Source organism: Zosterops lateralis, assembly GCF_965231275.1.
Source record: "Zosterops lateralis genome assembly, chromosome: 1".
Classification (NCBI taxonomy): Eukaryota; Metazoa; Chordata; class Aves; order Passeriformes; family Zosteropidae; genus Zosterops; species Zosterops lateralis.
The window spans coordinates 13,513,501-13,657,679 of NC_139762.1; the positions used below are offsets into that span (position 1 = coordinate 13,513,501).

General features: G+C 36.1%; 1 long non-coding RNA gene across 1 annotated transcript; it reads right to left on the bottom strand.

The window, feature by feature from the left end:
* Window positions 1–2,367: 2,367 nt before the first annotated feature.
* Window positions 2,368–4,438, bottom strand: LOC310917600. The gene is made up of 3 exons (XR_014591463.1): window positions 4,332–4,438; window positions 2,566–2,666; window positions 2,368–2,462 (listed from the first exon to the last, which is right to left on the bottom strand). It is a non-coding gene; the product is annotated as an uncharacterized lncRNA (long non-coding RNA).
* Between the last annotated feature and the right edge of the window lie 139,741 nt (window positions 4,439–144,179).

A 144,179-nucleotide genomic window follows, 5' to 3' on the forward strand; every position in this document is an offset into this window, starting at 1 on the left:
GTCTGCTTAGTCCAGCAGTCCAAACAAGGTTCTCCCCTACATTTGTCTACGTAGCTGTTTGCTGTTCTAGGAGGTCAAAAAGGTGACTAATTCTCAAAAAGTAATGAAAATATAAACCAATGCAGACCCTAGCAGTGTCAACCATATCAAAAACAGAAACACTGAGGTACAGACAATGGTTTATTCTCTTTGATTTTGAGCGCATGAAAGGTCTGATGTCACCATTAGCACATGCTCATCCAAACTGAAATAAGCTAGGCATGGACAGAGGCTAAACAGAAGACGGAAAAAATATTAAAAATACAAAAAGAAAATAATAAAAATAAGTAAGGAAAGAAGGGCACAGATTTGGAAATGACAGAGATTATGAATTTCGACATTTTTTCCGCAATTTCTAAACAGGCTGTAACTTCCTAATATGTGATTTGTAGAAGCCTTTTGGGGAAGAATTTTGCATGGGAAAAATACATGTACAGCTGTACTGAAGTGTTTCATAAATTCATATTTTTGCTAATTTTTCTTGTAAAAAAACAGAAGAAAGAGAAAATATTTAATTTTAAAAAATTTTTGAACTGAAATGTTTTGGTTTTAATCAATACTAAATGTCCTTTGATGCCTGTATATTCATTGATTGCGTCTGTTTTTAGAGCTGCCAGCAAACAGAAAAAAACTGTTATTCTTGCAGGTCTAATTATAGAAAACGCATGTGCAATTGAGAAAACCAGGCAGAGTTAAGACAATTATTTGTGCTTGGACTTCTTCAAGCACTTTTCTGAGGACTATCTTTTAAGATGTGTATAATTTCGTTCCAGCTTTTTTTTTTTGTTTTTTTTTTTTTTTGCTCTTGTTTGAGTACTGTTCTAATATTATCATACATTTATGAGCAGAGAAGAAAGCAAATTTAGTGTAAAACTGTGAATTTGCTGTTGCAATAAACCTTAGCCTTAGTTAAAGTTGCTTGCACAACTATTCTGTGATTTTTCTGTTCTTATGTTCCATCTTACAGGATCAAGTGGACGTAAATAGAATTATGTAAATTCCTCCCAGTTGTGAGGAGGGAATATAACACCATCTCAAGCTTGTGGGCTTGTGGGCACTGAAGCTTGTGCAGATGCTCACTCATATTTAGGCCTGTGTGTTATTTTTGCTCTATATATTTATTGACATCAATACTTTCTTTCTTTAGCAGAATTCAAATTAGGAATAAGGGGCAAGTTGAAGCCATAAGGAATTGTTTTCCTAAGCCAAACCACCTTTTGAGTGGTCTTCCTGCCTAAGAGCCCATTATTACAAATTTATTGTTATAAATTTTGCTTTAATACCTATTCCTCTTCTTCCACATCTACCACATAAACACTTAGTCCTCTCATTTTTGGGGTGTGCCAAATTTCCAAATTTCAGGTTTCTTTGGTTTTAAGTCCTGTAAGAGGCCTTGGGCTATCAGCTGCCTTCGTCAGGTTGTAAAAAAGTGAGAGGAAGAACTCTGAAGCAGAAAGTTTTCACTCATATCCTGGCCCCTCATGCATTTGGATTATTTGGTGAGTTTGCAACTGTTCAGTGGTTCCAGTGAGTGCTCTGAGCCCTCACTACAACCGGGGCTTGATGGTGGTGAGGATGGATGTGAGGCAGGGCTGGGCTCTGATAAACAGCTCCCAGAAGGCTGCTAAGTAGCATTCTGCCTGCAGGCTCATTTATTTTGCATCTCACTCTGTGAAGCTGCATTACAGCACCTCTTTCAAAGTATGGTCTGTGAAGGACAGCAAGTCCATCATCTAGAAAAATGCAGGAGCTAAAAGCTTGCAGTTCACATCAACCTGAGGGCAAAGGACTTTCACGGGGCATCCAGAGTGAGGCAACACATCACTTGACAGCAGCAGCCTTTCCTCTAGATCTTCACAGGCATCAAGTGGGAAGTTTTGCTATTACAAATATTTCTGATGTACATTTCAAAGTCTCCATCACAGGTGATTATCTAAAGATATGCTCATTTACTCTTCACAGAAACTCTTTCCAGCAGGCAACTTCCCAGATCTGCCTCTGCAAACATGGCTGCAGCACATCTCAGGTAACACTTTTCCTTCTGACAAAAGAAGTGTGAGCACAAGTGAAAATTTTCATAGGCTACTTTCTTAAAGATTTATAACACAATCTCAATGCAAACATCAGAATACCTATTAAAGTGTAACTGTGAGAGGGAGGAGTCAAGGGACAAAAGGAGTATGATTAAATTGCAAACATAGAATGGTGAAGAAAAGGTTTTAATTCTGAAATAAGGATTTACTGAACTTTTTCACGGTGAAATAAAATTAATTAGTTAACCTCTGAGCAGTCAGTATTTTCCCTGCAAAGAATCCAGGACTCTGGTGTCTGTGAGGATGAAGATGCCGGTCCATGTACCTCTGTGTGCCACATCTCACTGGTCTCCTGTGAGGAATTTCAAACTTGCTTGGTTGCAATGAATGCTGCCAGGGAACAAGATGGCAGAGTATAAAGTCAATCACACTATTCTTATTTTCAAAATTTTATTTTTAAAGTGCTGTTTAATTTACCTTATTGATTACAAACCTTATTCAGATTTTCCAAGGTGAATCCCTGCCTTTCCCTTTGTTGTTTCTCAGATGAACATGAACACAGGGGTGTGTCAGGAACGGGCTGTGACATGCCTTCTATATATTCTATTAGTTGAATCAGGATTTCTAAAATGATTTTTGTCTTCTAATTCCCACTCTTCTCTGAAGAGTATAGCCCTCTTTTACAACCTGCCAAGGTGTAAACATGGAAGACCTGACATGTTTTTATGTTAACTGTAATTGGTAATCAATTTATTGAATGATACCTGCAGGACTTTATTCTTCCAACCTAAAGCCTGAGTTATCTAAAGGTACTACTGAATATATCTCATGAGCACAAGCCACCTGCATTTGTTGGGAATTAGTTGATGAGCAGAGTGCCTAAAACATGACTGAACTGATGCCATGATGCAGCTGTGTGGCCATTAGAGTATCTCAGATGTGTGGGGATAGCAACTTCCAGGAGAAAAGCACAGCTGAGCAGCACTGGAGAAAATTTCGTAATCCACATGGGAGCATTCCTGCCCATGCCATTTATCAGAGATCAAACTGTAAATGCGAAACAATTATTTAACAAACAGAAAGATCTCCATGAATTATGCTTTTTGTATTTCTTCAATTTACAGTAAATAATGTTCAATCAGATTAAATCAGAGTGGAAAGTCGTAATACTGGGATAAAATTAAGTTCTTATAGGTAGATGAATAAATTTGCTATGGTTTGTTGTGTGCTTATTACAGGGCAGTGGTTGAAATGTCAATGTTAATTTCTTCTAGATTTTATTGTTGTTTTTGTTGCTATTCAACCCTTCTGTTTCTAAGACTTTCTCTGAAATCCTGGATCTATCAAACACAAATATTTTTAAGGAAAAAATTCAGCATATAATTATTTTCCTTTCAAAAATAATTCAGTCTGCTCTGTAGGAAGCCGAGAATGTTCAAGCACACATCTATGCCATGAATTGGAACACACATTGTCCAATATAAGATTTGAAAAGCAATTTTCTAAATTCCAGCAGACTCTTTTCTCTGACAATGATGAGTCACTTTAGGATTTGGAAGTAAAAAAAAAAATAAATTATAAAATCTTAATTCCTGTATCCCTATGGAAAGCAGCAGACATCAGGCTTGCAAGATACTTTGGGAAAATTTTGCTTTAACAGTTTCCTTTAGCTGTCCAAATTCGAGAACATGAACTCATAATAGCCATCTTCCAGGCAAAGCATTCAGAAACTGTAACATAGCATTTGGCTGACTCAAGCTTGTCTCTTTCTGTAACAGAAATTGGCTTCCCTGCTACCCCATGACTTACCATCACAGTGGTAAACACTCTCCAGAACCCTTTTGAAAGGGATGATTCATCCCTGGGGTATTTTTAGGAATTTGTTAACTTGCATTTAGCTTAGTGTGCTGGTAGCCAATAAACTGAGTGAAGACAAGCCTTGAGTAGTCACACATAAACCATTTTGAATGCTATAATTGTACAGCATTATCTTGGTCTGTAGACTGAGTCATGTGCTGGTTAAGCAGAATGGAAAAAACAGAATAAGACCATTGCTACAACAGGGATTTTGATAAAATGCTAAAGGAATCAGTGCTAGCAACTGGATTAAATTTATCTTTCCAGGATTACACCTGCTTGTTCCAGGCACAACTAGCAATTTGTGTGGATTTCCCCAAATTTACTGGTCTTATGTGTGAATATCACACGAATCTAAGTGCCAATATCACAGAAATAACACAGTCTAATATACTGACATACCTTTTTGAGCAAGTTTGACTCCAAACAGAATCCTTTCTGTGTCTTGTATTTCAATCCATCTGAAACAAAACTGAGACACAGCAGGCACAGCCTATTGAATGTGGCTGGGGACCCAGTTTTGCTGACACTTGGAAGCTTGCCCAAACTGGGCTGGGGAAAGGGCTGGGGGGATGAGGGGGGATGGGAGGGGGTGGGTGTGGAATAAGAGAGAAGGAGAATGAGAAAGAGAGTTTATTAGTGGCTGACCACCACTTTAAACCAAGTGCAAATCAGAAACAGGTTTTGCAGTACTTAGCCTAACAGGAAAGTAATAAGTAAGTGAGATTTTACACCGTCCTTGGGACTGTGAAACAGAAACCGGCTTTTGGCAGACAGATTAGGGGAATGCCACTTCATGGAGAATGGAAAGTGATGAGTTACAGGAACTTGGCACACTGATCAGATCATCTTATCCTCCCACTCCAAGCAATAAGATCCTGGCATCCTACTTTACGCAAATATCAGAAACACGATCTTCATGAGAGCTCACATGTATTAGAAGCCAGTGACACAGTCTGTCATGTTCCTCTATAGAGAGCTCTCCTTCATCCTGTGTCATGGGCTGTCTGGCTACATTACGTGTAATGAATTAAGCCTGAAAAGTAAACACTTAGCTGCTTGGAAAATATGAACAATTCTGCTTTTTTCTTCTGAAAAATGTTTGAATGAGTGAAGGAAAAATATTTTTCAAAGATTACAATAAAATTACACTAGAAGACAAATAGGATTTTTATGAATTTCATTCCAAAAATGTTGCAAAAAACCCTTTCATCACATGCCAAGGTACCTGCTGAGTTCTTTAGCGCCCAATTAATGAATAAATGAACAGGTGAGAGGACAAAGAACCTTGGAATCTGTCTCCTTTACAACTTGCCTGAAGGCTTCCAGGATTTTCAAATTCATAGGTCAACAGATGGGCTCATGTGGATTTAGGAGCCTGGAAACTGAAAGCTTCACAATTGCTGCCCTGGCTCTTCAGGCTGATAATTCTCAGTTTCTCAGAGAATGCTGCTCTCCATCTCCTCACTTTGGACATAATGAAATATTCATTGAGCCAAAATAGTCTGTCTCTATGGTTTAGTAGTTTAGGACACCACCTGATTTAAAACAGGGGTTTGAATCCAAGCTGATGGATGCCTTTATACTGAAATACTAGCTGGCACAGGAAATAGGATTCAGATTACTGTCCTAATTATCAGACTATATAGCAACTTTAATGCGCTGATCAATATTTTATTATGAAATGCAAAATGGAATAGAATAACAGAAGTGGAAGAAGACACCTATCTCAATATAACACTTATTACGTCTCTCATGAGTCCGAAGCGTTTGAGTCCTTCTTTGCAAAAGGAATAGAAGCCAAGTCCCCTAATCCTGTATTGATATTTGGCAGCCACATGCTCCTAGTTATGGCTGGAACTTTATTATGAGTGTTTTAGTACAAATTTGTGAATAGTTTTGCTTTCCATTACAGTACATTTTTCAGATCATTAGCTCTTAGGAAAAGAAATATGATACAGTGTAAAGTTCCCAGATTTAGTAGATTTTCATCAGCAATCAGAAGTTGTTAACAATCTTGTTATGCAATGTTATGTTAAAAAAAAAATTGTGCAATTTACTCACATAATTTAAACAGTAAAAAAATAAAATGTTGAGTGCAATGATAATTATCAACATTATTCAACAATTTATTATAGATTTTTTAATTTATTTCATATACATATAAATGTATCTGTTACATAAATACTTGAAAATTCTTCCATCAAAAATTAGTGTAAGGATTTAAGTTTGTATTATATCTTCTTGGAAAGTCGTTTTTTTATGCCAAATTTTCTGCAATTTCCAACCTGAATTTTAAGATTTGAAGCTTTTTATTAGAGAAAACCATCAGCAGATACACTTATAGCTGGTGTTCCTTTAGATTCTGTAGGTCTACGTCAACCTTACAGAGGTTATATACGATTATCATCGTATTTGGCTTTGCTGCTACTTCTCCGTATGTTGTGAATAAGATGACATTAAGAGAATGTTTCTCCAAAGACTTCCTGGTGCTAATGGTGCCTAGTAGCATAAAGAAGAAAGAGTATTACAACAAGCATGAAAGGTTTGCTGCTCTTCTGTTCCTTCATCTGCAGAGATAGTTCTCTCATTAATTTCCATAAGACAAACATCTTCCCATGGTACCAGCCAAGAAGGTACTGACAAAAATGAGACCAGATGCCTTTCAGTAATTCTATTTGAAACACTTCCTCTGTCAAAATTAGCAAAACAGAGTTGGGGTTGTCTGTTGAAAGAGCAATGAGATGAAAGTGATGCTGCAACCTGATATTCCTGTTGGGATTTCTTCAGTGTAAATTCAACTTAAACACTTTTTCTAGAACATGGCACTAAGAAGAAAGGGCAGCAAAACAGAAGGAAAAGACAGGGGTGAAATGTTACAGATGAAGAAGAAATGAAGCCCCAGGAATTCAGGAAGTGTTCTGTAGTATGAAATGAAAGCCTGACACCCAAAGGCTAAAACGGAACCACTGCAAAGCTGGGACAGTAACCACACTGTTGAATTTTTCCTATTTCAGTAGGTTTTTACTATTATTACTATTTCAGAGGTTTTCTTCTCCATTCTCTTTTCTTAGGGAAAATTATTGCCTTGTTCTCTAGGAGCATTCTCAAAGAACAGGAAGTGAAAACACAACCAGGGTATAATTGAACATAACCTATATTTCAGTGAAAGTACCTCCTAAATATCAACATTTATATCTAGCATATGCACACAAGATATGCATATACCCCTGGAAGAGGGGACCAGTAGTGATAAAGGTCCTGTGTCTTGTTCTCTGACATCTGAATTGTGATCTTCGAAAGTGTTGTAACACCTACAAAAAATTCAGGTTATAATTTCACATTAGGAAGGTGGTAAAAAAAAAGATGCTGCATTTCCCCATCACATGTTAACACATTCCTGATAGGTTTTGCTGCATCTGATTAACTTGCAGCTGTTCTCGGTAAGGTTTCTTGTCTAGCTGGCATGGACACAGTGAGAAATTGCTTTAAATAAGATAAATCTCAGATAGTTTCCTTAGGTTAGCTCTTGTTATACCTTCTTTATAGTTAATAGTAAGTATCACCACATAGCAGTTCACAAAGATTGTGTAAGACTGTTTAAGATTATACTGAGACAAAACATCAGACCAAAAATACAACACAAATTACACACCAGTTCCCCCCAGCTGTCACAAACACAATGAGAGTCAGTTTGGGCCTTGTTGAAATTATCACTCTTGATCAGAAACATACAATCAGGTAATTCAAATTGACATCAAATGCTAACACAATCAATGCATCCTCCTTTCTGGAGAAGCCTGAGTTGCTACTAAGGCAAAAAGAGATCATTATTCTAATTACATTCTTTCTGATTTTCATCATTTATGTACATAACTTTATATGTACTTGTGAGCTCCATTTTATATTTTGCCCAATATGTCTGACTTTAACAGGAACTTCAAATCACCAATAAACTGTGTTTGACACTCCCTTGTTTAACTCAAGTCTCCTCAGCTCCCCTATGTGTCTGTAACATAACCAGTCTGGCCAAAGTCTTCCATTTCCACCCACAGTAATTTCCAAAATGAGATCATGATTCATTCACTGGTGCTTTTATTCTGAACACAAACTTATGTTTAAATATCTTTATGACTGGCATCTACTCTTACAAAGTCTGAAGAACAATTTACAAAGGGATTTCCTTTTAGATCCCTGTTATTTATGAGCTGCATGACATAAGCATGTAAAGCTCTTTTAAAGACATAATGGAGCTTTTAGTGAATTTCCCCATTAATTGGTCTTAAAGAATTTCTGGTGCTAATGCGTTTGCAGTTATTTTGTAGTGTCTTGGTTTCAACAGCCCCAGTTGCTTCATCTCCTACTGTGTTGCATCCAGGAATGAAAATGTAGGGGAGGGGAAAATTAAAAACCCACACACATTAAAAAGAACCCCACAAAAACAGAACAAAACCCAAAGGGTTTAGGAGACAAAAATGAATATCCATTGATGTATAATTGTGGACCAAATTGAGAGTTTACTATTAGTTGCAAAACTAATTTTCTAGAGACTAAAAACAAATGTTTATTTTAATTAGCAAGGATTATCAACACCTATTATGGCACCTCAACAATTGATGATTTTCAGGCAGCCTTAATATAAGAAGCTGACTTAAAAGAAGTATTGCTGTTATTATTATTAATGCCCTACAAGAAAATGTTGAATTACTTCTTTTTTCACACTGATCTTGCAAATATACAGCAAATATTAGATTATACTATCAAGATGCAGTTTTTGGGTTGCTCTCTATAATTTCCCAACTGCTTAGCATTTTCTTTGCTTTTTGACAGCACTAAACTCTGAGAAAATTATTTCCACAGAATTTGGTGCTAAAATTCACTCTACATTAGTACTGGTAAACCAAGATTGCATACCTAAGTTAAGCGTCATTCCTCATAATTATATTACTTTGTGTTTATCTACACCAAGGTTCACATTCCATGCTATTTTTGCCACGTAGTCAGTACAGCCAGGATTTGGCTAAATTCCTATGAAATGCTGCTGCACAGTCACCATGCATTTTTTGCAGCTTTGAACAACTCCAGTTTCAAAGGTTTCCCATCAGATTTTGTCACTTCAGCTAATTCCCTTTCTAGATAGTTTATGGGTAACTTTCTAGATAATTTATTGATAAGTGAACAGCACAGATTGCTGAGGTATGCTATTGATCACTTCACTCTGCTGGCAATACTGACAATGTATCCAGGCAACCCTGGAAGTACGGACAGACTGGGCAAGGAAAGGCTGGAAAGCAGCACCGTGGAAAGAGACCTGGGGGTCCTGGTCCATGGCAAGTTGAACATGAGCCAGCAGTGCCCTGACAGCCAGGAGGACCAATCCTGTCCTAGGGGACATCAGGGACAGCAGAGCAAGGGATTGTCCTGCTCTGCTCTGGGCTGGAGTGGCCTCATCTCGAGTGCTGAGGGTAGTTCTGGGTGCCACAATCTAAGACATTAACCTATTAGTGAGTGCCCCAAGGAGGGCAACAAAGATGGTTAAGGTCCCTAAGGGGAAGCTGTATGAAGAGCAGCTGAGGTCACTTGGCCTGTTCAGCCTGGAGAAGAGGAGATTGAGAGGAGAAGTCACTGCAGTTACAGATTCTTCCTAAGGGGAAGAGGAGAGACGGACACTGATCTCTTCTCTGCGGTGACCAATAAATGACCTGAAGTTGTGTCAGGAGAGGTTTAGGTTGGATATTAGGAAAAGTTTCTTTCCCTAGAGGGTGATTGGGCCCTCAATCAGGCTCCCCAGGGAAGTGATCACAGCACCAGCCTGGCAGAGCTCTAGAAGTGTTTCGACAATGCTCTCAGGACCATGGTATGACTCTTGGGGATGGTGCTGTGCAGGCCCAGGAGTTGGACCTGATTATCCTTGTGAGTCCCCTCCACTTCAGCATATTCTGTGATTCTGTGTTTTCCATTTTCTGACCAAGTGTTTGTCTTTTTTATCTTCAGTCTTCCTTTTGCATATGGATGATAGTGCATAAATATGGAAAGTTCAAAAAATACTAAAAATGGTACATTGAGGAGGCAACCCAGATGGAGATGTAAGTACCGTCTTCATGTCCATCTACTATTCACTCAGAAAAACCTTCAGCAAGTTAAATTTCAAATGTATTTTGGAGATTCAAGTAGACTTTTTAACCAACTCTCCATTATCCACATCACTGCTAACCAAAGAGTTGTGATAGGTTTGTTTTGACAAAATTAACATACAGAAAATCCAGTTTGCTATTCCCTAATACATCACGCCTATCCCATTAATTTGAGTCTTTACTGCAGATTGTCTCATCTGTGTGGCATGGCTGTAAAAACAACGGATTAACATTTCTCCAAATTTTCTAGAAATACTTTTTAAAATTTGGCAAAATATTAACCAGTTTTGAGCCTTTTGAGACATAAGCTTTTTTCAGTGGAGGATTGAATACCACGGTTATGGCTCACCTGTTGCAGACTTGACTTCTGTTTGGGACTTTTGGGCAACTCATGGTTCTGCTAATGTGTTCTGCATTTTTTTTTCTCTTCCTTCAGTGTGAATCACTTTCTCTTTTCTCATATGAAAGTAAAGAAGATTAGGTTTAAGAACCTCATCACACTTTTTCAAACTGAACCAACACACAGAGAGAGGCTGTCTCCTCAAGGCACCATTTTTAGTCCTTCTTGCACATCTATGCACTATCATCCATATGCAGAAGGAAGAATGAAGAGGAATAAATTCAAGCTTCTTTGAAAAAAATTGGTCAGAAAATTTCAGAGGTCAATGCTTTGCTGAGTAACTCTGGTTGTTGATAAAAAGGAGAAGGTGGGGAATCTATTTAAAACAACTTGGAACACTCTTTGGGAGTCTCTTGTTCTTTTGGGCAGAGTCATATGAAATGGTCACCTGATGTGTGTAGAGCTTGACATAAATCTGCAAGAATCTCATGCAATGCAACTGCATCAAAACAACAGTGTCATTTTACAAAATAAGCAGGATGAAAGCAGCAGTATTAATTTAGGATATGAGTAGGGTTCAGGAATCCATGTGTTTAACCATGTAGTGTAATTTGTCAAAGTAGTTTTTAGTAATAGGAGACAAGACATGAGGAATGCAAATCTGACTCTTAAGAATACACTGGTGTTATCACTGGAGTTTTCATTTCTTTCAATGTACTAAATCAAATGAATGTGCAGTGATTTAAAATCATCAATCTGCTCTCATAAAGCAAAGATTTAGCAGTTATGACTTTTTCAATATGAAAGGAAAGATGACCCAAGTCACTTCTCAACATTCTTACTTAGCTTTGTAATACTGTACAGCTATCCCAGAAATTATGTTCTATAACATCCTCTCCTGAAAATCTGGGTTTATACAAAAGGTTGACGTATTCATTCCACTTCTTATCCATAGCCTGTATGTTGTCCCTTTCTATCTCTTCAAGGTAGGCAGGAGGATACAGACAGCAATATATTAAGGACCTGCCCAAAAGAAACTACCTTTGCATGTCTGCCCTTGCAGCTCAGTTTGAGTTGCTTACATTAACACCCGAGCAGGAAACTGAGAGCTTTAAGCTGCTGTTGGGGTTGTCTGCAAGGACAAAAAAAAATGTGTAGGTGCTTTGGTGTCTATGGCTGATCATCTCTGTCCCCCAGCCAGTTTCTGGATGACCAATAGACTTAATATTATCTTTATGCTGGTGTGTTGGGGCGCTGTGGGAGGCATCACAAACCTTTTCCCTTCTGGAATGGCAGTGAGTTTGGAGAGGATCTGTAGCCAGTACAGTGTCTATATGCACAGGAGAGGTAAGGCTGAGCTGCAAAATACGTCAACAGAAAGAAGGTTGTTATCGTTTCCATGGTGGTGAGTGCAGGCAGGAATGCTGAATTGTTTACATTCTTTTCATATGCAGCCTGCTTACATTTCTGGTGTACTCCTTTTACCAATCACCTGCTGAATTCCTGCAGCGAATCATGTACAGACAAGCTCAAGCTGATGGTTATTTTATACTCAGGTGCTGATAAGAGTATTTTCCTGTTTGTGTCAGCTTTTGCTCCATAAACAACCTCAGTGACCCATTTCTCCAGTACTCTGGGTAATCAGTGAAAGCTTTTCCAGGATTATACTGTTAAACTGAAATTAACCTTCAAAGAGCTTTAGCAGTGGTATTAATATATCAACATATTACACAAAATGGCTTGAACTGCATACTAATTCCCATGATGAGAGACTTTTGGAAACTATAACTGCTTATTTTGGGGTTTAAAGTAGTCTCCAAGATTAAATTTTATTTCATAAAACTTTGGTAGTCTATTGTGTGAATATCTACCTATAAACTCATCTTGTCTATTGCTCACAGGGAGAATGAGATACTTCAAAATAGGTGTGATTTCTTGTTCTCTAGAAATGCCTTGTTGCCTCCTCTGGCTAGAAAAAAATCTGGATGATGAAATCAGATACAGGTGTTGACTGCTCATATCAAAATGAAACTGACCATGTCTGTCTGTGATTAAGATAACTTCATCGGGGTCAGGTTTTTTTAAAATCTGTGCAATACACAGCCTCTGGTGCTTTCTTCTGGTGTACTTTGGTGGTGGTTACCAGGAAGGAGAGGAAACATATTGCTTCCATGGATGATATGTGTGCTGCAGTATAGTAGTTCCCTCATGGCTATAACAAAACATTTCATCCACTGATGGAATATGTTCTCCAACAAAATAATTACAAATAAATGATGACAATTTTGAATAACAGAATGCCCTTAGGACAGTACTGGTCTTCATCTGTCTTTACTTTAGACCTCAAGAACTGGACTTCTCAATTGCATTGTCTGTCATGCCTTGTTTGTATTGCACAATCTTGAACTGGGAGACAAGGTTGAGAGAGAAAAAATTCTTATTTTAGATTTGAGCTGATATTGTTGCTATCACAGTCATTTGAGCTGTGAATGTTTCACATTCAAAATCTCTAGGAAGAAAAATTGAATTCATAGTCACTCAACCATTCTGGCCTTTGGTGCAAGAAATAGGAGGAATTTTGAAAAAGAGAATTTAAATCACATACAGATGCATTATGCATACACATGTATACATTGAGATATACAAGATAAGCCCTGTCATGAGAATTATGTTGAGACTTGTTTTGTTTTCAAAACATCTGCGTTTAAAACAGCATTGTAAAATAGACCTTATTTTAGCAATGTATTTGCAGATGTTTAAGACAGATACCAACATTAAAGGTTGAATATTATTGCTTATCTACAAATCCTTTCTTAAGTTAAGAAGTTTTTAGTTGTCCTGAGTAAAAACAAAACCAAAATAGCATAAATACATTAATATCCTTCTAGAAAACTGACTGAACAGTGGGTAGGGTGCCTAAACTATTCATATTGTTAGCAACAAAAAACAGTCATATTTGAATAATAATATAACATTGTTTTCTAGAATAAATTGTAGAGTGGACAGAATCTGTTCAAATTATAATGCATCAAAGTCAATTAAATATCAAGTTGTTTTTCAGAAGTATTAACATAAAACTGTTTTATTTTTCAGAATTTAAGAAGTCTAAATTTAAAAAAAGCTAAGGGAAATTTATGGGAGTACTCACATTAATTGAGACACTATGTTGATGTCAATATGAATCTTTGTCAATAGATAGAGACCCCAGGATTCATGCAACCCCCTTTTTCGTTGATAATATGGCTGTGTAGCTGGTAATATAACCAATAACGGTGCATGCTGAAAATCCAGACCAAGCACTACTTTTGTCCACAACTTCCATTAAGTGCCAATTGGTCTATTGATGTATTATATTTAAAATAATAATAATAAAACAAATTTAAAAAGAAGGCAATTTCACTGGGTTAATAGAAATAATGTATTTGGAAACATATATGTATGCATTTGGCATTTGTATAGGGACCAGTTCATTCATTCAGAGTTTTGAAACAGTAATTCTATGAAGAGGTTTCATGGTAGTGATTAAGTTTTATGATTCATTGTAGGTACACAGGCAATAGGCACAATATAAATTTGATTTTGCAATTTTTTACACGTCATTTTTGGCTGCAAAAACTGAAGCCAGCTTCATAAAGAAACTATAGCTCTGTAAGTGGAACAATGTGTGCAATAGTACCAGTGGCAGGAAGAATAAATGCCTTTTGGACTAAATCAGAGTAACTCAGCTGAGTAAGACATTGTGGACTGAAGAGCTGTATGTAAGGAGTTATATAGTCTCTCCTTGTATGGAAAAATTTTTCTAAGTTTGACAATGTACTACAAAGCATAATTCCAAATCTCAAGAGCAGACTGAATAATAAAGAAAAAAACCCTGAAAACCAAGGTAATAAAACCCCCCAAAGTAGCACAAATTGCTTGACTTTCCTCCATTTATTGGCTAAAGAAGTGGGATGAGATAGTGGCTTATATGGTTACTGGCACACACAGACAGCTAAGTAGCTGCAACACAGCCCAGAAGAAGGTAAAAGACAGGAGGCAGTTGGGGTAATAAACTCCATGGATCATTTCAGAAGTCAATTTAAACTGAAATATATAGATATACATATATAGTTACACACACACATGCACACACACAAGAATTTTATTACTTGATCATTCTTGGTGGTTTTGTATCCTCAGCAGGAGTAAGGAGACTTCCTGGAGAACAGCAGAGGGACTGTAATTTCTCTCCTTAGCAGCACATGCAGTGGCAATTGTTCAGCCTTTTAAGTGAAAAGTATGTGTTGCTCTGCAACTTTCCTTCTTTGTCACCAGAATAGCTCTGTCCTGGCTTAAGCCCAAGAATAGCAACAGAAGAAACAGAATTAAACCCTCTCCCAACACCTATAGCTCTACAAAGCATTTCCCTAGTAACATAAGCCATGTCATTTAGGAGCAGTCACAGATGTGCCACAAAACAATACGGTGAGACACTGCCATAGATTGTCCAGAGAAACTGTGGATGCCCAGTTCCTGGAAGTGTTCAAGGCAAGCTTCAACAGGACTTGGAACAACCTAATCTTGTGGAAGGTGTCCTTGCTGATGGCAGGGGGTTGGAGTGATGATCTTTAATGTCCCTTCCAACTCAAACCACTCTATGATCGTATGATTTGCAAAGCTTTAGTTTTTGTCACTATGTTCTGGGGTTTTCTGTTATTTGGAAAGAGGGAGTTCATATAATAATTTACTTTTAGGTAATTGTCCTTTTTTTCCCCTCTTGTTTTGCTTTCTATCTCAGCCTTTCCATGATTCTCTAAGGCTATTTCATTTTGTTTATTTTACAAGAATTTACCTGAGAGGAAGAGACACTGATATTATCTCTAACATACTTATTGCAAAACAAGTTTCGGTTCTTGTAGTTCACTTTCAAGCAGTGTGAACATCAACTATTGACTGCTTAACCACAATTTTCCTGGGATATCTGACTGAAAAACTGTTTAATAAAATTTATAATAGTGTGAAGTTTACCTGCAGTGAAATTTTCTACCCTGAAATTTGCTGGTACTAGAGGAAAACACAATGTGTAATACTGCTGTGCTCCAGCATTTGCATTTGCTCGTTATAGCATTCATGCAGAATTTAAGTTGTCTTCAACAGAATAAGCCTAACTTATTCAGTATGACTAGAAGGGGAGCTGCTAGAATAAGACAAGAGCAGTACAAGCATGTAGAATTCTATTTATCTATGACAGAGCCCAAGGGGCTGTGAACTGCCTAATAGGAATCCATTCTCTTCCAGTCTTCACTATGAAGAGCTAGAGTCCCCTGAAGAAATGTTTATCAATGGTAATTGGACTGCCATGGCTTAGTAGTGTACCATTAATTATATAATTGCATTTGATTAAAAATCCTTACAATAGCAGTTTGCACTTGATCTGGTCTTTTTGATGGAACTATAAAGAAAATAATAGAAAAAAACTTACTGTGCATTAGTAATTGTTAAATTACATTAAGGATCAGTATTGCAACTTGCAGCTACCAGTTTCTTAATCTGTTACAATACTAGAAAATATTACAGCTGCAAACAGTTTTAAGTTTTGCATTTTGACTTCAGCCCTTTTTGCTAATATTAAACCCTGAATTGTACTAATAACATCTTGTTGGTTTTAATAGAGTTACTTCCAGTCTGACTTCCAAATTTTCTCTGAAGAATTACAAGCATTTATGGGAGAAAGAAAAAAGAATTTTTAAAAAAGGGTGGAGTTGGCCTACTCCTGACTGATTTGAAATTTTTCCCCATAATTTTTGGTGTCTCATATAGGTCTCAGATTGAGAGCAAAGGCAGCTTCTGAGTATCTGTGTCCAAGAAGTGTTTGGACAACACTCTCAGGCACATGACTGGTTCTTGAGGTGTCCTGTGCAGAGCCAGAAGTTGGACTTGATGACCCCGATGGGTCTCTTCCAGTTCGCCTTACTCTATGTTTCTGTGATATCCACAGAATTTCAGTGCACTCGGCCTGCATACAAATTGCTGTGAGTAAGGTTCTGTCTGTGATGAATCTCAAAGCCTTTGGGCAGGCAGATGAGCTGTAGCAGCCTGAGGTCTGTTTTTACCTGCCATGAGATCAGGGCAACAATGCCCTGAAAGGCTGCAGGTCTAATTGAAGAGTCATGAATGCTAGCACATGATAACACCCTCTAAACATGTCTCTGATTTCTGACCCTGTCTTCAGTGACAGAATAGTTCAAGGAGCCAGGAATGTTTCCAGCATGGACAAAGCACACCCAGGCACAGAGTCACTTCTAGCTCATTTCTGTGCCCTGACACATAGGTCTGAAAGCTGTGCTATGGATTGGGACAGGTCTAGGCTCCTGTCTCATTGCCAGAATTATTTCTTCAGCAGGAAATCTTCAGGTGAGGGGGTGTGGGATGAGTGCAAAGAAGATTCTTTCAGTTTTTTAAGGGTTGCTTTAGCAAGATGCAAGAGCCAAAGCAAAGCCAATAACCATAGTAAGTTAACTGGTAAGATTGTTCTGGTTGTTTGGGTCTCTGTTCCTAAAAAGCAGGAGGGCCATACCAGGCCAGCCCTGAAAGAACTCTTCCCTGATGGAAGCAGACTTTGACTGCTTTGTTACTACCAAAAATAGAGATAAAGCACCTTCTCTAGATCTGAGGGCATGTGGCAAAGCTCACATGTTCAAAGTTAACCCAAATTTTACAGTGATCAGAGGTGAGCATACTCAGACTGCTGCAAGGGAATGGCTCTCTAGCCCCAAGGCTTTAGCATAAATCTTGCCTTGGCCCTTGCCCATGGTTTGGGACAGCAGATGAACCACAGTAGGATCCATTCTGATTGTATGGTTATGTAGATGATTGTGCCATCAAGACCCTGGTCACATGTAGTCAATAGTATAGATATGGCCTTGAAAAACTTGGCTTCTGTTCACATAACTTTAGAGATGGGAGTCAAGCCATGAGAAGAAGTTGATTACTACTAACAATGCTTTTATTAGGAAAATGTGTTTGAGATCATCCCTGTGCACTGAAAGCTTCAGGGAAGTACTCTGCTTTGAGAAAATGTAATGTCTTTTAGTGGTTGTAAGCTAATCACATACTTTTTAAAATAAAGCTTGTTAGCAGTAGTGTATTAGAGACATAATTTTCAAAAAATAATTATATGGCTCACACGCGTCAGTAAAACAATCAGCTTTCAGAGTGTTTCACCCCAAGGTTGTGTTTTGAGGCATATACAAGGAAAGATAAATAAATCAGGGAGAGTTGATTCTCTATGAGATTACTGTTCTTCTCACAGTTAACAATTCAAGAAAACACTCCAAAATGTGCTCTCTGTGTTTGCAGTCCATCAGCCTCCCTTCATTTGGCCAGAACCAAATACAAAGAAGAAAATCAGCGCTGCTGTTGAATTCCATTTCATGCCTTATGTTAGAGATTTGTAAAACTGTCCCTTGCTGACTTGGAGATAAGTGGAACAGCGACGAATTCAGCTTCAGGCAAGCTGCTTTTCAAGCAAACCTGTCAGGAGACAGAAAGACAGTTCATAATAATTCATTCTTGTGCTGTGTCTCAAGTGATTAGTGAAGGTATAGGGCAGACCTGAAAAACAAATAACATTAACATACCCTAAAAAAAAGTCCTCAAAACCCAAATGCCTGCAAAACCGTCCAAAAAAAAAAAAAAAAAAAACCAAACCCAAATGATACATCACATTTCTCATTTGTAGAGGAGCAGAAACTTTGGGGTAAGGACAGGAAGCAGAATTAAGGGATTAATTGTCAGGAAAAAAAGACTCCTTGTCTATAAAGTGCTTTCATGAGAATACACAAACCAGAGCACAGCAGAGAACTGGATTTAATTCACTGTATTTTTACAAAATGCCTGCTCAAGAAAACAATCTCTGGGGCATCAAGTGTAAATGAACTGTGAACACAGAGATCGCCAGTTGGAAAATAATGTCAATATGAACAACCAGAAATATGCAGAATCAGCTTGCAGCAGTGTACTACAACTGAGCAATTCAGCCACCAAATTATTTTTCCCCTGAGAGCAAAAAGCTTTTCATCAGTATCCAAACTGAATTTAGATCTTCCAATGGAGCAAAGACTTCCACTTAATTGAAGCAGAAGGACCAATGCCATGGACAAATCATAGACATAGTTATAACACCACAGCCTTTTTCTGCTTCAGAGAAATGCAGTGGGATATTCTTTCTATTTTTGGAAGAAATGCTAAAGATTTAAGGGGGCAAAATGTATAACAAAAAAGGAGAGGATAAAGTTAACTTTTTCTAGATTTATGACAGTATTATGGATTTTGAGCTATTATTATGAGTGTCTGTGAAATGCTAATAAATAACAATACATGAAAAACACCAAATTACCTCATTGGATGCAGTTCACAAAGGTATTTTCTCTCTAAAGATTCCTGTGAGATGAATGAGCTACAAAGTTACAGTACTTGGAGCAATTTTTGATGTGAGTTTTATTTAACAGTAGGGGAGAAAAAATGAATCCAAAGAGTTTTAAGGCATAATTTGCTACTTCTACTTACTCTTAGTAGAAAAGCAAACAACAGGGTAGGGAAAAATGTGCCCTTCTGCCTGATGAATCATTATCTCTCCTTGTCACAGTTTACAAATACTAGCTTGCCTTCTTAAATTGAACTGATATTTAAAGCTTTTTCTGTTAGTAGCACATTAACAACTCTCTGTTTGCAATTCAGTGCTGGCTACAGCTGAATGACCTGAGCATATGCAGGAGCAAGGTGCTGCTGGCCAGAGGAAAAGTCCTTTGGTAAAATATTAATGATACACCATAGAGCATCCTGGCTGAGTCTCAATGGAACTGCGCTCCTGGCTACTATGATTCTTTTTCCTCTAGAATATAGGCAGCAAATAACGTGAAGTGGTAAACAAACAAGAAAAAAAATTTCAAGACTCAAGCTGTAGTCAAGAGAAGCTGAAGTGAGCAGAAGGGGGTGTGATATACATAAAACTGGCTACTAACAGAGGCAAGCTTTTGCTGTGTCTCTGATGTGAAGGTAGAACTGATGAGGAACTGGGACAGGGGACAGAGTGGGATTGATCATGGAGTCAGTGTTTCCAGGAGGGCAACGTGGATCTGATCTGGCCTGAGTTTTTCTCAGCTTTAATGTAACAGAGGCAAGTAATTGATCTCTTTATGCTTCATTTAACCCATCTCCTCAAACCACTTTCTGTCCAACTGCAAACATCGGGAAGGAGAACATCCATGGAAAATGACTGTCAGTCTTGTCTGCAAAGATAAAAAAAAAGATATGTTTGCTCTGCATTTTGAGCCCAATGCCCCCATCTCAGCAATCAGGTGCAGTAAGATGGAGACTAAAGGCTCCAGACTTGGCTGTAAATGGTAAATGTCCTAGATAGGAAAAAAAGAAGAAAATATTATAGTAATGTCTAGAATATGAAAAATTTGGAAGGAAATGGCCTAGTAGAGTGCCAACATCCAACAGAGAAAAATAAATACAACCAGTGGATTAGAACAGTTACAAGGACTCAGAACTCAGTCTTCATTATGTCATCAAATTTCTTCTCTTGATGGTATATATGGCTGTGTTGAGGTGTCTTTCTCTGCCTCGGCCAGCCCTGACACCTCAACAGTAAAGGGGGCGGCTCGGTAACAGGGTGAACCTCACCGGCCCTGTGAGTTCTTGTCTTGCTTGAAGGAGTGAAGCAACAACGGCAGGAAAAAAGAGGAGGCTGTTCTGGGTTAACTGCTGGCTTTATTCATCAGGGTATCTGCCCCAGCAGACACCCCTCAGCAGAAGCAGAGGGGGAAAAACGAGGGAAAAGAATCTCCTTGAACCCCCCCAATGCAGCACCTTTTATTGGGGGGAGGAACTCAGGGATGGGTCTAACTGGGGACAAATCAGGGGCCAACGGGGCATGGCTCTCTGGATAAATGACATACATAGTAACAAATTAATAACTCAGGTGGGGAGACAGCTGAAGTCTTGTCCAATCACTTGGGTTTTTTTCTGGAACTTTCCAGACTTTTGGGAGAGACCCCAAAGTGACAGACAAGGCCCAGGGGCTGGATAACTTCTGACTGACTTAGAACTGGGGCTGGGATGAAACCAATGAGGGTGGAACATGAGTGCATGGGGCAAACCATTATAACTTATAAAAATGAACTTAATACAAGGAACAAATACATACATAAAACTGATAAAACCAAAACCACACCACTACATGGCTGCTTTCTAAATAAGGAAGTTCTCTCAAATTGCATTGATTTTCAGAATTTATAAAGTATAAAATTAAAAATAGCAAAGAGATATTTAGGGGGAAAATTATATTTTTGCAAACACAAAAAAAATCCCATAAGAAATAATTTACTTCCAATCCATATTCATTTTACTTCTAATATGCAAGAGCAACACCGGACTCGATATTTTGCTGGAAAAGTACTTTTGTTCCCATTTCTGCTCATTTTATCTTAAAGAATTAGGGCAACTAGAGGAAAAACAGCAAGAAATGACAGCAGCAGCCGTGAAGCAACCTGTGGCTGCCCTGTAGTGCAGACTGCAGTCAAGAACAGGTGTTGGCTGACCAATCAGCAGGAGGGGAGCAATAAAGGACATGGAATCCACAGTAGTTTCCTGAAAAAAAACCCTATTAAAACTCATCTTATGAAGTTAAAAATTGTTCTGTTCTGGACTTCTCTAGTGTTCCACTAAAGCTAAGCAGGTGAAGATTGGAGGTTACCTCAATGTCAGAAAGAGGACTGGTATCACAAAAACCTGTACGTGAGCCTTCCTGTTGAAAAATCCTTTCATGATGAGAGCAAATGGACTGAAGAAGATTTTAATAATTTTACAAGAACTAAGTACCTGCAGATATTTGTTTTACACAAATTAGATACATTTTTCTAACGTTTTCTAATTTTTTTTTTTTTAATTTTTTTTTTTTTTTTTTTAATATTTGTTAGAATTCCCTGTCAGGAGAGGAAAACACACCTATCTCCCCAAAGGGTCATAGGGTCATAATGTTAGACAAATTTAAAAATATTAAGACTTAATTAAACTTAGAATGGTAGAATTCTAAGAAAGAGTCTTTAATGCTTGAAGCAGTATTTCATGTTGTTATTGATAGATTTATGCTGGATATTTTTCCGTTTCCCTGATTAATATGTTCCTAATTTCTTATGGTGCCTAATATTTTCTTACTTGTTATTTTAAACAGTGGCTTCTAAAACATTCAACAAATTTGTTGCTTGCTACTGGAAGCTGTGATTACTTATTATAGTAGTTATTTTTGTACAAAATGCATACTATTTTTTTTTTATAATTGTTATCAACAGCATTTAGGGAAATGCAAGTTAAGTATGAAAAAAAGTCAGATTAATGAGCAAACAAATGAAATATATTTGACAGTCACTCTATCAGGGCAAATGAAGGAATGGAAAACATAAAAAGAGGTATTCACTCACACATTTTTCCTATGTCTGGAAAAAAAGAGGGACAGACATCCTGAAAGTCTCATGATGATGAGGTTCACTTTATTTTTTTTTTTTTTTTTTTTTTTTTTTTTTTTTTTTTTTTTTTTGAGTGCCAGTCAAAGCATAGGAGAATATGGAGCTATGATTATTGAGGAATTTGGAGAAGTAGGAAAACTGACTAAGCAATATGCTCTGGAGTTCTTCAGTGACTCTTTTTGCCGCTTTTTTATTCAGAACATAAGGAAAGACTACAGGGAGAGAAGTTGCAGGGTCTTCCCCTCACTCAGGAAATCACAGCACCACAGAGTCACCAGGGTGACACGAACTCCAGGAGCTGCTCAGAACTGGGTCACCAAAAGTTCAGATGGGGCTGCTTGGGGATTGATACAAATGGGTCTTGAAAAGCTCCATGGATGTAGATCACCAAGCCCAGAGATCATTATATTCAAGGATAATATTAAAGAGTGAATATCACACTCTGCTTGCTGACAGAAAGCAGACTTAGAGGGATATTTTGGATTGCTCATAATAACATTCTTACATCCTTCTAAATTTGATTAAAAGAAAAATTGAGAACTTGTAGAAAATGTTAAAGCAGAATGTAACATTGACCATATTGGTAATTTATCAAAAACATTATAGAAACATACATAAACAAGAGTAGAAGAGCAACACAGTCAACTCTTGAGCTTTTAAGCCACTTAAAACACTCAAAGGAAGCCCATCCTTAGTGAAAACCAGCACAGTTTACTTAGGAAAAGTAAAAGCATAAAAGAACAAGACACTATTATAATAGTCTCTCAAATCTCAAGAGAGTTTTAATTAGCCAAGGAAACAAAAATTTGTTCTTGAATGGTTATATTTGAGAGGAAGAGAGAGTTTTCTCAAGGAAGTAAAGATACCTAGACATGATAGTCACAAGTCTGAAAGGTTTTTCTCTTTGAGTATTCACAAAAATGCATTTACATTTCTTCTATCTCTCAGTTGATAGTAAATGTTTGTGCCACTTCTGATTTTTAATAGTAATTAGATACATTCATCCAATAGCTGAACTATTCTCTTTTTTTACAGTTTTTATGTCATGAAGTAAAAAGGAAGAAAATAAGGTAAGTTTTTCTCATGTGTTTGCTGGGGAATCCAGAGATCTTATGGAATACCTATCTTTTTTCTCACTCTCCTAGCCAGATAAGCTTCTTAATGTCCTACAAGGTAGCCAAAAACCTGTCTATACCTAAAAGTTTTTCAGAGAGTAACATTCAGTTTATGAATTCCACAGCATTCAATGTCACTCCTCACTACTGTTGTTAAAGGCCCAGTGTTGGGTGCAGGTGAGATCAGGGACTGTCTTCTCAGAAATGCAAATTTACATTAAAAAGGTTTTTTCTAAAGACATCAGAAGTGGTGGTGTATTTGATGCAATCTGATTTTCAGCAGATATAACTGTTGATTTCCTTCTGATATATGCTGCCTATAAAAAGAGGAAGACATTTTTTAGTAGCAATCCCTTTTCTAGAACTGACTCGCACCAACACAGCAGTCAATTCATGTGTTGGGTTATTTTACTCTCACACACCTGAGCAAATTACTTCCTTATCTCATAGGGTGTAATGTTCTAGTCTGTAGTCTTTCTTACATTGTTAACTATATTTTAAACAGAAAAACAGATTGAGTTTTGTACAAAAGAGTAACTCTGGAGTAAATGCAATGCAATTCACTATATTTCAGGGATCCTGCAGTCATGACCTAACACTTCAAGTGGTGTATTTCTAATTGTAATTAATGTTATTTTTTACAAATAACTGATTTTATAAGTAATATAAAACAGAGAATAAAATTTATTCTCATGAACAGATCATTAAATGAAAAGGAATATTTTAATTATTTTCTAAAATAATATTTACATGTGCTAAATGTTTGTTTTCTTTGATTTTTCCTTTAAATGATAAATCATTGTAAAACAAACCCCAAAAGCCAATGGGTTAATTTAATGTACGAAAGCATTACTCTCCTCTGCAAGGGAAGGACAGCAGCAGCTAAATTTAATTCTGATGTATCCAGTACTTACCCTTTTGACCGTTAGTTCCAAATCCATTTCTCTGTATGAATTAGAAGGGGAAGGAAGGGGTAGGTAGAAGAGGGTGGGAGAGGGAGATGAATGGAAAAGTGAATATGACATGCTGTTTTTTCCTCTCAAAAGAAATTTCAGACTGAAAAATGAAAAAACTTCCAAAATTATCTGATGGCTAGAATTAAGTCCTCAAAAAAAAAACCCAAACAAAAAAAAAAACCCAAAACTTTTTCTAAACTCCACTAGACACAGCCCTGCTGCTTTTATTGTGGTTTTTTTTTTTTGTGTGTGTGTGTTTTTTTTTTTTTTTTTTTTTTTTTTTTTTTTTGTTTTTGTTTTTGTTTTTGTTTTTGTTGTTTTGTTTTTTTGGGGGTTTTTTTTGGGGGTTTTTTTTGTTTGGTTTTTTTTTTTTTGTTTTTTTTTTTTTTTTTTGTTTTTTTTTTTTTTTTTGTTTTTTAGGGGCAGATTCTCTGGCAGGACAGTTCAGTGAAGAAAGTTTTGCCAGAGCTGATGGGCCAGGCCAAACCACAACTTGAGACATCTGAGGAAGACACAGAGATGGTGTCTGTGACTCTGTGTCCATCTTTGTAGAGCTCTGGGGAGGACAAGGAGGAGTGGCTGGGACAGGGAGTGCCTTGCCCAACCCTACTGCCTGTGGAATGTTGGAGACTAGCAAAATCTTTTAGGATGAGCTCTGCTCCTTCCCATAAAAGTGATAAACAGTGTAAACTGATCCAAAAACCTGATCTCCTTTTAACTCAAAAAAAATGGCCAAAAAATCCCCAACCCCACACAGATGATTTTCCTAGTGGGTGTGGTTTGAGTTAACAACATATATATGGAATTGTAAATGCAGAAGTATACCACTTCTTAAAATGGAAAATTATTAAAAAGAAGTTGTTTAAACAAGAAAAGAAAATATTCCTAGGTGTGTTCATTGTCCTATGTATGTAGGGTAGTGATATTGGATAGTAAATTGCAAACCACTAAACTTTACATCTTAAAAATATTTGTATATGAAATAACCTCAAGGTAATGTTATTCTGAAAAGAAGAGTAAATTATTTCCCACCCTTTAAATGCTTTGCATTCCACCTCTTGATTTTGCAATCACATCAGTTTTGTTTGTATTTTCTTTGCTTTAAATTTCTTGGCGTTTTTAAGGGAGTTGGAGGCCTGAAAGTTGAAATAGCTGTAACAGATTTTATAGAAGAAACATGCCAGTTATTTTTCTGTGAATGACACTTGTCCTTGGTACATTACAGCAGAAGATGATTCACAGTTCTGTTCTGTGGACATCTAAGGGTAAATCCAGAGTACACCCAAATGTATAGTAGAACTAAACCTTGGAGATTATTGTTTAAAAAAAAATGCTATAAAGAAATAAAATAAGCACGGTTAATTTTCAGTTCTTAACAAAAGTATACCAAACATTGCATTAGGCAAGTTCTTTGCTTCATTAAATCTCAGTGTCTTAGAAAAGGAATCTTGTCTTTGTTCATGTGTAGGGTTTGAAATACTTGTAAGTTAGATAAGCGCTAAACTGATTTTCTTTTCATAAAACAAGATTGTTTTGCGTCTCAGTTGAGATTTATAGGCCAAAAAATAAAGTGCAATCCTGAAATTTATAGATTTCATTAAGTCCAAACATTTTATCACTGAAGTCTGAAACCACCATAAATATCTTGGAAGGTTTCAAGAAAAGGAAATAATGCCATATGGACACTACCATTGGAATTTTTTATTCAAAACTGGTTAGGTAACTTACAAAAACTGATATCAAAGAGAAAAATGGAAGTAAAACCACAGGAATGGCCACTAGAGCAGTGTGAAGTCTCCCAAATTTCAAGTAAATTATAATAAAGGGAGGAGGCTGCAAATTTTCAATATTTTTGGGTGACCTTCCAATCCTGCACAGCAGCAATTTCTTGCAGTATTGGAAAATTCAAAGAGTGATCATGAGGCTTGAATTATATATATTTTTATTACTGTAAGTTTTGCACAGTCATATCATTGGCAAGTGATAAAGTAAATAAAAGTTATGTACAGGTTTTTCAGCATATGGGAGTACACTTTTTTGGCCTTTCTGATTTGCTTCAGTAGCATTTGTAGGAAGCTATTTTAGGAATTTACTGAATTTAAATGATAACTACTGTGCTAATTTGCTTTGTGTCTGAATGCATTATAGACACATTTTCCATGCTGGTTGCAAATAGTGAGTTAATGAAAGCAGATAGCCAAACAGGGTAAAGAAATTTTATAAAGAAAAGGGATTTTTTGCCAATGGAATAGTTATTCAGTAGTCAAAATCTTACTTGAAATTTATAGGATACTATACTTCACTTTTACTTTTACTGATACTTCTTTCATTGAAATACTTTGATGAATTAATATATGGGTTTAGATTTTTAAAAACTGTAAAAGGTGTAATACATGCAACTCTTTAATGAATGTATTACATCTTCAATAGATCTTTAAAAGATGTGTATTTCTCCCCTGAAATTTTCATGTTCAACCTCTCATTAACTGTCAGAACAACCTGTGATAGCATAAAAATTTTAGTTTTTCTGAATCAAGTGAAATGGGAATTACTTCTATACTAAGACACATTGCTCAAGACAATATGGGAATTCCTTAGAGAAAATCTAATTTGTCGTGATATAAATAGATGTACTGGAACCACCAGAATCTAATGTGACACAGGCTGGAAGCTGCATACAAGACACCTCTTATCACCTGAATTTTTATGGTAGAAATCCCATTTTTTTAATGACTAGATCAGCTAAAGCTTTCAGAAAGTTTGCAGTATCATCAATAGCCATGGCAATAATAAATCAGGGACATTGTCAGAATGTTGACAATGAACTGCTCAATATCTGTACATGGTTGTACAGCTTATTAGGAGTCGTTAAAAAGTCTTTACTGTGTTTTGTAATTGTAGTATAGTATAATGTACCTAAATTAATATGAAAGACTAGAAGATATTTTGAAATTCTTTGACATCTAGCAATATAAATATACTTTCAGCTTCTGAAAAATTGAAAAAAACCTCTCACCCTAAAACCAAAAATCCAAATCACTCCTTACACAATCACCCATACTTTCCTCATAAAACTGTTTCCTAGGTAACAAAAAGATCATGATAGAACTAAATTACAATGTAGAAGGGAACAACAACCTGCAGCATCTCCGTGTCAAAATTTCTGACAAAGATTTGTGCACCAAGGGTAGTACATTGCAACATGCTTAGACCAGTGACACTTAAAATTACTGTCTTAAACCTTAATATTTCTTTTTGTTGTCTTTATTCATTTTGGTTTAGATTATTTTCTCCCTGAAATATTTCTCTTTTTTTCCTAATTTTGGTGCAGTATGAAAAACACATATTGAAGTTGTTTCCTTTTACACTGAGTCCCACAGAGTTTCAAATTCAAGTAAGGACTGTGCCTTACTTGTTGATGGAAATTCTGGAGCGACAATAGAAAGGAAAAGTGGAGAAATGGTTTCATGAATGGAAAAGGGTGCAATCATGGGACTCACCTCACCTATCTTTGACCCAATAAAAATCATATGCCTGGGAGTTACTTTCTTGTGAGATTAAAAAAAAAAAAAAAAAAAAAAAAAAAAAGCAAACAAAAAACAAACAAATAAATGGAAACTGGGGTGATCCCCATGAAATGCTTTACTATAGAGGACTGAAAAGCAGCAAACTTCTACTGTATGCACACTCCCAGGTACACATCTCCATGCAAGTAAAGAAGCCTAGGTACTAAAGTCTCCTAGAGAGCTATCAGTTCTGTAATCCAAAATACAAATTCATTATAACTCATTCCTGAAAGAAATCAAACATTTCCAAAGTTTTTGAAAGAAAGATAGGTAATTCTCACAGATTGTTTGACGTCTTCATGCCTAAGCTCTTCATCCTAAAGTTCAGGATTCTTATTTCAGTGAATCATCTGAAATTTATAAAAAAATTAAAATAAAAAAAATAACAAAACAACAAAAACCCCACCACCACACAACAAAACAAATAAACCACCCCCTCAGCAACATCAAAAACAACAATCCAGCAAAAAGTCTCCCTGCACTGCAGGGGTCATTCATTTCAATAATATGAAGTGAAAACTGTTGTTGCTGGTCAATATTTTTCTGATTGCAGGGCTAGGAAATAGGGCTACCTAACTGTGCAACATAAATGATAGGTAAATCTGGTTCAATTTGAGACTAAGGAAATTTGGAGCAATTCTACTCTCAGTTGTTTGGGTTCAGCTTCTTCTGATTCCATTACAAATGGCACCTTAAAGCTGGATGAATAGAGTAGTTGCAATCTAGTAGAAATGAATGTTTATAGCCTCACATATTAAGAAGCAGCAGGAATAAGTATTATTTGTTCTTCTGAGGATTTGTGAGTAATAGTTTTATCAAGATTTAGTACTTATAGTCCGTCCTTAAACATACTGAGCACACAGATTACAAACTAGAAGATCACAACTAAATTTTAAAGTTCTGAGCCAAAAATGAGAGCTGAATACAGGTGATCAGCTAAAATACTCAGCATTAACAAGTTGGCCTAACTGCACTTGTCAAAGTTGGGGCAGATGCATATTTTGCAGGAGAAGAGATGTGGTAAGAAACACCTGTGAAATCCCAGTGAAAAAGAATTTGGCTTTGTTTTTAAAACCCATGTACATGCAAAAGAGTAGTTTCTGCTTTCTAGCTTTTGCTTGGGAAAATGGACAAAATCATGGCATTTGTGTAATTGGGTGATCTCTTTGCTCCCACAGTATGGCTTTATCTTTTACAAAGTTTTGATGAGGGCTCTGTGATAATATTTGTGTTCAGGGCAAAGCTGCCAGATTTTTTGGCTTTCTTCCAGTTCCACTCAGGCACAACTAATTCTGGCAGATTGCCAGACGTATTTTTGTTTTCACTCTCTGTCACTGAAAGCAGTTCTTGCACTCTCTTTTTTTTCCTAATGTCTTTTGTCCCATTAAAGGTGACTGCCATTTGTTCAGGTTGAATCATGCAATGCACAAGCATTTCAGAAATAAATGCAGATGGAAATGGTGACCCCCAAGGCTTGTAAATGGCATCTACACTTGCATGTCTCCCCAGCTTTTCTGTCTGAACTGATGTTTTAACAAAAATCCAAAGGTCACTTTTCTGTATTTTATTTTGCCAGTGATTGGCAGTGTGGCAACATTTACCAATTTACTTGCTTTGGATAACCTGCCCTAAAAATTCTGCCCAAAGTCAGAGGATGGGATGTCTTTGATTATAGCGAGGTGAGCCTGTAGCTCATCCCACGGGGTCAGCTTCTCACCATGCCCACACTGTGCATGAGTCCTTTGAGGCACAGTGGGCAAGCTTGGCAAGACTCCAACCTGGCTTTTTCTGGGCCTAAACAGGGTGGGTAGAAGGTGGGAAAAAAAAATCTTTTCCTGATTCTACCTTATATGGATCAGGCAGCTGATTTCAGTGACCTTCAGCTGTGGGTTGATGGGTTCTCCTTTTCACTGTCCCCTGACAAAAAGCCTTTTGAGAACTGTTTTCAGGATACTTGGAGACCTGCCATAGATACAGCTTCTTTTTGGTTTGTTTTCCTCTTTTGTTTAATCAGCTGATTGCCTCCTCCATCTGTATAGGTGTAAGAGGTGTTGGTCCCTCCCTGAAAGAACATGCTTCAAGTGCAGGTGACACTATGAGAAACCCCTGAATTTACAATACCAGTAGTGAAGAGCTTAGCAACTATTAAAAATGTTTAAGGAGTTTCTATCTGCATTTTCAAGAAGATTATAATGAATAGACCTTGCCTGAATAATTAAAGGTAATCTATTTTCATAATTTATATCTGTCATATGATAGACCTAGTAATTAAATAATTGGAGCTAGAAATCTAGAGCTTTACTGCGCCTAAAAAAGATTTTTAAAAAGCAGAATTCAATAATAAAAGTGAAGTGAATTTCAAGAACTCTCTTTCAGACTCAAAGGTTTCAACTTAACAAAGTGAGATGATTATGTAAAAATGTAATTCTGGACTGCTAAGATTTCTTCCACACTTGTCTGCTGTTTGACATGTTACCACTCACAATATTCTCTGGCAGACAGTACTGTTTGTGTTTTTACTATTGTTAAAATGACCAAAGCTCACAAAAAAATTGCAGTCAGAATTAATAACAAAAGCCCCTTTTTTTGTGTGTGTGTTTTTTTTGGCCAATAAATGCAGATAAGTATAATGGCAGTCTATGCATATTTAAAACTTTAGGTGAGAAGGTGATTATTTGGGGCTCTAAAATATTTAGCAAGGAATAGTATAAAAAACTTATGCAACCATCTGTGAGCTGAAGGTTAGATTAACAACTTGGTGATAAAACTTCATGCAATCCTTTTTTCTCCCTAAGAAATGTACTATATTAGCAAGAGTGGAAGGATTATGTGTGGACACTTGAACTTGTACTTGTCATAGAATATGACATAGATGGACTAACCTTAATGCCTTCCCATTGCTAAGGCTTAAATAACTCTTTACTATATAAGTAAGGCAGGATATTTTTCCCTTCATTTTATGTTTTTTTCTCTTTAATCCAAGACACACAAAGTACTAGAAATAGTTTTATTTTCAAATTATGTTAATACAATATCTGATTCTAATACCTTTTCATCTCTAGTATTTCTTTTTTTCTACATGCATAACGCAGCTCAAACACCATTTTATGAAAATACTTATGTACAGAAGACCAAAATTTAAAAAATAACACTAATGTTTAGTTTGAAATAGGCCTTTAGTCATATTTTTATGTGTATATTGAACATCTCATCTAATTCCATGGTTAACACACAGACAATGAACAAATTTAATCAGATTAAATTGCACTTTCATTGTCATGACTAAGTATTGCTAGAAATGTGTTCTGACCTGAACTGACTTCAAGAATATTTTTGCTGATACTGTACTAGAAAAAAGCAGTTTAAAATAGGAATTCAGGTTTAGGAAATTGCCAGAAAATTGGAATTTTGAAAATAAATTTGTGCAAAATTTTTAATTAAAAAATGTTTTATTTGTTGAGTTTTTCCAAATAAAGTCCCCACAGAAAATTATCTCTAATTAAATTCCAAATTTGGGTTCCCTTTGGAGAACATTGAACTAGACTTTCTGCAGATTGACAAAAGGGTCCAGGCAGTTTCCACAAGTTGAAGCTGAGTGCAGTGGCATTGATCAAATTGAATCACAAAGGTGCTTAGAGGATTTTGCCATTTTTCAAGTCTTTTCTCTACCTTTTTTTCCCATAAGGGCTTTCTAGCAGAAAATGTAATTGATTGATAATTTTCTTTGTTGATTATCAAGTTGAAAATGTGCCCTTAAGAATTTTGCCCTTACTTCATACTTTCCCTCCCCTCCAATCAAGTGCAGTAAACTGCATGCTTTGCAAGACAAAAAGAAATGGGTCAGTTATCCTCTCATTAATTTTCAAATAATTTTCAACTTTAGATATACTGAAAAGATAGAAAAAAAAGTGCTATATATCAAATTAGTCAGTAGATAACAAACGATGCCCCCTCAACCCCAGCCCATATGCTACTTGCTGTGCAGATTGTGACTGAATAAAGAACAGAGTCCTATTGCAGGGAGGGAAATCTGTGAATTTAGTTTTGTTGAATCATCACATCTTTTGTGCTCCTTCTGACTTTTCATAGATACCTTCTTCCTTCCTCTCTGTTAAATGATGAATTTCCCAAAGGCCAACTCCTTGTGAGGTTGAGTGGCCAAGTTACTGTGGGCTGTTGCAACAGCAGAAGTTTGAGGGGAGAGGGATTTCTCTCACCCCCTTCACAGTTATGTATGGAAATTGGTCACAGAATTAGCCAATTATCTCACATGTTCTCGCTTTCCTCTTCTTTTGAAGAGTTTCTTGATACCAAGTTTAGCAGTTTTGTCCTTAGCTGATGCGTGTGCAGCACACATTTTCTGTTCAGGTATTAAAATTTTAAGAGCTCATTAGAGACCTTTTCTTAACACAGTGAATTTATATCTTGCCATTCACTTATGTGAAGCACATGTGGCTGCTGATGATCCTGTGGTAGAATAATTATCCCATATTTAACAACTTATATAACCTTGCATTCAGTAATTCAAGGTAAGGCTATTTTTACACAATTCAGTATTTTGCTAGAGTTAGCACATTATGCAAAGTTATTCTAGTTAAAGAAGTGATAAAGCACCACAGGCCAGCTAAAATATACTAGAGAAAAAAAAAGATGTTAAATGGGATCAGTGAAATGGTCTATCCACTCTTGCATTCTATTGCAGCAGATATTCAGATCTACTCTTAGAAAACCTGAAAAGAAACTTCACCCTCTGTTCCTCTCCCAAGAAGGCTTAGCTGGCTGCATAAGTAGTTAATTAATATTATTTTCCATTGGCTTATTATATGAGTAATTTTTAAGCAGTTTTCACCATCAAAATTGGCAGAAATTTCTCCTTGCAAACTGACAACGTGATCTGATTCTGTTACAGAGATATACTAGAGATTTTAGCAAGACTTCCACATAATCGTATTGACAAAATGTCCACAACAAACTGGAATAATTGCATTTGAAATTGTAAGAAAAAACCCCAAACTTCAGTGGTAATCCTGTTTAATATGTTTGAGAGTACAATTCGTGGAAAATCTGAACATGGAAGACATGACTGATCACTGCTTGGAGAAAATCATTCTGTCATAAGAGAAAAAACTTCATTAGGATGCAAAACCTTTTGGCATGTTCATAGAGAATCAAGGACAGGACTCTGGATCATCAGTGTACTGTGAAATCTCCCACACAGAATGTTTCATGTGCAGTCTTTTATTGTCCCCACTCCAACTGATGCATTTTCAAGGACTAAAACGATCTCTCAGTTTACTTAATTTTCATCTATTTGATAGCAAAACCCAAGAGACAAGCTTGGCTTTCCCCAAGAGGATGTGACCTTAGAATGTTCTCTGTGTTTACTATACATGTTCATTCTCAGTTATTCTGCCAAATTTAGAAGACAAATATATCTTTACAAAAGAGATTTTTTAATGATGACTTGAGAGAAGGAATAGGACTTGCTGAATGCAGAAAAGGGTTTGAAAAAATGACAGAAATATGAGCGTGGCAGTATAGAGAAGAACAGTGAGTAAAATGGCATCATAAAAATATTTAAATTAATAGAAATCTTCGATGCTGGTTTCCAGTATATCCATGACAAGGAAAGAAGGAGCCCATTCTTGTGAAATACAGAATGAGGATTTAAACAGCTCCTCAGTATCAGCAAGCCTGAAAATGCCAAGTAAAAAATAGCATCAGGAACTATTTTTCTTCCTCAGAGCTGCTCCAGGGTTCTCTGTGCCCCAAGGACTGCATCTGCAGGCAGCTGGACACCACCTTCCCATGCCCAGCTCCAATGATTTCTGTACAACTTCCTCACACCACCTCCCCTGGCACTGAGAACCTCCCCCAGCATGAAGTCACAGCACAGAATTTCTCTTCTCCCTCAGACAAGGCCCATGGGGAGGCTGCCTGCAGAGATATAAACGTGGTGATGAATTTGTCACACAATGAAAGCACTAATGAAGCTTGTGGTATTATATTATCCTTCCTCTAGGTCAAATATGGATTTGTTCTAATCAAACATTAGAAAGGAAAAATAGGAAGGTGGGAGGATATGGGATTTGAAGACTATAGCGATAATTTCAAAAACTGCATGAAGGTTGGGCTATTTTTAAATTACTTAATGTTTTAGTTCTCTTTCAGTTTCATCTGTTTCAGTTTACTAATAATTCAAATAAACTCAGCTCTGGACTAATTTAAAAGAAAGACTATCTGAACTTCATTCCATGGTGTCTCTAAAATAAGGAGGTGGAATGGAAAGCATAAGAAGTCAGGTTCTGAAGTCCATTTACTTTATGGAGCTGAAAGAAACACTTGACTTCAAGTATTCTTTCCCTTACAGTCATGAGTGACCAAATTAAATTTTACCGATTTATCCTTTCAAGATATTTTCATACATAATAAATGCCTACACAAAGAAACTGAAATAAGAAAAATCTTTAACTGCTGTTCTCTACAGCTGCAAATGCACAAAATATGAAAGTGAATAGTTTTTATTAGAGTTTCAACTTTGAAAGTCCAGTGATGCTGTGAACTTGGTGATATAAATTAAGTCAGTGAATAAATAAAATATAAAGTCAGTGAAGTTGAAAAGTCAATTTTTCTTCTTGTATAAAGCAGCAGAGTTCTACAGAAAATTATCCAAGCTCTGTCAAATTGCACAATTCATATAGCAAGGTAACTCAGCAGAGCTGTGTGTGGCATCATTTTTCCCAGTCTACTTGCAACTCATATTTTAACCTAGAGGTATGTGAGTGTCTATACATGCAGCTCGTTGCTGAATTTTTTGTGAGCTTGTTTTATTGATGTTTTCATTTAAACCTGAAGTTAAGTAGTTAAGACTTTCACTTGCTAAGGTTATTATAAAAATGATCAGAAATCACAATAATGATTTTATTATTACTGATTCCTATCTGTAAAGGGCTATTGGCAAAAAAAAAAAAAAAATTGAATACCCTGACTTTCAAGCAAGTCAGTTCAGTTTTTTGATGCAGGCATTCTGAGAGGCTACATGGATCTTTGGGCCTCGGTTCCCACATCTGCCAAGCAATATTCTACCCAAATATGTGAGATTCCTGCACTCAAAATCTTGTTGTATTCAGATACTTCGCTGCTGGAAGATATATGCATACCCTCTTTGTATTTTATAAACCATGATTTTTTCTGCTTTAAAGAATGTTCTTATTTTATTTTTGATATATTTTATTTAATTGTTGTGGAAGGTAATCTCAGTGATCTCAGTGTATCTACCAATGCAATCTGTCAAGCTTTAGAGATTACACTGCAGAGGCTGTTTTCAGAATTGCACTGGATCAATAGCACAAGATTGTTTAAGCACACTTGCCTTCTTCCCACCTGAAGCAAATGGTTTGATTATCTCTTCACAGAGATTATGACACAAGGTGCTGACTATGGTTTTAATTTTATTTGATTGATGGATTTAGATTTCAGCTGCACACTATCTAACTATGCTTATCCACCCACAGTTCAGTTGCCACATTGATATGTCTTTTTTTTTGTGTCTGTATGTCTCATCTGAAGAGTGAAGATGATATAGTGGAATAATAACTCTCCAGTTTAACATTCTGTTGAGCATCCCCAACTGCAGTTCAGCAAATGCAAAGCTGAGAAGTTTGCTCATTACATTTCTGAAAGCTGTTATCTTATTGGCCCTGGAATATGCTGAAAGAAAATAGAAGTCTCAGAAACCAAATGAAAGGCATTAAAAGTAAAAGCCCAGAAGCTCAGTTATTGAGCTGAAAGAAGTTACTTACATATGAAAGAAGCAAGAAAAATAAGCCATTTGCCCCAGGCCGCCTGATTTGTGAGGGCCTCATTACATTACAACAGATGTAGTCTGGAGCTGCTGGTATTTTTTTTCTTTTATCATAAGTTTGCAAAAATCATTCTGAGATTGTACATATTATGTCTCATAGTCAGGCTCCCTACAAATGAAATCAACTTTCTCGCGGAAAAAAAATAAAGAAAAAAAGAGACAAAAAAATCCTTGTACAATATCACAGTACCTCACACTGCGGTACGGTATTTATTTATCCATTATGCTTTTATTGTACAACACAATCAACAGAGTTGCAAAGGCAGTCTTCACTCTGCTAAGGAAGATTCTTTTCCTGGAAACAGGGATAAAGATACAGGCAATCCAAAAAGGCCTTGGAGATTTGTGATATCCACCAGTTTGGCTTCCATTATAATTCACCTTGCTGGGCTTTGGATGTTAGGATACAGGCAGCTGGATTGAAGGTGTCCAGTCTCACAGTTTTGGCAGACCAATGACACCTTGCCATCCAGCTTTACATTAATTACAAAGTATAACTAAGTAATCATTTCTATTTCCACACTCAGTGGTATCCAAAGAAGCTTAAATACACAATAAAACTTTTATTGGGAAGCTATTTTATAGCCAAAAACCAGCAAGGAAGGGCCATCAGTTTGCTGAAATGCCAGTGTTCCCCATCCATCTGCATATTCCCACAATGTCCATATCTGGTGGTGGTGTGAACGTGTTAAAGACTTAGTTTTGTCCTGTTTGCCATCATAAAGTAATACACAACTGTACCAAATATATTGAATTTCTGCATTTTAAACTTCTTTTTGTTCTTTAATTAATCATCATAAAAGGTCAAAAAGTATCTTAGTTCTCTATTACATGCAGAAAAAGTATTGCTATTTTCTCCCTGTTCATTTGAGATCTAATAGCCTGTCTGCCCAAGCTGTGAAATGAAACCCTAGGTCTCCAATTAAGAGTCAATCACATAAATCTTGAGATAGAGAAGAAGCACAAACACTTTTTCAGAGTTTCAGTGTAACATTATGCCTTTAATTGTGATGACCTTTCTCCATGCACTGCTTTAATATTGAAATCATGGACTGGAATGAATGCTTTTTATCTTTAGATTAGGTTGGTGTAAGGCTGCTATTTGACTTGCTCTTTATGACAAATACCAAAAGCCAAATTCTGATCTCATGTACAGTGGTGTAAATTTAAGGTCTCTCTCTAGATTTTCATTTGGTATTAAACCACTAATTACTTCTATATGAATCACTGGGCTCCTCTTTAAAACATGTGTGCAGTGTGAGTAACAGAAAGAAGAGGAGGTTTTAATAAAATGCAAGCTTTGTATAGGCAGTAGTCCTTTCAAACATAATTACCTGTTAACCAGTTAAAAAAAAAGACGTAATTAAAGGGTATTATTGAAAAAATACAATGTAGTTTCAAAAATTATGGAAGATAGATGCTTTAACAGGATTATGTTGATGATATAAACATGGACTTGCTGGGTTAAATAAACATGGATGAAGTAAACATTGAAATAAACATTGAAATAAACATTGGATGAAATAAGAATGACCATGTAGCAAACATGGACCATTGACCCTGGAGAGGAAAGGAGGTCAAGAAAGCTAATTTGTATTCAAAAGTCTTGTCCTCCAAGCTCAAGAGCTGTCCATCCCAGTGAACGGGAGACTGAAATATCAGGAGGCTAGTGTGGGTGAATGTGGAGCTCCTGCCAAAACTGAAACACAAAAAGTATATAGAAATACAGAGTTCTGAGATTCCCAGGGCCAGAGGGATATGGAGCTAGTGGAGAGAGGCCAGCAAAGAGTCACTAAGATGATTAAGGGATTGGAGTCTGTCTCATATGAGGACAGACTGAAGGGAGTGGGCTGCTCAGTGTAAAAAGGCTCAGGGGGAAACCCAAAATGTGTATAAATATCTGAAGGGAGGCAGTGAAGAACACAGAAACAAATTCTGGACAAGCTGCCTCAAGGATGAGAGGCAGTGAGCACAAATTTCAAAACAGGGATTTACATCTGAACATAATAAAAGACCTTTGGAATGTGAAGGTGACAAAGCAGTGGTACAATTGCCCAAAGAAGTTCTGGAATCTTCATTCTTGGAAATATTCCAAAATGTCTGGACATCACCCTGGACAACCCGCCGTAGGTGCCTCTTGCCTTGAGCAGATGGGTTGGATCAGATGACCTCCAGAGTCAACCTCAACAACCCTGTAATTCTATGATATCAATAGGAGGAATCTAACCCATTAAATGTAAAATGTTCAGCAAAAAATACATTATCAAATGTGAATATCAAGATATTCATCTAATATAATGACTGAAAACTGTTGAGCAAGTTGTTCAGTTAAGATCTTGCCCAGACTCACTCCAACTTCTAATATCACACTTCTCTTTGAAAACTTGTGTGACAGTCGAGGGGTTTGGGATCTGGTTGGTTGGTTTGCTCGCTTTTTTCTGTCAGTACATCTGAACCAAAGAACCCTCACTAAGCAAAGCTTAAACTAGGGAGCCCAGGCTGCAGGATTAAGAAGTACAGCCCATGTACACCTTGTGCAGAGCTTAACTCATAACACATAAATCTGCGTTATCATTGCAGCAAATGGAATGTGGAATTCTGCTGCTGGTCTTAAAGATTTTGTGTTGTGTTTTTGTAAGATTTGTTTGGGTTAAAATTTCAGGTACTGCAAAAATTTTAGAGTTAGTGTGAAAAGAATTCTTGGTATTTCAAAACAGAACAGCTTTTCTCCACACAGTACCACACAAACTGTCATGTGGCATGGAAGACCACAGTAATGAGCTGTGGTAATCATGAAAATGAAAAGCTTTTCAAGGGGAAAAAATATGTGATTCTTAGAATGTGAGATGCAAGGTGTAAAGCAGAATAAATATACCTTGTAATGCAGACTAGCAGATCTGTGCCCAAAGGTATGCAGAACAAATAATAAAGAAAAACAAAATAAACCATAATAATTCTAAAAAAAAATTAATTTAACAACTGAAGGAGGATAGATCTTCAGAAGTCATTAGCCTAAATGAATCTTGTAAGGAACAGTATATTTGATAGTTAAGGTGTTATTTTCAGTAACTTTCTTGGCACAAAATAAAACAATAAAACTGCTTATATAATTGAGTTGGCAGAAAAAAGATGTGTTCAAAGAAATTAAAGCATGACTTGATCTGAGAGTTTATGAATTAAGCAATGTAAAACTAAAAAAATACAAAGCTCATGTGAATTCTACACATTCAAAAATGAAAAAAAAAATCTAAAAGAGAGAGATCAGAAATAGCTTTTATATTTGACATTTATTGATTCTTATGTCTAATATCATTAGGTCAGATTAGAGGTCCCCGCCAATGTGTCAAACACTTGCCATGGAACATTTTCATGGAGTGACATGTCCTTTGAAATATCTTCTCTTCCAACAGATATGTGTTTAGGGGATTCTGGAATGAAAGTTCAATCTCAACCATTGTTTTTTCTCATACTTATGTAATGATGCAATTTGTCCTCGAACACTATATTTACTTATTTTCTTTGCAATATTTGGTTTCTATGGATGTGTTCTAAATAACAAAAAGCTCAGAAAGTTACACTTGAAGCCAAATATGGTTTGTTTGACATCCTCTCTTAGCCTCATGAGTAGCTTGACCACATCCTTAACATGTAACACAAGTTGTAGCTTGTAGACAAGTGGTCCCCCATGACACTAAGACAGTTATTCCTATACTTAAACTTGATTCAAAATGTGTAAGGTAATTCCACCGTCAGGACTGCAGAATGCAAAAGAAGCTCAGTACTGTGGTGCTCTACAACAACAGACGGAGGGTATTCCCTGCTTTCCCCCAAGTGTGATATGACAAGAAGGACAGGCAAAAGCTTTGAAATAAAGCCCCTGCTGGGATCGGCTACAGGGTGGGATACAGCCAGTATAACAAAGGTGATTCCCTAAACAGTGCAAGAATTGTCTGTGTGGAGCCTGGGACAAGCTAAAGCTGGAGAAGACCATAAAATACATTGTGCAAACAGCTTCCTAACTGTAACTGAGTTCATGATCTTATTCTCGTTTCATAGGCTGAGTCTATGCATTCAGTCAGTGGTGGTTGTATTTTAGATTTAAAAAGTTACAAATATAAAGAATTCATCTTCTCTGAAACCTTCAAAAACTCTTCAAAACCGTATTTCCCACTCAGTATCTTCCGAGCCAAAAACCTTTAACTATTTAATATTTCGTCTGGTAATCTTATGCTTTTTTCCCCACCTTCACAATTTTTTCCTAGGGCTTTTTTTTGAGATAGGGTGACCTTGTAGAAATCGAGTTTAAAAGGTTTTTCTTGTATGAGATGACACTGCTTGCTGCAAGTTTTGATTTTTGAAAAGATCAAAGATTTATGGCCTAGAGCCAATAAAGCATTTAAATATATCTTTAAGCATCTCATTATTCTTTTCAGATAATCTAGGCAAACTTCTAATGAAGATAATCATGTATCTAAGGGTAAACAAGTATTTCAACTTTTTTTTGGCTCATCAAGCCCACAATAGCAACAGTACTGGAAGGAATAAAGAAAAAATATTTCCTCTTCTATTTTTTCTATTATTTTTTATATCTAGAAAAATATTTATTTTTTTGCTCTTTTTTGTTTTTTAATGTCAGTTTTATAATCCCCATTAGTATACTTTTTGTTTTTGATATTTCATTGCCATATTCACTGTTTTCTCTTCTGTTGGGTCAAGGATATAATAATAGTAAAAATTGGGGAAATGCCAACTGACTACAAAGCAAGGTGATATGGCTTTTAATATTTTAAGTGTCTGAAGGATACTTATTATAAGTATATTGAATATTCTTTAAGTTGATGAAGGACTTTTTTTTTTCATTGCTTTCTAAATAAACTGTATGACTAGAATCAAAGCAAATTCTTATTCATAATTTTCATACCCCAGGTTAAGGGGGTTGGAGGTTTTCACAAATGGAATGGGACTTCCAGGAGACATTTGCATGAGCTTTATTTATTACAGTAGCCACAGATCTCTTTGTTACAGAGCATTTAAAAAGTTTTCCAGCTAATAACATTTTGCTAAAGCTTACAAACAATTGTTCTAGCCAATGAGTAAAAGCACACACACACCTGCTTCAAATAATGCTTGCTTGTATGATTTCTTTTAACAATACACAATACTCCATTATTGAGCTTTAAACTTTCTACTGTCTTGCTAAGCATATTTTTCTGCAGTCTTGAGGTCCATCCTAGCCAAACCTAAAAACTCAAACTATTGTTTCGTGTCCTTGCTGACTATATCATTGTATCTTCCTCAGCTTTCAGGCTTTGCAACTGCAGCTAAGTTCTCTGCTCTTGCTGTTTCTGAGGCCTGCTTTCACAACTTTCTGAAAATCTTCTTACTTATACCTTTACTATTTCCCACAGTCTGGTATCTCACAGAAGTCACTGGCTACAGCAGAATCATTCCTCACCCCCAAATAAGACCATCCTTTGCATCTGAGCCAACACTTGTTAGCAGGTCCACAGATGTGTTTATCTACAGTCACCTCTGCAGCTCCAGCCCTATACCCATCTTACAGCTGTGCTAATAGAGCTGTTCCGAGCACGGTTACACTTCCTAAGGTCAAAGCACAGGCTGTGCCCAAGGGAGACACTGAAGAAAAGGAAATCTGCTTGCAGACACATTAAGCACATGGATTTTTCTACTGTATTTTGCAGCTGTAGGTTGTTTGGAAAGTAGTCTGAGGCAATCTTGAGCCGTTGTTAAAGGATCATAGAGGAGTTTAGCAGTTACCTTAGTTTGTTTGGTCTGAGAATAGTAATACTAGTAGAACAGAGGGAAGAATTAAAAGGGAGCCTAGACCTGGAGCTATGAACAATTGAATAGGAATATGAAGACCACCTAGGGAGGCAGAGGGACTTTAGTTAGGCTGTATGAGGAAAGCTGGAAACAGCTAACATAATCTGTGGTGGTACTAGAGTATTCAATGTGTTTTTAATACTTAGGAAGAAATAAATATTCTGCTTATTTTAAATTTCCCTTAAAGAGATCATATAGACTTTGTCTTTAAATGTCACATGGAGATAAAGAAGAGAATAGGATGGATAATCTCAGAAAAAATTAGCTAAAAACTCCCTGGATTCAAGTGCTATAAATTTCACTTAAAATACAATGGAAAAAAATACAAAGCAATGCAAGCTATTATTTGCTGTAGAATACCAGATATCTCTTGCTGTGTCCCTACAAAGTTATCAAGCATGCATGCAACTGTCAAACTACCTTCATCTGGATATAATAGATATCATTACAGTTATCTGTGTAGATTAAGCCCTGCCAAAAATAAAATGCAATGCTTGCAACCAAGGCCTTCCCAAACTGGAAGAGATGATCAAAAGGGATGACGAGCCTTTATGTTTTTATCCAGCTCTAAAATGTGATTTTTAGAAGGTGCTATATTAAGAGCTGTCATGTACCACCACAGCTGGATGCCCAATGATGACATAAGCAGCTTTCATACTGGAGAGAAATATGTCACATTGTTCATTGCTTGATCAGCATAGAAACTGGGAAGGGGAATATTAACTTCCATTTATGTTTGTCCTGAAGTTCATTTTCTCATATGCTTGGGAAACAGTCTGTATGTGCATGTAGTGGTATTGACTGTCTTTAGCTGGGACAGCATTAACAAGGAGTGAGAAGGAAATAAGGCAAGTTAATGAGAAGGCAAGTTTTCATCAGTATTCCCAGAAATTCATGGAATTTTGGTCTTCCTGAGCAAAGCCCTCCCAGCATATTACAGGCCAGTCCAGTCCTAAATTGAAGTAGAAAAGATTTGATAGCTGGTGAAAAATACATTTTTAGTTTCCAATACAAACTGCTCAAGAAAGCCCAAGCTCATAGCAAAGTTCCTGTGGAAGACTTTACTTAGTACTTAAAAAAAATCCCATTCAGTTAAATACAGGGATATAATACCTTTTAACAGAAAGATTAAAAAGGTCCTGTTACATTTATATTCCTTTACAGAACTCTCGGCATTTCTGCATGATCAGCCCTTTTTTCCCATCCTTGTTCCACATCTGTAGCATTAATCTTCTTGGAGTAACTGCTCACTGCTAAATATATCCATCACTGAAAGATAATTGTAATATATGACAAATACACCTTGAGAAGAATTCATTACAGGCACCAATCTGACACCACAGGGTAGTGATGTGTTAACAGTATTTCTTCTTCCCAAGCAGGCTGTGAAATCAGACATCAAGATAATTGTATGTCTTAACTAAAATTCTCCCACCTAAATTGATACTTTATAGATGACTAGTGAACTGTTCCTCGAAGCCACAAAGCTAAATTAACCTCAAGTACAAGGGAGGTTCAGTGTCTCTGCATAAGAAGTTGACATAAACAGAGAAGTTTAAAATCTCTTTTAGCTCTGAATTTTTTCATCTTAACTATTTTTTCTTATCAAAGTAAGCATAAAGTTCAGAAAAAATACACCACAGACTCAGAAGGTGTGTCATCCTGCCATCTCCACTTCCCTCATTGTCATTTTGCATGAGAGAAATCAGAAGAAGTGCATTTTTCTAGGTCCCACAGTTCACAGGGTTATTATAACCCCCTCATTAAACATTCTCTGTCACAGCTATCATGGGGAAACTAAAGTCCATTTATGCTGACTTTCAGTGATAGCAAATTCGCATCTTTCTGGAGCTAACTGTGCTATCCTCAAACTAGGGCAATTTTATGTGAATACTGAATCCCACTAACCCTGTAAAATTTTTAAAAGAATTATTAGATATTATTTAAAATTTTTTGGTTTTTGCCTTTTTTTTTTTAATTTAAGATCTGATTCTTGTCTCAGTTAGATCTTCAAATGGAGATGTTCTCAGTTAAAATATAAAATAATTCTTATGTAGGAATTTATCTAACTGTTGAAGTAGTTTTTATGGGCATTCCATACTATAGGAATGGAGATTTCTTAATATAAACCATGTCTTTTATTTTAAATTATCATTTGACAATATTAAGGAGATTCATTAATTTAAAATGATTCTTTATAGTCCAACTTAATGTGCATCTGATGTGAGCATCAGTTGTGTTAGCATGCTATGGAGTATTTTTTTTTTTTTTTTTTTTTTTTTTTTTTTTTTTTTTTTTGCTGGAAAAGGCATGGGCTGTAACATTAATTCAATAGCAGGTTATGACAAGGAACTTCTGCTGCCTCTATTTTTTTGCCTCTGTCATCATCTCTTTACAGGACTCAGATGTGTGTTGCTAAAATCACACAAAATGTATCTTATTTCAAAGCTCTCAAACTTTTTATCACATCGTGTACTGACATTTTGAGCAGTGACAAATTTTGGCTGTGCAGATGTTACTATTTTCAAAGTACAAGGTACTTGTAATCAATGCTACTTTCAGCCCAAATGTTGAAAGGTAAAAATCAATTGACACTTTTGTATATTTAGCCCACCACAAGTACAGTTTTGTTCAGTTTAGTTTACAGTTCTGAAAGAAAATCTATTCCACAGTCCCACACCACAGATGAGTTCAGAAAGCGTGACTTGTACCCCAGTCTTACACACTGACTCCCAAAATGTCTCCTTACCACATTTCCCATTCCCCTCTCTATGAAATTAAATCACTGCTCATGGAAAGGTAGTTCAGAGAACTTGGAAATATTGCCTTCACTGCTCCTCAAAGGCCTTTGAGGCACCTTCATATTTCTCTGCAAGCATTTCTATATTGCTACTCAAAGCATGCTTGTGGAGAACAGATTTAAAGAAGCTCTTATTCCCACTCCTGGTGGGAGATGACTGAAGAGGGATCAGCACCCTTGGTTGTGCTGAATATCAGTATATGTGAAGGAATTTGTCACATATGGGCCTTGAAGCTCAATGTTGTTTTAATCCTTACTCTGGTTTCGAGGTAAAGTCACTGTCTGTTCTTCTGCCTTGAGCATAGAAACTAACAATGTTGAGGGAGGATTTTAGCACCTCATTCCAAAATGAACCCTGTCCAAGAGCTGTTCAACAGATGTTATTTTCCTTGTAGTCTTTTCTCCAAAGCCTTGTTAACACAAGAGATTGAATTTGTACCTCAGGGACTCAAAGTTTATTATGGAGCTGCAGGTAAACTTTTTACTTTGATCAAATAAAAAAATGACAAAACTGTGCCCTAACTTATAGCTGTAAAGGGTAACATCAGAGCAGGCTGAAATTTTGGCTCAACTTAATCAAGTTATACCCATATGTGTTTTAGAGAGAGGTCCTACTCCCCGTTTACTGCAGTTATATTGCTGTTGACAGATGCATATCACATTGTTCAAGAAAGACTAAAAGAAAAAATTAGACATTAAATGAGTTTTTCTCAGAATAGCACAACTGTAAGAGCTGACCATCTATCTTTACCCTCAAGCCTCAAAAGAAGATGAGTTCCATCGATTGCAATGTAAGATTCAAGCATATTTAACCGTAGAGTTGCAAGGAAGCTTAATCCCAGGCACAGAATATTTGGTTTAGAACTGCAGGAAAGAATTTATTTACTCAGTGCTGTTCTTTATTATCTGTGAGTTATATTGTTCTCAATAGAAGCCCAGCTGATCCAGGTAATATATTGATAAGGGAGTCAAAAATCCATCTATGGCTTTTAAAGTAATAAAACTTTGTGTCTGAATTTGTGGTGTCTCCACTAGTAGTTTTCACACTGTATGTGATTTACTTTGAACACTTGCTTTACTTTCAATCCAAGGATGGACTGAAGAATAATTTTGGTCTCAGGGCTAAACAAAACATGGGAAGTAGAAATCAAAGAGTATAATTTGGTTCAGAGACCATACAGCACTCTCAGGAACTGACAAAGGGAGTACCTATTCTCTTTAAAGAATCTTATTGAAGAATCTAAAATTTCTGAAGAAGGTAGAAACCAGATGTAAAATACTATCATTGTTATGACTCAAGGAAAGAGAAAAATACATTAATTCACTATATGGAGAACAATATGCAAATGGAAATATTTGTATATTGTACAAAAATATCTATCATTTTCTATATAAAATAAATCATTACAAATGTGGCCAACATAAACAGATAATGACTGTTTGCAGATACTCACCACATGTGCATTTCTGAGATTATGGAATGAACCCTTCACATCTGCTTTCCACACCATCATCAATAAAATATTCTTGGAAATATTTCTTCTAAGAGGGATCAAAAGCAGAGGATAATACATGCAACAATCAAGAAAGCTCACTAAGAATATCAGCCATTGCTAAAATGGAAAATGTGAAAATATTTTATCCAAAAAGCAGTACCTGATCTTTTCTTTCAAAACTGGACACTGTTTCCAAACTGCTTTCTAGCCAGGAAAACGGAAATCCATAGTGGCAATTGTCTTCTTCAATAGGACTATATATGTTATGTGAAGATTTAAAATATATCTAATTATGTTAAAAGATAATTAAAAGATATGCCACACAGGTACTTCCTAAATCATCCAAGTTCAACCCTATCTGTCATAACAAAGTTGAAATCCTCCCTTAAATGTACCCAAGTTTTCAACCTTGGTAAAGACAATATCAGTCTGATTAATATTCCTATAGCTTCACTTGTTAACTACTTCATGGTTTACATAGAATACATAATGGAAAATTATTTTGCCATTTGACGTGACTCAGACTATGTTAAACATGACATGTTCTCTATAGCCAGCTTCCAGACACAAGAATTCCTGCAGCATCTCTTTGTGAAGGGTCTTAAACACCTGACTAAATCACAAGGTTAATCAAGTTCCACTGAATTTGCTGCCAGTTGCATCCTTGGTGGCCACTCAGTCGTTTTAATCTGGTACCAGTTGCCACTTGCTTGTTTTTGCAACAACACATATCTTCTGAGTCTTGAAAAATAATTTCTCCAGATCCTGGCTGCACCCGAGCCGTCTTGAATTCCTAAAGAGTAATTTACACTAGAGGACAAACGGGACACTTCCTTTATAACACAGAATCAAAGTGTCATTTCCCAGCTGAAAAGCAAATCTTATTTTAATGGTTCACTCTTGAATGCAGTGAGGAAACAGCTGAATAAATTCCCCCTGCAGACACACACATTCAGCCCATCGCACACGCACACTGGTGGTGTTCCCTGTCAGAACAAGCACATTCTTATCACTTAGCATCTGTTTCCTTTTTTCTCAGACTTGTTTACCAGCATTTTCATTGAGAAGCTTCCTTACAGAGGATTTTTTAATTTATTTTGTCATTCATTCACGATGGAGTTACACCTCCCAGCTGCAGCTATTTTAATAATGCTAAGAATTAGGTATATAATTTTTCTGTGTGACTCAGATCCTATCAGAGAGCTAAAATGCAGTACAAAACTTAATCAAAGCTGTTCATAGTGACAGTCAATTTAAACAATTTTTTTAAAAATCACGTTGCTTCATATTCTTTGGCAGTAAAAGGACAATGATAGCATTATTTTTTATTTGAGCAAAAAAATAAAGAGAATATCCTAATAAAAATAATCCACAACAATATTATTTGTTCTAACTAGTTAGAATTTAAGAGTTTATTAAAACAAAAAAGAAAAAAAGTTGAAATGAAAAAGCTCAGAGTGGGTTTGTAAAGGTTGGAATGAAATTGCTATTTCTAGGAGTTTCCATGGAAACTACAGTACTAAGCAAACCTATGTACAAAAAGAAGCGAATTTTTTGTTGTTGTTGCTAAGTGTTCTTGAGAAAATCCACACAGGCATCATTATCATATGTAGGCAAACCAAGAGGCATGCTAGCTGAATAATGTATAGCATACAACTGTAGTGTTTACTTGCTGAATACTTCAGAAATGAAAGTTCAGGCATCTGTGTGACCTTAAGATTTGGAACTGTACAATTCTTAGATTTAGCATTGCATTGATTAAAGTGGATCAACACGGTTAACAAACAAAATCACTCAAGCAAACCCAACATGTTGCCAAATTTTTACATTCAATGCATACTTGATAATCATAGTAAAGTTTCTTAATTGGTTTTGATATGATCAGTTTGCATTCAGTGTTATTGAAAATACCCTTCCATCTTTTAAGGATGGAATATAGGACTGAATATAGGAATTAACAACTTCTATGGAAGTTTATTTTATTACCTGAGAAGAGACAAAATTCTTTCCATAATGTTGATGATGAAAAGAAATAGTGAAAAGTAGGGCAGGTTTTAAAATGAAACCAGAATGCCTTTTGAATAAAGAAATAGATGCTGAGATTGCAAATTCTTTATGGTCAAAAATCAGTTCTGAACCTGTTTCGATTCTGCATCACCAAATCAGCCTACATAGTTTCTGAAAATTCCGATTATTCCACAATCAAACCCTAAATAAAAGTTTAACATTGACGAGGAGTATGTGAGCCTACAAGAGGATTTATGTAAACAAGATCCAAAACAGAACAAAAGACCAGAGAAAACTGAACAATATCAGTTTATGCTAATTTAAGAATTCAACAGCTAGGCTTTTAGGAAAAGAAAATATTAAAAACTTTACATTTAATTCTCTTACGAAATAAGAAACTGAAATTCATGTCCATCTATTTTCCAGCATCTTCAATGTTAAGTGCTATTTAGAAATTACTTCATTTCATTGGAATAATGACAGAAATGTCTGTGAGTATGAAATAGCACCACAGTGTGTTGTGATTATTGATACGATAGTCAAAACATATTGATTCCAAATTATTTTTTCCTAAAGAAGTTATATACGGTAGTGAAGCTTTAAATATTTAATTAAAAGTCATGTATTAATAAAAAATGATTCAATAAGTCACCAAATGCAAAATTCTGCAATGATGTCTCTATAAATTATTTAACAACTCCAAGAGTGTTGGCTTTAATAAATTAAATTCAAGGACATCTGGTCAACATACTTACAAAAAGTAAAAATGCAATTTTCTTTATCACTGCAGCAGCCTGGACTCTTATATTTCACCATGAGAAACTTCAAATTTGCTTGATAACTTCTTACTCAGACATTGTTTCTTTTCTACGAGATGAAATAAATTGTATGAAGAGGAAATTATGAAAGAGAAAAACAATTTAAATATATAGGCTAATATCTATTCTTTTAAATAGTAAAAAACCCCCCAACATATTAAAAACCCACAGGAAAAGACATATTAAAAAAACCTGGTTACTTAAGCAATAACTACCAATATTATTTCTGTCTTTCTGAAGTTATCTAGACACCTCCTTCTTTTTTTTTTTTTTTTTTTTTTTTTTTTTTTTTTTTTTTTTTTGCTGTCAACAGTCTTAATTAAGTAGTGCTTAACTCTTCAAGACCTTGGGATTTGTACTTCTGAATCTTGCCAAGAGATTCCATTTCCATATAGTGCACATTGGACTTTTGACATACAAATTCCTTTTAAATTAATTTCTATGATCTGTCTATTTTCACAATGTCCATAATCATATTCAGCACAGTAGCCTAAGTGGCTGTATGTCTTAGTTATTTCTATTTTACCAGTGACTAGTTAAGCCAATGAATAAATGTTTACACATGTTTCAGAAAAGGAGAATTGGTTTGTTTAAAAACCCACAGACTGAGTATCCACAGCAAGTTGTTAAATGGAGATTTTGAATCTTCCTCTTCAGTCAATTGTGTTTAACTCTCAGAATGGGGAGCTCTGGTAATCTACACATTTAAAAGCTGCTTTCTGAAGTATTGTTCATAAGTAGTAAGCAGGGAGAATAGCTATTTAGGTTATTCATGTAAGGACAAAGATATTTTTCAGTAACAGTATTACATCTGAAACTAAAAAACTTCCTGTTGTGTTTGGTATTCAAAAGCCCCTTCAGAGTTTAACCACTCCCCTTCAATCACTACTTCAATGGCATTGATTCAATAGCCTTTGTATTCCAAATTTTCCTCTACATACCTAGAGAGCTAAGAATGTCACCATATCAGGATGATTCTGTGATGTAATCTCATCCTGACATGATTAAATACACATGTTCAATGGAGGACAAAAACATTTTCCACTCAAAACCCGTGATAAAACTACTTCACCAGCAGGAGAATTTTCTATACATTCTCTGTCTGTGCAAATCAAAGAGGGCTTATGGTCTTAAGTCCTTCAGATTTTAAAGCACCCATCAGCATTTTCACCTTATCCAGTATCTCATAAGATATGACAGGATAAAAAAAAAAAAAATCTGGGACTTATTTCAATAATTTATTCCAGATTCTTGTGGTTATAATTGACTTCAGTGTAGATTTTTGAGTTAATATTTTGCCTATAATGTCATGCATCTGTGGACTAAGACCCTGGGTCCATCTATTTGATTCACAGTGCATCTAAGAGCAGTCACTGGTGCTTGCTACAGAGTAGGAAGGAATTTGGCTATTTTATCCTCAGGCAACCCATACTTTAGAACTAAAGGAATGGAAAAAGACACATGTCTGTGGTCACTTTAATTTTCTCACTGGAGCAATGCAAGAACAGCCTTTGCACTCCTTTATCTCAGGAAGGTCCTTAGACCTCTGATCTTCTATATCAGGGTGAAAAACCTGAGAAATGGATTTTAACAAGTCTCTGTAAACAGTTTGTCTTTTTACTTCCTCCCCTTTCCTTTTAGGGAGAAGAAAAAGGAATATAGGGGTAAATTATTGCTTTAAGTTCAGTTGCTACTTCTAAAAACAGTTTTTCTAATGGGATCTGGTCATTGCTTAATAATTCTGACTGATTTACCCATTACCTTCATTAGAAGCATTAGCTTTGTTTTCCTAACAATAAAAATTGAAAAATATACTTTATCTAAATCACTGATCAATAAAGTTAGGTTTTCTTTTTGACCAGCTAGGTTTCCATAATTTTCATTACATTTGACTGAAAGCAACATTTATTTTAAAGGAGAATGCAATACCATTTGTAAGCCAAACTTTTATATTAATTTACAGGGAAATTTCAAAACACAATTGACCACTACTTAGCTGTAGTCTGGAATGTATAAACAGTTTTGCATTTCTCTTTGGATCCATAAGCAGTCTCATAAAATATTGGCAGAGGTAGTTTCATTCATAGAATACTCTTAATTACTAGAGAAAGAGGAATTATGTGTCCCTAACTCTTGTTAGGAACTGGCAATATTGCAAGCCATAGTGATGATAGGGGCAATCAAAGATAAAGTAGTTGGCTAATTGAAAGAAAATTTTGTGCTGTCTCCAAAATCAGTTAGCTAGTGATTCTGACCTGAATTTTTTCATCTTGGCTCTCCAAGAAACATTCTGTTCTAGGTGAAAAGTAGATTGGTCAATCTCTCCTGGCAAGAAAATTGGAAATGACTGAGCTGTGGAAAGAAATATCCTAGTCCCATTGAGATATACTCAGTTAACATTTAAATCAGCTTGAATGAAATTACCATCCTTTGTAGCCTTTATGGACTACTTGAGTTCTGTTTAACACTGTATAGCACTATACAGTCACCTGATCAACATCAATGAGATTCAAACTTGTTCCAGTGGCATATTTGCATACCAGGTAATTTTGACAGATCCAAAAGCAAAAAAAAAAAAAAAAGCTCTATGTCTGACCTATTGCCTAAATTCTATTGTTCTAGGCATGAGACTCCAATTCAATAAACAACTTTGTATATTTAGAACAATTTCAACACATGCACAGAGTCCAACACTATTGGGACAGGCTCGTTTTGTGTGAACAATAGGATTTGTCTGCAGACACAGCAGTCATTCATCCAGAGAATCACTTAATCACGAGATAGAACAGTGGTGTAGCCCATTTTTGTAAAAGGTGGTGGCTTCCTACCAAAATCAGAAAGGCAGCGAATCTGGATTTGTAGCTGTGGTTTTCAAAATAATTTAGTGGGCTCTTCCTAATGGAGCAAGTTTGCCAGTGGAAAACAAGTCAGTAACAAAGAAAGCAATGGAACAGTCCATTGTGTAATCCGGCTTTTTTCTCAGATACGTTATGGTAATTTCCTACAGTGCACTTAGGATATTGAATGGCAAAACTGAGCTGTAATATCCATGCACAGGGTTTAATAAGGAATGTAGTGCAGGCTGACAAGGCAGATTATGACAACCATTACAAGAAGACAATGACGTCCAAGTCAAGAGCAGGTTTGCCAACACTACTCCAAATTTATGTTGTTAAGGTGAGAATATTCAATAACATTATTGCAATTCAAGGCAGTTCTGTAGCAAACACTTTTCATTTGCAGACTGGCAGTGGGTAAAGTCTCTTTAAGGCAGGGTATGGATAAAAAGGAAGCAGCTGTTACACTAATCTGAGGGCTCCACTTTAAGGAAACCAAGAAAATGAAAACAGAAATGAAGGTCTGAATCTCTTACGTGTTGTTACCCACTATGACACAGATTAACACTCTAAAACACATTAGATGAGAATCTGAGAAGTGCAAAGCTGTTAAAAGCCTTCATTTACAGCTACTAATTTTCAGCAGTTACAATGGCTCATAACATTATACATTACTATACTATATACATACATTATAAACATTTTTTTTAACTTAGTATATTATCTGGGACCTCATACAAAAATATTTAAGCTTTAAAAAGCAACAATAAAAATAAAATATTGTTTCATAAATTAAAAAAAAGAACATATATTAATAAAAATATGTTAAGGAAACAGTGGCCCATTGCACTCTGCAAGGAAATGTATCTAATTCTGAGGTCTAAGGATCAAAGAGAGAATTATGAAGTGAGAATCTAATTCAGGAAGAAGTTCGGATTTGCAGAAACATTTGTATATTCAAAGAGCTATTAAAGCTTCTTTGTAGAAGTAACAGATAATTATTCAAATACATCATAAGGCTGATTTAACTCAGTTTAACCAGAAAACAGTAAGTGAAAAAAGTCAGGGAGAGCTCTGAACTTTTTGATTTGTGTAGTGCCTTCCTCTGAACTTATGGTCACTGAAAATATCAGAACTGATGAATGATTTGCAGTTTGATTGGTGATTATTTGTTAATAAATTTGGGGTAAATCAAAAATTTTGTGGAAATCACACTTGAAAGGAGCAAAGTAAGGTAATTGATTGTTTCTAGGTGAATTTCATAAATAATGTAAATCACAGATGAGTCATAATTCAAATGATAAAACAATATTGGATCTCATGTTTTTATAAAATAGCAATTTTACTATTTTATAAAAAGAGGAAAGTTTTCTCTGTTCAGCATGGTTCCTTGAACATAAACCATAATTTTCCTTTAACTATAAAAAAAAGAACTTCCTAAGTGAGAAACTACAGCCATCAGTTTACTTTTACTTGCACATTAAAAGATAAAAACTTTTGCTGTATCTATTCTATTTTGGAGACCTCCTTTAAACAGTTTTTCTCTGGTTTTATTCTCATCTAACTCTAGTCATGTAGGTGCACTTAAAAACTTGACCTTAACTCTTGGTAACTGGACACGGTTGTTTAGTTTATTTGAGAGAAAGAAGTGGAGGGCAAAGATCATTTAGAGTATACGACAATTATATCTCTATTTAGAAGGTACTTATTATGCATTTTGACAGTGATTGGATAATTTAATACCTCAGTTCTCAAGTTAAATAGTAAACTATCTCAGAAAAGATCCCTTTTTTTTAGAAATATAATTGGTATATTCTGGCAAAAAAATATAACAGATGATCATTCGCAAAAAAACCCAAAACAGAATGAAATGTTCTCTACTAGTTAAGAGAAGCTCTCTTTTTCTAATTTTATCCTGAATTTCTATTAATTTGATTTTAAAAAATCCCCTGCTGTTACTACTCTTTTAGAACTGTATAGCTTTTTTTTTCCTCACAATGTTCAGGTAACTTAAAATCTACTTCCACTTTTAGTAGAAGTACAGTAGCTTCCGTCCTCATTCCTGAAGTGTCTGTTGTTGCACTTCCAGGAGGAGAACTAAACTAACTTCTTAAATCAAATTTAAAGTGCATATCATAACATACTCAGAACAGAATGTGACAGCTTGAACCAAACATATTAGTGTCTTATGTAAAATAGTGGGTATTTAACTTAGAGTCTGCAAAAGTTTTATACTATATTTCATTACTCTACAGAGCAAGCATTACTGAAATCTTTGGTTTGGGTCACAAAAAAATGAGAAAAAAATTACCAAAAACTACTAGACAAGTCTTTACAGAAAGTCATCAGTTCTGAACATATTCTTATTACTGTAGATAATTAAAGAATAAGTTAGATTTTTTTAAAAAAATATAGTCTCTTCATTACACCAATTGTAATAAATTAGTTATAACAGTTAGCTACTGTAAATTAAGAACTCCAGTGACACATCTGAAGCCCATTAAGTTTCTAATTTTTTTCATTCTACCTTGGGCAGTTTTGCAAGATGCCACCATTATTAGGCAGTTCAGAAGCAAGATAATGAATAGTTACGTGAGAAGCTAATGAGAAGGTGGTAAGGCTTCTTATAATTAATGAAATAAAAGGAGCAAGGAAATGTAATGTTGCCAAAAATTCCATACTCTACGCTTCTTAAACAACACATAGTTGTGCTGTAAACTCTTGTTTATAGTATTTTATTTATAGTCAATCATCAGCTGGTTTTGGAGGCAAAAGTAAACAGTTCAGCTGGCTTCAGTGCAAATCATGTAGAAAAAGGCAATTTCCCTAGATTAAGCAGCAGAGCATGAAATGTGTAGGAGTGAGGAAAGATCTAATCTCTACTCAGATTTGTCACAAGTTTGATCCCAGATGTATCACCAAAGATTCCCAAAGCTCTTGATGGGCATCTTTCTTTCTTTCTAAAAGAACTGATGTAAAGACATTTCATCTGTACTATATAAGACTGGAGGTTTGCATTTCAATGATATTTTGATCTGAATTTCATTAGGGTCCAAAAAAAAAGGCACGACGGTGTTGGTTTATGGCAAAGATAGCCCTTAGATTTTACAACGTGGTTCTGCCCTGTCAGCGTCAGACTGGATTATTGTCTTTCTGCATGGTGCATTTGGAGTGTGAATTCCAGTGTTACTGGAAAATAACAAAGGAGTCCTATTATTGTTCCTTTTATTTAGGAACAATGCTGTTGTTGATTGGATTAATGCTATTACTTATATTATTATCATATCCTTGCAAACATTACCTTGTCCTTATTGCTTTGGTTTTCCTGTAATTTTCCCACAGATTTGATAGCAATAACAAGGGTGGGGTTGGGGAGAAGGATGTTAAGATAGAATTAATTAGTCGAGTTCTTTTGTATAGCCCAGGTTGTGACTGGACTTTCACAGAGATCTGACTGTTCACATTGATGAGAACTGCCTGGACTTTCAGAGATTTCAGGCACTTTAGCTCAATCCACCACCTGAGTTTGCATCCTGGGTTAATGATGCTTGTTTCAGTTTTATCTTAAATATTCCCTCAAAAAGTCTATTAACCAAATGAAACAGTGAAGGAGATAAGAAAATTTGTGATATGTGCATATATGTAGTCTGTGAAGATAATTTTATGTCATTACCATTTCACTTATACCCAAAGGAAAGAATCATACTACAGGACAGAATCATAGTAATACTTGTAATTTACTTTTATTGCTTCACAGCTCAGAGAGTAAGATTCCCTCTATTTTGTGAAGCTTCTGCAAATATTCTCCTTCACTTGATAAAAATAGATTAAGAAAACCTTGATCTGTCTCCTGGCTTGTTTTCAAGTTTTCAGCCTCCTTTTCCAGGTGAAAGTCTAGATCTCAATAGGGAACCTCTAAAATATTAACTGGGAAACTTGTAATTAAATGTTCTGATAGAACAATTATTTTTTCTTAGACATCTAATTTTCAAGGTAGTGCAATTCTTTTTCTTGCTCTTTAGATTATCCTTTGGGATTATAAATCCAATTTAAAACCCCCACTCTTTAGGAAAAGTTTGCTATTAAAGAAAGACAAATGCAGAAATAATTTCCTTGGTTTTATAATTTTCTCAGGCTTCAGAAGTTTTTTTTTTTTTCAATCCAAGCTAGTCACCAAAGTTATGGCTACAGAAAATAGAAGAATAAATAGAAGTTTCAAAGAGCAGATTGCCGCAAATGTATAAAAATAGGATGAGTGCTTTACTCAAGGTGCTGTTCTCTACTAACTGCAAACAAAGAAACTGTGTTAAAACCTAATCCTGACGTGTGAAATGTTCTGTTTCCACTTATATTTTATTTGGAGAAAAACAGCAGCAATAACAATGGTTTGACTTTCTAATGTTATATTTCATAATTTTTAAAGCAAAAATTCTGTTTTTCTAGTTTTGTTCTCAAGGAAAAAAAAAACAAAAACAAAAAACAAAAAAGAAAACCAAAACAAACAAAAATCCCTCCCTGGATTTATAAAAGGTTTGGTTTCTATTACAAGAAGGAAACATTTTTTGAAGTCTCAGAAATCCTCAAAGGAAGGGGAAAGAATCTCTTGCCAGAAGTGCCAGTTAGGGTATGGGTGGGTTGGGGAGTGAAGGGTGGAATGCTGTCTGCATTGAGAAGATTTTAACAGGTATTAGGCAGCCCTGCAAGGGAAAAAGCATCAGCTGTTTTGCCAGCAGCAAGTCTGGTTTGTGTTCTGACCTTCTCAGACTGCAGCCAGCACAATTCCCTCCTCCTGCCAGCAGGAGCAGTGCAGACTCCCAAGAACTCCAGGATGGGGACACAGGAATTTTGCTGCTCATCCTCTCCCATATCCCTCCACATCCCTCTCCCCCAGAACATGCTTACTGGCTTGCCCTCTTGCAAGGTAGATCTGCACACAGACAACACATTTTGATAAAAATGTGGATAAACACGATTGCAAAACATCACCACTGCAGTGTGGGGCATCCTTGATTTACAGAGAATTTTAGTGAGGTGGATAGGAAGTGGCAAGTAAATTTTTAGAATAATCTATTACCTGCTAACCATTTTACTGGAGTTTTTTCCTTTTTATAAAGATAGATAAAATCTTTAGAGTGTATCTAATGGATAGCTGTACCAATGTTCCCAGGGGATTGTTTGCCTTAAGACAGCACAAAGCACCACCACTGCTTAATTGGAACAGTATTAGCAAACACTGAATTTAATTGGGAAGCATTGGCCTGGAGCAAAGAGGTTATCTAGTGTTTTCCCAGGTGTTTGAATCAGGGTTCTGGCATTGTGTTACAGAAATAAAAGATTCAAAGGGAAATATAAGTTGCTGTATAAATATTTTATTCCTGATTCAAACTGTTGTATTCAGGTGGGTTTTTTTGGTTGGTGTTTTTGTTTTTCTTTTTGGTTTTTTTTTTTTTTTTGCTTTGTTTTTTTTGTTTTGTTTTGGTTTGGTTTGGTTTTTGGTTTTTGGTGGGTTTTTTTTGTTTTTTTGTTTTGTTTTGTTTTTTGGTTTTTTGCATCTTTGGGTATGGAGGGGCTGAGATGTAACTTTGGATGTTGTTGACTGGATGCATATGTATACTTAATTCTGTTATTCAGAATAGTCATTGAAAGCAATTAGGGACCACCTTTCTAACTTTACCCTTGTGTATTCTTTTTTACTTCATGGGTAAATTGGAATTTCAGGCTTTAATGAAATACAGCTAATTCGTAGATAAGATAAATATTATCTACAAACTGTGGCTCTAGTAATATATTGCTGGTTGGCTTTTTAGTGGCAAAACTGAATTTCAATGGTGGAATGGGGAATTCCTGCAGCACAATTGCTAAAGTGAACCAATCTTGGCAGAACTAAATGGGAGTTCACAGTATAAAAGCTCAATTCATTGGTCTTGTAGTATCACTACGAGGGATGGGAGAATTTCCTCCTGGAAGTCATGGACAGTCTTCAACAAGTTGCTAAGATTATGTCTGTGTGTTGCACATTTAAGTGCTTTAGTCCTTTTACTTAAAATATTTTAATATCTAAGATTGCTTAGTCCCTAGATCAAACAGAACAGTCTGCCCCTCTTTGCAAGAAGCATATTTGGAGCTTAAAAACTTCTCCTTCTGAGAAGTTCCATGATGACATGGTGCCTCTACCTGAGAAAGCCCAGTGCTTTTGTCTAGTAGATAAATATGATGAATATTGGGAGGTTCTGAAGTACTGTTGGAGGAAGAAAGGGGAACAATGGTACATTAGATATTGCCATGTAGCATCCCTCTCATTTTGTTCTGTTTATAGAACTAATTTTCTATCAGTGTTTTAGCAAGTGGACTAAAGTATTCAGATGCATGTTCCCCTCAGGTTATTTGCAAGTAGCTGATCTGTGCTATTGCAACTGAGTTCAAGAGCTGAGTTTTGGAGCTTGCTTTTCATTTCTCTCCCAATAATGTTCATGGAGTTTCACAAAATTGTTCCTGATTTGCATGACTATAACATAAATGAGAATTTCAAGTGCTCTGTGCTGTCTTAGCTGTATTTGCTGAGAACATGATTTCTTCTTTGCCAAAAAAAAAAAAAAAAAAAAAAAAAAACCACAAACAAACCCAGAAGAAACAATGGAATAGATTTTCAATTCATAATGTTTTTGCTGATTTTTCTCTCCTTACTTCTCTCTAATTTGTATCCTCTGTCTGTCTCAGGGTGCTTACATAACTCACAGGATATATTGGAAAGATTTACAGTTTACTTAAAGATTACCATTTAAGTTGATGCTTTCAAGTTTTATTAATAATGTATTATGTTTTCCATTTATGCTCTACATTTCTTTTGTGGATCTTGCTGAAAGTACATTTGGAGGGGAGAAAAAAAGCATGTTAAAATAAAATGGAAAAAAATTGTTTGCAAGTGATGGTGTATAAGTTTATTACCAAAAAATGTTATCAATCTGCAAGTTCTCATCTTATGTAAATCTAGTTATCTGTACCAGAGGAAGGTTTAAGCTGAACATATCAATGACTGTAAAGTAAACACAGCTTGTCCAAAGTTAAAATACAGGAATTTTTCTTGTTCTATGTTGCTCTTAACCATAAAGCAGAGGTAAGAAAATAAACACATATTCCTCATATAATCATATTTTTGGGTGAAAGACAAAGAATTTACAACATTTCTCCTTCAGTTCTAGTAAATAACCAACATACTTCAGCTTCTCAGTGCTCTACGGTATGTTCACTCTTTGTGAGCACACAGTAAATGACTTCATTTTTATTTGTCCTTGGTGCTAAATCACAGAGAGGATTGCAAAGGTGCAGTGGGGGTGGGGGGCCAGGATCATCTTGTTAATGGAAACTGCAAAGAGCTGGAGGCCAGTAAAGCCTCTGCTCTGCATGACTGGGGTCAAGTCACCTGCTGCCTTTTTCATCATCCTTTGACACAGCTCAGGAGAAGTCGACTAACAGCTGATTCTCACTGAAAATGCAAACCCCTTTCTTGAACAAAGGTTTAATAACAGGCAAATAAAATTAGCCAGTCTTTTAGGAAATTTCATTCCAGCTGTGTTGCATTTACACAGGGTAGGAGAATACCAGATGATAAGACCGTCTGTCAGAATTAAAAAAAGAAAAAGTGAATTTGATGCATTTCTTCAGTTCAGCCGTCCTTTTAAAAGTCCAAATTCCATTTACCTGAATTTCTAGTGGCCAATTTGGCTTAGTAAAAACAACAATTAAGTGTCTTTTAGGCTCCTATTTAGGTTAAAACATGTGTTATGCTTTCCTGACATTGCCAAAGTACCATAATTATAACTGTGAAATTATTTTGACACTTTTAAACATGAGACATCTAGATAGAAGTGAATTTATTAGCTGTGCTATATGGAGTGGGCTAAAAGGAAAAATATAGCTGATATTATAGATTCGTCAGGAGGGAAGAGTTAGGTGAAATGGAGATGATACAGCTACTGTTGGTCAACAGAGGGGAGAACTTAAATACCAAGCATAATGGTTTGTTTACATATTTGTATTTGGCTGATTAATTGATTGATTCCCTGAATGCAGTGTACACCCAAGGGCTGTGGGAATTGTGTCAGTTGTGTCAGACAGGGCCGGTGGGACTTGCAGCCTGTGGCAGAGCTGTGCTCTGTGGGCAAGTGCAGTTTGGTTTTCTCGCAGCTGATTCAGACAGCCAGGGCACCCCCCGTGCTGCACTGCTACATGAGAGGACTTCTGTGATAAAACTGACAGGCACTTCCAGTCCTTCTGCATGATGCTCCCCAGCCTCCTCCTCTCTTGTAAAACCCTTACAGATATGTGGATGAAGCAAAAAGGGTTCATTTTGTGCTCTTCATTCTAATCCTGCCACTGTGCTAATCAATGTTTGATAGCATTTTTATTATTATTTAATTATCGAATATTTTTTGTTCTGCTCATTGTTATTGCCATCATCCCCTGTCTACAAATATTTTAATTTACATCAGTTAATTTCAGGTTCACTTTTCACACAGCATAGAAAAATAGATGTCAAACACTGCTTACAGTCTAGAGAAAGAGAAAATAAAAAAAGACAGTTATTTGTTGAGGGTTTTTTTTTTAGTTTTTGGTGTTTTTTTTAGTGAGTATGTGCAGTGGTTCGGCTTTTTCCAATGGGTGCAGTTCCGGCCAGCCCTGCCGCCACTACATCCAGGGGCTCACTTTGCCAGAGGCGTGGGCAAACTCGACCAAGGTGCGGATGGTGCGCAGAATAGAAAGGCGGGACTCTCAAGAGGTGCAACAAGGGGATGCGTGTCCCCGAGGCAGCGCTCCGAAGAGAGACGCTGGCCTCAAGATGGCACGGCTTTTTATTAGGTGGGTTCAGGGGTGGGATTGCGTGGGACCAATTAAAACTCTTTGCCAACGTATAATGAGGGGATGCACAACTTTTGAACCAGTAACAGGTAACTTGGGGAGGAGGAATACATGATGAGGGGGTGGGGAAGTTATATAACTTAAAGATTGACAGGTAACCGAAAAGTGGTAAACAACTATTATGGGATGGGGTTACCAGGACAACCAAGATTTTGGCGGGAAGGTTTGAGGGGGGGGGAAGGAAAGTCTGAGGGAAGGAGAGAAGGAGAGGGAAGGAGAGGCCATCTTAAACAATAGTAATAAATACAAAATTATAAAACACAAATTATAAAACCAAACTGGAGCAGTGAAAACCCAATTGGAATTGAATTTAAGCACCACCACAAGTATGTAGCAGGAACCAGAAGAGACTAGATATGCAGAGAGAATCAGTTTGTACTGAGGAACACTAAAAAGACAGTTGACATTTCAGGGTTGTTAAGTTTGGATTAATTCTCATCTGGTCTTCTGGATTGAATAATCTTTTTTTGTCTAGAGTCCATTAGGTGCACTCCTGGAGCACAGCTTCCCGTTCCTTTCAACTTCCTGTTCACGCAATCGAGAACTGTTTCACAATGTGAATCAAAGCAACAGAGAAAAACATGGGGGAGAGCATAGAAGGGAGGTTAAAGTCAAAATTATAATGATCTGTACATTTAGAAAATAGGACAAAGAATTTAACTCTTTGTCTTAGTTCTTCTAGAACTTTTTGACCAGGATTAATTTTGAGTCTAAAATTATTTAATACTAGTAAAAACATTAACACAAAAATGTATACCTACTTAGCAGTCCAGCAAATATGCTGAAAGATACCCCAGCATATCAATTTAAGCCAGGGGAAAAGTGTTTTGCATAATTTCCAGGGAAGAGTATATGCCCAATCAATCCTGGTTTCCACTGCTGCTAAACAAAATCGTCAACTGTTTAAAAAGTGAAAGAAATTTCTCGAAAGATGTTGACTCCAGTTTGCATGCTCTGTGGTTTAATAAAGGACTTGAATTTTTATAAAAAATCATTATTTGTTATATCATTTTGGTTTTTTTCTTTGCTGATGCTCATGCCCATACAAATACATACCATAGTTCTGTTTCACTCCTACACTCTGAAAAAACCTGGACAGCAATTGTTTTTGGTATTTTCTTTGGATATCTGAAGTTTAGGTATTTTGCTGTGGACTAACACTGCCTCACAAAATTCAATCACTGCACCTGGTAAGAATTTTTGCCTCAGTGTAAGTCTTTAATTTTAGCTAAAATTTTCTCCCAATAATGGCTTATAAAGCTTTATTCTGTAAGAATACGCTCAAAATTTCAAGCAACTAAGATTAAGGAAACTGTTGGGAATCTGGTGAAAGAGAAGAACAAGAACTGAGAAAAATGCAAATTTCACTGACATTAGGGAGTGTCTCCAGATTCTGCCAAAATTAGCAATAGCACATCTAAAATATTTTATGGAACTTTATCCAAAGCAGAAAAAAATCCCTCCTAATTCCAGTGGTCTTGAATCTTTAAGTTTTTTTAAAATGCAAGCTACCAAAAGAATATCATTGTCAGGAACATAGATTTATTTCAGTAATGTAACAAACTATGGGTATATTATGGCTGTACCATAAGATTTTGGTCAACTTCTAGGGAAGAAATTTATTACTGTGAATTTTTATCATCAGGCAGAATCCACTGCTTGGGCTGAGGACAGTAGGAGTAAAAAGATTTAGATGAAGCAAGGAATTAAAATCAGGAGCAGGAGCACAGTTTAACTGATGGAACCTGTTAGAAAACCTATTTCTCAAATAATTTGAGTTCTACGGTTCTGAAATGCATGTCAAAATAGACATTTACATAAACACTCATTGTCAGTTAAAGGAATGTTCCCTAAAATAACTGACCCAATATTACTGTCATTCTGTTGAAAAAAGAAAAGGGAAGCAGTTGAGGTGCTGTTTCCTTTCAACTTTGAGCTATAGCAAAAGGTGGATTTAGTTTTCCTAATCTAAACTAATATTGTGATGCCTTTATTCTACTTCAATCAAACTTCTTGTAAAACCCATGACTACAGAAAGTCTGAGGTAGGTAACAAAAGCAGTACAATCTGTAGTAAATCCTCTCCTTCTTAGCAATACTCTAAGCTCTGTCTATTGTAAAAATAAAAGTGGGAAACAGAATCCATACACCATCTACAATACATCAAAAGTAAAGAAACGAACCCTTATCTACATTTCTGAGCAGGACTATCAGATAATAATCCTTGCTTCAAAAAGGAAAAGAAAACAAGAATGTGGCCCTTAAATCTTAGGCAAACTGAAGGGGATTGCATTGTAACAAAACCTACAAAGAAAATGTCTACCGGCAAATCCTGTACCCAGAGCCATTCCCTTCCTGCACTCTCAGGATGGCACAGTGACCTCCCACAGCAAGTCTGTTTCTGTATTTAGACAGACAAAGACCTGGGCCCAGCCTTTGTAAAAGATTGCAATATTTGTTCTGTGCTGTCCTCAAAGGGCTCTTGGTTACTGCAGTTGTGAGCATTTATGCTATATTAAACCATTTAGTACAAAATTATCTCAGATATAGCTCTACTGAAGTTCATGAAAGGCAGAGAAGGAGCTATCCTTAGTGAAGAATACTGAGTGAATTTGCAGGCAAAATCTATGCCTAGAGAGAGCAAGGGCTGAGAGTATGTATCACCAGTATCCAGTAAAATGCACACTGAACATTCAGATCCCAAGAAAGACCTCAGATGAGATCCAAATATATTAGGCATGAAAATATCTAATTTGTTGCTTTACCTTGCCTACATATCATACAAGTTCAGAGTGGGTTCCCTTTCTAGGATAAAAAAGAAAATCAAACATTTTAGTTGGTAAGTTAGAAATGAGTAATTGCATAAGCAAAATAAATGGAGTTTGAAAACTCTCAACTGATTTTACTCTTGGAGTGTCATTTTGGGGTTTGGTTTCCCCTCTTACCAAAACATGTATATTCATTGTTTCCAGTGGTGTTAGCCTTGATTTACAGCAGTGTAACTGGGAGGAGATCTATCTCCTGATGGAGCACTATCTCACATTTCTTCTATACACATGCATCATCAGCCTGGGACAGCTAATGACTACTGGGGATGATGATCAGTAAATTAAAAATTCTCTAATGAGGCTTTGATATTGTACAGTGTAATGGCTCCAAAGGAGACCATACGGTCTACTGGGTCATTGATTTGTTAGCTACAAATTCTCTTTGTGTGCCATAACATTAATCAGCTTTAATGGCTCCGATGGAGGCATATTAATTAATTGCAGCTCCATTAATAACTCCCTGATTATGTATTTACCTGACCTAGACTGTAGTGTGCATTTTAGAAAATCTTTAATTATGTTTTACACAACAGTGGCTCCAAGGGAGACTATAAATAGTGCATTGCAGGTACTCTTATTTCCAAACATTATTCCAAAGGCCATTTGATGAACATTTGGCTAATTTTAAGACAGATACACTGCAATATTTCTAAAGTGCATTTCATTAGTATAAATCAAATCCATATGGACAGACAAGAAGGAACTGAGGGTAAAATATGTGGATTATCTGTAGCTTCAGCTCCTGGAAGTCCCATTTTTTTGCACAGAAGAAGCTGCATCCTTGCTATACAGATGGCCCAGGTAAGGCACCATGTGAGCCCTTTATCTGATCAAAGGGCAGCATCCTCCCTCTGCCCCCATGAGCACTGAGGGCTCTGTTAACTCCAACACCTTCCAGAAAAGACTGCACTGCGCTGCCCAGCTCCTCACTGGGAAGGCTGAGGTCAGAGTTGGTAGATTCAAGCACTGGGCACAGAGCTACCATACAGTATAGAAAAGCCTTACTGTCAGTAATTGCTGCTGAAAGGACTCACAGAGGACACTGTTTCATTTCATTTGTCTCTCTTCATGATCTCTCTTTAACAGAAGGAAATTCAAAGAACAACGAGCATTTTGAAACAAATTATTTCAAAGTTTAAAACATTATTGATCATTAAATAAATCTATTTATTATATTTACTATCATAATTTCGTAAGTTGTTTACATTTATGCTTGCAAAATTCCATGAAGGTTCAGAATTTATTCCCTCAAGTTTAGATCTAAGATCTTCCATTTTGTTTTTGCAAATTTCACTTCCCATGATTTGTCTTGAATTTTTTATCACTGGTAAAATTGCCTGCCTTTTTCCTTCATCTCTATCCAAATCTCACATATAAATCAATAAATAACATAAAGGTATTCGACCAGTAAAGAAAAATGGAGATTGGATTTTTTTCAATATAATTTAGTATTGATTTTAATCTTGGAACTCCAAAAGTTTAATTCTTATTCTTGGACTCTGTCTCTTCCTCAAAGTATCCTTAGGACACTAAGGGAGTATTCTTTTTTTTTTTTTTCTTTTCTTTAACAGAGACATTGTCCACTCAATGCCACAATGGGAACAGAATATATATTTCAGCATTATGCAAGAGAATATGAATAAAACTGAACCTGTTTATCCAAGAATGACCTTCAAAGACTAATTTTTTAACTCTCATCATTAAGGTAGTTTATAAACAAAACCATATATACAAACATTCACATTTCATCCACCTGGACTGTAATATAACATTTTGTGTGATGGCGTATGGGAAATAAAATAGAGAAAAACAAAAAAAGATGACGTGCATGAATATTGTGGAGTGACTGTAACATAGGAAAGGTAACGGGCAAGACTGATGGGAAAGATACTTGAAAGTTCCAAGGGAGATTACATGTGAAATTCCAGAATATCACTCAAAACTCACCTCATTTAATATTTTAAATGGAAAAAAAAAAAAAAAGGCAAAAAAAAAAAAAAAGAGGAAGCTATAGGTGGCTAAGTTTTAAATAACACAAAACTGAGACATCATTGCATTAACAGCAAAATAATAGTAAAAAAAAGCATTCAGAACAAAATGGATGAAGAGTGGCAACTGGAATAATAACAAGAGTTTAATGTTCAAGTATATAAAATATAAGGAGGGGAAGAAAAAAAAGTCCTTTGAAGCTAATACAATATAAGCACCATTATAAAGTATAAAGTAACACATACATGCCTAAGAAATACATAAGAGAAAAACCCCACTATGTGAGCAAAGTGACCTAAAAAAATTCCACAAATACATTTTAAAATTCAAATTAGGAGTTTCTAAATCTCACTGCAACTAAATCCAAACAAAATCTTTCACTTCGAGGCAAATAAATCCTATTGGATTTATCACAACCCTTTTGAGAGGGAAAACAAAATGCAGTGCACAGATTGTGGCTTTCCTTGATAGCACAGAAGGGCCATGTTCCTGTTGTCTCCCACTTCATGAGTTTTTATGTGAAACAGCTACTTGAAAGCTAAATTCCCACATCCGTCAGGCTTTAGAATCACTGACTGTTTTACCTGTTCTTCATGAGAGGGAAAAAAAGCTTGGTGTCTTCAGCATCTTGCATTCCATATGGCACTAATATCTCCCTTTGTAACATCATGACTAATTGGACAGTTAGAGAAGACATAAGTCAACATCATCATGATGTCTTCAGGATCTTGTCTTTTTTGTTAAACAAACATGAAAAATGACTGTAGATATGAACAGATAAACATTTGTTGCTGTACATCTTTCAGGAACCGTGGGGTTTTTTGTTTCTCTGCAACACAGGATTTGTGAGAAATAATAGCTGCATTTGACAAACAGTGCCATGCACTTCAGTAATCAGCACAAAGCATGACTCCTGGCAGGAGTGTCAAAAATTTTATTACAAGCATTTCATTTGCCTTACAGTTCCAGAAAAGCATATGTTGTGTTCAGGCAACAGGTTATAGCTTTTGTTGTGGTGGGGGTTTTTGTTGGGTTTTTGCTTGTTTATTTGTTTTGGATTTTTGTTTTCTAAAACCTCTTGTAAGGTTATTTCTTCTATTAAAAAAGGAAGAAAAAGGATGAACCGATACTGAATGATTTGGTTTATACTAGATTTTTATCAATGTTATTAAGATCAGTGGATGAACCTTGTTAGAACAATCTCCTTTAATACAGATTGCTTATATATAAATCTAAACCAAGAATTTTACTATTCCAACCTGATAACTGAGAATGTTCTATGGAAAAGGTCACCAAATACATCAAATTAATGAGTGGAAGGTGAAAAGTGACCTACAGATGGGAAAAATATGAGCTTGCTCTTGATCTTGTAAAAATATTTATTTATGATAATTTATGTGGACAGAAGATCTTTGCTATATTTTTAATTTCAACTGAAATGAGTGATGTATCTCTCGATATATATCAGAGTGCTGCAATAACAGCCATATCTGATGCTTAGTTTCCTGAAAATGAGTTTTCTGAGCAGTGCAATGTAGTCACTAATTTTCTTTTGCCTGAATTTTATAAGAGGGCAACATGTAAAAGCAAATTTAAGATAGCTGTTTATCAAACCAAAGACCATTATATATTATGTGTTTCTGCATCTACTTCTGCACACTTAGTTAAAGACAATGAAAGGGAGGTCATAAATTTTTTTTCAAAAATTAGCTCAATACCAACAGACTGGATTGTATGAAAACATGTAAAAGGACTCAAAGCAGAATTATACTGTAATCCAAGAAGAAAAGAAAAGTTTGAAAACAAGGAAGTTTAAAAAGAAGACTTTTGATGAAATAGCTAAATCTTGGTCAATACAAGAAGTCAGGAATTAGTTAAAGTGAAAAAAAGTCATTTATGAGACAAAGCAATTAATTGTTTACGAGTCCTTCTTATGGATATAATTTGAACAATGTATTTACTTGGACTGCACTCAGTCCAGCTGTTATAGTTCTATTTATGAAGCCTGTCAGTAGCATTCCAGAGACACAGGCAACCTGAATGATGAAGAAATGTCAATCTGATGCTGAAGCCCAAAAGTTAAAAACACAAAGCTTATATGAATACCAAATAATTTTCTCTCAAACTGGTTGTTGCATGTCAGTCTTTAAAGGATTGTAACAATCCCATAGTCACAAAATACAGAATCATGATCATTCTTAGTGATGTCAAATAAATAAGAAACTGGAAGGTCTTTCAAGTCCTCAAGTGAGTTGACTCCTTTCCTTTGGATCTTCCTGCTGACATGACCTGTTATCTGTTCACTCAGCAAACGCCTCTAGGGGCAAAGCTGAGCATGTGCTTCGTCACAGAGAGGAGTCACCAGCTCCAGGACAATGGAAGACATATCTTGAAAATAATCAAAGGCTTTTTGGGAGGAAAATCCCACTGCAATACCTTCTCCTAACATGGAATTCTAGTTAAAAAGCAAGAAAAAGGTGTCCAAAAGAGTCAAAGTGGAGTGATTTGTGGAAATGCTGAGTGGCCGGGATTTTGAGGCATAAAGAGAATGCCTTCTAGCAAAGAGCTGGTCTGGGCCATAGAGTGGCTGATTGGAATCCTAAAAGCTGCTGGATGTTGGACAGTGAGTTATACAATCTCCCTGTAACCATTATATGTCCCTCTAATGGTCTCTGTTTCACCTTTGATGTCAGAAGGGATGAAATTCACTTGTTACACCCTCTTTTTGGTGGGCAAAGGAATGACAAAGAAAAAGAGATGTTGGGATGCAAGGGGCTGAAAGCAGGACTGAAATTGCATTGAGACACTAATCACCTTGGATAAGGTGCTCCTGAGGAAGGGCATCAGGATTGTTCCTGATGCTCTGGGCTGGACTCTCAGTTCTGCTCCCTCCACATAGCTGGAAGATGTCCTTGGCCACTCTCTTCCTTCCTTTAGCAAGATTTGTATCCCTTTGCCTAAAATGTGTTTTGTTTGTTCCTGTTATGTATAATTCTAATCTAGCAAATCTTTCCTTTAAGGGTCACACAGAAGAGAATCCCAAATGTCTGTAAAGTTGGTTTGGGAGGGAGATATCTGTGCTCCAGGGCCTCTTAGCTCAGCTGTCACCTGGAGGGTGATTTTTCCCATTATTGTTTTTTACCAGACACGTACTGGAAGGCAGCTTTTTCAACTTTTACTCTGTCATAGTCTTCTACATTTCCAGTAGTCTTCTATACTTTCTTTATTTCCAGCTGCATAGTGACCAATACCTTAATTGAAGTGAGCAGGGGAAATGTTGTTTGTATGAAATTGTCTTGTGAAAAACTTAAAAATAGTAACAGCAATAAAGAGTACAATGATTTTCATCTCTGACATGATCCTTGCTTTGGCACTTTACCAATTTTAATCTCTTTTCCTATATGCTTGTGTTGTAGCTTCATCTGGTTGGTTTTAGCCCATTTACCCTTAGGAAATATTTCCTAATTAGTGCAGTAGTGAAAAAAAAATGACCCAGCAAGTGCTAAAGGATACCTTAGGATGGCTTCATAATTGATACAGAACTGTTGTCACATATCATGCTTATATTGTTTTCTTCTGCTGGAAGGATTTACACTTCAGATACTTTCTGTTTTCATAACAAGCCTCATAAACCCTTCAGGAACAAATTCAGTGTTAGCTTATGCCAATACAAATTACAATGCCTTTCACTCACTCTCAAACTTCAAAAAACCACATAGCCAGAAAAGCAGATAGATAATTTTACCTATGCTCCATAAAAATGAAATAAAATCTCCTCTTTAGAAATCTTAGAGATTACTAATATTCCTGTAAGCCCTGTGTAATTTAGTAGGAGCAAAATACCAAAACACTCAATAAACAGGTAAAACATTAAAGAGTGGGATCCTGTGAATTTTCTTACTACACCTGCACTGCGCACAGACTAACACAGTGTGTTTATTCATGCAGAAAATAGACAGTCCCAGACTCCCCATTTTTAATTTTCTCTCTTTCTTTTTCTTCAAAAACTAGAGCTGCCTTTGTCAGAAGTGCTGCACTAACATCTGTGTGCTTTCAGGGTATTTGTGAGGAAATTCTCATATTCAGCTGTTGCATATCCACATTTTCCAGGGATGCAGAGAAGTTTAAATATATAAGTAATAAATTTCTAGATTATCTCAAGTGCCATAGCAGGGAAAACTTTAGAAATAATTCTAAATACAGTATGATAGGGATAATAGGGCAAGTTAACTTAAAGAAAAAGAGGACAAAGTTTGTAGAAATCAGAGACTGATTAAAAATAATAATAATAAAGCACTGTTCCTTCAGACTATTTTCTCTCCAGCTCAGCTGGTGCAGTCCGTTTCTTGTTGCTGCAAAGATGTGTTTTAAGCACTCGAAGAATTGTATCCTTTTTCAGGTGTGCTGTTGATGTTCTGGTGAACCCATTGGTATGACAAACAGGAGGGATTTCAGGAATGTTTGCACTGCTCATTCCAGCCTTACAAGTAGATGCTATCAGAAACAGATGACAGGATTTACCAAGTTATGTAAGGGGTTAGGAATCTGGAAGTGTTCACTGTGACAGAAAGTCAAATTCCAAATAAAGGACTCTCATATCAGGATGTTTCACTGTCTTCTGCAGCCTGTCAGCACTGCTCTTAGTCTTAAACTTGTGTGGCTGATGTAGCGATTTTAAATAAGAAAAAAAAAAAAAAAAAAGAATCAACTAACAAAAAAAATGGAGCTCTCAGCAAAGCACACAGGATGATAGGAGGCAAAGCAAAGCTATTTGGAAAGTGTAGCACATACATGTGTACATGTAGGCACACCACAAACCTATAGCTTTGACTGAAGTTTTCTTTCTTTAACTATTTCCATTTATTGCACTGGAATATGATTTTGCAATTGCCCTGAATAGTTCTCTAAAGAAAAAAATATATATATTTGTAATTGGAGAGAGCTATCTGACATAAGATTAATAGGACTGCCAAAGAGCAGTAGAGATCACCATAAGGCTCTGGCAGTTGCTTCCTGTTACAGAGGATCTCCAAATTTCCTCTCAGTGGCAGAGCTGTGGTCACTCTCCCTGCTATAAGGAGAATCTCCAGGTTGACTTTACACAGCTCAGCTCTGGGCTGGTTCAGGGTCCCCAAAAGATGTGCAGTTGTCTACAAGTGTCCCATGTGGCACAAAATGTAGGGATGGCACATACTGGGACACAACACAAGAAGGTCACTGGCTACCCACAGGAAACCAAGGGTGGCTCCATAGGATTGTCTGTCTGCTGCAAAAAGGACAAAAGAGAAAAAAATAAAAATTCTACTCACTTCCTGTGATGTTTCTCAGATGGACATTTTGCTCATGGTTGCAATATGCTGCACAGAGGTTGCTGTATCCCTACAGCAGAGCTGGGCTCCTCCTCCTTTTGAAAAAAGTGCCCTTTGTTCTAGAAGGCTGCATTTTTACTTTTGTAGATGTTAAAATAGAAATATGAAGGGCTTACATAGAGGAGAAAGCAGTAGTTTTATGATAAAAATGTTGGTTTCAGGTCTACAAATACCTTATACTTGTGAAGGGAATTCTGTTTTATCCAGCCTAATGAAAAAAAATGGAATCTTTACAGAACCTTTCAGACCAAGAATAGACTGCTCTGAAGTCAGTCCCATGTTCCTCACATGTTAAAATTATCATTTTCCAATTTGTTCTGGGCAGAGGCAGCCACAGCAAGCAAGTCAGTAATCAAAAGCAGTTACTGCAAGTATTAAAATGAATGTCTCCATGTGACCCACATTCTTAAAAATTGCTGTGATCTCATGAGATCAAAATTCTTGTTACTAAAGTAAGTATGGAACTTCACGTCGATGATAACTTCTGATTATGAGAATGTGAGTTTTGTACCAAATGATCAAGATGTTTTTCTCTGCTATCTTTATGTCTGACGTTAGGACAAGGTAAGTTCCATGAAGAAGTAGGATATACATTTTAATGTTTTGAAAATATATCCTGTGGGTATGGCAAGTAAGATGGCTCTATGCCATCACTTCAAGGATTCAGTGACATATCCAACATTTACATCCTCTTCTGTTATTTTTTTCTCTTTTGTGTGTGCATGTGTGTGTGTGTGTATATATATTTTATATATATATATATATATATGATATCCTTTATTGATGCAGTGTTAAATCACAAAAATGGCTGCTCTTTTTTGCCTGATAAGGCTGTGATTTATTGCCAAGGATCAAATATTTATTAATCATTTGAGCTCAGGATATGAAATAATTTTTCAAGTTGTCCAGCTGAGCCCATCCAGTTAAATATTTCCATCAATTGTAAGAGATGGTGTAAAGTTGGCCCTGAATGTCAATCTGTCTTCAGGAACAGTTGTAATTTCAGTCTCAACCCCGCATCAATGCTTAGACAGTGAGTTATGAATTTTCAGTCTCCTAGCAGAACAAGTCCTTCACAAGTTCACTTCTGATATCAGAAGAAAGATCAAGCAGAGTTTTCTTAGTTTGATAAAATGTCTTTAATTAAACAACAACAACAACAACAACAACAAAACCCAGATGTTTCTTCCTGAGATGCCTGACATGGACTTCTTATATAGTTTCTAGGACATCAAGATGTCTGATTTTAACTGTAATTCCCTTTAATTTTAAAGATAAAACTTTTTCTTACTGGAAATGAATTTGTTTCTTCAGAGTGGGAAATCTTGCAAGCAAACTCATTTTCTTAATAATTCCCGAGGGCCAAAGACAGAAGCCATTATCAACATGGTTTCCGAAGTGATAGTTTTAATGTTAAGAAACAACATTAGTACCTAATTTGATGCCATAAAATATGATTCAGTAAATGATGGAAAACAATCACTTAAGTACATTGCTTTAAACTGATTTAATTAAGAAAACAAAGATTTTCCTGAAATATAAGATTCAGATTATGTTACTTCAAGGGCACATTCTAGTGACAAGCCTTTGATAAAGTAACAAAAATCATTTCCATAAAGCTTTTGGAGAAGTTCTAGACATGCTGTCACAGGAACACAAAACTTCCTAACATAAATCAAACTGTATTAAATATCTCTATACTGAGGCTTGAATTTCCTAAGAGCTTAAACTGCATTTTGCACAAGTGTATTGATAGAATGACATTAATAATAAAAAATGATATTTTGATTTGAAAAGCACATGATGATATATTAGGGAAAAAAATTCTTTGAACATCAAGTTGCTTATTTTCAAATATATTTCCAGTTATTTTTTAGAAAAATTATCAGTTGTCTAGTTCGTACACACCAAAATATATCTGTCCTTGTGGGGACAAGATGGGAGGCAATGGGAGGGGAGGGGGGGGAGGGAAGGATATTTCTCTTGGAAGGAACCTACAATAGCCATCTAGTCCAACTGCATGACCAATTCAGGTTTGACCAAAATAAGAGCAATGTTCAGATGCCCCTTAAACGTGGACAGGCTTGTGGCACTGATCAGTTCTTTAGGACGCCTGGTCCAGTGTTTGGCCCTCTTGCTTCCTAATGTGCAGTTCAAACCTGTCCAGCACAGCACATCTTTATTGCAAGATTTTTCATTTAAAGAAAGACAAAATATGCTTGGTTTTGTCTGATCTGGTTTTCTATCCTTAAAAATATTAATAAAGCATTTTATTTTTGTGTTCTCATTATCATTTTCTGCTGCTTAGTTTGGCCGAGCTCTATCCAACTTGAAAATGATTGCACTTATCCACATTAGCTAAAGATTGTACTCTGAGAATAAATGTTCTTTATGAATTTTGGAATCAGTCAGCAAAAAGAGATATTGGTGACTGTGCCATCATCACAGCTGATATGCAGTTGTTATTAAGCACACTTTTATTCTTTCAGAAAAGAGACCACTGCATTTCTGAAGAGTGCCTGGCCTGTGTGAGCCAATTTCTCCAGTAAGTGATGTGCTGGCCAGCATTTGAAGCAGCTCAGACACAATGCAAGAGCACTCCATCTGTAAAGGAACTTCCCAGCTGAGTCTGCCAGGGCCATGGACCCCATCCAGGGATTTGCAGGAAGGGATTTGCTGTCATCTCTCCACCTGCCACCTATGGTTACACTCCAGACAGTTGCCTCCTTTGCCCTTTTTTCAGTAGTGGATTTCAGTTCTGAAAGGAAGCTGAACTGCCCGAGACAAACCCATAAAGCCTCTCTTCTAAATGTGAGGCGTGACTTGAGGTATCTTTTCACACCACATTCCTGGCATCTCCTCCTGTCTGTGTGGCTGCACATTCCTACACAGATAACTGCATCTTCCCTCTGCCTCTTTGCAGAACAAGAGCTTGGCAATGCTTTAGCACACGAGTGTTCTTCCTCTCAATCCCACCTCTTGCAAAGTCTGATTGACACAGGCTCCATCATGCTGTTATCACACTGTATTAGCAGCCAAATAAGAGCTTCTCCAGCTTCCTGCAGTGACAGTCTCCTTCTGACCATGTAGGCAGAAGTAAATGCTCACAAGCCTCTCTAAGTTTTTGATACATGCAAGAAAATGAATGGGAAGTTTTGGTACCAGAAGTCAATAACTGTGCCAGGTGCCCAGGTGCAGATCTGACAGGCTGGGTCTGCTTCTCTTGAGCCTGCACAGCAATATCAGGGCTTTATACTGGCTCATAAACCTGCAAAGGCAACGACTCAATTCTCATCTTTTTTTATGGTTTGGGCTTTTGTTGGGTTAATGGATTATCTGATTTGAAAGAATTATGTTTTATGGCATTTATGCTTTTTTGGATTTAATAGATTTACCAAGTAATTGTCTTTCCCAGAGTCTGTGGGATTTTTTCCTATAGTGATATCCTTCAATACAGTTAAATATTTCATTGTGTAGGTTGTTTGTATTCCAGGCAAGTCTGGTTTATTTTCCTGAACAGATATGGAGCTAGGCAAAATTTAATAGTGTACCTTTGCTCTTCATAGCTACATCAATAATCACTTTTATAGGTACTTTGATAACGTTATATCACCTCACATACTTACAAAAGAGAAATCTTGATGGCATCAAATATTCTTTACAGCTAACATGCTTGCAGTATATTAAAGGCATTGCTTATTAGAGAAAAAAACTTCACTCTTTTCCTATGTTTCTCAGGTGTGAAGACAAAAAAGACAAAAATAGAGGACTTTTGCCATAATGGGATATTCTTCAGGTAATGTTTTTCAGTTACCAAGACTGCTTGTGAGTCGGCACATTTCAGACTGTCAGGGGCTCTGAGTGTACAGGAGAAGTAAAAAGCTGTGGAAAAAAACCCAAGAAAAACCTCAAAAGGCTGCTGTTGTTGACTGTGATCTTAGCAGGGTGTCAGACTAGATAGTCTCCAGAGATGCCTTCCATCCCCAGCGATTCTGTGACAGTAATTCTGCAGATTTTATGTTCAGAGTAAATTCATACCTAAGTGCAGATTATTTTTCTCAATTTTTTTTTCTGTAGAAGAAACTGATTCTGTATTTAATTAAATTATTTCCCCTGTTTACTGTATTTTGCTTCTTATGCTTTCAAGAGGAAACTTGCATTCAAAGGTTTTTGTTTAAGAAAATGAAGAGAAAACATAGGACATAAGAAATTTAGCATCTATGGCATTTACCAGTTCTGGAGCAATCCAGATCCAACTCTCCCTTGGAATTAGCACACCCTCAGTGTGATCTCTGTTTGAACACAGAACAATAAAGATTGTTGTGATTTACATCTGACGGCTGGGATTGTTCCCCAAGGAGTTCAGTCTGGAGTCAGTGTCTCTAAAGGATTGATGACCACTAAAGCAATGGCATTATTAAATTTAAACGGGAAAAAAGCCAATGTTTTACAAGTGACCATTTAATTTGGAAAGAAAGCAGCATTGAAATGCTCTCCCCTCTTCATCATGTAATTACACTTCAGACAAAAAAAGTTGGTTCCAGCCGCCTCATAAGGCTCCAACAAAAATAGTGTGCAGCCAGCCCAGGATATTTCTGTCAGCCTTTAAAAGCTCATTCAGCTCCATTGTTGGATTAGGAATTTCCCTGGTTTTGTGAACAACAGGGAAGTCTTGACCTAACTAAGGACTTAAAAATCAAATTAATCCTTCATTAAAACACAGCCTCCTCACCTTTTTCTAACAAGCATAGAATGTCAGGAAACAACTGGCTACATGTAATTGAAACAAGTATTTTTCTCATTAACTTTTTAAATTGCTCCATAAACTAAATGTCTAATTTGTGGAACAACAGGATTTTCTAATCATGTTTATTTTGACATTTATGAAGCAACATTGGCTTTGATGAAGTCAAATTGAGACAATAGAGGCAGACAATAGAGGCAAATCCCAATCTAGCATTTCCATAACTCCTCTCCAGTCAGAGAAATATCATAGATAAAAATCAGAGAATTAGCTGCTGAAATGTGAAGAGAGGGAAATAAAACAAGGTGCTATTGGTTTAAACTTTGCCTGTTTTTCTTTTAAAATACTTCAGCACCATATTCCTACACACAGAGAGATTGCTCATTAAAATTATACACACCAAATGAATGATACAGAATCATAAAAACAAGGAGGGTTTTTTTAGCAAACATCTTTGACTTTCTATTCCCTTAAACTCATATTTTAGAAATTCACATGAATTCACATGGAATGAATGTTTTTCATGTATTTTTCAATATATTTTCTGCATTTCTATATTTTTAGAGGAAGAAAGCACTGAAAGTAGGGCAATAAAACATACCACGAAATAAAACCCACTGTGGGCAAATGGTGTTTAGAAAGGCATGATAAAGCAAGGGAACATAGTTGACTGAAATAACTGGAACCAGGAGGATGTCAGTAACTATGGCCCTGACTCTCATCAGCAGAAGTCAGCAAAGATGACAGTCAGGTGATGCACCAGGTTTCACCATGGACACAAACGTGTGCCTGTTTCTTCAGTGTCTTCTCCCTGTTCCGGGAGAACCTTCCTGGGGAGCTGCTACTCCCATCTCCCTACTGTAAGAGGGCACACTGAGAAGTGAAAGAAAAGTAAAGAACATCTGAGTCTTTGGGTTTAATACAATCAGACTGTGAAATTCAGGAACAAGCTTCTTATTTCATTAGCTCTGATAGCTCCACTAACAAATACTTATGGGTGATCTGAGGAAGTTAAAGGAAAAATGGAGAACAAAAGGCAAAAACAATGATATGCAAATAAAGAACTGTGTCTTTGGAAACTATTGATCTCAAGCTGAAATATCCAAATCCAAAAGTCACAAACCAACTTAAATCTCTTGGTTTAGAGTAAATTAAAAACAAACAAACAAACAAAAAAGGTAATTTAAGATGGGATGCACTTAATTTGACTGCAGCTTTCTAACATTTAGGCAGACCTAATTTCTGATCTAGGCTATAACACACTGAGAGATAAGCAATTTCAGAGTCATTAACTGACAAAATTATAGACATGGTTTAGGATAGAATGATTTTCTTCTGAATGCATTTACTTCTCATGGGTGCCTTTTAGAGAATCATAAACATCAGGCTTATACTGGACAGTCAACATTTCCATCCAGAGAGATATTTCGTGTTACACACCCCAACAGGATTCCCAGACAATCAAGGAGGTTATCACAGTGTCACAATAATTTATATAGTGGAATAATATTAAAACTGAGAATTGGTCTTACCAGGTGAATCTAAGCACACACAGAAAAACTAGCATAAGGGAAAATAATTTTTGTAATGTCAATCAAACCTCACAAATGCTCTGAGTACATTAATCCAATCATGTGAGTCATCAAGTCTCAACATTTTTTTAGCCTATAAACAGATATAGCTGGTATTATTACGACAATTCCTAATGAGGCTGTAATGTAGTTATATCTACTCACAGTTGTTTGAAACACAAATCTTTCCTTTAGAAATAAAATTTGGAAAGCAGTTAATTTTATTTAAATTGTTTTAGAGGCCTCCAATGTCAATTATTACTAATTAAATTGAGTTAAAAGGAAAAATGTAACCCACTTGATCACGTAATTTCTTAAAATTTAGACTCGTATTATAATTGTTTTCCAAAAAAATAGCAATCTGAATTGCTCAGGAATGAAAATGTCTATTTAGATTCAAGCTCTAAGTAATTTTTTTTAACTTCCATAAAAGTATCATTCAGTAATTTGAAGAACAAAGAATCATTAAAGCTTTTTGAAATATCCAAATTTTTGCATGTTGGCAAAACATCTGGCAGTCAGTTTATTTTTGCATAATTAAATCCAGTATGTCAGGGGCATGTACAGCTCTTGCTTGTTGTGGGGGTGATAGAGATTTTTTTCAAAAGGACAGTTGATTCACAGTCAAATGTTTCAAGGTCAGTTAAAGACATTGAAATAAAATCATTACAGATAACATAAAGCTTTCCATGGTAATGAACTGTATTGAATAACTATGAAATGGAACAGATACCTTTCTATATGTATAATAGGAACTTTAGTAAAGGTAATTGCTCAAATTGAAGGGCTTGATGTGTTCTTTCTTGTGTATATCACGTATTCCTAGCTGATCTTTACATTTTCTTCTGAAGTCCCAATATTAATGGAAGAAAAATGAAAGTGATTTTTGTCTTGGACACATGACAAAAAGTTTCAAAGCTTGCACACCAATATGACCACAGAAAACCAAGGGGATATCTCAAAAGTTGTGACCAGCAGTGAAAGGGTGTGTAATGAAATGTTTTCATGTCATTGCTGAGGGTCAAGAAAGACTTTTCTCCTCCAGTTGGAAGTCCTGCAAGTGGGGAAACTCTCTCCTGAAAGCTGATGCCAGCAGAGCTGTGATAAATCCCTCCCACCCCTAGAGACTGAGCCCTGCTCCCTGCACCTGTGTGGTACCAGAACCTCCAGGCAGGAGTAGGCGAAGAAAGGATGGAAAATACTGATTGGAAGGACAGGAACCCTGTGAGCTGAGCTGCAGTATGTTGGTGAATGGTAAAACAGGGGTGGAACATTCTGATTTAAAGAGGGGAATCAGAGGAAAACAGGCTGGAGAACCGAAACACATCACTGTGAAACAAGGGAGATAATTTTGCTTTTGTGGCTATATCTAAGCCATTTCAAGCCATTTTAATTTCTCAAAAGGCAAATGAAATAAATCTGTTATTAAATTTATATGAGAACCTAACAAGCTAGCAGAACACCCCCCAGTGATTTACATGAGATGGTCCTATTATCCATGGATCACTGACATGATAGAGCATAATGACATCTGAAAGAGTACTTGGAGACCACTATTTATTGTCAATGAGCAGTTAAGAAGCCCTTAGCTTTTTGGAGCCTCAGTTTATTGTGTCAGTCTGTGGAGAAACAGACACTAAAGGCAGCAATATCTCCATATGATGAAGCCAACTGGCATCCTAACAGCATGCCTGCTCATATTGTATTTGGAAGAGCTTTTTATTCATGACTAGCTCTGTGTGAAATAATCTCATTTTTCATTGTATTCCTGTGTGTCCATCTCCTGGAACATTAATGTATGAGTTTGAATTTAATCAGCTCTGCATGTAGAACAACTAAGTTTTTAATTCACAAAAATTTCCATGTTTCACAAAAATAGACATAACTGGAGTGTAAGCAGAGAAGTGTTAATGGCTGCTTTTTTTGAGCTGCAGAATACCCATGAAAAATCTAGCCTTTTAAACTGCCATGTTCACTACAGTTAGGTTCAAATGCTGTCCCCTCCCTAAGGGGAGGTTCTTGCCTCGCTTGTCACCTGCTTAGATTTTCAAGAAATCACCTTCAGGCTTTGCTGAAGTTTCCACTGATACTGCTAATAACTCTTTGAAATTAACTGAAAAGTCTTCTCATTATCATCTTTCTATTCCTTTCTTGGAAATTTTCCTTTGCCATAAAACCAGAGAATTTGCCTTAAATCAGGCCAGGGGTGTGATACCATCAAGTGGGAAATATATTCCCTTATTTTTCCCAAGCCCAATTGTTGTGCTGCTTGATTTTTGATGACTTTAAGTATTTTGAGGGAAGAACAATTTGTATGTACAATGTCTTGTGCTGTGAGATATATTGCTTCCTGGCTGTGGTTTTAAGTTATATCACAGTATATCATTACAATAATAAAATCTGTCTTGCTGAAAGAGCTGCTGATTCAAACATCTACATCACCCAGACATTGTGAAATCCTGCATTGAAAATGCTGGCCTAAGATGTCAGATGTGCCTTCAGTGGTTGTTACCTCCCAGCCAGAAAAATAGACCTGGTGCACTGTTTATTTTCACCTATATTTTTTCAGAGTTTTAAATAAAAGACAGAATTACAAATTGTTGTAAATCCCTATGGGTCCTGAATCAAAGCCTTGGGGAGGAAATTCTTTCTATTGATTTAGGTGGTCTGAGATAAACTCCAATATCTGGGGATTGTAGAGCTATTATAATATCAGCTATAGCATATATCTCAGGAAATCATTCTCATTCTGGTATTAGTAACAGTAGTAATTAATTAGTAACAGTAGTAATTACTAATTACATTAGTAATATTAGTATATTACATTCAACTGCCTTATACACCTTACTTTTTTATGTGATAATCATTACTGAACTATGTCAAAGGACAGTTATGAAACATTTAAATAATATAAGATGCTTCCTATATTAAAAAAAAATAATCCAGAGATTAAAATATTTCAAAATGATTGGGAGAATCTTGTAAAAATAGATGAAAAAAGTCAACTCTATAATAAATAGGAAGGTGTTTTCTTATGGGATAATTAAACAAAAATTACTTACTATCAAGAGATCAACTATTTCTATTCAACCAATAAAACTGTGATTCTGCCTGCATTACTTATGTTTGTCCTCTTTTATTAAGAAAAGGGTAATAAGCAAGAATCTTTGCCCTTCATTTCCTCCAGTCCTCATTGTCTCAGTTTGAGCTATCCCACCTTTATGGATGATTGAACATTAATATTATTTATTTATTTGAGAACCATGGAGATAAAAAAAAATATATCTGTATAGAGATTATATAGAGATCAGATATCTCAGTGGAAAGTCATTGGGACTTTCAACTGTGAAACTGGTGAAACCATAAATGGGTGAAACTATTATAAACTGGTAAGTTAACTGACATTCTCAAAATAGAGTATCCAGGTTTCAGCAAGAGAATTCACTGGATATCATAGTTTTGTTTACAAAACAAAAAAAAACATCAAATACAGTCATTTTATTGAAGCACTGGCAATTTTCATCATTTGCATTAAACTCTACTCCATCTTAACACACATTCAAGGAGTTCAGCAGTACCTCCTCCATGGTCACATACTGTCTGAATAATAGTGAGGGACAGGTGTGTCATGAAAACCAACAGTGATTGTTTACACCAAAGGGCAGCAAAGCAGCTGTGCCATTCCAAACATTAGTCAGTTTGGCTGGAAGAGCTCTAAGGTCCTGCTTGATGCTTCTGGTATCCATTTTCTAGCAGGCTTTAATCAGTATGATCCCAGTGGATCATTTCCCTTTGGAAATGCTTCCTAACCACCAGAGACAAATCTCTGCTAGCCTGGTGAAGCACACCATGCATTCCTCAATTATCAGAATGTGAATCACCACATTCCTGATACTATTCTGTTACTGCTACTACTGCAGTTTACCTCATTTGACCTCGGGGAAAAGGGAGAGGAAAGTGGTGATATTTCCCTTCTATTTTTGTGTGACCTGCAAACAAAGGGACTGGATAGGCTTAGCCGAAACTATGCTTGAAGAGAGGCAATTACAACATTCTACATTCATATGTTTTAAACTCCTGGGCACAATATCAGGGAAATATCAGCTGCCCAAAAGTTCAGTTAATTTTTGCTTTGGGCAAAAGCTCATAATTATTTTTGGAGCCTGCATGCTTTACACTTGGCCAGTCCAACTGAATTTATTTCAGACACTCTTTATTGAGGAATGCATGACCACTGTATTGGAAACCAGGCATTAGCATAAGCTGTTTACAGTTATCTCTTAATGTCTGCAGAATAACACCCGGGAGAATAGGAATTTCCTTTGCATACATTCTTCGAAGTGCCAAGGTCTTTACAATTCTGCTTTTGAAGGACAGAAACAACAGAACCCTTTTCAGGCTGCCTTTTATTTCTTTTTTTTAATTATTTTTTTTTCCTTTTTTTTTTTTTTTTATACATACAAAGTAGCTGGATTAGAGACACTACTTTATCCCATGCAGTCTTGAACAGGTTATTTGCAAGATGGTGCACCAGATACTCTTTATAATTGCCTTGTGTGATGGTGGTTTTACTTTTTGCACTGACCCAAATGATTTCTGAATGTGTATGTTATTTCCAGTTCCTTCAGAACTTGTTTCTGAACCACCAATGATTGGCATCAGGAGATTTTTTTTTTTTTCACTGGAGGCACCTAATCTTTCAGTTCTCTAAGCCGTGCTTTCTGAGAGTATCTAATTTATTTGTTGTATGAGCTTCATGAAGTATTGCAACTCTCTGGCACCTGTGAAACTGCCATATTTACTGCACATTTTGGGGTCAATTCTCTTTCTATCAAAGGCTGCTTTTGGATTGAATTATTATGCACAATACTCACTAACCATTCTCTTAATGCATTACTTAAACTCCCTCCAAACTGGCAAAGCTCATTTAATTGCTTTAATCCTGTCACATATTCAACAAATGTTTCATTTTCTTGATTTTTATCTCTAAAAGGAGAAATGCTTTGCAGTCATAAGTGGCTTTTGGGGACAGGTAATTTTACAGAACTTCCACAGTCTCAGCAAATGTTTTGTCTTTTGCTTTAATATCATCTATAATGCTGTGCTATGGGAGATCATTTTGATGACCATTACACTCAGCAAAACAGCCAACTTTTATATAATACTGAGATCACAAAACAGTTCAAGTCTTTCAGCATAGGTAGCAGAATCCTTCATCAAACTTTCAGGTAAACTATCTTGCTCAAATAACTCTACACGTTCTTCTCTCCAGCACTCCACAGAACAAAGTCATTCTTAGCACAAATGTTGCAGGCTTCTGCACGCCTGGACAAGCAGTTGTTGTTTCACTGTATTCTGTAGAGTGATTCCCTTCTCCCTGCTAATCTGGCTTTCACTTCCCAGTTACTAGAACCAAGAGAATTAAAAATTATGATCTAGAATAGTGATGTGTTACTGCTCTGAAAGACTTTTAAAGGTGTTGTAGGATCAGACAGAAAGCCACTCAGTTCTAACCACTCTGAGCATGGCTCGGTCTTTAGTTACTTGATCACATCAAGGCAAGTCTGGTGATGAACCTGGACTGCGGGATAAAGGATGGGGTAGGGTGTTGGATGTTACTCTTTCTGTAACTCTTTCTGTATCCAGCCTGGGGTGCAGGGCTTGAGACACAGAGGCTCACAAGCAGCACTGTAGTGAGGAATGCTGTGTTCACACATACTGCACACCACTAAGTAACTTTTCCAGTCTGGTGCACAAAGACAGTGATGGGCATTCTCACTGAAGTACTGGGAAGGCTTCAGTCTGAGTGCCTGAAATACATCAGCTTACATTTCATTGAAAGTCTGGCTGACAATTCATTTACAGTACATTTGCTATATATACAACCACTTAACATGGATTTTAGACAACACTCAGGGCAGGATTCAGCATTTCATTGAGTAAAACAGGTACCTTTAGTCAAATGCATGAATTAGATGGTAAAGCTTCCCTCACAACTGAAGAGTATTTGCCCAGCAGCACGGTATACTTTCTGTGTACCTGTGTGTTTAGGCAGTAAAGCTGACTTCTGGATATCTCCTTTAAAGTGAGGTTCTCTGTATTCCACCAACTGTAAATCTCCAGTGTATAAAGTGAGACCTTCAGTAAACATATTCTCAGAATATCTGTTTGGTGTCTTAACCTGTGAGCTGAATCCATTTGTGGCCATGTGTGCCCATGCAGTAACTCAGCCATTTCTGGCATTGGCTTTTTTATACAACATCTTTAAAACTAGGATAATGTATCTCCTTTATTTCTGAGGGCCCTTGTGAAAATGAAGAATGATCAAATGCTGTAGGGAAGCTCATTGGATCTCAGTATAAGAAGGAATTAGTAATTACCTCTTCAGCACAGGTTTTAATATGTATGGGGAATGACACAATGCAACAAGTCAAAATACTTTCCTTCATATGAGTTTAATAAGGCAGAGACAGTATCAAAAAAGAAGTATATGATCAGATAGTTGGTGATTTGGTCACAGTTCATTAATATAGAGACAGACTGTGCAGGCAACCTTCACTGTGGCATGTCCTAAATCTCAATCTTGCTTTTTCACCCTTAGTAACGTTTTAAATATACTTTTTTACATATTTTATGTGCAGAACATTTATGACTACATAAAACTTACTTTATTTAGTTCCATGTTTCTTCCTTGAAAAAACCTATGCCAGTAGGTTTTCATAAATTTTTACTTCTCAATTCACTGCCAAAATCAACAAACTGAAAATTATGTTATATCTGCTTTTTTAAAACAATATTGATTTGATCTGAAAAATACATCAACTTCCTCATCTCCTATTACTGCCTGAAAAGAGCATTAAAATTAAGCTAAAAGCCCAATACAGGCATTACTAGCTGTATTTATCTTTCCATCTTAAGCCTGCCACAAATCAACCTATTATTGATAATAACAGGAGCTACATCCGACAGAATTGAGAAATTTTAGAATATTACCCACATTATTTTTCAATGTGAAATATAGTGACTATTGCCTTGGATTTTTGAGATAATGCTTTGTTGTTTTTGGGTTGGGTTGTTGTTGGTTTTTTTGGGGTTTTTTTGCCTTTTTTTTTTTTTAATTAAAAGAATTCTGGAGAATTGCGGTACAAATATTGTAATTTACTTGAAGTTAAATCAGAAACTCTCTAGAAGTCAATCAATGATTACCCACTTCCATAAATTTGGATATGAGGAGAGACAAAAGCAATAAATAAATTTTAAAAAAGCAGCAAAACTGCACATTCTTTTTCCAGCTTCAATAAAATGAGAAAGAAAGGGTCAAGGTAGAGAGGGAAAAAAAAAAAAGCCTGTATGGTTCTTGCTGACATGCAGGGCATGCAGACCAGACATGAAAGTAACTCATATTTCATCAGGGATTAAGAATAATCTGAAAGATTTTTTAATAGGTTCACAGAATATTTTAGATAAAATGAACTAGTCTTAGATGTGGGTCTTGATGGTATCCAGATTGGGGAATTTAACTGATTGCTCTGCCTGAGGTTCCTTTGGCAGTTTGCAGTTTAAGGAATTTGACACCTGATCTACATAAGACCATTTGTGGCTGATGTTTTGTTACCAGTTACCTGTGTCCTGCCTTAAAATCCACGCATATTTCTGAAGCATATGCAATGTAATATTCCAGATTCATTTTAGAAGACTTTACAGATTGGCATGCACACCTGCTTTTTACTCCTGATCATTAAGAGAGTTATAATTTCTTATTCAGTTTGCTTAATCTCTTCTGATATTTGTTTCAAGATATTTGCTACATGTCATCTTTGTTGCATTTGTCACCTTGTGAGTAACAAAACTGAAAATAGAGAAAATATCCCCAGCAACTGAGCAACAAATTAAACAACATATAACAGTGCCAGCTGTACATAATGTAAAAAGGAAAAGAAATATATAAAGAAATATGTTTTCATTCACAAAATTAAACAATTATTTCCTTGTGTGTATAATTTGTATAATGAATATATTTTCTGTATTTGAGCATTATGCATTCTGAAGTTGCTCTGTCACAAAATTTTACTGAAAGTCAATAGACTCAAGAAAGTCCTGAAAATGCTATTGTTCCTTCAGTGCCTAAAAGAGTTAGTGGATAAATTAGTGTCTATGCAGGGTGTGTAGTTCATGTGACCAGAAATGAAGCTCTTCTCTAAATGTTGATTTATCAATAAAAATCCTCAATTAAATTTCCAACCCACTTGCATGTATGGATGGGATTTAGGTTAAAATACCTCTCTGAATTCACACTGAAAAAACTTTACAGAGTAGGGAAATGTCACTGTGTTTGTTACTAGTTTATTTCCTTTACTCATAACAGATACTCTTTACTCCTATCTGCCCATGACTATTCATAAACAGTACTTTCCCACAGAGATCTGTAAGAATGTGCCTTTAGTAAACTGAGAACAATAAGGCAATTATGGTCTAAAACTACAATAATAAATAATTATAAGGACCAGAGATATGTTCCCTTAAACGCTATTCTTGTAAGTTATATTTCACAATGCCAAATATTGATGTCATGACCTAAAGAAAAAAAATGGAATTCAGTCTTCCAAAGACTGTCTGAAGACACAGAATCCAGTCTAATCCAAATTGTGTAGGTCAGCCCCATCTGTACATTACATAAAGCTACAAGGAACTAATGATACTGTACTGACTAATACTAGGTGTTGTTTATACCAGATTGCTTCAGTCTGAATCAGTAGAATTTTTGGCAGAAATATTGTCTCCATTGTTTCTTGATCCACTAATTACATATATAAAATATCATGTGATATCAGGTGGAAGGATCCAAAAAACACTGAACTTTGAAGAGACAGAAGAGTTCTTATATGAGGGTTTTATATAATGGGAAGAATGAACACACTCCAAATATGGGAGGCTTCTGTAATCAGAATCGAAAAACTAGAGTCCAATCTTGCTCTGAAATTCAAAGATTGTGCCAGGTTTTATGTGAGGAGGTGGCAGTGTCAAGCACAGAGACAAGGAAACTCAGCTGAATGCTTTGAGGAAGGCAGGCTGGCTGCAGTAAGATATCAAAATGTCCCATACCAACCAGTGCAGTTGCAGCACAAAGCTGACAGAAGGTTGAGTTGTTTTTGACAAGGTGTGCTAATGAATGCAGATGGGGAGCAATAATAGCAATAATGATAATTTTGAGTCCTCCTATGATCTGTTTAGGCTCTTCCTGCAGTCACAGAGTCCTTACACCAAGCGCAGTAAGAGAATTGGACACTTGATTTGCTACATGTGTTCAGGGACTTTTCTATAACAGAAGGTCATCAGAGCTGGATTCAGACTGCAGCCTCTGCACTACCCAATCAAAAAATCAAGTGCTGGGTCATGAAGTGGTAGTTTGAACCTGGCTGCATAGATAGCTTTTTTATATAAAGCAAAATAGTCTGGATGCTCAGTACAACTGGAGGGCTCAGCAGAAAGCAGACTGGACCTAGGGCAAACAGGGGCTTTAACAAGTACCTTTCAGGTGCTGTGAGTGCTGGAGCAGACATTCTGTTCTTAGATGGCACAGCTGAGGCTTTCCTCCTGATAAACCAGCCTGCCTCTAATCATTTCACTTTAGGACAAAGAGGTGCCCTTCTCTCTTCTGTGTTAACCTCATGGTCAGAGCCTTGCAAGACTGAGTTCAGGCCAGTCTGGCAGGGGAATTATATACCCTGCTTACTTGAGGAGTGTGTTAAAGCAATGTATTCCCTAACTCAGGCTGTTGGTTGCTCTCCAACTCTCTCAGTTTTGTTCTTTCCCTAAAGTACTGAATATGATTCAAAATTCTGTATGCAGAGAGTACTCCAGGGATTAGAACAGTCAAGTGAAGGTGGGATTCCATATGTCCAGTATTGCTGTGTTTATTTAATTGGAATTTATAATTTTAAGCTAGGTGTTTCTTCATTAGTAAAGTTGTCCTTTTCAAATTACCTTTAATACAAGGGACCTGTCCTTTGAAGCATATACCTAGTTAGTGCTCCTACATGTATGCATCTATACATCAGCAAACTGTCCTAATTTGACACAAACCTGTACCTTGCAAGAAGAGGTTCTGGGTTCAAACAAGAACAGCTATAAGCTCAGAAGTACATTGTGCCTACATAAAAGTTGTCCAGAGTCTGAAATATGATCCAGACTTCATAGATGCATTCCTCTGGCTGGTCTTTTAACACTGTGGACATTTTCCTCCAGACCTTATTTTCTCTTCACAACTTGCTTGGCTTTTAAGGTCTTCATTCTGAATTTAATCATGGAACAAAGTAAAATGCCAGGATCAGTTCAAGCAATCACTTTCAGTTGTATTAGTCCACCCACTCTGCTGTTCAATCTGGGCACTTTCCAAATTTATCCACAGAGAGAAGTGATGTTTGAGCTAAGCTTGGAATACTAAGGAAAACCTAGAGGAAAAAAAAAAAAGTGCTTCAAATGTAATGAGCTCCAGAAAGAATTCACTGGTATAGAAAACAAGTTCCACTCTGGCTCCATGGGATGAGATGGTAAAAAGATCAATTTCTTACATTTCTTTCCTATTTATGTGTCTATTGATATGCTAGGTGTTTTATGCCATAGTGCTGAATTGTCCAAATAAAATGCCATGAGAAAAGTGTTAATTTGGGAAAAAAAAAAGTAGATACTTTGCATAGATTTATATGGAAAAAGAGTGTAATAGAAAAGGAAGTCTTACTTTACAAAAACAAAGCACAACTGACAACTAGGAGAATAAAAGACATTTTGAGCTTCTCTACTTTTAAAAAGTAAGAGGGGAAGATCTGAATGTTATTCATCAGTCACAAATAAGGATTTTTCCCATTCTGTATAGATTTTAAAACCTGACAGGAGAATCATTTATATCTTAGAAAAAAAAATCCTTTCTTTGTGAAAAAAGACTAGTCATTATGATAAATTCTGTGTGGTTTAAAAAGGTCTTTTGGATATCCCTTTTTAAGTTCTTAATTTCATTGAAAATGCCATATTTTTTTCCGCAGCTGTCATTCCTAGCTGACTTTACAATAGCATGGGTTATAATGTATCACTTTTGATATTGACTAGGCATCTTCAAGGTGCAAGACTGTATTAAAATTCTGGTTACTTTAGTAGGTTTCAGACTGATCTTGCGGCATCAAAATTAGGATATTAATTTTTTATTTACTGTGGGGTTGATTTTTTCATCCAGGGTGAAGCTCATTGCATGTTTTGTGGACCATGGCACAGATTGGCCACAACCGAGTGACAGTCTTTGGAAACGGAACAAGAAAAATTCATTACTGAACTCTTAATATCTACTGAGAGAATCTTGTTAGGAAATCTCTTTGAAATCGTTTGTTCAAGGTTGACATTATTAATCATAACAATATTCCTGAGGAATTGATAGTATTTCATTGTTTTCAGGTATTTCATTGTTTTCAGTTTTATTATTACTAGCCAGTTTTGTATTCTTAATGTCATTTTAATCTGCTTTTATTGGTAGACAAATGACTAATAGGCAAAGCACTTTGAAAAGTGTCTTCTGCACATGCAGAGCTCATCAGAATTTCAACATTTCTGGTAGATGACATACTGAAAATTGTCTATTTCCTCAGCAAAGTTAAAGGGACAAAATATTCTGAATAACTTCCTTAGAATGTGAAAAAAATACAGCTTTTTCATAACAAATATAAATCTCATAATTCTGTTTCACAATACACACAGACTTAGCCTACTGACTCAGCTGTAGCGAGATCCAAAATAATTTCTGTCTCTAATTAGCAATTGTACACTTTCCTAAAGAGACTGTTACATCTTTTCATCTGGTAAATGTTAATATGTTAAAGTACCAGGGGCTTTTGGGAGGTTTGAAGGGGATGAGCAGTAAAGGCAGAACACCATTAATCTCCTAGGCTGCTGGCAGTTAAGTCTGTATTTTCAGTAAACTTTGCTGGAACATGGGAAATGATTTTGAGACTTGCATTCAATGAGAGAATGGGATGATTACTAGAGGAGAATTTATAATACCAACCAGAGCCATTCCTTGCAAAAAATAACTGAAATATTTGACTTCCAAATAATTTAACCATGAAGTTAGTTGCTCAAAGAAAGAACTGAAGACTGCAAGTTAGGGGATTTAGTATCTTTATTTATATAGCTGGATTTATAACCTCAGACACACACGTTTTAGGTTTCTTAGTTTGAGTTAAGAAAAGCAGCATTGGGAAAAAATGGCTTCCACATCTCAGATAAATATCCAGCTAATATGGGTTATTACCTATTATTCCTGGCTAGAATGTGGTCTCGTATTAGTGCCAGTTAAAGCCATTTTCCAGCAGTGATTGAAATTCTGAGACTGTAACATCAAAACTGCTGTGTTCTCAATAACATTTTCAAACTCAATAAATTTGCCAAATTTTAGACAAACTATATGCTCAGACCTCCTCTTACCCCAGAACAATTGACTATGTTTTACAATGTCTTATTGTCTCCTTGAAGTTTAGCTTTTGCAAATGTTTCAGCAGCAGAATTATGACTGGTGCACATGGATCTATGCCTCAATACTGTTATGCATATTTATGAGTTTAATGAATTATGCCTAAGTTATATCTTTTCCTATTTTTAAGAAGCATCCTCGGTGAAACAAAAAACTTCTCATTTAGCTCAAGGAGCTGACCTAAATTAATCATGGTCTCACTGCAGTGTCACGAACTTTCATTTTCGAATCTTTCAGTGGATCTCACAGCCACATGAAAAAAAGCAGCATTTTATAGTCAGTTATATGACTGATCAGTAATGAACCAGTGATATGACTGTGGTTTTTAGGGGAAACAAAAGTTCTGTTCCCTTGTTTTCACTAAAGCATGAATTTATGAAACCAATTTCACAGGTTGTCACTTTTGGAGTATCTAAAACTATATTATAGAAATAAATGGATTATTTCTAACTGAGATGAATTTAAGTTAACATTTTAAATTAATTATAATTTACTAGCATAAATTGTTCCAAAGTTGTGTATCATAATTTTAAAGGAATCTTTCATGAACAAAAAACATGAAACCCATTAATTTCTTCATATGTTAAAAAGATACATAACATTCAGGTGCTACCTCTTTCTTTTGGCTTTTATTCTGTGTAGGTTCTACTGGCAACTGAGAAATGTTGTAGCTTAAAGACATGCACTTATTCAATTTCCTTTAACAAAGAAAACACTAAGCATGTTTACTACAAATCATGAAGTTAAACCAAACTGCATATCAATAATACACTTCTCTGCAAAGGATACGGAAGTAGGGCTCTTTGAAAGCTGGAAAAACATTGGCAATCAAAAGCTACATGAAAGTAATCTTATTTTTATTACATACAAGGAACGTTTTCCCGGGAGTGCTGATGCCTGCCAGAAAATAAATAAGAAACCAGGGTAAAAGAAAGAAGGAAAGATTACTTGAGTTAAGGTGTTCAGCCAGACTTTCCTTAGCTTCACATACCCAAGAGGAGTTGGGATTCTTCTGTGCTCAGCTACAATTGATGGAAATGTCTGCAAAAAGACTTTGTTACAACCTAAACCACAGCTGCAGGATCTCCACTTCTGCTGCACCATTCTATATTCATTTTAAGCCTGACTCTAAATCTGAAAGCCAGCACCTATTGCTTCTTAAAGAGCTACTGCTTGGTGCCAGTGCTTCAATCATTAGCCTTGAGATAAGATCAGAGTGAGACTAAAAGAAAGAAAATAACTAACAAAAATGGATCCTTCTTTACAATAATAATAATCATCAAACTCACAAAAATGAATTGGGCACAGGTGAGTGGTGAAAGGTTTTTGAAAGGACTAAAAGCCTGTCTGACAAGAAGCAATGGAAATGGAACGTTTGAAGTTAGCATTCTGACTTTGGAAGAAGTCGGGGAGCTCTTAGGAAGAAAACTACTCTGAACAAGGTAAAGCAAGACATGCATTCAGTTTGTTAAACAAGAAGAAATCCCCACATGAAGTAGCTCTCTGCAGGGCTGTAGATAATTATAACTAACCTTGTAGATAATTGATAACTAACCTTGGCTACAAGGCTGTTTCTCTGCTTTGGTGTGGACTGTTCCCAGGGCTAACGGCAATTCAGAGGCTGTAGCATGTTCCAGTTTCTAGGGCTGAAAAAAGCTGCTGAGACACAGCAGTGGCTGATCCTCCTGCACAGATGCTGACCATGCACCCTGCTCACAGGAACTGCTGCCTCAAGCCATGAATTCCTCGGGAAATTGCACAGGGTGGCTTATCCCTGGCACGTCCCCACGATGCCTCACCCCATACAGATGCAAGCCCTGCCCATCCTGCTCCTCTTTGACCATCACAGATCAGGAGCTTCAGCACAGAAATATTTGCCTTGAAGAATTGTTCATCCATCAGGGAAGACTCTGATAGGACAGGTCCTTCAGGGAATTTCTGGGAAGGGAAGGGTTTAGTCAGGAAGAACTAGGTACTGATTGGTACCTGGTATCAAAATGCCTGCTGCAGGTTTGTGGGCAAAGCCCAGACAGGTCAAACACAGCCCTGGAATGGCCAGAGGGAGCAGGGTTGTGGCAGAGCTGGACACCAGCTGGGAATCCAACCAGAAAGGCCCATGGGCCTCCAGACCCTGAACTGGTGTTAAAAAGGCTTAACAGCTAACATCCTGCCCAGACAGCCAGATTCTGCAGGTAGGTGAAATGAGGCATACCAGTATTCTTTTTGTTTAACATTTCCTGTGGCTGTAGTTGTAAACATCACAAAAGCTGCTATTTTTCAGGACAATTTGACTTTTTAGGTACTATAGCGAGACTTGTTTGTTTGTTTTTTTTCCCCTGTAATTCAGTGTGTCTTCCCAATTTACAAAAAGCCATTAAATAATTGGCTCAAGTTCAGTTTGACCTTACAGTCAGTTTGGGGTCAGTTCCTATTTTTACCTATGCTAGTTTTCTCATGCTTAGTTTAAGGATAGCAGTAAATGATTGAAGTACTTTTCTAATTGTAACTTCATTTCCATGTAAAGTGAAAGACAGACTCTTACTTGGAGATTACCAGACAAGCAGTTAAAGAAAAGATAGATGGTTTCTGCGGCTCCTTAAGGCTTTGCTAAATAAGATTGATTTCAGCCCTTAATCTCTTTTGTTAAAAAATGCTAGTAGATTTTTTTTTAAATTAAAAAGGCCGTATTCCCTTCAAATTCAAAAAGTAAAGATTGATGTTTCTTCACCTGGTGAATATAATATGCACATTTTAAAAAGCCCCAAAATAACCACAACTCAAAACAAAACCAGATGTGAGATGTCTCCTTATTTTATATAATATACTGAAAAAAGACTTAAAATATTTCTGCTTCTTTTAGAAACTTCATTCAAAACAATAGATATTGCAGGAGAGTTTGAGGCTTTTTTGTCTGGTTTTGGCTTTTTTTTTTTTTCCTCTTTTCCTTTTTTAGTTGGTTGGTTGTCTTTTGTTTTGGTTCAGGTATCTTTAGTGTATTTATATTGTCAGTCAGGATATGAATGTTAGTGTTTGCAGAATATATTGACTCCTATGTACAAGACTTCTAACCAGAACATACTAGGAGCTCACCGTCAGTATAGCGACATATCTGTTTAGAAAAAGACATTAAACTTTATTTCTCCCTTTGCTTTGTAAATTTTAATGGGAAGACATTTGACTACTTAAGAATTCTAGAAAGGTGTTCAGAGCATCTGTGCTTTCTTGAAAGGCAGCCAAAACATCATCAACATGTCTCAGCCAGTCTCTGTCAGCTTCGACAACAGACACAAGATCCTGTCCAGAGGATGATATGAAGATATTAGTAAATACTGGACTCAAATCTGTTTACAAGCTTTTAGTGGCAGAAGGCAGCAAATAAAGTCAGTAAGAGCTTGTTGGAATGACGTGAAATCACAGACAAGTTCTGGTTCATGCTCAGGCTCCATTATTATCCGCAAAGGGCCAATTTGCCATGCCCTGTATCCAGTCGGGCACAGCAGCACAGTTAAGATCTTCGCTTTGATGCAAGAACTGGAAAGACAAACCCTGGAATCACAGATGTGATCCCTCATGAAAGGAGAGGTAAGAAAGAGGTCAGGGATTGACAGAGACACATTTGGTTAAATAAGATCATTGAGGTGGGGAAGGAAGAGGCAAGGGAAGAAAAACATATCTTCTTCTATCTAGCTCAAGGACGTGCGTGGTTACAGATACAGTTCATATACAGTGAGGCCCAACAGTAAAATAAGATTGAGAGTAGGGAAAGTTGAAGCCATGTGAGGAGGAAAAATGATACGTTTTGAAATGATACACCAATCCATTTAAATTAGAATGAAAGCCAGAGAAAATCAGTGGGTTTTTTCCTGCCTGAGGTTCAGCAAAGTGCAGGGACACCAGAGTAAAAAGCAGTGACCCCTGGATATCAGACTGCAGCCATGTTTCCATTGCCATCTCTGTCTCCTGAATCATGCCAGATCTCCAGATTGTGCAATACCCAATCAACAGCTAAAATCTTTGTCTTCACCTACCTCTACCCTCTTTCTGCCATAGAGAAAATATTGATGGTCTTTCATTTTCTGAGTCATTTTTGCCAGGCATAAGCTTCCTGGCAAACAAATCCATTAAAAGGAATCTTTTAAAAGCAACAGGTGTATTGGCATCTAAGTGGACCATCAGATGATCCTTTACAAAGCATGGGATAGACAGAGCAAAACACTACAAAATATGCATTTTCTGGTCATTCAATTTTTGAGCATGTTCTCAAAGAAAGGAAGAACGGTTCTTCAAAAAATATCCTTACTGCTCTTTCTGGGAACATAAATTTTGCTAGAACATTGTTTTCCACCTAAAGGTAATCAAATAAAGCATTCTTCTACATTTTGAGAGCAAAAAGGAATTTAAATTAAGTAAGATTTGAGAGAAAGGCATTCAGAACAGCTAACTTTTTAAAGTTTTAGTCAACTGTCTCCCATTAAATATGAATAATAGGAGAGAAAATGAATAAATTACAAATTTGCTAATTTTACAGCCAGTGTTTTAACTCTAGTAATGGCATCTTTAGCCTCCCTCATTATAACAAAAATTGACTCAGCTATATAAAGTCACCCATTGCTATTATCATGTAGTTGTTCTCAACTGTGCAACTGGCATGTCATTTCAGAGGGGTGAAGTTAGTGTATTTATAGGAAAGAATTTTCTTTAATGGCCTCTGTGCTAATAAAGAATTACTGCATTTGAACTCTGCTCTGCCGCACCCACTCCCTTCTTTTACTAATATATTCCTTCCTCTGACAAATCTGATAATCTTGCCAAAGAAATAAAAGAGGGGGGAAAAAAAGCAGTTTCTTAGGATCTGGATGGTTTGCAGAAGTAAAGATTTCCATTCTGACAAAGGATGTATAAATCCTTAGGGAATCTGATTCTCAGAATTCTCTGTATTCAAGGGATAACTTGATGATGTCTATCCTGCAGTGTAAGAAAAGCATTGGGAACACAAAATCTTTGTATCTAGCTTAAAAATGAAGGGATCTCCCTTTGTTTTATTCATTCACAGCCCTTTTTCTATCATCATCCTATGATAGAAAATGACCCCTTTCTCCCTGCAAGGCTTTAATTTGGCAAAGTAGTCAACTATGAACCTTCCCCTACAAAACTTCATTACAGCTGTGCAGTGTCCTCCCTTTCCACTACACAGAGAAGCTGTAGCGGATTGGTCAGAAATAACCCTTCTCTTTTCCTGGAAAGTCTCTGAGACACAGTTTTCAGTATAGGAAAAGAATGAATGGCAATAAAAAATAACATAAATTCACACTCCGTCACCTCTTCAAAGTGAGAAGACACCACTTAATTACAGCTTTCATGATCAGTGATAGATTCCTACCAGCGATGCTATAGATAAAGCTGGCACAGTGAAAAAGGCTTTACAAGGGATTTGCAAGATAACCTCTGATTTTTATCCTGTTTGAAACTGGCCATATTGCATTTCTCCTCTCTGTAGTTTGTCACCTACAGGCCCAAGGAAGAAATTTAACATTTGTATTGTGGAAAGTCCTCTTCAAAATAATGCTGATGACTGTCGTGGGGTTTCTCATGACAGTTGCTGAATCTTAATGGTGAAATAACCTCACATTTCCAGATTATAAAATACAATGGGAACCTTTGACCTTGCATGTGTTAGGAAACAGCAGCATCTTTCAGCACAACCAGTTTCACATCAGTCAGACTTAAGGTAATACTGCTGTTGTCCTGCCAAAGAAATGAGCAAAACTGAACTGAAAAATAGAGTAATTACACTGAGAATTGCCCATAATCATCTCAGGCCTTGATAATGCTATGCTGAAATCTCTACAAGTGCACTGCACCCCTAGATATGTTAAGAGAACTTACCATTATGAATTTCAAGACAAAGAAAGTTCCAGATGCCCCAGCTGCTGTTGAAGTCCCCATGTATTGTACATTGTCTGGTAATCATGTCAAGGATAAAAGCTGAGCACAAATTCCAGGAGAAAGCAGGTACCAGACACTAGCATCTGCTTCAAAATCTTAATGTTGACAACAGCACTTGTCAACAGAGGAAGACAATAGACAAGGCACCATGGTTACCAACCTCAACATGGTCTTCAGGAAGCTCTTCTAGAGAAGAGGGCTGCCTTGAGGGAATGTTCCAGGCTTTACCATTTTAATCCTAGAAACAAGAATGGTGAATTTTAAATCTCACATTCTGACCCTAAATACTTTTTCTCAGCCCCATGAGATCAGTTTTCTGATAGCATCAATCTCTATATAGTTATAGTCAAAAAATTACCCAAGTTAATGGTATTTTAAGGAAACTTCATTACATACATCTTTATAAATCAATAAAAATGTTATAAATTATGTCAAAAAACCAAGCCCAAGTCTGGTCATGCTGAGAGTTGGGTCATACAGATATAAAGATAGTAAAATAAAACATTGATGCATCCCAAGTATATGCACCATGAAGACCCATTTCTTTAGTGGAATGACTTTTAATTAGTGAGATCCAAGTAGCTGAGGTGCTGGGTTCTCCAAAAAAACTTCTATGCAGACATTTGAAAACGAAAGCATATCTTAGGACCATAGTTGGAGAAACCAAATCTTCTGTAAGGAATTTGCAAACTAAAAGTGACTCTTTGCTGCGCGAGGATTGGTAACCTCAGAAGTATGGTTTGGCTGCTGGAAAGCTTTATATCTGGAATGGAAAAATCACTGAACTTCTCAAAAGTAAACTAAATCAAGAACTTTATGCACTGGTACTTTCATTACCTTTCTCAGGTAATGAATTACCTTTCTGAGAATCTCTCAGGCCCACTCTGCAACATATACAGGACTGAAAATTATATTCGTAATATAGGACTGAAATTTCTGTGAAGTGATTGAACTAGTGAAGCTCCTTATTCAGCTGAAAATAGAAGTACTTATTTTAATTGTGGCAAACATCAGAATACGCTTGCAGATTCTATACTAGGGTATTTTAACCTATCTGATCCAGAGGTCTCTGAAGTCAGAAGAAATTGTGTTATTCCACCTTCTGAACTTCAGACTTCGTTAGCAGTGTGTCAAATATTTGTTTTCTACCAAATATAGGTAGAAAAAAAAATTGAAGAAATCCTTAGAACAATATCAACCTCTATATCTTTCAAATAATGTGTTCAATTTGCTTCAAATTCAAAATAAAGAAGACTGCCTTGTTGTAAAACAAGATATGCAAAAATTCTGAATTGGTTGTATGGAGTGAGAAGAAAATGTTAATCTGTAAAATGGGTTGTTTACTAATACTTACGGGGAAGCTACATTTAAATAACTGCTTTTTGAAAAATTTCCTGTGTTATAGCTCATTGACATGCTAAAAATATCTTCAGTATTTAATAAAATAGCACACTATGGACTATTTATTTTCTTTTAATTCTCTTTCTTATGCACATTAAATGTAGTCTTCCATTTAAATAATCTCCTTTTAACTGAAGATTTGATCAGTACAATGAAAGTCTTAAACCCTCATTTTTTTTCAATAACATAATATAGTTGGCATGCTAAAATTACATTCTGTCCAAGAATGCAATGATCTCAACACAGTTTCAATGTAAATTTCACATTTTGGATCATTGCAATTGAATTTCATGTTATGGGGCATTAACTCTGTCATTTCATTATTTTTCTAAATAACCTGTACTAGGTATCAAGATGGAAGGACACCGACCTGTTGGAGCAAGTCCAGAGGCCACCAACAGAGGGATGGAGTACCTTTCCTATGAGAAAAGGCTGAGAGAATTGAGTGTGTTCAGCTTGGAAAAGAGGAGCCTCGGGGATGATCTGATTGTACTGTTCCAGGGTCTGATGGGAGCTCCATCCAGCCCAGCTTTGAACATTTTCAGGGTTGTAGTATCCACCACCTCTCTGGGCAACCTGTTCCAGTGCCTCACTAGCCTCACAGAAAATAATTTCTTCCTTATATCTAATCGAGCCTTAGCCTGTTTCAGTGAGAAGTTCTCCTGTCGCTACAATCCCTTGCAAAATGTCCCTCTACATCTTTCTTGTAGGGTCCCTTACTGGAAGGCTGAAGGTGTTCCTGAAGCCTTCTCTTCTCCAGGTTGAGCAACCCTAATTTTCTCAGTCTTTCCTCATAGGAGAGGTGCTGAATCCTTCTAATCATCATCCTGGCCTCTTCTGGACTCACTCCAACAGGTCCATGTCTTTCCTGTGCTGAGGGTCCCAAAGCTGATGGAGCACTGGCAGGTGAGGTCTCATGAGACCAGAGTAAAGGGGCAGAATCCTCTCTTGTCTGCTGCCCAAGGTGCTTTTGATGCCCCTGTTTGGCTTTGGGGCTTCAAGCACACATTGCTGCATTATGGCCAGCCTTTCATGCACCACCATCCCCAAGTTGGTCTCAGCAGGGCTGCTCTTGATCCCTTCATCCCCCAGCCTGTTCCAGGTGTTGTCCTGACCCAGCCTCTTAAATCTTATGAGGTTCCCATTTTCTCTTCCAGTTTGGCAGGATACAAAATGAAGAAATGGTTGAAACATTAGAGAAGACTCTGGAAGAAACCACCTCATACTTCAGTGGGGGCTCTGCCAGTCAACTGAAATGTGCTCCTGGACTGGGAGCATTAGCTCCCTGTGTCTCTGAACATCCAATTATGAAAGGTCTTTTTTTCCTCTTGTATATCAGAACTAGTTGGGAAAAATAAAAGAAACTTCAGAAAATTCTTTCTCAGACCAAACCCCAAAATTTTACAGTCAAGACTTGAAACTTCTTCTCTACCTTTAGACATATTGTATTATTGCCGTTACTGAAAGTTTCACTGCTGGAAAGAAAAGTAGAAAGAACAACCAGCACTTGCAAGGTTCCCAGCTGGATGTCCCCTCCTCAGTTCTGGGAGAAACCTGCCAAACCTGAAATACTTTTTACAGTAGGTCTTAGATTTCATCAATCCATTTTTTCCGTATATTTCTGGTTAAAGCCTCTAGAGCTCCAAATCAGAACTTCAGATTGGAAATTGTCATCAGTCCTTGAAAAGTATTAGACGGAAATTAGAACTATTGAAAATTTCCATGGGCTATTGCATTAAAGTAAGAACGTAATTGCATATATCTGCAGTTATATTAATTGTGCACAACTACATGACAAAATTATTTCCTGGTGAAAACTTATGCTCACATCACCATGGGTACACTTCACAGAGCTCTATGCTCATACAAGGTTCCTATCAGTTTGACTTTTGCATTTCTTACAGAACAAGAACCTACTCTTTAGTGTAGAAGCAGCTCCTTGTGTGTGATGCGAATTCCTCAAAGACTTTTCCCATATTATTTATTTAGATCACAGGACCATCTTTCTCTATTAAAGTTGAATTACTTATTATGTCTTAGTTGAGTCCACACATTGTAATACAAACATTGAACATGTCAAATAGTAAATTGAAAAACAATTGTAATGACAAAGAAGTAACTTTTGAATATGTCTGGTACGGAACTAATTTTTTACCTTTCTATTATTTATTATTTTATTATTTTTCAAACTCAGAAAGAAATGTCATTTTAAGGTTTTTTAAGAATTTGTTTAACTTGTTATGAATTGAAAACAAATGGAGAACCAGAGCTTCTTTAATTAAGATTATTATAAATGCTATTAAGATCTAAATAATGATACAGTGAATTTAAAAGTCAACAAAAGAGACTGGGAAAAAAAACTTACCTCTTAGAACATTGGAATAAAGAAAGCAAGTAAGCTCACGTAAGCTCAATGTGACAATATGTTCATGGAATATTGGACTGCTTTACATTGGAAATTCGCCTCAGATGAAACTGACTGTATTTCTCACTGGCAGTGAAATCATGGCTGGTAATCACCACTGGGAATTTTTTTTTCCTGCTGGCAGGAACCCCAGAGCTCAACAGAAGAATGAAACAAGCAAGTCCAGCATTCAGAATCACATTGGAATAGGGATCTATTTGAAAGCTGTCTGGAGTCTGACCTGCTAATTAACTCTTATTTTAAGAATTTAAAAGGAAGATGGGACTTCTGTGGGTGTGATGTCTGCTACTCTGTAATATTCATGTTAAAGCAGCAAAAAGGAAATGCTGTACTAGAGAAAGGCAGAATGTGCTGCTACTGATTCTCTTTTGCCTTCACCACAGAAATGAAACTTATCTGAGTGAAACAGCTTATGAAAAAATCCCCTACACCCAGTTGATTTTATATATAGCTCTTACTTGAGATCTCGTCAAAGAGAAGAAAAGCCTATTTGATATTCAGCTACCTCTTCAAAATATGTTTTCGCATCAGTAAAGCACAAAACATTTGGAGATGGTCACATTTCACTTCTTAATGGACCTGATCTGGCATAACACTTGGGACCATTCCAGAATAAATTATTGAGGGCAATTTCTTCAGACATAATTTTTAAGTCCTTCACTAGATTACTAAAATAAAATAACAAGAAAAAAAAGCACTAAATATTAAAAAAATCCACCTATTTTTATAGTAATTGAAGAAATTTTAAATTTAATTTTCTCAAGTAGTTAATGAAATCCATTAATTTTAAAATCCTCTTATGGTTCATTCTGATATTAATTCTGCTAATTAGTTTTTTTCTTTAAGACCTTAATCCTGTTTCAGTGGACAGAGATCTCACCTACATGATAGATTACTTTGGAATATATTCTTGAATTCTGGAGAATATTTATTTAATTAACTAAGTTTTGGCATGTAAGTGAGTTGAAACCTATAAAACATTTATTATTGGAATCTAATATAACAAAGTTTTTTGGTTTTTTTTAATGCTAAATGAATTATACAAGTGTAACCATCTTCAGCTGAATTAACTGAATATGAGTGATGATATACTTTTCACACATAGAAAGACTGAGACATCTACTGCAATTTATCATAATGCCCCTTTAACACTAAGGAGATCTGAATATTTAGAGTAGTAATGTGTCACTGTATGATTGCCAAGATAATTTGTGCTGTGCATAGCACCCAAGAGCTGCAAATCCTAATTCACTTATTTTCTATTTGTCCTTGTCTCTTGAAGAATTGTTTGGTTCCTAAATCCTCCCTGTGACTTTCAAAAGTAGTCTTAAAGTTAGACAAATTTATGGTTGTTTTATGCCAAATGAATTCCTAACGTGCATGGCTGCTGGAATTACAGAAACTGAGAAAATGATCCACTCTGTATATTGTCAGACCCTAATATTCATGGGGAACTGAATATGTTCAAATCCTCAAAGAGAAAATTCTAAAATGAAAACATTTGCTCTGCAAATAGCAGCATTTTGGAGGGTATGGAAAGGACATTCTGCATTGTAACTCAAGTACTTTTTGGATGGTTCATATTAACAGCCTCATTGAAAAGAAGAAAGGGTACCACCAGTGTAAACAAAATCTGTGTGAAACAAACAACCAATTCATATTTAGGGAGCTCTAAGTAATCAAATGGGCAATGGAGCATCCTGTGAAAATTATAAGATTTGCATACTTTTCTGAGAACTTCGGAATTAACCCACAATGGCTCTCCTGATCACAACACTTCAGTAGCAACACTGGATATATTATCCTTTTATGGCAAAGGAGACATCAAAATCTGTTTTTAGTTGTGAATTATTAATTAAACTGACAGACAGCCCTTTGCAAGCCAGATCTAAAAGACTTTAGGACTTTTATCAACTGGTGGAGAGGACAAGTCACCAGCTTAGAAGAGCTGCATCCACTGCTGTCTGAGATTGTAATACTTATCTCCAGTATAAGTTTGTTCTCATGTGTCTCTATGTACATATTTACATACATATTCACTCTAAATTTAAGTGTGTACTTATGCCTGCTAATGTTATGGTATATGTTTAGGGTTTAAAAGAAGAAAAGATGAGCTATAAAATACCTTCATTGTGGCACAAAATTGATTAAATACATTAAAATAACAGCAAAAATATACATCAAGTGCAATTTAATGTAACATTTCTTGCTCTTTTGGGGAATTTCATTCTTTCTGAGCAAGATTAAATACTGTGAACTGTGGAACAATATTCTCAATAACGATAAAAGCATAAAAGTACAAAGGCTGACTGATATGATGAATGATGTCTGACTGAAAAAGTCAGGGATCCTGTGAAAAATTATGCAACTGAAACTGATGGCAGGGTTAAAAAAGACTGGCTGAGTGATGAGCACCATGTAAAGGGACTCAAGTTTCCAAGCCTGAGCCACTTTTGAAGAACACAAGTGATGAATGCACAAAGGAGTTGAGGTAAGGAATAGAAATTGTAGGAGCTATTCCAAATTTTTCACATCATAATTTTGTTTATTTTTTGGCTTTGTCCTTCTAAGACTTTCCAGTTAATGATTGATTTTCCTTCTTTCTTTTTTTCTTGTTTTTGACCTTTAAGCCCAAGTTAGAATGTAGAGAATTTGAGAAATGGTTAAGATAAAAGGACCTTCTGTCAGGCCAAGTGAATAACATAGTGCAGGTTTTTTACTCATAGGTTCAGTCTTACATCAAAAATGGAATTTTACTTTCCTAATTTCCATTGTAAGATACTAAAATCGTGGGGTTTTGGATAAATTTAGTTTGGGAAGGACATTGGCTGGCCATCTGATCTAACCATTTCCTAAGACAAAACCTTGATCTCTAGAAATTAGATCAGGTTTTTCCAGCTCTTGTGTTGTCCAGGTTTTATTATCTCTGTGAATGGAGATGCCAAAACCTCTGTGGACAACCCGTTTGACCAAAGTCTTGGTGAAATAAAAATTTAAATATCCAGTGAGAATTTCTATTGCTCCATTGCTTTTCTTTTGTCATATTTCTGAGTGTTTCTGAGGAGAGCCTAACATACTTTTCTTCAGGCTGAATGTTTCCAGCTCTCACAGCCTCTTCTCAGTGTTCCAAGTCCTTAATGACCATCCCAGAGCCTCACTGAACTTATTCCAGTTTGTCCATGTCTCTCTCAAACTGAGGAAGGATCAATTCCTTGTAACTGATGCTCTTCCCAGTGCAGCCGAGGATGCCGTTGGCTTTCTCTGCTGTGAGGGAATTTTTCTGGCTGATGTTCTACTTTGTGTCCACAACGAGCTCCAGGTCCTTTTATTCACAGAAATGTGAAGTCTTACCTGATATCCTTTCACAATATTTGAGGAAAGGAGGTGATTTTATACATGTCAGATACAACAGTAGAAGTGATAATCTAGGGCTATCAAAAGCATTCCATTGGGTAATGAGGAAACTAAAAAATGTTTCAGTTTGCCCTTAGTCTGCCAAATTTTTATTCCTACCTTGTTGAGGGACAAACTGTAGCTCTTTAATTCCTATTTACCTTTATTCAAAATTAATTTTAAATACATAATTGTGAATTTTCAGGTTATAGTTTTTTCTTCTCTGTGGGGCAATGCAACACCAAATACTATAAAATGAATTATGACGTATTTATAATGTAGAAACATCACAGAGGTTCACAACGTATGAAAAAGAAACTTTACATTTCTGTACTCTTTAGGTATTGAGGTATGCACTATACTTTTCTCTTTCTTTTTAGCAATATAAAAGTAAGGAAAAAATCTGCACTTCCAAGGGAATTAAAGGAAGTGGTTTGCAGCAACTTAAACTGCTAATAAAAGACCAGTATTCCTCCCCCTCTTCCCTCTGAATGATTACCAAAATCAGAGGCACAGAGGAAACACTGTAGCTGTAAGAGCCTTTATGCATAAGAAACAGATGTAGATAACTTTCATATACTAAAGATACAGCATATAATTCTAAAATGTTACAGAACAACTGCATTGAAAAGCTATATTACAATTATATTCCACTGGGGAATAGTTTTATAATTCCCCATAAAGCTTTCAAGTCTCTTGTTGTTATTTTCAAATTATGTTATCTCTGTCAGTAATATACTAAGACATTAAAGAAAAATCCAATAAATGTTTCATAAAACTATGCAAATTAACAACTAGACTTAATCTTCCAGGATCTATGAAATTTTATATAGTAGCTGTAGTTACAATTAAGTTTAATGTCAGAGGCCAGCTCTGCAGAAGTGCAAGTGAAACTTTCATTGGCTGTATTACAAACCTAACACTTAGACTGGTTACAGATGGAATGATAGCATCAAAAAAGAAGGCTATACCAGTCTCACATTGCTAACAAAGTTCTAGGGAGAGAAGTTAATGGCACAGAGGTCTTAACCGTCTCTTGTGCTGGCAAAAATGCCAACAGCACAGTTCTGAAACATGCGCTGATGAAAACTGTTTCAACTACTGAATCATAAAGGAACAGAACAATAAATGGAGAATAGTTATGAACATCACATCCTTTATCCCATACATTTGGCCTCACTTTCCAAAATGAAGCCTTCTTTATCCTGCTTGCTGCAATTACAAGATTAAAACTGTGATCTCATTCTCACAGGTGTGTCTGTCATGAGCTCTCCTGGAATTGTTCTTATGTGTATTTAAAGATTTGGCTCGTTATCCAGAACTCTGTGTTCTCTGTTACAGAAACACGAACTACCACAGATCTTTCTTGCGCTCTGGGTCTTTACCTTCCTTGCAGACACATGGACAAACACACATTCTCCACATGCACATAAAAATATAGGTCTTTTCAGAGAACTAGCAGCTGACATTAAAAAAAGCAACTGGAGCACACTCTCAGAAAGACATGCAGTACAGGCTACATGGAAAGCTTTCTCAGAGGCCAGAAAATTTCACTGGATTCAAAGATAATTTTGCTAACAATGAGATCTGAAGATCTGGACCAAAATAAATTGAAATTTATATCCCGATAAATCTTGCTTTTTCATATTGTTTTTTGTTGATGAGTTATTAAAATGCATAATAATGTCAATCAATTTTCTCAGTCACACTGACATATGACATGTGTCATGTTAAAATCTTATTATAGAATAATAACTGGAACTGGAAGGGAATCACAAGGATCATTGAGTCTGAGTTTGCACAGGACCACTCCAAAAATACCATTGTGTGCTCCAAATGTGTAATGAACTCTATCAGGCTTGGGGCCATGACTTCTTCCCTGGGGATCCCATTCCAGTGCCCAACCACCCTCTGCATGGTGAGTATTTAGCTAATATCCAACCTAAACCTCTCCTGACTCAGTTTCAGGCCATTCCCTCCGATCCTGTCCCTGTCACCCCAGAGCAGAGATCAGTGCCTGCCCCTCCTCTTCCCCTCACAGGAAGCTGTCACTGCACTCAGGTCTCCTCTCAGTCTCCTCCAGGCTGAACAGATCAAGTGGCCTCAGCTGCTCTTCAAAAGACTTCCCCTTTACCATCCTTGTAGATATCCTTTGGATGCTTTCTAACAGCTTTATATCCTTCTTATACTGTGACACCAAAAAACTGTCCCCAGCACTCAAGGCGAGGCCACCTCAGAGCAGAGGACAATCCCCTCCCTTGCCTGGCTGGCCTGATATCCCCAGACAGGGTTGTTCCTCCTGGCTGCAAGGGCACCGCTGGCTCATTTTCAACTTCAACCAGGGCCCCCAGAGGCCTTTCCACAGGGCTACTCCCCAGCCTCTTGTTTCCAGTCTGTCTGTGCATACAGGATTGCCCCACCCCAGGAGCAGAATCTGGGTTGTGTGGCTCATCTGACTGCCATTGAGCTGTTATGGTTCCTACGTCAGCCTTGTACTGACAGAATTTTGGTCTGTAATCAAAGAAGTTTCACAACAGAACTGCAGTAAACTTAACTACGTGTTTGAAAACGAGATAATTGGACTTCTTAAAAAGGAATAGTGAGCACCACCAAGTACAGTGAGCCTGGGGAGGTTCCTTGGGTAGTTTTCCCTATCAGTGAACCCTATTGCCAAATGATTTAGTTCTTGAGCTTCTCCAGGCTCTGATCTCCAATCCACTGTCACTGTAGCAACTCTGCCTCTGTCTCTGCAGAACACCTCCAACACTGTTCCAGCATGTTCTGTCTTTTTATTGTCTGCACATGCTCTCACACCAAGCCCAGCATTCCCTCATCAGTCTGAGCAGGAAAAAGAAAGTAAATAAGTGCACATCTGTGTGAATGTTTAATGATCCAGTACAAGACATAATGATACAAAGAAAATGTGAAGTGTAGCTATGCCCAGTCCTTTAATTGCCAGTATATTGCCATAGTCCTTTAACCAACCAATAGAAAACCTATGTTAAGTCATGGAATCACTTGTCTTACGTGATGCTGATGGAGCAACAGTGTTTGTCAGCAGTTACACAAAACTCTTTGCACAAATTCCTTGGAATAAATGTTCAGAGTCTTTTAGACCTCAATAATGCCAGGATTTCTTTGTTTGAGTGTTGCAAACTAGAATCCATTATCAGTCATTACGACCCTAAGTTCTGATGTATGTGATCATGCTACCTGATATTGTAATTATTCTTACAAAGAGGGATTTCTAAGTGTGAGAAATTATTTCCTGCACATCACTCACTACCTCTTATGAAGTACTTTATAAAAAAGGTTATGTGTATTACATGTATTATACGTATTCATGCCACTGGTATTCGCTGGTAAAGTTTCAAATATCTAAGCATAGAAATCATGAAGCTAAAACAAGTCCATAGGTGGTTATGCACACAGACCAATGGTTAAATCTTTAAACAAAGGTCGATTAAAACAAATAAAGGGTAACAAGTCTGAACTACCCCACACTGATGATCACAATGTTACACAAGACAAAAGAGCCAAAAAAGAAGAACCACTCTGAATGTCCATATAATTCTTCTATACAACATATACAACATCACTAGAAAACTCTTTGTTTGTTTTTAAACAAAATGAAAACACAGACTAGTTTCTGAGCCTAGAATTCATGTTCTAAACTTTCAAATGTGTTGACATTCTACGCTGTAAGTTTTGATCCCCTACTAATAGCAATCACAAAACACTCCCATGTTATGAGATGGGTCACTGTTATAGCTTACATTTATGTATCTTAAAAGATACAAAATTCTTCCCCATTGAATAATTTGCTCATTGTCTTGACTGCCCATGAATTTCTCAGATAAGCAATTCATGTTGCTGATCACAAGTGACATTAATAGACTAGCTGTCATGTAATGCATTTAAACTTTCCTTTTACTGTACAATGCAAATGTGTTTTCTCTGAGCCTTCTGAATGCAACTTAACAGCCAGGCAGGAAATGGGATAATTGGTTAAAGAGATTCACAGTGCACTATTAGTATTTTTATTACTGCTGTAATTTTATTGTGTATTTGACTTATGAGGGGGAGAAAAAATGAAAAGGCATTCTGTATCTTTCCAGTTCCACTAAAATGCTTTGGAACTGCTGACTAAGATGCCATAATGAACCTTAGAAATAATCATGAATATTTTTCCCAATTTTGCATTTCTATCAGTCTCAGCAAGAGAAGAAATACTACAAGAGTGTGTTTTCTACCAGCACTTAGAGCTGTATTAGGAGTGGAAACCATTATAAATGTTCTCATTAAAGCCTTATTTGGATAAGGAAAAAGAAAAATCTTACAGAACTAAGAAAGAATACTAACTGAAGTAACTTAACTTTGAACATAGAAAGTTTTTGTGGCAAGTTGCCTAGTTGAAACTGTAAGTTTGTATTCTCTTTCACAATTTTTATAGCATCTTTCTGCAGTTTCCTTTACTGTGGCATTCTGTGTGGCATATTGTATGTTCTAAGAGATAACTGTTAGTCAGATCCAGGGTTTTTTAAGCAGACATAATGCCTACAGAAAACAATGGGGTCTGCCAGAGCAAGTGTAAAATGGCAGGCATGTAAGGCATGCTGAGAAGCAGAGGAATTCAAACAGAGATGGAGAATTGAACATTGAGAAGATGCAAAATACACATTTATTTTCCTCATGCATGTTTGTATTTCAACCTTTTTCAACTGCTTCACAAACAACCACAGATTTAAAATGTCTCTGCAACACCAGCTATTTACATCTCCTTGCTGGCCCTTTGACAAGGTTAAGAGACCACATTTTTGTGGCAATCTAAATAGAGGAAAATTGAAATTAGGTACAATATTGAAACTCACTGATCAGATTTAAAAAATAGATATAAAATATCACATGTGACTAGAAAAATATTAAAATTTGTTATCAGATAGATGGAACTTTCTGTGTGAGTCAACAATAGTCTGAATCAGTCTGTGAAAGGCAACGTTGTCTCAGGACAATTAGTCAGATCCAGACTGGACAAATATAGTCTAATAAATTTCAGGGCAGTGACTGCAATTCAAAATGCACTCTTGGTGGCAGGGAAAAAGAAGAAAAACAGTCCTGGTCAAATGACCAGCTAGTGATAGCAGGCAGTAAGCCACACATGACTTTAGAGGGCAAACAAGAATGAGTCAGTACTGCTCATTTCCAGATCTTGAAAGGGATGAAATTGACAACTGGGAGAGCTTTGAGAGCTAGCAAAAAATCCCACAAGTGGTTTCTACTGATATTTCATTTTTTGATGCCTTTTCTAATAAATTAAAAAATAAAAAATAAATTAAAAAAAAAAAAAAAAAAAAAAAAAAAAAAAAAAAGAAGGTGTTTTCAGGATTGTACATTTTGACAATGTTGATCTCTAGAAGCCTTCTCTTACAGACTCTACAAGGAAGGCAGTTAAATTATTTTTCTCAGCCTAGGAATAACTTGTTGGAAAATCACTGATGACTTAGAAACTACCAGAAATGATCAGGGAAGTGGAAATTTAAGTCTCTGCCTGTGTTACTTACTGCTGTGACTTACCTCACTTCCAAACAAAAGTCACAGATGAAGCCTGAGTCTATTTCACACCAAGAAATAGCTTTCTTTTTCTTTTCTTTAATTTGTTCAGCAAAGCTAATGGTTTACTGTGAAGTCATTTTCAAATTCTGGTTTACTAATGTCAGTCTGTCTACCTAAAATACCTTCTACACTGTTAATTGGATATGTTATTATTCCTTTCTTCCTGCCAAAACCTGTTACACAGTGTTTTTTGGCAGTAATTAGATTTCAGATGACTACTAGTGTTTCAAAATCTGAAACTAGCTTATGTGTTATGTCTGTAAAGTACTTGATAACAAAATGTTTTATATTCATTAATATTATTGCTCTCAGTAAGAACTACCTGGCATGTGAAGAGGTGAATTATTGCTGACTACAGAGTTACAGTCTTTATTTCTCTTGCTTATAAAAAGGGTTCTGAAAGGCTAGCCACAACTGATAATTGTTATCATTGGTATTTCATATCAAAACGTTTTCACTTAATTGTGCTGTATAAAATGTTTTTTTCCCAAAGTGGGGAATTGAAAAGTCTGACATGGACATCTGTGTCAATCACCATCTGTGATTTTGGTTACAAGTCTATATCACCTTCCTAGATGTACTTATTTTAAAACAGAGCTTGCCTGTAAAACATCATGATTTAGAGCTGATCATATAAATATCCAACCTTCTGTTGTGTGCCTTCTTGAAGAGTACTGTTTGTACGTTCACATTTTCAAGCTATGATGAAGTGTGCCCCTCTCCTTTGCTACATTTTCAGGCATCTGCAAAGCCCATATTTAAATGGCTGAGTGAAAAGATTGTAAAACATATTTTGAAATGTAAAAGTTTCCAATGAAATACATTTGCCTGCCTTATGAACTTTCAATTGAAGGCTATCTTTCAGTATATTACATTCATTGCTTGCTTTTATTATCCCAAACCTGTAGTGCCTTTGCTTTCCCTTTTGCTCCGTTTGCTCTTATTTGTTTTTGTCATTCCTCTCAAGGGTATCATGCCCTGGGTAATAATAAAATAAAAGGTTCATTCCTCTTGCAGCATTCTGCACACCAACTGAATTGTTCTAAACTCCAGAGGCTGAGAAAGGCAAACCAATGTGAATGATGATAGGTGAAAAGGTCATTGTTTCATTCTTGTATAAAATAATTTTTGGTGCCCATACTTTTTCACTTTTTTTCCCCTTCCTTTCCTGAAGGCTTTTGTTTTAAGTCTCTTTTTAAATCTCTTTAAATGATTTATGATCTCTTTCACACTTTGTTACCTTTCTCTGCATTGTAAATGCCAGTGTGCCACATCTGAGAGATGGGAAGTTAACATGCCGTGGGGTTTTATTGACGAGTCTGTGTCAGTGCAAAAAGAAAATGTTTTTAGCTGGTAAAGCACTGCATTTGTTATCCAAAACCTCCTGACAGTAGTAATGATAACACATGAATGAGATTAAATACTGTCAAGACCTTTTCAGTGTGCTGGAGCAGAAGATGAGTGAGACAGGGAGAAAATTCCAAGATTTCAGAAAGTGTTTCTTTAAAAAATAAATCACACATCACATACTTATCCTATGTGAGTACATCTATGTACCTGGCATTTGTACACAGTCATGTTTGCATAAAGATGCCTATCAGAAGACAGTATTCTTTTATTCTCCCAGCTGAGAGGCAGCACTCCCAGATGCCTGTTGAAACCAATTGGGAATCTCAGCCCTCCATCTACCTCTCTATCAGTTACTAGCCTCCAGCTGACCTTGAAAAATTCACTTCAGCTCTCCTTTCCCACAAAATGGAATCATTGATCCCCCTCTCTTTGGCAAAATGCATTTGATAAGCACTAATAAGTTATGAAATAGGTAGAAAAGCTGTGAAACATCATACACCTATATTTATAGCCCCAAAAGATGCATTATGGAAATAATGATGGCAAAACTTTCTAGATCATCCTTCATGGGTATGTTTCCTGACTGAGGAAACTTAATAATTCTGTGTACTTGAAAGTCAATGAAAGAGTTTCTCACAAATTCACTGAAGGACCTAAAATTTCTTTACAAAGTCTTCATATAATAGTGACAGAGAAAAAAAATATAAACAGAGAAATGAACTATAAGTTGAAAGAAAAAGGTTTCAATTTCTCATTCAAATTAGAGAATACTAATACTGCACTCACTGTACACAGTCTTAAAATAGATATCAAATACTGTCACCACTGAATTTCTCTGTGATGGCTACACATTTAGCAGGGTACACAGTCAGCTTTGTATAGACCCTGGAGCTTCTCTAAACAGAAAGAAGCAATAAATACATCTTTTCAGTTTGCATTTTCATACAATTAGGGCATTCCATTCCCACTGCTGTACTAGCTGCTGGAATTAGCAGAACTTAAGTTTTCTTTCTAAATATGCACTTTCTCTTAGCTCCTTTATGGTACTTCAATTTATCCAATTTCTGTTGTAGCCCATGAACTTCCATGGCAATAACAATTAATATCTATTTTGAATCAAAAGGCTGATTAATTTCTAAACCCCAGCTGTTAGAACAATTCTTCAGTTATAACACTATATGATCTGTATATGCACATATGCTAACCTTCATGGTTTCTTTTTCTTTAGGAAAAATGTTAGACAAGGTTGGTAAAAATTTGCCTTACAAATGGAAAAAATGGAGGTTTGGGTGGGGTTTTGTCTAGAAAGGAAGGTAGCCCTTTTTTGGGTCAATTAACTCTTGTAAGAGTTAACTCTTGTGGGTGAAAACACTGAGTGCAAGTTGACCACATTCTGCTGTAAAAGCAGAAGTATGACCAGAGACCTAGCATTAATTAAGAACAAGAAGAAAGAAAAAATTGAATCCAGCATAGTCTGCATTGACCACCGAAGTAACTCTTAAATATGCAACAAGAGCAACTGGCTGCACATATGAATTAATTTTACACTACAGGGTCATTAGATAAGAAAAGAAGGAAGAAAAGGGAGAGGTGAGTGGATAATGAAAGAGTTCAACTGTTCAGAGGACTACTCAAAGGAAATAGGACCTTAGGTCTGTGTCACACAGTCAGAGAAATAACTTTGATATTTGTTCAATGAAATGCACACAGAATGATAAAGGATGTCTGAAAAAAATCCTAATAGATAGGGAAAACATCTTGAAGTGTGTTAAATATACAGAATATCCTTTTGAGTATTAGGGGACAGAAAAAGCCTCTCAGTGTAACCAAGGGAGAACAGTTTCCAGATTTCTTAGGGGAAATAAGTGTTCTAGCAGAAAATCTGATGAAGAGACCTTGGGAAATGATGAAGCTTCATCAACTCAGTAGCTCTCCAAGAAAATGTAAAAATAGCAAGCACTGAGGTAGGCATGAATGCAGAAGCTACAGCAAATTTAGCTTATTAAATGTGAGAGGTAGAATATTTGCTATGACATTTGAGGAATAAATAAGGATGTCTGTGGGAGCAGGGGCAGTGAAGGGGCAGACCAGGTTTAGATCAACACAACTGCTCAGCTGCTTGTGTTAGAACCGATGCCGAGTAATTTTCCAAAATAGAAATTAGGATATTGCTAAAATCTGATAGCTCTAAATAGGTTTTTGATAGTATATTGAAAAAGGAAACTTTGTAAAATGTGTATTAGTTTTTTTTAGAAATCAGTCAAGCTGGTAGTTTACCTTTTCAGTAAGCTGATGGGTTCAGCTAGAACAGATAAAAATTGACTGTCATGAGATATGTTCATTTTACTACTAGAAAAAGTCATATTTTTAGCTTTTAGATGTGAAATAGAAATCATGCTTTATTAGGGAATTGTGAGGAACTGTATGTTCACTGATGGGAATGAATTCACAGACTTGAGGAGACTGATTTATCAAGATTAATTTATGATGGAGACTGAAAAAGCAGAAAATATGAAAATGAAGATTACCAGGAAAAATTAAAAAAAAAAGACAGTAGAAAAGAATAATATAAAACAATGTGAAAGAAATTAGGAAACCAAGGACTAAAATAGATAGGAAAAAAACCCAACATTTTTGAAAGGAATGTTTTTACCAAAGATAAATGTTTTACCTTCCTGAGAAGGAGTTTGGTTACTGTAGAATTTATAAAAGTCAATAAGTCTTGAAAGATTTTTCTTTTTTCAGTACAAATAACTGCTTAACAGTCATGATTTTATCATATAGAGCTACTGTTTCATAGGCTGGAATACAAAAAGCCAGGCAGCAGACAAAGATATTGAGTCTATAGATGAGTTTCCTGAGGGGAAATCTCCAGAGGGAAAAAAAAAAAAAAAAAAAAAAAAAAAAAAAAAAAAAAAATGAACTGATAATGAAATGGTTTGGACAAGAAATAATAACTTTACAAATGATCTAAGGCAATTGACTGTGCTTAGGTTTGTGTCAATTGTAAAGCTAACAAATGTTGGACTTGATGAAACCAAGTTCAAGCAATGAAACACAGACAATCAATGACAAATTGGGCAGATTAATGAGAAAATTATATGAAAGAGAAAGAGCTTTTAAATTATCAGTAAAAGGTAGGAGGAAAAGCCTTTTAGGAGTACTCAATTCAAAGAGATAAATTATACACATAAAAGCTATAAGACATGAGAACATAGAAAAAAAAGGGAGAAGAAACACATTTTAGTGTTGCACTAGCACAAATAAACTTCTTTTTGTGGTTCTTATTTTAATGCAAGGAATTTACTATACTTCTGCAAGTAGAAACTCCACTTAGATAAAAGGACACTATCACTCATTACATTTTAAGCTGAGCATTAGAAATATGCTTGAACTTATTTGTAGCTGAGAATGACTCCAGACAATATGGGACCCCTTTCTCACCTGATTGTGGGTTTTTTTCAGTGTGTGCCAGTGGAGATCTGGCTGAGACAAAGGACTAGAGGGATGTTTAGAACCTCAAGTGTTTGCTTAGCACTAAACTGGAAATTTCCCTGGTTTCTGTTAATTGCATTCACTAGCTGTCTGCACTACCTTCCTCGCTTATATTTAAGCAAACATTTAAGTTTTTAAATTCAAAGTTTACTTTATTTTTAACTCAAGCATTTATGGTGTTTGTGTTCACTTCTATGAGCTGAACCTAACCTAGAAGATCAAGGCAGTCACTTGCAAGATACTTTGACTGCTCACAGGTATGAATTTAATGCAGTATCTAATAGTATCTGAGATATCCTATTGTGATGGTCTTTAGGACCTGTGGGAGATCTGTGACATTTAGATGGCAGAAAGGGGCATCTGAAATGTCACTAGCCAGCAACAAGTGGGCAATTGAATCAAGCCTTCAAGATATATTACATTTATCATATTCAAAATAAATGAACAATAGACTGGAGAGCAGTCTGAGCTTAAGCAACATTCAGCTGACTTTAAAAAGAGTGTAGAAAAAATTTCAAAATCTGCTTATAGTTCAAATAATTTCATGTAAAGCTAAATAACATATATGTATCATTTCTTTCTATATTTTTTTTTAAATAAAGCAGAAAAATATCCTTCATGGAACACGTGCCCTTAAGTTGCAATATTTTTTACACGTTAGTGAAAACAATGCACTTTTTGTCATTTGTAAAAAATGGCAATTACCTGTGGTCAGAACAAAAAACCTCAACAAATAGAAAGACATGACATATTTTAAATATGTTCAAGACATGCTTAAAATTGGTTCTGCAAATACAGTTAGTGAAGTGAATATCTGTCAAAGAAATAGACCTGGTCAAAATATCCATCACCAGTGAACTGAACCAAAGCATAAACCCCGTGCTAGACCTGTGCAGTAGCTATTAACCCCTTTTCAGAAACCTCAGCTTCACTTGTCTTTCATGTCCAGTTTTTTGCCTACTGAAGTCAAAGGCAAATTTTATCGCTAGCGGGAAAGTTTAGCTACAATGTAAATTGTACCATGTATTTGTATTCTCTTTTTTTCTCAGCAAAGAAAAATCAATAAGAAGCTGATAAAATTAGTGATGCTTTTTCTTTTTTTTCCCTGCTAATTTCTTTCAGGAGATTTTGAAGAAGTGGAGGATATGAGTGGATGATAAAGAAAAAACTTTTAAAATTCTAACATAGTCTTACACAATAATAGGTTAACCACAATACTGAGGAGAAATCAGAGGTTGGAATGGGAATATATGTTTAAAATAGATGTGTAAAACTTTTGCAAGTACTAAACGCTATATAATGCTCAACTGTGAAACAATAACTCTGCTACTGAACATGTATAAATTCAGTAAGTACAATTAGTTCCCTAGCCTTAAAATATTTCTTTAAATTAGAACCATATTTGAAAATGTTAATCAGTATTCTAATGAATGGTATTAGAATAAGCATTAGAATTGTTACAAACAGAAATAAATGAAAAGGTGAAATAATTTTATAAAAAGACATAAGCATACAAAATATGCATTCCAGCAACATTTGAAAATTTAGATGGTTCGAAAAGCAACAAAATGAAAATCACATAATAAAAATATTCAAGAACATTTCGTAGGGGTTTATCATTTGGGTTTTTTGGTTGAGGTTTTTTGTTTGTTGTTTTTGTTTGTTTGTTTTTTGTTTTTTTTTTGTTGTGGTGTTTTTTTGGGGGGTTTTGTTTTTTTCTTTGTTTGTTTTGTTTTTTGTTGGTTTGTTTTTTTTCTTTGTTTTTTGTGGGTTTTTTTGTGTTTTTTGGTGGTGGTGGTGGTGGTTTGTTTTGTTTGATTGGGTTTTTCATATTAACCCATTCAAGTAAAATTTATATCTATGTCATTGCATAGCACGGACACAAAACTAATTTTAGGAATAATCCAAAAACTGTTACTGTTTTCTGTATTTCCTGTTAATTAAAGTAAAAATAAATGTTTAAATAGATGGCTGCAATGTTAATAGACAATGTTAAGTTACAGTCATATTCACAGTGAAGAAATAGGAAATAAAATGTCGCTATCCACTGTTTCATAGTTTTGTCATGTTCATTTGTTTATTGCTGCTGTTAGCAAGAGTTTCTTTTCAATTTTTTCTTCATGGAAAGCACTCAGTCACAGAGACTTCAGCCTCTCTCCAGTTTATGAACCAGCCCTGTTTTTCATGTAAGAGATTTGTCATTTCAAAAGTGCACAGGCACCAAGGAGTCAAACATTGGAGACAAATAGCAGAAAAAAAAATCTTCTATCCCATACAAGAAGAAAATTGACTTACAAGGCTAAAGGGAACTTGTGCAGAAAACCCATAAAAGTATGTATCAGCTAGCCAGCTGCTATTGTAGCCAGCTCCCCCTTTTCATCACTTCATGCTGAATTGTGGTCATGAAGAAATATTTTTGGTAGTAACCTGCAACTCTTAAGCATTAGGAACGTACTATTTTCTTTATGAAGTCTTTGTTTCTCAATTTTGTTGTATATTGCTTCAAAATACCAGTTTTAGAAAGATAAAAAAGGTTATCTGCTTTCAGTCAAGAGCAAAGGAAGAATAACTCATCAACAGTGCGGTGTTACTCAGAGAACAGGATTAAAGCTGTATAGGAGCCTGTACCAGTAAAAGAAATGGAATTTGCTCATGGCTCTGTGCTATAGCACCCTACAGCTGTGCTGCTTCTCATACCCTGGGCCAGTGTGATTTCTAGAGGAAATGCACACCTGGTAAGATGTTGGACTCTGTTGTGGTTTAACCTCATCTGGTAACTAAGTACCATGCAGCCACTCACACTCTACCAGCTACTGGGAAGAAAACTATCTCTACCTTATGCAAAATTAAAACATCTCATAAATAAATTTCAAAATACTAAAATATTCTGATTTTTGTCTTTTTGTTTTGTCCAGTGATTTACTCTCCCTCATGAAGGCAGAGAGCCAGTGGGATCTGGGCTTCAGCTTCCCCACATATCAGCTTGTATATCTCTTTTTTGTTAACTGGGCATCCAGATTTCCATGTCTTTACAAGACATTTTTAATGAATTTTCCTTTCAGCATCATTTTGTTATTTGGCAGTTAATCCAGACATGCTTTTGTCTCTCTAGCCTGTCTTTGAGATCTGCTGTGCTTATATGGGCCAGCTACTACAACTACCACATGATTTACAGCCATCAATGACATTCACCCTTTGCCTCCATGAGAAGGGGATGGAGGCACAGGAGGCCAGATCAGCCCTGCCGTGCCCATGTTGGATTCCAGAGAGCATCAGTAATAACACTATATTCCACAGAGTCAGGCAGCAGCCTCAGAAAGGTTAGTCCCACCATATCACAGCAAAGTATGGCAGAGACCTGGATAGTGAATAGATTTCTTGTACATTTCATTACTGATTTCAAAGGTGTCTCCAAGGGGAAAAAGTTCCCTACCCCTTCCACTAATAAATAAAATTCTACATGTCTGTTTTCATTGTTATCTTCCTGGTTTTTTACTGGCCACTGTCAGGTTTTGTTCTTCCTTGATTTTACTAGTCATGCAGAGGAAATGAGAAAGGGTATTTAGCATGTAAGCACTCAGACACCAAGGTATTAAAGTCTGCTCTACTCATACATGCAGATGTTACTGGGAAATGTGGTACTTACTTGTTCACTCAAAACAATTTATGCTAATCTAATGTTTTATCTCCAGAGTCCACTTTTCCTCCCAAAGGTTTTCTGAAAACCTTACTCCTTTTTTGTCAGAGCATTTACTGTGAGTTTACTGGGAAGCAATGTTAGCAAACAGTACAGGAAATTCATTTCAGAACAAGGAATAAAATGGAGAATATAATGATTTTTCTTATACAATTTACTTGCAAGAGAGTCTTGTTCAGGTATATACTTATAAATAGTGACTACAGAGATAAACACTTGTGTGTGCATACAAATATGTATATGTGCACATCTGTGTATTTTTTTAGTAACAGGATGAACATGAGTTTTATGGTGCCAGAGGAAAGTCACAGAACGTGGCACAGAGGAATTGTAGATGTGTATCATTTCATTTCCAGGAAATTATGACATGATGTTTAAAGGTATTTCATTATGATACTTGTCCAGCATAAAATATTAAAATTCATGTGTGTACAGTACACTTACAGATGTCTATACATATGCATTCATATATTCAAAACATGTCCTTTCATTTGGTGTTGAAATTAATTATTACTGTAACTAAATAAGTTATATGATGTTAACTAACCATAATGAAAACAGATTTGTTAGATTTTTTGTGATGTTATCATTCTAGTCCTTCCTCCAGGCAGAAGACAATGAAATTTTATAAGAAACAAAGCATTTAGACCTATCTCTATGTACCTCTGCTCCCCCATACTATTTCTTAGTAAGTGCAAACTCTGATATTTTTAACACCTACTTAGCAGTAGTGGCTGACTCCAGAAGAGTCAGATCCTTTGCTGATCTCATTTCCTACTCTTTGTTCAATTTTCTTTCTCATATCATGGTCAATAGTATACTACAGGTTTTTAGGATAGTGAAATAATTCCAAAGGGTTATTCCAAGCCTTAAAATGACAAAAATCAAAGAAGTATTTCTTGATACAGAATAATATAACTGTATAACAATTCAACTCTCAAACAAGTGAAGGGCAAATGAAAGGGGAGAGTGGGGAGTTGAGAAGCCCAGCAAGTATCTCACTGTCTACTCTGTGAAAAGGAAGAGGTCAAGCAATAATCGTTTTATCTAATTTCTTCACAGATAATAGTGCAAGTATTTCAACAATGTTCTGGAGACTAAATTTTTAGTACTGGGCACACACATCTTTTGGCTATAGCTCTGCCTCATTCTCCTTGAAATTACTGCTGTGATCTCTCCTCTAAACGTTTTGGTCAGAGTAACCCAGGTAACTGCTAACAGCTTAAATAACAGGTAAAACCCCTTAATGTAAAGAACCTTTGTCAGAGACCTTTTGTGCCTATGCAAAAGGAGGCAGTGGCAGCAGCACCTCCTGTGCCTCACCAGCACAGAGAACCAAACTCCTGTTCTTTCACTTCCTGTCCAGTGAGTTGGTTTGCCCCTAAAGTGGGACATAAATGCACCTCCTCTTGCACAAGGCTTCTGATAAAACCAAGGGGTGACCCTAAACCAGATGATCTTATATCTTCAGTGATTCTTTTATTAGAGTTTCTTTACCCATTGTGAGCTCCTCAGACAGTCCCTCAGTGACTAAGGGAGAAGACACCTCCAAGTCTTTTCACATTAATTAATATTTCCTGAATTTCAGTATGAGGTTTGTCTAGTTATACTAGAAAAAAAGAACCTTAGAAATTAGGCATTCAGATTAGCTTTTATGCTGGGTATTTTAATTCAACTCATCATACAACATTAAGTTTTAAGATGCATTTTTTATTGAAAAATACATTTTTCCCACCCTAGTTGCATAGTAGCAACAGTTGATGCCTAAGCAAAATGAGGTTAACACCCTATCTGCATATTAAACACAAATTCTGAAAGCATTAATCCTCTTATTTTATTAAATGACCATTAAATTGGAATGTTTGATGTGTAATTGTTGAAAAAGAGCAATAGCTAAGACACACTGGATGTAATTATTCTTTGGGGTTTTCTGTGCAGATTGTCAAAACAAAACAAAAATAAACCAAAAAAAAATTAAAGCTCCACAAACTCCTAACATGCAAGCAGATTCTGAATAAAGGGCTTCATGGATTATTTTTATTCAGTCATTTTCATAATAATGTACTATGCTTTGTGATTTCCATAAAATTACTTCAAACTACAGTGATTGTCCCGTGTGAGTCAGAAGGCTTCTTTGAGGTATGCATATCATTCTTTCATTCCATTAGAATAAAAGCAGGCTGATGCAAAAAAAGGTTAATTTTCTTATTTAGAAAGCTCTGATGCTCTGCCTTCACAATTGTTGTGATCTGAAATTCTGTATAACATGCAGAAAAAAATCACTTTTTAATTATTACTCTCGAAATAAGAAAGCTCATTGGTCTGATCACTGACACAAATTTGTCTCTTTAGCATTTTTCATAATGGAGAGACATTAGATTAATGTCCACTTACATAACATGATTAATGGCATGATCAGAAGAAGCTCATGTTGGAACAGAATGAGTGCAAACCACCTAATCAAACAAAATGATTGGGGGTTTTAATTGTTTATAGCAGTATAAGGTCATATGAAGTCCCTTCTAGTAACTCATCTTTCTCTTCCTGTATTTTAGTTCTCCTTTTCTGTCCCTGAGAATGATGATTAGTTACAATTAAAGGAAAGCAAAGCAGTTAGCTTGACAAGCTCAGGATTTGGGAATTATTATAGTCATTAAAGGACCATCTGATAACCATATTAAACTTCATCATTCACATTCTGTCAGGTTTCTCTCTGTCATACACAAAGCAAAGTACATCAAGTACAGCAGTGTTTCAAGAGAGTGGAGCAAATGTATCACCTATTTTAACTTCACTGAAGTGAGAGGAGATACACTCCAGATTAATTTTTAATTAATTTTGTCCTGTGAATCCTCAATATTAAGATACTTTAGAGTGAGACCAAAGTGCCTGACCTAAAGGGGTTCTTTACCTTCTTGCCATTGTTAGTGTGTGGTAATCTCATATGACAACCTCAAGTGCAGTCTAAGATATGATTCATTGTTCAGCCTCATGTTCTGCTTGGACTTCCTGAGCAGAAAGTTTATAGAAATCTACTTCAAGAGTCTGTTCCCCTTTTGATGCCGTGTAAGTCTCTGGAACTAGTTTTGATTTCTTATACCATTTTAGAGTCACTTCCTAGTCAGGGATGAAACATAAATAACTTTCTGAAAAATGAATAAACATATTCTTGAATCCATATTCATATACAGGTGATTGTATTTGCAAGATTCCATGATTTTTACTTTTAAAACTTGCCAATGAAAAGAAATTATGGCTAAGGCACAAGGAGTAAGTGACCTATTCATGAACAGTATCTTAACCCTACAAACACGGGGAGAGACAAAAATTGTTCTTCCTAATACAGCTCTGAACCCCTGACCCAGAATAGCATAATGCACTATTTTAGCAGATCAATCACACAGCAAAGTGTAACTTCACACAGAGCACAGTGGTAGGCTTCAGCATTTGCTTACCTGAGAGCACTCACAGCAGTGGTCAAAGGTTACCAGCAAGATGATTAAAAATGTGCCTGCTAGACATCTTTCAATATGTCACAACATGTCATTTTGTGCTATGCATTTCAGAATGAAGTAGCTTTCTCCTTTTAAGACATTGTCATTTGCTCTGTCAGTTTGCTTTAGACTGCAAAAGTACCAAATTCCTTTTGATAACAGCTGCCCAAAGTGTAGCAATTCTGGAAGCACAGAAAAAAAATCCTATTTTTTCATGTATTTTCTCTACATCTAAGAATAGTCATTCTGCGAGATTAAAAAAAAAAATTCTGGCTTTTTAAAAAATTGTTTAATCAGATATAGTAAGAGTGAACTGCAAACACAAATGACACAGTATTTTATTTCTCCCACTACACAGTAGCACACTGCACACTTTCTAAGTACATAATAGAAGGAAAATAAGAGAATGTGATTGTGGCTGTTCAGTCTCAGCTGGAGGTGTCAGGCTAGATTTTGTGTCATTTGTTCATTTTATATAAGGTACTTCCTCCAGATCTATTTTATGTGTGTGGATTTTGCAGTGTTATGGAGAAAATGCAGAGGTATTTTTGAACTGGATTTTTCTCCCCACAATTTAGCCTAGGGTTTTTTGTTTTTTTACTTGCAGCATACAATACTATTTTTGCCTTTCTTGCATCTCCTTTTTCAAAGACCTGATGTTAGGAAAACCTTCTAGACAGAGCAGGAATTAGACTCACTTTCTGGAAGCAGATACGCCATATAACAAAGGTGTCACACTTCTGTTGACTAGAAGAATTCCTATCAAATTCAATAGGATCTGAAGCCATAAAAACCAGAATTAATCTAGAGAAGCCTGCAAAAAAATTTAGACAAAATAATGCTTCCTCTCCACAGAGAAATGGGAGGGAGACACCCACAGACTCATTAACCCACTAACTAATGACTGATATGAAGATTTATAGCCCTTATTAGGTGAGTTACTTCACTTTCCTTATGCTGTGCTGGCAAGAGGTTTTCAGGGCTGAGTTTCTGGGGTGGTGGGGGCTGGTTTTATTAGTTAGTCAGTTTGTTTGTTTTTAATGACTTCTTAAGTTTACACACATGTAATAGCTGTAGATACCTACACTAGAAGAGGATGGATGGAATCCTGCATAAAAAGTACCATGGAAGGCATTTAAAACCAGAACTACAAAAGGACTTCAGTACTCACTGTTTGACATTCAAAATCCATCTCAGGCACCATCTAACTATTTGTAGTAAATGTTTCCTCTTTTCATAGAGGAAGTGTTTTGGATGAAGTGGTTGGAGCCAACAGCTTTGATATAACCATTCATTCCAAATACAAATGAGCACAATGGAATTATTCCTGTAATGGGGTGCAATTCACCAGTACAATTTAGCCAGAAATTAGTTTTTTATCATTGACATCAGTGTGAAACAGCAGATGACTAATGAAACAAATGACACAAAACTAATGAAGTAGCATGGTAAATTAATATGCAGACCTTTCTATTTCTATAAGCAGCTAAAAAATATCTCTAATGGCTTTCATTTGTGATTATCTACAGCCAGTATTTTTTAAAGAATCATTGATCATATTCAAGCAAATAAGAACTGAACCCCACTAATGCCTACAAAAGTCTGCCTTGCCTCCTAGCACTTTGACAAATTGAACATGCCAATTGCCAGTTATGCTAATTTTTAGTGGTAATCTACTGTGCTGTTTATTACTGAACTGTCCAATTTCTTTTTATTAATTTTCTCACTTCATTTTAAAATGGTAATATTCTCAATGTTCTTTGTCTTTGTTCTTATTTATTTCATATGAAGCACATGGAAATTAAGCCTTCAAATTTTTTATTTTTTCCCCTACTGTATAATATGAGACGATATTCAAACACCAATATGTTCTTTCTTTCTCCATATTGTTCTTGCATTTGTAAGGGTTCGAGGGGTAAACTGTCCTGCACAGGGAGTTTTGTTCAGCATTCAACCTGATGGCAAATTAGTAAACTCACATAACAATGTCAGTGACACAAGACATAAGGCTAATAAATCTTCATAAAGAATAATTTTTACCACCATTTGGACAATAAAATTATCTTATAATGTAGCAGCTCTTCATGTACTACTCTGTATTTTTCAGGCAGCTTTTTCACATTTCCTTGAAACACTTAGGAGATGTCCTTGGAATCCTAGAATTTAGAGTATATTAAACTGTCTGACTTGCACTGAATAAATTTCAATGAAACACTTGTGACCTTGGATCGATGAGCTTTGTGGAAGCTTTATTATGCTGAATTTTTACAAGAAATGTTAATGTGAAATGGAGAAACAAAGAGAAATTAGTCATGAAAGAAACCTTTCATTTTCAGAGCTTTGCAACAACTGCTTTTACATAGATCCTATTCTTAGGGAGAAGGGTCATTTCTTCCAAGAAAGCCCATCTAGAAAGTTCTATTTTTTAATATACTGTATAAATTATTGCATTTGATGCTTTTCTCATGGTATTTCAGTATTTCAAAATCCAACCTGTTCCAAAAGAAAGAATTACGGAGTTGCAAAATCAAAACAGAAAGTCAGCTGTTTCCTTTTTCACATTAAAATAAGGTCTGGGTCTTGGTCAAAGTTCTTCATGGAAGAATTCAAAGGAGTTTTTTCTTTCAGTTAACACAGCTCAGATTTACTGAGACACAATCTTCACATATACTTGAACATAATAATTATTCCAGTTCCCCCTTGCCTCAATTTGCAGCACTGTCAGAAGCACCAAATATGCCCTTGTCATCTCACTGGACTCTATTACTTTTTCATAAATTCCTCTTTGTTTCAGGAATGTTTCTTCTAATCCAGACACTAAGTAATCTAGCTCATTAGACATCTTTAGCAAGATTAGAAATGTGCAATTCTTGGAGGAATGACTTTAGTGTGAAATGCTGACGTCTGCCAAAATAAGCCAGACAGCCTCATAATGACATGTAGTGCATTTAATAATCCAAAATTGCAAACAAAAGTAAGACATATTATGGATTAGTTTCTAAGTGAAACAATAATACCCTTGGAATGACTTTAAATAATAGTCCAAGCAGGTTTTATGCAAATATCCAGGTGGAATTATAAACGATTTTTAGAAAATCATGGAATCAGAGAATGTTAGGGGGTAGGAATGGATGTTAAAGAACATCTAGTTCTAAACCCTCCTGCCACGTGTAGTGACACCTTCCACTAGACAAGGCTGCTCAAGGCCTTATCCAACCTGGTATTCCTGGCAAAGAATCCCTCTCCACCCCCCCAGTAGGTCCTCTTCACCTACTGGAAAGTTGCCGTGAGGTTTCCATGCAACCTTCTCTTCTCTGGGCTGAACAGCCCCAGCTTTACCAGCCTGTTTTCATGGAGTAAGTGCTCTAGTCTTCTTATGTGGACTCAATATTTTCTGAGCTTGAAAAAAGCTAGCTCTTCTCAAGGGAAACTTTTCAACAGTTTTCTTTTTCCCAAAACAAACTTGTGTAAACAATATTCCTTTACCATAACAACAGGTGTTGTTCGCTATTTCTGTTACTTAGCCAATGGAGAGGGGTCAGTCCTATGGAACAATAACGTGCCTTTTTAGCACAGCATGTCATAAAAGGCCTGAATGAATCATAAATAAAGCCTTCTGATTTCTACTACCTTCTGATTGGATCCTTATTTCGTGTCCTACTACGACACTCTTACCAGCTTCATGGCCTTCCTCTGGGCTTTCCCCAAGAGTTCCAAGTATTTCTTACATTGGGGGCATCAGAACTATACTCCATACTCCAGGTAGGGTCTCAAAAGAGTAAAGGGGCAGGATCCCACCCTTGACCTGCTGGTCATGCTCCTTTTGATGCAGCCCATGATTCCACTGGTTTTCTGGACTGTGAGCCCACACCACTGGCTCACGTTGAGTTTTCATCAACCATCACCCCCAAGTTTCTCTCCACAGGGCTGCTCTCAATCACCTTTTCCTCCAACCTGATGGTGTGTCTGGGATTGCCATAACCCAGTGGAAGGCCTTGCACTTTGCTTTGTTGAACTCCATGAGGTTTGCATGGGCCCACTTCTCTAGTGTGTCCAGCTCAGTCTAGATGATATCCCTTCTCTCCAGCATTCTGACCACACAGCTCAGTGTCATCAGGAAACATCACTCAATCCCACTGTCCATGTTACTGGTAAAGATGAACAGCATCAGCCCCAGTACTGACCCAAGAAATGCCACTCATCACTGGTCTTCAGATGGACCCTCTGTGTGCACACTCTGTCAGTGTGCCATCAAGTCAGATCCTTATCCAAAGAGCGGTCCATTCATCAGATCCATGTCTCTCCAGTTTGGAGACATGGAAATGATGCAGGACAGTGTCAAACACTTTGCCTGAGTCCAGGTAGACAATGTCAGTTTCTCTAGCCCCATCCACCTGTGCTGTAACCCTGTCATGGAAGGTCACCACATTTGTCAGGCATGATTTCCCCTCTGTAAAGCCATGTTGTCTGTAACCAATCACCTCTGTTTTCCTTGTTTTGGCATGGTTTCAGGAGATTCTTCTCCGTGGTCTTGTCTGGCACAGAAGTGAGACTGACTTGTCTGTATGTTCCCAGGACTTTCACTTACACCTTTTAAAAATATTATTCAACAAATTAATTGAGCTTAATAAAACATTCTGCACCACAAGTATTTACATGACTTATATAAAACATGGTACCATCTCATCAATCATTGATGCAGGTATCACAGTCATAGAGAAAAACAATTCTGACCATAGCTAAGAACTTACTGATTTCTAGTATTTTTTCCCATTTTCCCAAATTTTCTTTCTATATTCCTTCTTCTCTTGAGTAATAAAGATACCCAGAAAGCAAACACTGATTCTACCCACTCTTCCTCTGTGTGTAATCCACCTTGTACTAAAATTTTATTTCAATTTATTTCAGAGCAAGTGCTGACCTTAGATATACAAGTAAAATATAACAGACAAGTGAGAGAAGACTTGAACATAGCAAGCCCTTCCTGTGAAGCCCATATTGGATGAAAAATATCATAGAAAAGGCTGACAACATGAGCCAAAAAGCACAATGATCTGTAGTAAATGTTGAACTGTTACCAGGAATAAAAATTCAGATTCCTTTAGCTGACCATGAATTGGTAAGATGAAAGAATAAAGATCCACTGTCTGAGAAGAAACAGAAAACAACAACCACCAGAGTAACCTTTGACTTCTGCAGTACAAAGGAACAGGAATGTAACCCCACAGCTTCAAATCCTGTACTCTTACTGAAGGAGTACTACCAATGACAGGAATGGTAGTAGTGAAAAATGGAAGATTCCTATCAGCTTCTTTGTGAACAAGGGATTGAGAAAACATTTGAGGGAAAACATTCACTTTTTTTTATTATTATTATTTTTTTTTTTTTTACACTCTTTGCATCTTAAGGCTTTGTTCTCTCCCAGACATCTGGAATTTCACATTTCTTAATGATTTTCCAAAATATTGGTGGTTCGATATTTTGGCTGCTCTGGGCTCTCATTTCTGTTCTGTTTGTCTCTGAAGAATACAGCTGTCTCAAGCAGAAATAGCAAAGCTGCTTCTGAATTGAAAATTTGCTACTCATGTCAGCACAGCATTCCTTATAAGTTAATTCATATTCAGCTGGGGATCTTGTTTATGCATTTATAAATTTGTGATTCCTTTTGTACTGAAATAATAATAAAATAAACCAAGCCTGGGAATTCTATGCAGTGTTCTGTCTCTGATTACAAATGAAGGTGTTCTGTGTCCTCTGCCATCCCTCTAATAAGGAGTAAATTTATATAATTTTCAGAAATTAACAATAATTTCTCAGAAACCCTACATGTAAAGCCCTATTCCTGAAGATATACAAGTGATATAGGATTCTGTTCTCATGATTAGCTATAAAAGTGATAGTAATGCTTAAGATCCTATCATATTCAAAGTTAGATCAAAACCAGGCATATTAGACACATTCTTGTTTGAGAGTAATTCCAGTGAATCTTTTAAAAAGCTTTGAAGCACCTCATATCCTCATGTGATTAATCCAATTCAAGACATCTTAGGGCAGACCTTACAAATGACTGCAGAAGGATGTAGCTATTATAATGTTTAGCTTAAATCTTAGCTATCTAAATCTTGGTAATTCCAACTTGAACTCTGCAATTCCTATTTTTGACCTGTTTTCAAAACACACTATATTTGTAAAAGAATGTAAACACTAGCTTGGGAATACCTCAACTGACATTCCTAGATGCTAATATAAAAAGAACAGAAATGACTAAGCTAGAAGAGAGATATCATCTAGATTTCCAAATCTTATAAAGATGAATTTTGTACCATCACCACCCCAATTCTATTTGAGCATGCATTGTCCTTTGGTGAAAGTCACAGGATGAGCTGCATTCAGTATTTTTCTAAAATGTATTTCCAGTCAAAGCAGCATGTAGTTAGAATATTACCTTGGGTTTTTTTTTTTTCTTCTATCATTTAAAAATCTCAAAAGATTTTTTTTTTTTTTTTAATATCAGGTACAATGACAGTGATAACAGATCCAGGGCTCTGAAAAATTCATGTACAAAAATCTTTCCATCTTATTTTAATAGAAATCGGACCAAATGTCACATTCTTGGACTAATGCATTTTGTGCATGAAGTGGAATCATATAAGTGATCACTAAATGCTAACTTCACTATAGATACATCAATGGCTGAATGAGCACTTCACTCGGGGCATGTTATTGTTGGGTTTTGTTGGTTGTTTTCTTAAGGGAAGAAGTTTAAGTCTGATTGCATCAACACCATCCTAACCAAAACTAAGCTTCTGGCTGATGGGATTGTGCTGAGAATGATTATAGTTTATGGATGGGTACTTTCCACTCAGCAAATCACAGATGGTAGAAAGATAGGCTGAGGAAAAAAAAAAAAAGGCAAAACCAAACAATAACAATAAAAGAAAATCACATACTTCACAGTGACTACCAAAAGATATTCTATATGGCTTGAATATATCTAAGAATAGGATGAAAATAGAAACTGTTAATGCCTTCATTAATATTCTAATTGCCTCAGCATCTATCAGAAAACTGTGTAAGTATTAAATAATTCTCAAGAGCATAGAAGGCAAAGCTGAGAGAAACCTTTAAAAATCAAGTCTGTAACTGCCCTTCCCCCAAGAACCAAACTGTATTTCATGAGAAATGCTTTCCAAATGCAATGCTGATTCTTACCTGGAAGGGTGCCACTTACGTACTCTGGCATATTTAAGGGCAAAACACATTTCAAAAAGAGATGTTCAGTGCTATCAGAAAAGGGGAGGCTCTGGCAAAGCAATTTACTACAAATGGGGATGCTGGAAAAGATCTTATATTAGGAGCTGAAAGAGGGAATAAAAGTGAGCAGAGCAAACTACCATCAGGTCAGGGGTTTTGGGGTACTATTCTGCTATTACATAGTTTGCATTTCTTTTGCATAACCATTTCTGTAAAATGTTAAAGTTTCTGCCAATTGATGTACCTGCACATCAATTAACTGTAATTTTCACAAGAAAACATTTGCATATCCCTTGTCTTTCTATCAGGACTCCCAATACTTTTGGACAAATAAATTCACAGCTAGAAGTGGATTTAAAATCTCTCATCTATGAAAAAAAGCCATAAACAGATTTTTATGCATGAGAAGCTGATGGAGGACTTCCCTAATGCTCTAGGCTGTTTTGAATGGTATCGCAGAAAGATTGAGTACAGCTAAAGCTGGTTCAAATATCCCTTATGTTGAAGTAACAAGTGATCAAAAATGAAACAATGGTCACTATCAGCAGTTTCAGTGGAATAAGATGGGGTTCTTTCATGATGTAAGAAACTGACTCGTCCCTTGCCACAACAGCTATTTCATGACAGAAATACAGATAGCAAAGGTATGTTTTACACAGTCTGCCCCAGAGACAATTCCTTCTGGAAGGAAATCATCATTCACTCTCCAGTGCTCAGCTGGACTCACCAGCCTGGCTGTAGCACACAGCAATTCCATCATCTGAAGTACCACAGACACAACAGGTTCCTAAAGACACTCTGAGAAACTTGTCATTTGTACATGGAAACGAGTCAGCCCTGGAGCACTCTTCTGGGAGCTGCCATTTCAGAGTCTGTGCCTTACACTGGAACTTTGCCTACTGTGAATTCCCCTGGAAAAAGAGCATTCAAGTTCTTCAGAGTGCAGGATGACAGTTTAGTGGCACCATATGGCAATATTATCTGATAATGACATTTTCCAGGTACAAATAAAGTTTTCTTAACTTCATTGATTTCAGAAGTTGTGGTATATGCAAAAGAAGACAAAATCAGTAGTGGAGTGAACATCACTGTATGCAATACCTGATGCAGTACAAGCAGAGCTCAGGGAAAGGAGATGTCACACATTCTTATTCTAGTACTACACCATTAAATGCAAATGCACTTTCTGTTACCAGAGCAGATGTCATTTTGCATTTCAGTTCAAAAAGAGAATACAGCCAAGGAGGTCACTGTACTCCCATTTTCTAAGAGAAATTTCAGATCTCTTCTTCTTTTTTTTCATTCTGAAATAAGCTCTTCAAGCAAGAGAAACACAATATTCAGAGGGAGTGTGGTAGTGAAAATGTTGTCACTGCTTACTGGAAAAGTCTTAATATGGAAGAGGCATAGATGCCTCTATATACATATATATGTGAGAAGCTATGGTCACAGTGTTCACAGTTTAGTAGATTACATAAATTGTGTTACAGTGCACTTCTCTGAGTGCCTTCTAAGATTTTAATACTGTAATCTTTATTAAAAAATATTCAAAATTCTAATGAGGGTAAATAATAATTGAGATTATTAAGGTGGAATAAATCCACACTAACAATGGTAACGGGCACAGATCTTAAGTAATCTGAGACTGTTTTGCTAAACTCTACACCTGCATTTTCTCTTTGTGCAATGATAATTTCCTCTTTTTCCTCTTAGCATCAAAAGATTTTTTGAAATACTATATTTTTTTTTATTGCCCTTGTCTGCATTTTGTTGACTCAAATATTTCTGTCTTATGGCCTTTATATGTAGGAATTACATGCTGGCCTTTGTTACTGATCAGTTTTTTCCATGCATAAACTAGGGTATAAATTATTTGTATTTCTGACAGAAATTCTACAGTTTGATTTAATGTACTTTGGGCTGTATTCTAAAATCCTAAATTCATCAAGATCTGGCAAAGTCCACGTAATGTTACTCAAGATCATGCTGCTTTAAGGATGGGCTAAGGCTTCTTGCACCTCCTGGGATACCCTATGGAGACATTATACTATGAGAAAAACAGCCAATTTTTACACCATTCCAGGCTTGTGAATGTGTTTGAACTAGTGTAAATGTGACTGAGGCACACAACTGCACTGAAATATAGCACATCAGGAATGTCACATCAACAAGGAGTCTTGATGATATTTGCAGTTAAATAAATCCAGACACGTTTTTCATATATCAAAAACAAAAATAATTTTCAAGTTTGCTTTTCTTAAAAGCCTGCCAGATTTCAAAGGCTTTGGAAGAAGTGCTGGAAATTTCAATGATCTTTAGATGAAAGACATCTAGGAGGCATGTAGACAGAGCTGCTGCTTGTTCTGCTCTGTTATACAAAAGGATGGAAGGGAGGACATTTTAGGAGACCAGCAGATGAATGCTGTATCCAAAATTCTCATTTATCCTGGACAAGAAGGGTTTCCTTTTGACCATGTCACAAACCCTGTTGAATAAAACTGCCCAAAAAAGAATATTTCCTCACAGGAAATCTGAAGATGAACTGCAATCCCAAAAGAATGGTTTAGATTCTGACTTCTTTTTGCACCAAAAAGAAAGTAAATATTTAAGCAATTCTAAAGATTTTCCCCAGCTTGGTGAAAGTTTCCCCCCAGACTATGGTGAAAGTAAGTAAGGGAAAGAGATTTTTTAGTTCAACTTATCTGATACATATTCACAATGAAGAGTGTGGTGTGCAATCAAATGCAATTTTCTATTAGTCTATTTAGATTTCCAATCTTCATAATATTTGAACCGTTTACAATCACAGCTCTGTTACTGGGCAGAGGAGCAGTTGTTCTTGCTTTGATAGTATGGAACATGGGCATGGGGCAGCTCAGATCCAAGTTTTTAGACACTTGGGTTTCCAAAATCCACTGATTTTGAAAAGGATATTGAGCTATAAATATTGTCAGGCCTGTGCTGCTTTGGATTCTTTATGACTATATGCCTGCAATAATCCCATACTGTATCCAACAGTCCTTTTGCATTGTGTTCATCACTTCAAGGACACAAAAAATCACTTCAAGGACACACAGCAGTGTCCGGGACATCTTAGTTTGCAATGTCAGTATATTGTATCTGTTGTCAGAATATAAGCATAATCTAGTTTAGCTGCTTTTAAGAATTCAGAGCTGTGTATCTTCTGCTCAGCTATGTATAAATCCATTGACTAGTGTATTTATCAGATTTTTCCAGGTATAGCAATATGTTCCTTTTTCATGGAAGAACACTGAAAATTGGGTAGTTTATAAACAATGTTTATAGTCTCAGAGGCAATGAACATACCAAGTTTCTGTTTTATTTTTTCTTTCTCCTGAGTGACTGCAAATGATGGTTTATCAGAAGCTGTTTGTTTTTACCAGAATTTTATAGAATTCATTTGCAAATTGGGAAATAAAATATTTTCTCACATCTCTAATAATAATTAGCTTGACACTCAAGGCAATAAAACAAAATCATTTAGATAATTGGAAGCATCTAAGTAACCAATTGTTTGATGATGTCTTTGTGGCTTAAGGAGAACAAATAAGAAAGTAGTCCCCAAGTGAATATCCCATGCACAGTCTCTGCAAATGTTTCCCATGCAGACACTATTATGGATGTGTCACTTGCAGTTACTTGCAGAACATTGTCATTTCACATCTGATGATGATGTGGTGAAACAGAGTGAGCTTCTGCAGTGCCATGAGAGGAATACAGAGCACATGTCTGAAACACCTCTGAAAATCCCTTCCAGATTCTGGGTCCTGTTGTGACATTCTGCTGAATTCTTAATTGTACCTCCCTCCAGAATTGTTAGGAGATTCACAATTGCACCAAATGTCCTGCTCTACCAGTCTCCACTGGAATAACAAAAACAAATTGATATTTTTCCAACTATATCTCTCTTCAAGTTGATTTAATTTCACATAAAAAGGTGTAAAAAAGTAGAAAAACATTCAATGATGATTCACTGAATACTTTTGGCTAGGGAGTAACGGGGGTTGTTAACTACTTATTATGACTCATAGGCTGTGCCTCAATGAAGCCAATAAATTGTACTCTTCTGAGAACACCCAGCCCTAAATTACACAAATAGTTACTCATATGCTCTGCCAACACTCGAGCACTCAGGTCAGTAAAATACTGGAATTCATTTTGTGTGGCTTGGCACTTTTCACAGTGATCGATCTTTCTTTCTTCCTTGGCAAAGCTCTGTTCTCGGGGTGATTAACAATAACAACAACAAAAAAAAGCATTATAGTCTTCCTGCAAAGGCAGGGTTTTAGCTTCCTGCTGCAGAGTAGTGTCAATTGTCAGCATCTTGTTTGGTTTGTTTAGCTGGCTTTTATTCTTCTCTGACATTTAGAGATTATGTGTTTTCCTTTTCCTCCTCCTCATTGCTGGAGCCATCTGTGGGCCTTTACACAGACACATCCATTAGGAATATCAGATAGACAAAGCTAATGTGCACTGGAGTAAAATGACAAGATCCTTTCCTTAATTAATGCCATCGCTGCTGCTCAAGTGAGGATTGCAAGTTTCTGAAGGAGCTTGAAAATGAATTGTTCTTAATTTCCACAAGCATTTTTCTACATTTCAACTGTTCCATAAATTAAACTCTGAGGGGTCTTAGCATTCTGATCCCCTGATACCACATCTCTACCTGTGCATTAAGTGCTCTCTGGGATCAATCCTGAGTGCTGGACCTTTGAGGTCTCCAGTGAGAGCTCCCCCAAACCATTCCCAAGGGCCCCTGCTCAGGACTCTTCATGGGCCCCTTCTGGTCAACAAACATGAGATTCCTCATGTTTGCATGAGATTCCTCAGTTCTGGACCACAAGGGAGCTTAGTGGGATAACTCTGACTGTCCAGTGGAGGGATATCTTAGAGCAACCATTACTTCAATAATTCTATGCCCTGAGATTTCTGTCTGTGCAAGCTGTAATCAAACAGAATTTTAATCCAAGCATGGAAAACTGACTCCAATAAATTCTCAAGACTCAGTTGGAAGAGTGTTCTGATTTTTTCACCATTCTGATGTTTACATTTTCTGTACTGGAGTTCTCATGCATTGTAACATAAACAAAAAGTGATGTTTTGAAAACTGCGCATTCCTTCCTGGGGGAAGGACAAATTGATAAACTTCTATTTTGACCAGTGGGGTCAAAGAGGTGTCAACCTTGTCCCCCAATCCCTGATCAAAGTCTAAAAACTATATAAGTCAAAATCCTAAATAAACTTCCTTCTTTCTCATTCTCACAACCTGACAGTGTGAGTGTGGTTCTTTTCGTGTCCGTCCAGCGACAGAAGAGGTACCCAGAACTGTGGTTGGGAATACTTCACACTGCAAGTGATCCACGTGCAGCTGAAAGGAGGAGTATGAACACTGAGCACATGGACCCCACATATCATATTGCTAAAACACTTGCTTCCCAGAGATGGGGAAGGGGTTAAAGTCTGCCTCTATTTCATCTTTATATGGCAGTATTTTCACCATGAATTAATGAAGTTGCCAACACCATCTGATCACTGTGTCTCATCATTATTATTAGCAACTATCATTTCCATCAGAGAAACTGAGAATAGTTTTTCGTATTCAAATTTTCCTGAATGTTTCCTTACTCCTACCTCCTACTTCCATGCCATTTCAGCTAAGCTAAATCTTAAAATAATGTCCTTATAATTTCCTTTCATACCTTGTTTCATTTTTGTATGCAAAGTCTGCTTTTCTCATGTGTATTCTGTCAAAAAATATTTGGAATGTATGATCATTTCTCTTCATCAACTATCATGTAGGTGGCCAAGTTTTGAAACATTTTTACATTACTCACTTTTAATGGTGTGCTCCAAGATAATTTCTATGTTTATCTTAGTCCTAATTTCATCAGCTATAGATATTTTCATCTTAACTTTTTCCCACATTGGTCTGTAAATGCCTGTGCAGTATTTGTGTAAATATTTAAAATTATTTTAGAAAACAAAACTCAGGAAATTCAACCCTTAGAAGGTTTGAACATTTTACTTCAGACACACATAGCTTTCAGAATCCCTGTTCCCTTGCATGAACTTTCATAATTTGAATGTATACAAAGACCAGACTTTAAAGTAATTTAATCATTGAATTTCATTTTACTTTGCAAAGACCCTCTATGCTTTACTATGTTGAGCAAGACATATTAATTTATAAAATTCAGTTTTAAAATCTCTCTCATGTCTACTTATTGCTTATTACATAGAATTACAATTCGGTCGATTCTGGGCAAATGCATCTAGAAAAGCAAATAATTCAAAACTGGGAGACTATTATTTAAATTGTTTTGGCTTCTGAAAACTTCAGCCATAAATCAGATCAAAATATTTCTAGAGACACAAAATAATGGTGAGGAGACATTAGGATTCTTTTTTACTAGTTGAAAATGTAATGATTTGTTTGGAGTCTGCTAAAAAAGAATGAACGTATTTCAGCTGTAATTATATCAAACATATAATTTTTCTCAGTTCAAAATTAATCTACATCACCACAAAAATGGCATTGAGGTGTCATGTTCCTTTAGTAACACCTCTCTACTGAGATCCCTGACTAACAACTGTGCTTCATAGCATGCTATGATCTCTGTCTTCTGGCTCAGATGCTGCAGTGTACAGTGATTAAAACACAGCAGGAATGCCTATTCCTCATTAAAGAAATTACTGAAAGTCATCCAAACTACAGGACTTTGTAGTGGTTCAGGAGACATTACAGCTACATCTGTGCTAGAAAACTAGTGTTGAATGAAGCTACATGACAGATTTGATTTGAAATTTCTGCATTGCCATGGAAAGAAAATCATCTACTATGCTCTGAAACTTGTTTAAAATTTTGGATTAAATATACGCATTTATTTAATCTCTTAAATATATAGATATTTAAAGTATATACATGTATACATACATATATATATAATTTTTCTAATGTATATGTGTATATATTCAGAGTGTATGAATATATGCTGCATAAATATATTCAAAGTCTCTGAGCAAGTTTGTGGATGCTCTTAGCCTTCTTTTGCTAAAATAAAGATTAAACTCTTCACATACATTTGCGTTGGTTTTAAATCCTTTAACCAGTACTGAGGATTGTCTCTGAGCTGCTTCCTATTTATCATCACCTTTCTTGAAGCACATGTAACAATTCCAGGCATACAACTCCTGAATCACCAGCATTGCCATCAGTCATGAAGTACTGCTGCTGTAAGTACTCTCTCATTTTCATGTGCAAGAGTCTTGGTCCTTTTAGCCATCACACAGAGCCTGGCAGTTTTAGTGGATGACTGATCATTCACCTTCATCAGACTCCTCTCTCTGTGTATTTGATCTGTTCAAATTGGATCGCCTCCAAACCATGTCTAGGCAGAGTTCAGGTGCTGAACATGGGCAAGAGGCCATTTTAAATAGGGTTTTCTCATCTGGAAAACATCTTTTGAAGACTAGGAATCTTTCAGTTTATATATGAACACAATTGTTTACCACAATGCCTGAGTCCTTTCCAGAGTAGCTCCTTCTTCAGGACTCTTCCATATTGTCCTTGCTTCTGCATACGTGATTTTGTCAGCATTAAAACCCACATATTTTTGTCTCTGTTGGTGGGTTAATCAATCCAGATTGCCCAGCACCATTAGATTGATAAGCTTTTTTTTTTTTCTCTTAACAGTCTTCAAACTTTCTGCCATTTGCAGGATTTACTGGAGATCATCTTAAGCTTTCTAGATCACTGTCAAAATAGCATGGGATGAAAAATTAAAATCTCTGAGAATTTTTCAGAAACATCCACTCACTGATGATTAGTCATTTGCAATTTGATGTAGAGTTCTCTTAATTAACAGGTCTTAATCCTTTTAACATGTTGATAGCATATTGTTCAAGTTCTTTAATCAAAAGGGCATGTGATGTGAAATCAAAAACATAATCGTATTACATGAACACTATTATCTTTATCAGACAAATATTTAATCTCATCAAAAAAGATATTAAGTTGCTTTGACATGATTTGTTCTCCTGAACCCATGTTGATTGGCATCAATTAGATTTTTCTTAATTATTTGTTAATTAAAGTCTCATAAATCAAGTCCAGTATCAGGCATTCTACTACTACTCACTAAAAAAATATATCTACTTCTTTGGAATGACTGAAACATGAAAGAATGAACTGTAATTAAAGATAGTGAATGACATAAGAAGGAATAAGGAAATGGTACATGTTTGTTTCTTTAAAGATCCTGTAACTATAAGCAGTCACCTAAAATCAGCATTTCCTCAGATTTAAGTTGCCAAATAATAACTTCATCATTATCACTAGTAATCCCTAAGTATGAACTTGATTGAAGTGAAGGATTTTTTTAAAGTGTAGAGCAATACCTAAACTTGTGCAAATGAGGAAAGTTTTAACTCAAAAAACCTCATTGCAGTTATATTGTTATTCAAGTGACCTTATATTCAACTAAGTACGAAATCACTTATAATTAAATTCAATTTTTTATTTACATTTATATTTTGGTTTTTGAATAAAATTACAGTCCTATTTTTTTCTGAATATAATTTTATTTTTAATCACCTAATATTCAGTTCATACTACTCTTTAGAAATTATTTTTAGCCAAATATGCCAATTTAGAAGAATATAAAATTTTGTTATGGAAAGATTTCTTGATATTTTCCGGGATATCTGTTTTTTCAATAGACACCAGCTGTTTAATTTCAAATTAGGCTTAGTTAAATTCCATTTTCATTTTGTGAAAGACTGGGCAAATGTAAAATTCTGTTCCTTTGGGCAAAGAAGTGGATAAAATAAGCACGGATATCAAACTCCACTATAACCACAACTTTACAGATGATCAAATGTTGACCTGGCATGACAAAGAATCACAGAGAAATGCTAATTAATGGTGGAGAAAATGTTAGAGCTATGTGCTGGTTTTGGCTGGGACAAAGTAAACTTTCTGCACAGTAGCTGGTGTGGTGCTGTATTTTGGGTTTGTGACAAAAGCAGCATTGGTAACAGAGGGATGTTTTAGATGTGGCTGAGCAGGGCTTGCACCATGTCAAAGCCTTCCTGCCTCTCACCCCAGCAGCAAGGAGGCTGGGGGGAGTTGGGAAGGGACACAGCTGGAACAGCTGATACCACCTGTCTGAAGGGGTATCCCACACCATATGGCTTCGTGTTCAGCATATAAAGGGGGGAGAAGGAAGAGGGGATGTTCAAAGCAGTGGGGTTTGTCTTCCCAAGTCACCATTACATGATGGAGTCCTGCTGTCCTGGGGATGGCTCAACATTTGCCTGCCCATGGGAAATAGCAAGTGAATTCCTTGTTTTGGTTTGGTTCTGTGCACTGGTTTTACTTTACCTATTAAAATGCTTTTATCTCAGCCCACAAGTTTTCTCATTTTTACTCTGCTGATGATCTCCCCCATCCCACTGCAGATGAGTGAGTGGGCGGCTGCGTGGGAGTGAGCTGTTGACTGGGGTTAAACCATGACAGCCTGGTGGAAAATACAAGGTCAGATGTTAAATTCAGTATTTTATACAATGTGTTCTCATTTATTACTTTTAGGAAAAGTAGAATTTGATTAATGAAAGTCTTCTTTTCTTTAAATTTTGACATGTCATTATGCTTCAGGACTTCATATCCAAACTGTAAAATTAGATTCCCTAGATCAGATTCACAAGCCCTTCAAGTATTATTGAAGAATACATATCCTTTCTAAACACACTCAGGATTTAAGTAGTAGTTATTATATGTTAAATAAGAAAAAAGATAATTATCTGATCTTTTTTGCAGTTCCATTGGTTTCTGGAAAACTTGCTTTCAAAAATGTAAAGGAAACAAGACTGTATTCTGATGAAAAATCAGTAGTGTCAGTACTCATATCATGGTGATTCCATTCACAAAGTCATCTGTTCAAATTCCCTCAAAATACCCCAACCTCTAAATCTCTAATGATTAGAATTTAGTGCATTTAGCTTTCAAAATTCAGAGCAGTAGTTACCTAAGGAAAGTCCCCTGTCGTTGATGCAAATCCTCCCATAGACTTCAAAGGATTTTGAAGTTCTAACATTACAGATGGTGGATAATTCTCAGTAAATGCCACATCAGACATGAGTGACCCTTTCTCCCTGCAGGAGACATCAGTAAGGCCATTCAAATCCAAAATTGTTAATGCTATAATGATTTCTGAATACTTGATTTTGATTTTTGTATTACATCAAAAGGAAATCTTGTCAAAATATATTAACTATTCACTTGGAACTTTTAAGCATACTAAATAAGAGACACATGCTCCTATTTTCCATAGGATAATGATGGCTCTTTAAGCCCTTCAAATAATATGATGTAGACAACTGATGCCACCTTCCCCTGATGTTTTGGAATCATTGCATAAAGGCCATGGTGTCACCTTTGAGAATCACTGAGCCTCACTAGGAAGCCCTGAACCTGTGAACAGTCACTTTTGGCGACTGCCTCTACCTTCATACTCTGAGTACCAATTTAACTGATCAAGGACAATAACTCCTTGATCCTCTGGGAAAAACATGAGTCACTCAATTTCAGCAATATGAACACTCAATTTCAGCAAAATTAATCACTGAGTTTGAGTCTCTAAAGAGAGGATAAAGGGGTGTGAACAATATTAGAGAAGGAAGAAGTTTTAAGAGGGTTTTTTTGATTCAGCTCCCCTGAACTAATTTAATTACTCATATATACTCAAAAATAGAGGCAATGTGAAGGCAATGACAAAGAAACTGATTAACAGTGTTTGTTACAATGCATAGACTCGAGTCTTTGAAGGAAACTCCTATGAAAGGTGTCTATCTCCAAGTAGCCTATGGAGATATACTGAGATCTCTGGGACCTATTGGGTGGCCTGAATTTGTACAAAGGGAATTCATCCCAGGATTACAGGCAGTAGCAATTAACACACGTAGTCTGATATAAAAGCTTGAGACTTGATAACAATTTTTTTTGTCTTTTAACACAGAAATGTGAAAATTAACCAGCTATAATACTTTCCTCACAAAAAAAGTACTGGATGCTTGCCATAGTTATCACATTTATCTTTTCCAAAAAGTTGTACTGCATAAAGAAAGCAGGATTCTAAAATGTGTTTGATCTTTCTGAGTTAGTAAATACTAGTTTAGAACTACTTTCATTACTCTTCCCTCCAAAATGGTATTTTTAAACTTAAAGTGTCTTACAGGCAAAAAATTGCCAAGTTGAGTGCAGAAAGGGATTAAAATGCAGTGTATTTTGCAGTCATTCCCAGAAGTAGTTCAAACTGCTCCATCTTCTCTCCAGAGCCAGGGATCAAAGAAGAATCATTTCAAATGCAATGAACTTTGAGCCATTTCTTCAGGCAGGTGATCAATACTTCAGTGTGTAGTAAATGTTAACATATTCCAGGGCTAGGAATAGAACCAGAAACATAATTTTACTAGGCACTCTCCAGGCTCATGCCATACTTAGAAATAGAAAACAGACCTAAAATGAGATTTATCTCTTTTAAAGTATAATACAAGTTTTAAAAGGTAGGGAAACAAAAGTCTGTTTCTTAGGGAAGGTCCTCTCAGTAGTATCAATCAAGTGATAGGCAGTTGTATGGCTTAGTTACAACAAAGGAACTTGTATGCAAAACCAACTAAATTTCAGCTTCTTAAAAGTGATTAAAAATTAGAAGAATATTAAACCAGAAATAAGGAGAATATTAAACCACTGATACAGTGAAAGCATAGAGGTTTACTTTAAAGATTAATATACCATTAATGTTTTTGTTTACAGGAAGAAACATATTTTAACTTGAAAGAAGACAGTTATAGGAAAAGAACTTTATTAGAAAGAAGGTGTGTGACCTTTGAAAATCAGAAAAACTTTTAAGCAAAAGCTGCTAAGTTCATTTGTGATGCTTGCATGCATTCTCACTGGAGTTCTACAATTTTTGGTAATAAAAAGAATTCAAATGTTTGTATAAAACAAACTATCACCTAAAGTCAGATTCACCAATCAGAATTCTTTTTTTGCGCTGTCCTCTAGAGAGCAATGGGACTTTTTCTGTCTTATCTATGTTTTTCTCATGCTTTTACAGAAAGAATCAGACTACCCAAATTTCCATGTCATCACAACTCCTACTTGGTAAATACTTAATGCAGCCAAAACTAACTAACAGCAACAAAGGATATAATTCTTGATTAGTACTGCAGAATGTATTTCAAAGACTTTAGCAAATAAATTCATATTCTGGACAAATATTTAAATTGGAATTCTTTGCCATATTTGAACCTCTAAAATGTACAAGTAGTTGACATAATTTTTTAAAAACCCCCAAAAATTTAGAAATGATTGGAGGGGTTTTTACCACAATTTCTGGCAAAGTTGAATTAGCTCCTTTTTAATTTTATATTGCTCCATTCATGTGTTGGTGTTATAACCCAATATTGGTTCAAAACCTGTTGTCTAATATTTGAGTTTTAAAAGACCATGTTAACAATTCATTCTACTTTATTTTAATGTTATAAGGAAATTAATTCACTTTTCCGGCTACAATTTACTGACATATAGCCTTTCTTTTTGTACACAACTCATCCTATTTTGTCTTGTCTATAGTTTCTCTGGTGCTGTAAGTCATCCTGAGGGACTTATTTGTCAACTGTGCACGGGGAACATTTAGGAGCACTTCATATGCTAGAAAGATGTTGGCATAGTCAACAATCAAAGTCAGGACAGTGACAAAGTATTTTAATTTTTAATTGTATTTTTCTTTCTTTCTTTCCAGAATTTGCATCTCTCATGATTGTGATGGCGATGAAACACTATATAGGAGTGAAAGAATTTGCATGATAGAAGTCTCTGGAATAATCATAGAAAAATATTAAATACAAAGAAAGATTTTGCTGATGCACTAAATTTTTAGCTAGACTTGTAAATGACACATCAGAGTCAGAAGTTTTACAATAGTCCCTGTTGTCCTTTTGTCTTGTTGCGAATCTGGGAAGAATCTACTGTTACAGTGGACTAACAAAGACAACACTGTGAAAAATAAATTGAGATTGTGCAAATCACACCTGATAGTCCAACCAAACAACCATATAGTATTTTCATCTTATTTTAAATTTGGCTTTTCTAGGTCATTTGGATTCCTGAAAATGTTATTTTTAAAATTAAGTATGTTCCAAAATGTTATGTAAAATAAAACTTCTTCAGTTCATTTGTCATCCAAACAACAGACAGTCCATCTTAGATTGCATACTAAATCAAATTATACTCCCAAATATCACTTCACTAAGCATTCTGGTTGTTTTACTGCTTCTTATCTTTCATGATGGTCACTGATGCACATTTTCATGTGAACTAATCCAGTTACTAAATTAAAAGTACATGAGAAAATATTGCTAATGATACTTCTTTACTGTGAGATTCTAAACCAACTTTTGAAAAATGAACAGTGTTCATTTTCTGCTAGAAAATAAACACCAGACTCTGTTAAAACTACTGACATCTGTAAGGTAGTCAGTTCTCTACATACAAATAATATTGCTTCTTACCAGAGCATCTGTTTCCTTCTCAAGAATAACCTTGTTGGGTAAAAAATGTGCCATGGATCATCAAGAGGAAAAATAAAAAGGTACTTACATAAGCAAAATTTCATTAAAAATAAAATTTAAAAGCTCCACAGGTTTTTAGTTTACCTTGGGATTTGCTTTTAATTTTCTCCTGCAAGATTATCGCACTTGCATTTATTTTAAGAATGTTTTTTCCAGTCTCTGAGCCACAAACCTACATGATTCAAAATAGGTTCAAAGAACACTCTAAGCTCAAAATACCAATTTAACTGAAGCCAGTTTACTCATCATCACAATTTTGTTAATCACTATCATCATCATTACCATCATCTTCTAATTCTCCGTAGTTTATGGATTTCTCCATTAATAAAGTGTCTTTTGAGTGTCAGATGTAATTCCCTGTGTCAGAGCCTGTTGCAGTCTCATATCAAACAATCTCCAATTCACTCAAATGTGAAACTTCTCTTGACATAGGACCTGGAAGCAAGGTGAGATATTAACTGTTCCAAGAGAGAAGTATTTTCTTGATGAGTAAGTTTTCTGCAGATCAAGGTGCCAGATAGTCTGTGCAATGACATTTACAGTTTGTGGAGGCTGTGTTGCTCTAGATGACATGATATGGAAAAATGTGGCTTTGTAATGAACTCAGAGCAAAGCCACTGTGACCTTTGTGCTGACGAAATTTTGGAAAGAGGTATTCCCTGGTGTCTCTTCATATGGTTTGATCTCAAATAATCAGCTCCTTCATTTTATCCAGCAAACTGTTTTCCTGGAACTCATTTCAAATGTGACAAGTCATGTCTTAAATTCCTATTGGGAATTTGAGGAACTAGAAAAGGAGAAAAAGGAAACAAATACTTAAAATTTGACAATTCAAAACTCTTTGGATCTCAGATTTGTGAGGTATAGCCACCTTCAACCTTTACTCTGAAGTCAGGGCAATTCTTGCCTCACTGGCTGAGGACTCCAATTTCATTTTAATTTTCTTCTATTTTTTTCATTAGCAGGAGTAGATAATGTAATTTAATGTAAACACAGAAACTAAACCTTTCCATTCAAAGGAGAATAGTTTCCCTCGTGTCCAATGAAATATGTTTGTTACATCTCTAGAGGTGATTTTTCATAACCTTCCACATGCATACTGACTTTGGGATTAAAATATTGAATGAAAAATGGTGGAAAATTAATAAAGACATGTCCTTCATTTAAGATGCTTGTTGAAGTTTAAGTTAGACTAAAATTCCATTAATTACATGTTTATATTTCTATTAGTAACGCCTTTATGTTGGTTATAACATTTTTTAGAGTTATAAGAGCTAAGTTCTGCCACCCAGACCAATCAGGATAAAAATCATCTGGCTCCTGTATACAACAGGAGTTTGATTTTGGCTGATAAACATCACACACAGTTGAGAAGGTCCAGTTAACCAACTGTCTTGTCTCTGATGACGACCATCAGCAGACACTTAAGGAAGGAATGCAGAACTCTTCCAAAGCATTTTCCATTCTCTACCTTCAAGACCTGCTGAGTCACAGATGGTGTAATTGTAACAAATATTTTCCACCCCTTCCAACCACTATTTTTTTTTTCCCTTGGTAAATTTTTGATTGATTTTCCAACATATATAAAAGTTTTATGTGAACAAAGCCACGGAAAAATAAACTCCTTATTTTAACTATGTGTGTAATATGATTTGTGCTTATTTTAAATCTGATACATTTGGTGCCTTGGTTCTTTGACTGAAGGCACATAAAAAGCACCCTACTCACTTGTAGCTATCTCTGCACACAATAAAAAATGAGTTAGTTCACATTAATATCATGTCAGTATCATTACTCCATGCTGCTTTAATATTTTGTGATTTACTCTAAACCCACATGGTTTTCTTAAGTAATATATATTAAATTGCCATGAAGGATTTCTGGATTCTGTTATCTTTCTCTGTACTCCAAACCAAATCTTTGCCAATACTCCAGATTCCTTATTAAATATACTTTTATATTACACAGGATAAGAAGGGCCCTTAGAGTTTCATATATTAAACAGGTGGCCTTAATTGACACAGCATGCTGCCCTACACTACTCAGTAAGCTTAATATCTCATGCAATGGTTTAGTTTGCTCTTTGCTGCTATAAGGTGTGAAATGCACATTTCCTTAGAGGATGGAAAGCCAACTTGTGTGGAGATGAAAGGGACAAGGTCCTCTTACAAATGTCCAACTTGGCAAGAGTTTCCTTTCTGCTGTTTATATAGCTCCTTCACAAAGCATCCTACATCCCAACTGGCATGAACAGAGGATCCAGCACTTCCTGGGGGAATTAAAAGATTCATTCCAAGTTAATTGGAAGGGGGTTGTTTTTTTGGTTTATGGGTTGATTTGGATAAGTATGCTGCAGGGATGTGAAATAACAATTTAGTCCCTCATGCTTCAGCTATCAAGAAGAGGGGCAGCATCACTGAGGCTCACAGGTTCTCTGGAGTTTGCTCTCAAAATGTTCTCAATATTTGCTCTATTCTCAGGCAGCTTGCAACCATTTTCTGCTCACTGCAGCTCTCTGAAACAGGAGGGATTTCCTTCAAAGTCTCATAGTTAGATTTGAACCAAAACCTGAACTATTTGTTGACTATATAGATTGACTCTCTAGAGCCTTACAATACCACAAGGAACTGCTTGTTTTACAGTCTGTTCACACCTTTTTGGCACTTTTTCTTTGTTCACCCCTCCCAGTAAAACAAAAGGACAGTGGAGTTGGCCTGCTTGAATACACTTGACTAGCTTAGCATTTTCCTTCAAATGAGCATCCTCACATAAGCACCTTAATCAACAAATAGCCACAACAAGAGCTGAGTCAATGCTGCCCATCACCTCAGTTTTCCTCAGCCCCTTGAATGTTCCTAGCCTTTACACTTACTCCATATGCTGACAGTAATCAGAAATACAGAAATCTTTTATGGGGGCCAGCTTAATCCTTTCCTGCATACTACTGCTGTAATTGAAGTACCATCACTTAAGTATCTAATGTGTTCTATACCTTTTCAAATTTAAAAATTCTGGACAACAGGATACAGCCTTTTGCTCACAGCCTCAGCAAATGAGCAGGTTTCTTTTTTCTTTTTTTTTTTTTTTCTTTTTTTTTTTTTTTTAATTTACTTAACAAAATATACTATGCCTGAGGTATAAGAGGCTAAAAGACATGTTGATTTCATCCTTTTCTTTAGTTATGCCACTTCCTCAGCACTATTCTTGCAGAACCAGCAGGGAAAAAATATAATGACTGGGTCAAATGCTGAAGGAAGAATTTGCAGCCTTTTTACAGAAATCATGCAGCACGCAGACTCAGCATGATGAAAA